The following is a 141,141-nucleotide window of genomic DNA, read 5'->3' on the forward strand; positions in this document are numbered from 1 at the left end:
ATCAACACTCTCCCACTGCTTGCTGCCTTGCCTACGTTGGGTGTGATTGAGAAAGATCTGGAGTTGTTCACACTAGTGTGTGGCTGGAAAAAACAGGCAGGTTGATCCTTCTTTTTTTCCATCGCTTTGCTTTGTAGAAATCGAAAATGGACTGAGACTAGACTTGTTTCTACTTGTACTGTGCTGACAGAGCAACTTAATTAATTGAGCATGCGCACCACCTTAGCAATCAAGCAACCTGAAAAACTCTGTATATGAGTGTAGGAAGAGTAGTAGTAGCAGCTTAGGGTTAGGGGTTAGGCCATACTGTCCTAAAATGTCCCAAAATGTCCCACTAATTGTAAGTATCCCAATTAACATGAAGCTGAAGCTTAGTCATATGATAGCAGATTCATAGGATGACAGTATGTTGACCACCCCCACTAGTAATTGGAGACCCACGCACACGTGATAAACATTCCAATGCGATGACACCATACCAAAACCTGAGTCACGCTTCTACATTTACATTTTCAACCTCCTACCCTGCCATCTCTAGTATTTCAAAAGTCACTACTCGCTGCCACATACGCCCGCCCGTATTCCATCAAACGAAATAACTATTCCTCTGTTCACTGTACATACGCTGATTACCAGTCACACCGTGTACGATGTACACAAAGAAGGCTTACACAGAAGGCTAATCAATGCTACAGATACAACTACTATCTACCGACCATAGATTCTAGCGATTCTACTAACGCATGCAACAAGCTACAACCGGTTGTATTTTTAATATTAATTTTATGGGCCTATAAATTGAAGTCTTATAATAGTTGATGCAGGCAGTATAATAAAAACGGAATAAAACATTACTTTTTTAGATTCGCTAGAAGGCACGTAGCTGTAGAGTGCTGAGAAGTGTGCAGCTACACAAGGTAGAACCTGAGGCAGCTAAGTGTAAAGAGAAAGAGAAACAGTGGCAGTGGTAAAAAGGTGAGTACAAGTTCGCATCATCTTGTAGATCTTTGATTGTAGATCTTTGACTGTTCCTAGTCTAACTTGCACCATCAAAAGTTGAAGCGCTAAGTTGAAGCGCTTTGCGCTTTCAACACAGCAGACTACCTCATAGAATACGGAGGCAGTCCAATAATGAAACGGATACCGTTTGCAAACATACACGTTGTTTACACGGATTCTACCTTATGTAAGGAAACGGTCCCGGTGTGGGACCACTTCATACGGACTGAACGTTTACTGACCGTTGTTCTGGTCCGCACGGACCATCCTTTAGTCAGAATTACCATGCACTCGGACATTCAACGGACTACGTACAATTTAGCTGTAGCTACACTGCACATGCGCAGTCAGTTATAATTAATTATCATGACCACACCTTCATCAACAATACCTTCATCAACAATAACAATTAAATTGCAAGCAAAAGACAATACATCAATTGCTGATAATGAATCAAGTTCGAGTCTCCTTGCAACTCCACTTCTACTGGTACCACTAGTAGTATTGGTACCACTGGTACGTATGCGATGTTTCTGCATCAACAACACTCTTGGTAATTGCTTGATACAGTCCACAACGGAGCATCGTTAGGCGATTTTTGAAGTCTTTTTCCTCCTGTTTGTGACCTTCGTGTTCTGTTCAATTCTCTTTTTCAACAAGCCTGTTCAGTGCTACAAAATGGACAAACATGACACACACACACACAACTTTAGTTTCCAACCTTCAGATCGCCCTTCAGATAGATCTTTGGACTATTTTTTCGTCATCCTCACTGCAACTGCTATATATTGGTAATCGATATCAACTTTATCTCTCGTTCATGTTTTAGGTATAGCTGTGTAATTAAAAAGATAGGACTAATCAGCTATGCAACCTTTTAAGAATGTACACCTTCTAAGTCATGTTGCCGACACAGTTCGTAATTGGGGACTTTTGTGGGGACTTTTGTGGTCATACTCTTGATTTATGAAACAATGAACGAAAGAGTATCATTACTTATGTATAATTATAGTTTGCAATCATATCATAACAAAGTAGGTACCTGCATGCATGTACCATGCATGTACCAGAAGGTTTGTGGTGTTACAAAACTGACATCTGAACTCTAGCACAGTATTTTATAGCTATGTGGCATGGGGTCACTAGTGAACAAGCTGTATCAATTGAATTGTGAACCTACCAGAGAACAAGCGTCACCAGCTTGTGAGCAGAAAACTACAAGTGAGAATCGAGGAATTCGTTCAACAAGAAAGCTACAGCTAGTTCATAGCAACGTATATGGGCCTGTACAAACTGAATCGATCAGTGGCCAAAGGTACTTTGTGACGTTTATCGATGACGCTTCTCAGTGTTGTGCGGTGTACTTTCTGAAACGAAAGTCAGAGGTTTTTGAGAAATTCAAGGAATTTGAAGCACTTGTCACAAACGAATGTGGGCAAAACATTGTAACTCTACACACCGATGTATTTCAACAGTATTTATCAGCAAAAGGAATACGGCATGAGCTAACCACCCCTTACCCAAATGGGGTGGCGCAGAGAACAAACAAGACTCTAATGGAATCAGCTAGAGCCTCATGCAAGTCTGTCAAACAGCTACTGGGCAGAGGCAGTAGCGACTGCAGCGTATCTGAAGAACAGATCATCACCATCAGGAAATACAACACCGTACCAGAAGTGGTTTGAGAGGAAACCTGATGTTAGTCACCTGCGAGTCTTTGGTTGTATTGCATATGCTCACATACTGAATTGTGACAGACAAAAGAAAGTGAAGAAGTTGCGGTTTGTTGGATACTGCAAGAATTCGAAAGGATACCGGTTGTTTGATGAAGAGACCCGAAAGGGAAGAGATGTAATATTCGACGAAACGGTTTTTGTCTTCAACAAACCTGTAACTGAACAGAAAAATACGACATTTGATGTTGGAGAGGAGACACATCAACCACAGGATGACACTGAACAGCCACAAGATGAGCCACAGGATGATACTCAACAATCAGAAGAACGACGTCGTTCTCAGAGAGCACGTGGACCCCCTGTTAGGTTTGGAGTAGACGAGTTTGCCAACACAACAGAAGCTGATCATATGGCATATGTGAGTCAGATCAAGGAACCAGACGCAAGAAAGAGATTACCTGATCCGAGCAGACGACCACCCGTTCCCAAGAGGGGTTGCAACAGATGTGAGTCACCACAGAGTCCCTTTCCATATGTGCGATGCAAGTATGCTCAGAAGTCAAAGGGACGTCGTCCGCCAATTTGCACGTTTGAGGACCACTATCGAAACCAGTGTTTAAGATTTGAGTACAATCTACCGATAGTGTTGAAACTAATAGTAGATTGTGAGACTAACGTCATTGTAATTACCTAATTAGATAGATCTAGAACATTCCATGTAAGTAATCTATAGTAATCTTAGTCAGTAATTTTTGTAAACACATGTGCTGTTCTATCCTAAAAAAGATACTTGATTAAACGAAGTTGATATAAGGACCAGATTTCAACAGTAGGGACAAGCTTGTTAGCAGAAAGGCTATAGAAGCTCTCATAAAGCAGCTCCATACGACGTACATTTACCGCTATGCTAAAGCTTTCTGTTCGGTAAGGATTAAAAATGTGTTGTTTGTATAACATACCCGTATATTGTATAGTGTCGTGATACCTACTGGGTTGAGTCGTTCAACCATCAACTCCTCACCTACCTGCCCAAGCGCATTCACTTTTCGACTGAGACGTTCATAATGCGAATGAAACATGGAGTATTACTATGTGTACACTATGAGCTTCTCGTACACTAATTTGTAGTAGTATTTAGAGCTTACATTTACTTTACATTTCAGTCTATACTATCGATAATTGCTTTATTCTAGAATGAGAACGTCAATCGCTCTTACACCAGTGACCTTCGACGACCAGATCGCCGCACAGCAATGAAAGCCTTAGTGAAGAAAGGTTGTTGCTTTGCTATGGGCAATGTATGTTGAACAAAACAAAGCTGATATGAGGTATGATTACAATGTGTACGTACATGTAAGGGCATTTGATATGTAACTTTCGTAGAGAATTGATCGAAATCGAAAAAGATGACGTAGTGGAGGAGCAGAATGATGACGTGACCTTAGAAGACGGAGTGATGCCACCAGAATATTTGAGGATGACATGGACGACTAACAACATGGACGACTAACAATTAATGATGACATGGCCGACTAACAATTAATGAGTTTTATTTACTACGTAATTGGTGTGTACAGGATAATTCTAAGGCAGTCACTGTGGACTCGGTTTCCATACCAGCCTCTTCTGGCAAATACTCGGCCTCAAATGTTGATCTGTAATAGTAATAAGGAATTAGTATTTGCTTTGCTCTAAATTCCTAGTCTCTTAGCACACTATTCCATTTGATATCAAGGTAGTGATATCAAGCTGGGGTACCTCCTCCTAATCTCCTACACAAGATCATGTACATACCTGTAAAATTTTATCACTTACTAAAACTACACCACTAGACGCGACGACTCAGAACCACAAGAAGGTACATAAAAGTAGAAATAAACACACAAGTCAAATTTTTTTATTAGAATACCCGCACCATGTTCGTGGTTACCAGCACAACCCAGCAACTCCAGTTCCATTGATCACTGCATACACTGCCTGTGTGTGATTCAGCTTCCTCCAGACTTTCTAAGAGGATCTTGTGGCCCCCATCCTGCCAACGATGAGAAAAGACATCAACTGTATATACAGGTTGCTGAATACACTGAGAGTGTGGGTAGATTGAGTATTTGGCTAGGAAGGAGACGAGGACAGTGATACATGACAAGAGGGAAATAATCGTACTGTGGTTGTTCCGAAGTTCAACCTGTCCACCCAATCACTTGGAACTGCCTCCCCACACTCATTCTAAAGTATGGATTTGTATTACTGTTATATCTCTATTTCCATCGCTGTTGGAGGCACAAAAAGTAGAAGTGTTGCTGCCATGTGTTCAGGGCTAGTAAAAATAAGTGTGTTTGTGTACTGTACTGTACGTGTGTGTGCATAGAGTTTGAATTAGCCGCCATTTGCAGCAGCATTCACTTCCGGCCGGGCCCTGCCCCTTTTATACCGTGGGCATAGCGCTCTAGCAACGAGTGCGTAAACGCGCAGTTCATAGATTGCGTATCAATTTTATGCGCAAGCTTCTCGTTTAACTGACAACTTAAAATGCTTACCATATCCTCTGTATCAACTTCTACTTCAGGAGTTGTTGAAGTTGTTGAATCGTCTAAAAAGTAATTGTCAAAAAACTTATTGAAGTAGCTCTATTGCATCCATACAATACAGATCTGAAGGTTCTACGCAACTAATGGCTGGGCCTGGGATGAAGATGAAGATTGGAAGATTGGCTTGAGTCAGAGAAATGGAAGTCCAAAATCAAATTCTTTCACCTTTGTATTGCAAACTTTCACACTGCCAAACACGTTTTTTTCTGTCAAAGTAGTGTTTATAAAACTGTGTTTTAGAAAGTTGTTGATCGCAGTGTCCACATAAAATCTTCTCGCTGATTCTGACTCTGGATCTCTCACTGAAAGATCGATGCTCATATGAAGAGGACATAGACGCCATACTAAAATTGTCACTGTATTACTCTGTACATCTGGCTCCTGTTAGAATAGTTTTCAGCGGCAGCGGCACATGAATGAGAGACCAGGAGAACTTTGGAGGCCAGGGGAACTCTTCAGATGATGAAAGCAACGGTGATGATGGGCGGTTTGAAAGATCTCGAAGGTATCAAACATTGCAGAACCAATCAAATATTTTTGCAATGCAGCAACATATATTGCAAAAGCAAAGTTCATTTGAACAGCAGCATAAAGATTTGGAAAAAAAATAGAAAATAAGATGGTAGTGAATAAGATGGTAGTGCAGAGTCTGGAAAGCGTAAAAGGGTTGTCACTCACTCGGGACCTTTCTGTAAGTGTATAATTTTCTTGATCACCTATTCCAAATTCAGAAAAAAGTTGTGATGATTCATTTTGCATTGGAAAATAAATTTAAGGCTGACGAAAATGTATGCTCTGGCTTTATTCTATAGTCTTATTCTTGCTTTTTTTCTAAAGGTGTCCGTTACAGCTCCGTTCAGGCTACTGTTTTAGGGAGTGGTGAGTGGTGAGTGTAAAAATTATATTATAATACTCATATATATATTTTTTGAGCTCTGATTTTTGTCCTTCGTATGGTGAGCGACGGAAGTGATGAGGAAGAGGAAGATGAAGATGATTGTGTGATTGTGAGGAAGAGGGAAGAGGGTGTGCTGTAGTCAGTGTCTCTCCTAATAAGCCCAACATCGTCAGAGGTGATGACTTGGGCTTTATCACCGATAGTGCGCACGACTCACCACTGATATACCTCAGGACTTCCTTTTTAAGTAGCACTAGTTTTGAACACATTTGTAAGCGTTACACTGTGCCCCTTGTCCAAAAGGAAGTACAAGCCAATACAGCGTGTGCTGTGATCCGTCAATTTTTATCAAACTGGAAAGCACATGCTCTATACTTCCAGCCACAATGGGATGCTCTAAAACCAGCCCCCCCTTCCACTGGCTTGTGGTTTTGAAGGAATGTTTATCTTGCGTTTTTTACTGGAAGTTATAACTGACACTTTGTGGCATGCATGTACTATAATAATACATGGCTACGAACATGGCTACGATAAAAATAATGAGGTGGACGTCTGCATGCAATGGTTGATGGTGCAACATGTGCAACATGTACAAAGTGCTGTCTCATCATGCCAATGATGAAATATGCAACTCAGCTCTCACCTCTCACCCTCCACTCGTCCAGCCTGTGACCCATAGAGATTAGTATTAATAAATAATTATACATTACCTAGACAACCAATTTCCTCCTCATCGCAGTTGTGGAAAAGAGCGAACACCACAGAATGCATGATAGCAGGACCTGCTGCCAAGTGATGTCCAGCGTAAGCATGTTATAATTAATATATAATATTGTACCTGGAGGACGTGGTTTCCCACAAACGTTCCTCGGCTTCGAAGGCAATGTCTAGGGCTTTACGAATGGACCGTCCTCTCGCTTAAACAACAAAGTTGTTAGTGCTGATCCGTCCTAAAGATATCAGTGTCCTAAAGATATAATTATGTATTGCGTTCCAATTAACTTTCTTTGCTTTCACTTCTAGCTCTGAGCGGAGCTCTGGATCATCCTCCTCCTCAGAGCAGTTATGTGAATTTTGTATGTGAAAGGTATGTATAACTAAGTTGTTAGAAGCACCTGACAGCCCATATATATAGCCCATATATATTGCACAGGAACTCCTCTGTACACGTATATATATTGTATTTAACGTCGTACCTCGTGTGAAGGTTGTCCACCTGATCCTGAAATAGGTTAGTGATGTTATCAGGAGCATTGGGGTGAAAACTCATTTTGAAGCTCCCTCCTCCCTTAATCTTTACCATCCCTCCCTTCGTGCCAGATTAGTCGGTGCACTCTAAATAGATCGTGATTGTCGGGTAGTAGGATTTACTATCACTCTTATAATGTTCTTGCATGGGTGGCAAAAGCAGGGTGAATGCCTATTTTAACCGCGCAAGAACTTTTCTTCTGTTTAAAGAAAGATCCACAAACCGCTCATCACCGCTGTTTCACAACAATGAAAATTCACCACTTAGTTTATCAGGATGTAGTACATGATTATGACAAGATAATACATTCCTCCAAACCACAAACCAGTGGAAGTGGGGGCTGGTTTTGGAGCATCCCATTGTGGAAGGGGATTCCTAAGTATGTGAAAAATGTGACTGTGCTGGAAGTATAGTCCAGCACAGAGCATGTGCTTTCCATAGATACCAGTTTGATAAAAATTGACAGATCACTGCACAAGCTGTGTTGGCTTGTACAAGTACATCATTTTGGACAAGGGGTACAGTGCCTCCAGCAAAGAAGCGCTTCTGTCACCATCTGTGTTTCCTAAAACTAGTGAGCAGCAGTTACTTGAAAAGAAAGTCCTGAGGTATGTTTTGATACACAGGCTGGAATAGGCAACGTTCTTTACAGGAAGTTATAACTATTTCAAATGACACTTTATAGCATGTATAATTATAATACATGACTAGTCTGATATGTATGTACTAAGTACGTACATACATATGTACGTACATATATATGTATAAAAAATAATCATAATTTGGTCTTTCTCCTCTTTTGAGGGGGACGTCTGCATGCAATGGTTGATGGTGCAACGTGTACGAAGTGCTGTCTCATCATGCATCTTAATCTGTCTACACCATTCGGGATGATGCCTTTATATTGTTGAAATAGGCATGAATGGACTCAGCTCCTTGCTCTCCCATCAATCCCAATCCCACTCGCCACTCGTTAAGCCAGTCAACCACATGCGTTTCAAGCATGTGCACTTTGGGAATCACACTTGCATCGGGAAATTGCTCCCGATAAAAGCTCATGAAGGTAGAGATGTGTGTGCCTGTGGACAAAGTTAGTCAATATACATTTACAAAAGTAATTATAGATTACCTAGAAGAGCAATTTCTTTGTCAGTTATGCTGTATGGCTTGTTATACAATTCATCGCAGTTGTGGAATAGAGCAAACACCACAGAATATTTCCTGTGTATCCTCTCAGCTCGCTGCATGATAGCAGGACGATAATGTCCTGCTGTAAACACCGCATTGCAGAGAGTCACCGTGTTCTCAGGCTGTAGAGAGAGCGCCGCATAAGCTGTAAGTATAATTATTGTACAGTTGTGATTATTATTATACCTTATTATTATTGTGATTATTATTATACCTTATTATTATACCTTGAGGTGGACGTGGTTTCCCACAAACGTTCCTCCATAATAGGCCTGTCGTCGCACATTGAAGCCATCTAGTGCGATATCTAGGGCTTTTACAAAGGGACCGTCCTCTCGCTTGAACAGCTTTGTTGTTAATGCATTTGCTTTGGTCCATTCAGTGTCCTAAAGACAATTATGTATTGCTGACATAGTGTTCCAATTAACACTCACCAGTTTATTTACTTTCGTAGCGATTTCTTCTAACTCTGAGCGGAGGGCTTGCAGCTCCTCATCCTCACCAAACAGTACGAATATGGCTATTAGATCATTGAGTTGATCGATCTGTTCATTTGCCCTATAATTATGTTGTTCACAAATTATCTCTATAGCATGTAAGGATAGTAACCTGTCTATCTCATCTTTGAGGATCCTCGCTCTAGTAACGTCGCCCACATAGTTGGAGTAACTGGGGCCCCCCTTGTCGCAACTATCCTCCTCATCTCGAACAGCCACGTCCAGCACATGGCACTCATCTTCTAGCAACTGGAAGAGGCGATAGAATATGCCTAGAGTTATGTGGAGTCCTGGTGGGCAAATCAACATCATTTTAGGAATAAAGTCATGGGTGAGTTAATACAGTGTAGCAGTCTTACTTGATTCAAAGGAATACCCTTAAAGAATGGTTCTCTGATGCAGTTGTTGAAATTTTTCACATTTTTCGGTTTCCCTCCAGCTGCAAGAAATCTCTGGTGATCTTGTACGATACTATCAGTACTTCTGCTCGGAATATTGGCGGGAGGGTTCTTCAGTTGGTCCGATGTCACCAAGCACCACAAGCAGTTATGTCGACCTATTCAATTTTTTGTGTGAAAGGTATGTATAACTAAGTTGTTAGTTTTACCTGAAGCACCTGACAGCCCAAACATATAGCACAAGAACTCATAGTCGCCACTTAGGAAGACCCGGATTGTGTTTCCTCTGTACAGGTATACATTATATTGTGTTTAACCCATTGTACATGTTGTTGTACCTCCATGTTGTACCTCCATGTTCTCTTGTGAAGGTTGTCCACCTGATCCTGAAATCGCTCCAGTGCAATTTTGAGGTTTGTTATGTTATCAGGCGCCTCAAACACGCAAAAAGCACAGGTGTTGACAGGGGAGTTGGGGTGATCAACATTGCATATTTGAAAACTCATCTTGAAGCTCCCTCCTCCCTTGTCTCCACACAGCTTTACCCAGATTTCATTCTCGGGTATCCTCCCTTCGTGCCAGGTTAGTCGGTGCACTCTAAATTGAATTACATCATGAGAAGTATAAAATTATACACAGTATCTCTATGCACCTTCTCTCTGCATCATCATTAAAGTTGAGCATACTTTCAATCTTATCCCAGAGGTTTGGGGTGCTGCACATGGGAACGTTTTTAATCTCAACTGTGTGTCTTCCATGACAGGGAATGTGAATGGAACAAGCTCAGACTTAAGGTTATCAACCCCTGCCAGTGACTCTGCCTCTGCTCTCATTTTCTTCTCTCATTTTCTTCTCAGAAGCAATTTTGATGTTAGGTCCCAGCATTCTTCAAAGAAAAAAGAAATAAGGTAAAAGTTGTCATGCATTAATTACATTGTACCTTCTCATGATCCTTAGTCTGTTATAAGGTATCATCAGGACTGACTGCATCCCCAGGCTTGCTGTAACAGAAAACTCCACTTGAAAGCACCCTGTTGTGTTTCTGAGCTCCTCGACCAGTCTCTCTCGGTCTTCCTTGGTCTTCCTTCCCAATCACCTTGACTTCGTTACACATCTGTGCTACCTCCTCTCCACCACTCACTCGCTTTCTTGTAATGAGGAGCTCACTGCTGCGGCTCTCAGGGTGGTCTGGCTCGCACTCCCACTAGAAACTCTTGGTGAGCTCACTTGCACCATTGTGCGAGGCTGTAAATAATGTTATGTGCGGCATAATAATAATAATAATAATAATTTTGTTCCTACCTGTCCCCCTGTCTTTACTACTAGAGTTTGAGAATGGTGCATACTGCGCTTAATGAAACTTGACTGCAGTTTCTCCTCGAGAGGCGTCAAAGACATTTCTTGTGGTCTGATCAAGAGGTCGGAAGGGCGGAGTGGGACAGGCTTAAAGTGTGTGCACTCACACTTGCTGTCAAAGTGAGCCTTGTGATACTTTAGCAATCCCTGCTTTGTGCACGCACAACATGTTACCTCAATGCTCCCTATTGCCTTCAGTGTGACTTCAGGTGGAGAGGTAATCAAATTGAGATCGTATAGATGGTCTAAATGGCAACAGGGACATGATGGGGTCCGGGAAATTTCGAGACACTTGCACAAACAATCGGCACATACAAGATTATTGCACTCTTTCAGCTCGATTGGCTTGTTGACAATCTCCAAACAGATAGGGCAGTCAAATATATCGTGTTGAGTAATCACATTGTTTTGCTGGCAGAAGGCCGGAGGTGCAATGGACTTAACGTGCGTTATTGCTGACTGAAAAGAATTTTTCCCTGGTCTACCAGGATTATTCTGTTTCTTTGGCCTTCCACCAACACTGTGAGTGCTAGCTCCGGTGCACACTACACAATTCTGCTCACTGTGAACATACCATGTTGAAATTGTTATTGTAGGGTAGTATGGGGTACCACTACTTGCTTTCCTTTTAGTATGGTATATAATGTTGTTGCACGAATGGCAAAAACTTGGAGGGTGAATGTCTTCTAAATCTGTGTCAATCTCTATTTTGAACACATTCAGGAGATCAGCCTTATGGCCCGAGCAAGAAATCTTACGATTCTGGGAGCCTTTTTTCTTTTTGAAGAAAGACCCACAAACCCGGCAGTGCTTTGAGAGCTCAACTCAATGCTCTTCACTCATTGTACGATCGTATAGTCCTGAAGGTTTAATGTAATAGCTGAATGTATTATGACTTACACTACACTTATGATATGTACGTATGTATGTACTGTAGTCAAGTTATTATCATTGCAACCTTATTATCATTGCCCTTATTATCATTGCAACCAATTTTTTGTCAAGTTTCAGACCTTATTATATTGTTACAAAGAACGTTGCCTATTACCTGTTATTTTGAAAACACAAGTATGGCCCTTCCTCTTGAATTTGCTAGATGGTAGGTATGTAGCTTTGAAATCATCCACTTATCACCTTGTAGTTGTACATCAATTAGTGCTTTGAAGTATCCAGGTGCGCACACGCAGCCTAATACAAGTTGCTATGCGCATTTGGTATCATTCAGTAGATCAGTAGGTGCACATGGCATATATTCATTAACAATTCATGTGACTTCAATGAATAACAAATAAGTTGCCATGGGTATAAATATTGCATAAAAACATGAATAATAAATTTGAAACCACACCCAATTTTCAATATTTCGTTGAGTTCCAGGTTGTTCTAATTATGAACTAAGTGGCAGTCTTGAAACAGCGGTGTCATCTAGATGATTATACTTACGACTAAACTTTATGATATGTACAGCTGTTTGCATAGACCTTGCAAAATACTAAATCAGCACTGCATTACCACAAAACCACAACACAATGTTGCTATGCAAACAACATGTAGTCTTAAGCAGAGATTGGGGAGAAGTGGATATGAAACTAGATCACGTGAGCTTATGCGCTTAATGTAAAACAGAGTAAAAAGTTTAGGCACTCCGCGTTGCTATAAAAATGGCGGTTTAATTTGCAAAACAGGCCCATGGGAAGCTGGATGACTCACTTGAAGAATTATGATCATAATTATAATTGACTAGCCACAGATTGTTTTAAGGTGGCAATAAAATCCAGAACGCCAGATTTCCTGGTTTATTGGCTATACTAGCCTTTGTGGGACTGTAGCAGAAAGCAAGTTGGTTTTCATAAGATGTTTAGTGATGAGTTTTAATGTTAGCTATGTATTCTATGTACTTGTTGGTGGTATGAAACTCACATACAAATTATGGTGAGGATCGGAAATGGAGAATGGAGAATGGGCTGGGACTAGCTTGCATATACCAGCAGATAATTATGATATACATGTAGCTACTAACCGTCCACTGAATGTATGGAAAGCAGTGTGAAGGCTGAAGAAACTGTTAGTACGAAGTACTGCAAAGGACCTCAAACACTGACATAATATGTCAGTGTTTATCAACACCTTGTGCTGAGACTTGCATGCTGAACGAAAAATTGTTACGCTAAGGAACCTGCAGATAGTTGACTCGCTCACTGTGGTCACATTTCTCGTATAAGCAGCAGGCTTAAACTATCTTTTGTGATAATATCACAAAAGATAGTTTAAGTTTAAGCAGTAAAGGTACTGCAAAGAAACAGGATATACCACAGTGAGCGAGTCAACTGTGGTCACATTTCTCGTATAAGCAGCAGGCTTAAACTATCTTTTGTGATAATATCACAAAAGATAGTTTAAGTTTAAGCAGTAAAGGTACTGCAAAGAAACAGGATATACCACAGTGAGCGAGTCAACTATCTGCAGGTTCCTTAGCGTAACAATTTTTTCGTTCAGCATGCAAGTCTCAGCACAAGGTGTTGATAGAGACCATTCTCCACTTCAATCCTCCCCGGTTCCATAGTCTAGTTCTAGAAGCCATCATTGCTCATAACTATACTACATGCATGTACAATTTATACTATTTGTTTGCATAGCAACATTGCATGACATGTATGGTGGTTTTGTGGTAATGCAGTGAAGATTTGTATTTTGCAAGGTCTATGCAAACAGCTGTACGTACATATTGTTGTAATCAATTTTTTTTTAGACCTTGTTACAAAAAACGTTGCTGTCACTTCCTCTTGAAGTCCTAGATTACATCAGTGTGTAATATACGCGCAGCCTAATACAAGATCATTCAGAGGTGCACATGACATTCATTAACATTTCATGTGACTTCAATGATAAGTTGCCATGGGTAATAAAGACATGAAATAATAATTTGAAACCACACCCAATTGCAAAATTTTGTTGAGTTCAATGTTGTTCTAATTATGAACTAAGTGACACAGCTAGTATTAGTATTGGTGATGAGCGGATGTCATCGTGGATCTGGTGCAGAGCCTATAACAAAGACGTGAGCCTCGCTGATCCGAAGGGGGTGGTCCGAGTGGTGACGATGGCTCTCGGCATGGGTGTTGGTGTTAGGTTGACGACACTATGGCGCACCTCGATCTTTGGAGAGGAGAGCCAACCATCTTTTGGAAACCCCCGTAGATCTGACTAACACTACAAGAATTCGTCTGACTGTAGGAGGTACATGTTGCTAAAGCTGCGACAATTGCAAGAAATCTCCTTCTGCTCGTTAAATTTTCTATTATGGTGAGTGACAACATTTATAACAATACAATGTAACTAAAAGTTGCTACTGGCGAATCACCTCAAAAACAAAAGATGAAGGCCGTAAACCAGCCGAACCGCACACACGTGTCAGATTATAATTATGTTATAGATACATACGTCTGCTAATAATACTATCGTACACATGTCTATTTCTTCACAATCCGGAGTTTGTGGTGATCATTCAGTTTCTCTCTTAGTGGATTTGATGATTGATGCGAAACGTGAAACGTGGAAAGGTGGGTCATCTTTGGCGGCAATAGAAAGGATATCCTGATTTTGTCGTGGAATACCTGTAGCCTTGTCAAACAATTCTCCTACGGACACCTTGCTGCTCGCGTTATATTTCCCCAATTATTTGTGTAGGTCACAGCGGTGATGTACATGGGCTGCAGCCTCAAGTGTTGGCATTAAAAGTGGACCCGAAGGATGCGAGGTCCGTCCCACGTTGCCTAGAATTGCAATGGTGTACCGATACCCGTTCCAAAACGCTCGATTTCGGAAGAGGCATCTGTGTAAGAGGTTAGAGCTTGGTTAGAGCTTGGTTAGATAGATACTATGTGTGTGAGAGGTGTGAGAGAGACCTGATTAAATGCAATCGGGAACAAACGAGCGTAGGGATTTGTAAGGGACCCCTCCTGGTGAATGCATGAGGTTTGAGCGGGACTGCCGACCCTTGACATGACATGGCGTTTCCGAAAGGGTGATGCTGAAGGTGCAGCCGTGTTCACCGCAGGAGCCGAGGCAGTGTTTGGCAAAATGGACACGTGGCAGTAGGGTTGGACATTCAGACGCCAAGTGTACCGCGGGTATAAAAAGCGAGCTGGGTATCTGCAGCTAAACATGAGGCAACTAAATCTGGTGGGCGAAGCTATCTTTCGAGCATGTCATACTGAAGCCACGCAGTGGTTTGAAAACGCTCGAGCGCCAGAGGTGAGGAGCACGTGCAGTCTGCAAACATTTGCAACCACAAGTGCCACGCGACGCTTGGTAAAATGCCTGTGAACTCGCATCTTTCGTCCCGTGAGATGGGGGGAGCACCGCATCGGGGGGAGTGGTGGCAATGGCTCCGTGTGATCGGTGTTTCCGTCGGGGTGACCGGGAGCGAGTCTGCTGCCCGGGTAGCCAAGTGAGAGAGATGACGGTGGAGATCCAGGCTCTAAGCGCCTGAGGACTTGCCCGTTCCCCTGTAAGGCTTGTAGGTAGTCCGGAGCTCGACTTGAGCAGGCACAAAGGTAGTACAGGTTCTCTACCAAGGTAACTGATATACTGCATGTGGATGGCAACCCTACTGCGTCAATGAAAGCACCGCAGGTGCTGATGCCTCGGTGGAGCTACATAACGTAAAGCTACTAAAATGTTTTAATAGCACATGATAAACAATTTAATTTTGCTGCATGCAAAAACTCACAGAGTGGGTAACATGATTGTTCAAGTCTAAATTTAATGGCTGCATTACTTGCAGCTCTCTTGCAGCTACCAATAGCTAGTGCAGAGCTAACTACTAAGTAGAGTAGCAACTCGGTAAACAAGTTTGGCTACGTGGAAAAGGCATTCCAAGTAAGAACTCGAGAACGAAGCACGAATAAAAATCCAAGTAAACACGACTAGAAGCCTCTCCTTGAGCAGTCTACACACACAAACACACTACCGTATACGTCGCTTGCGCACATGCGTTATTTATAACTGAAGTGATCTTGTACCAGGAATGGAACAGGGTAGAAAGCTAGAATTATAGCCGCCAGTTAGCTGACTCCGGTCCTAGAGCCTCGAGACCACGAGACCAGCCGTTCGTTATCTGAAAGAACGCCTGGTCAAGTTCTAATGTGCAACTTGAGTCAGCATCATAATGATATTCATGGGTAATACACCTTGTACGGACCTTGTGCGGGCAATTACCGGTCCAAGATTTTCCTGGACCATAGAACGAGTGCTACATTAGAACTGCGTTCTTTCAGATAACGATTGAGGCTAGAGCTACCTGTTCTCAGCATGGTTTACTCCTGAGCTGCTGTTAGTCATACATGATAACAACATCACTACATGCACTCTCTCTTCATAATCCAGCCGAGGGTTTGCACTTTAGTGCTCTAGTTTATACCTCTTGTCAAGTGTAGGAATAGCTTCTACCCACTTGGTAAAGTAAGGAACCATCGTTAGCAGTTGGAGAGAGAATACCAACAAAATCAATTCCTAGCAAACTGCACACGGATGGGGTGAAGTTCGGGCCTGCCGCTTTCGATTAACTTGCTGGCAAATATCACAAGTAGACACCTATAAAATAAACACATAAATATTGAGGGAAGGTGTTCCTGCTGTATACATGTAGGTGTAACAATAATACAGAACCAAGTTGACATCCCGATTAACATAATAATCGCATGTTGTCCTATTATTCACTGGGATTCGTACACACACGTCGTCAATAACGACGTGAAATTATTGCCTTGACGACCGCACGTTCGAATAACGGCCGCGGCTAATTTTTTCACTGAAACTGCAGGCCTTAATAACAATCAATAGTATGCACTCATAACAAGCACTGGCAAGGTTAACCCTTTAACCGTCGGATTCTTAATTAACAGTGAAGTGAAATGTCTGTAAATTCTCTATCGGGCAATAAAATTCCTAGCAACCATATACCAATAGAATGCCCATAGAATGCCCATACAACAAGGAATAAAATGGTGCAACATGTGTTGCCATAACAACCACGGTTATTATACGCTCACCCGTTTTTATCATTTTAAATGCTCGGCGAGCGGTGAGATAAAATCCAAAAAAATTTTTTTATGGATCAGCCTATCATATGGGATGAATGTAACAGTGCTAAGATATATCGTACAATACGTACACTGTTCATTACTATTTTAGCTATACTATACTTACACTACTGACACTACTGATATTCTAGCTATACTATACTACTTGCCAGAGTCACACAGTGAGCCCACAGTGAGCCCTCTCCTGATCTTTCACCGTCCTGGTCCATAGCGCTAGCGTCTAGGTGCATGACGTCCTCAGTCCCAGACAGTTCAAGCTGGTAGCCTTTGGGAGGTATCCTACTATCCCCTCTCCTTCATAGGCACTGTCATCACCAGAGGAGACATCGCCATTGCTGTCCTCAAGCTCATCGGCACAAGTAAACAACCTAGCCATAGCTTCGTGCGGTAAGATGCTAATGGCCCGTGACGGTTAAAGCACTCAGCTACGCCTCGTGCAATTAGTATCCTTGCCATTGCTTGTTACTCGTGCACATAATTATAGAGATTGATATTTTGATTATTATGTGCACTAAAATACAAGGACAGATGAGCAAATCTACTAACCATTTCCTTCTTAATTCAGGCAAGTTCACCCCAGATATCATCAACATGGCAAGCGAACAGCGTTTTCTTTCTCTCTCTTCGTATCGGATCAACAGAGCGTAGCCAGGATTTTTTGGAAGAGGGGGCAAAATACATCAGCTGCGCAGCGCCGGAATTTTGACCGGAAGCCACGCCTCTTAATTATGACATCATAATTGACTTTTCGGCCTGATGCTTTATTTGCAGCTTTATTTGCAAGATAACTGTCTATAGATTTAGACCAGAATAGCTTAACTGCAGCAAGATTCCGAAGTGCTCAGCAAGATAATCAGTAGTCGAGATCCAGAAAAAGGGGGGGCATTTCCCCTTTGCCACACCCACTGCATCATCCTAAAATATTGAGAGATATTGAGAGAATCAAACATAGATTACGTATATGTAGTGAACACTTTACTTTATTGTATTAATGATCTTTACCATTATTGAGTCACCTTTACCAGTTTTCCGTTATTATACCATGTTACGTAATACGCAATGAATTTAATCACGCAATGCGCTACTTATTCATGTCCTACCACATTGCCTCTTTTTGTGATTCTTACTATATATACTTAGACGCACACACACTGTGATCCGAACGGTAACTTCTCAGCCCAAGCTTCTCCCCAGACATGACACTGGAAGGCGGAGAACCGGACCTGCCAGAAGCTGCAGCAACCCTCTCTGCAGTCTCCATCACCTGAGGCACAGTTTACCACCAGGCGCATCACCAGACCATGTTTGACCATGTGATCAGCTCACTCAGCCCCGAATTTGCTGCTGAAGTCCGTGATCTACTCCTCCGACCTCCCACAGACAACCCCCTACAACACACTCAAGGCAGCTGCTTCTACCCAGAGGAAACTACAACAGCTCATCAGCGGCGAGGAACTCGGCAGCTCCTCCGCAGAATGCAACAGCTACTGGGTGATCAACTGGGTGCTGACGCAGACACCCTCACGAATGTCGTATGGTAATAGCCAAGCTAGCTGACATACACACCCGAACACTGTCTCTGGAACTCGCCAAACACGGATGAGGTGGAAAAACTCAAGGAGGAAGTGACACGCCTTGCTGACCTTGTGGCCTCACTTACCTCGACTCACAGCTCCCGAAGCCATCGTCGCCCTCGTAGTCCCGCTCCCCTTGATGCCCCAGACAAACCCCCCAGGAACCATGCAGCTCTCAGGCCGGGCGACAAGTGTCACCGGCCCACCTTATAGTCGCCTATTTTTTGTAAGTGATGCACACACTAATACACGATTTTTAGTTGATACAGGTTCGGAAGTCAGTGTACTGACCGACGACGTTCTTCTGGCCATAAACGACACACCCTATGGGAAACGCTCCCTCACACTCAACCTTGGAGCTCACTACCCTGGATTTTCATCATCGCTGATGTTCAGAAATCAATCCTCGGTGCTGAACATTTTGGTTTGATGGTTGACATGTCCCACAGAAACTCCTCCACATTCAGGGTATCCACTCTGCGCACTCCTCCACATTCAGGGTATCCACTCTGCGCACTCCTCTCTGAGCGCAACACTGTACCCGAAGGATACCCCTACCTCACCCTCCTCCCCTCACTCACACAGGTTGCTGTCTCCGATGCACCGGTCAAACACAACATTGCCCACCACATTGAGACTACAGGACCACCAACCTCAGCCCGTCCCAGACCGTCTCCGTGTCGCAAAGAGGGAATTCGTTCGAGCACATGCTCCAGCTGGGCATCATCAGACCTTCCCCACGGTTCCTAAAGACCTGTCGTGCGCCTGATCCGTATCCTGTCCTGATTTTTCTTCCTCTCTACAGGGTTCCACTATATTTTCTAAACTGGATCTCGTACGTGCCTACCATCAGATTCCTGTGGCCCCCTCGGATGTACCCAAGACGGCGATTACCACACCCTTCGGACTGTTTGAATTTGGTACAAGTTTGAAGAGATTCGAAAGAGACTTTGAACCACACCGAACTCTCGCAAAGTACTCCTGTACAGTAGATCGAAGAGGTTCAGAAGAGTCAAACCACATACAGTACAGTTTGATAAATAGTCGAAGAGGTTAGGAGGAGTGAAACCACACTGTGCAAGCTTTTTAGTTGAAGGAGTTTTGCAGCAAAGGCTTCTTAAATAGAATGTGTGGGATACTGAAATCAGTTATGTTGCTCTGTCAGCTTTTGTCAGACATTGGAAATTTGAGCTGAATCAGTAGTGTCAGTACTCAGATTTCACAGAAATTGTACCTATTATTCTTCATTATTCTATTATTCTCAAGCCTACCTATTATTCTAAAAACTATTCTGGCATAGGAGTCGAACCACAACGAACACCTCTCTCTCCACTCTCCAAGTGTTTGATTGTCCATTAGTGTAGTTCGAAGAGGTTCGGAGGGATGGAACCACAACATGGCCTACTCTACTACTCAACAGTGCAGAAATGTCTACTACCAACGACCCTGAAAGCCAGTTACTGGGCCTGTCAACAAACATTAAAATACCGATCGATGGCGTAGAGGTAGAAACCTGCTTGGCTGTGAGTCATGAATTATATTGTGTATAGTACAAACGACCAAATATACAGGGTGTAACAGATGCAGCCATCTTAGACAAAGAAGGGAATCAAATCTTCATTGCAGAGGTATTTTTTCCCTTCTACATAATTTATATGTACATGCATAATTATTATTTTTATTATTAACAGGCCAAAACCATTGGAAAAACGTTCAGCAATCATACCATGGGGGAGGGGCAGCTACTTGTCTCAATGCTAGCCAGTTTTATAAACATTAAAATGAAGCATCCCGTATGGGGATTTCTCCTGTCAAGTCATAGTGTAAGTGAGGTGGTAACACTGATTATGAATACTTTTGCACATGATGTTTACTGCCTTTGTTGCCAAGCCACACGTTGAGCTTTTATTTGCTTGGCTTTTAACCCTCCAGTTAGACATTGTCCGTGTACGTCTACTGAGTGGAGAGGTTTTAGTGACGAAATGCCCTATTGGATCATTTACAGGCTTGAGGTGTGCTTCTGTGAGTTATCGACTACATCTATACAAATCTGTATTTGACTCTCACTTCCTGCTATGTATTGTATTTTACGCATGATGTAAACTCACTCCACCCATTCCCTCCACAGATGCAATGCAAGGAAGTCTGGATTTAAACGACTGTGATACTCATCTGAGATATAGACCCAGCAGCTGTGATGAGACTGATGAGACTGGTCTGGTACCTGAACCCAGCAGCCGTGAGACTGACAATAACCAATAGACAGATGTAGTGTACACTGTGTTCTATTCAATCTTTTTATTCCAGAAGTATTAAATTATTAAATGATATACAAACTAGAGCACTAAAGTGCAAACCCTCTGGCTGGTGACGTGATAATAAAGAAACCAGAAGAGTGATAATACAGTACTGGCATGTGACTAGCAGAGCTCCACCTGGGAGGAGAAGCTGAGCAACTTTGCTTGTCGATTAGTGTAGTCCGAAGAGGTTCGGAGGGATGGAACCACAACGAACACCTGAAGAACATACTTTGCAATTGTTTACTTGTGCAGGTTCGGAGGGGTCGAAACACAACGAACACCTGAAGAACACTCTCTCAAGAGTTTACTTTTCCATTAGTGTAGTTCGAAGAGGTTCGGAGGAATCGAACCACAACGAACTCCTCTCTCTCCAAGTGTTTGATTGTCCATTAGTGTAGTTCGAAGAGGTTCGGAGGGATGGAACCACAACAAACACCAGAAGAACACACTTTTCAAATGTTTACTTGTGCATTAGTGTAGTTCGAAGAGGTTCGGAAGGGTCGAACCACAACGAATGCCTGAAGAACACTCGTGTTTGCTTGTCCATTAGTGTAGTTCGAAGAGGTTCGGAGGAGTCGAACCACAACGTCCTCTCAGTTTCTTCTATTTTCCTCTTAGTTTCTTCTATATCCCTCTTAGTTTCTTCTATATCCCTCTTAGTTTCTTCTATATCCCTCTCTCCTTGCTGAATTTGTTTCGGGATCTCCATATCCTCTGTTGATGCCATGGCGCCTTGACCAATAGCCTCCATATCCATATCTTCGTGCTCGTCGGTTGACATGATGGCACCAACACAATACAGGTTCTGTGTAGAGCAGGTGAGAATCACGTGGTCATCACTGTGTGAAATTCTGCATCCACGTGAAAAGTTTGCAGAAGAAAAGTATGGTGTAAATTGTGTATGCACTTAAACATTTACCCAGATCCTACCTCAATCACTTGGAGAGGATGTTCATCAGTTGTTCGTTTTGGTTCGACCCCTCCGAACCTCTTCGAACTACACTAATGCTGATATAATAATTGTTAATTATACATTATTATAACTACACTAATTTCTGATATAATAATTGCTAATTTGAAATTGCAAAAGGTGGGTGGGGCGGCATTGCTAGTTCTGGTTCTTCAAACAACAGAGAAGTACATTACTTCTATATAGATATCACTGTATTCCAAAACTCTCACACACAACTCCACAAGGAAGGGTTAGGGAGTTGAGCTAAAACTGGGGCGGGGCCTAATATGCGTGAACTGTCGAGTCAGAATTAGAAACAAATGATGAATGACACATCTGATGTAAGCTAGTCTCTTATACTGTTTGCTATATTATTTGTTTTGTTATCCAGTTCACCCCTCTGTCCCAAAAGAGGTGGTAAGTTTATAGGCATGCTTATATTACTATAAGCAGTAACTTACCTAAGCTTTCAATCTCTTGCAGGATCGCATTTATGGCCAAGGCAGTAAGTAACTCTGTGCTCTCAATGTGAATTTAGTCTTTGCTATTACTCACCAGCAAGTATTAATTAAATCTCTCCTTCATTTCGTGCATAATTGGATTCCATAATTGGGCAATTCCATACAGATATCCGCCCCTAACCTCTCAAGATCAGAAGAACCACCTACCCCCCATCTCTCGTGTGTAAGTAATAGTACTTGGGCATTAATCTCTTTACCAAGTAGACTCTGCATGCCACCTTCTTCACTTTGTGCATAATTGGATTTCATAATTTGGCATTTTCAGATGTCCACCCCTAACGTCCCAGGATTGGAACCACCTACCCGCCATTCCTTGTGTGTAAGTAGTAGTACTTGGGTATTAATCTCCTTATCTGCATGCCACCTTCTTCACTTCCATACAGACGTCCACCCCTAACCTTCAACCTACTCCCTCGTGTGTAAGTTTAGTTGCATGATATATATTTGTGTAATTCTCATACAGACTGTCCCCCACCCTCTGCTTCCTCATGTGTATATGTTTAGTTACATAATTACAAGCATGACCGTATACCGTATTACCTCGTCATTAAGCCCACCTCGCTTACAAGCCTACCCTCTGTTTTTCTCAAAGTGTGTATACGTATATATATTTTTTTGCAGACCCCAATAGCACACAGGACACGTTGTAAGTTAAACGTGATTTCTCTCTTAAGTCACTATTAAATGTTTATGGTTGCTCTTTTTATCCATCATCATTATCGAGCAGGTTCGAAGTAGTTGAACCAACCTGATCTCATGTGAGACCATCCAGCAGTTTGCGTTTCCTCAGTCTAGCAGTGGTTCGGGCAGGTTGGAAGTAGTGGGATCGAACCACACCGAACACCTGTACAACACCCTAACCAAGTGTTTGCCAGTCCAGTAGTGTAGTTTGAAGAGGTTCAGAAAAATCGAACCACACCGAACTCCTGTAGAACACCTTCACAAAGTGTTTGCATCTCCAGTAGTATAGTTCGAAGAAGTTCGGAAGAATCGAACCACACCGAACACCTGTAGAACACCCTCACCAAGTGTTTGCTTGTGCTGAGATTTAGGGATCGAACCACACCGAACACCTGTACAACACCCTAACCAAGTGTTTGCCAGTCCAGTAGCATAGTTCGAAGAGGTTCGGAGGGATCGAACCACACCCAACACCCCCTATAGAACACCCTCAACTACGCCAACACTTGATTAGGGTGTTCTACAAGTGTTCATTGTGGTTCAATCCTTCTGAACCTCTTCGAACTACACTACTTCGAACCTGCTCGAACCTACTGCTAGATCTAGGAAACGAAGACTGTGGGATGAGATAGAGGTGGTTCCACTACTTCGAACCTGTTTGAACCACTGTTAGACCGTGGAAATGAAGACTGGGATGAGATAGAGGTGGTTCAACTACTATCGAACCACACCGAACTCCTGTAGAACACCTTCACAAAGTGTGTTTGCATCTCCAGTAGTATAGTTCACACCAAGTGTTTGCTTGTGCTGAGATTTAGGGATCGAACCACACCGAACACCTGTACAACACCCTAACCAAGTGTTTGCCAGTCCAGTAGCATAGTTCGAAGAGGTTCGGAGGGATCGAACCACACCCAACACACCCAACACACATAGAACACCCTCACCAAGTGCCGAACCCACACCGAACTCCTGTAGAACAATTTTCCTGCTTGATCTCACATAATTTCCAACCTGCCCGAACCACTGCTAGACAGCATCGAAAGGCACATAAATCAACATTTCTAGGATTCAAGAACAATTTACACCATACTTTTCTTCTGCAAACTTTTCACGTGGATGCAGAATTTCACACAGTGATGACCACGTGATTCTCACCTGCTCTACACAGAACCTGTATTGTGTTGGTGCCATCATGTCAACCGACGAGCACGAAGATATGGATATGGAGGCTATTGGTCAAGGCGCCATGGCATCAACAGAGGATATGGAGATCCCGAAACAAATTCAGCAAGGAGAGAGGGATATAGAAGAAACTAAGAGGAAAATAGAAGAAACTGAGAGGAAAATAGAAGAAACTGAGAGGAAAATAGAGAGGGAAGACCCGAAATCTAAACTAGGCGAAATGCTGTTAGAACACCTAACCAGCCAAACACAACTCCTAACCAACCAGACAGAGCTCCTAACCAACCAGACAGAGGGCCTAAACAAACTGAGAGAAAGCCTGAGAAAAGAACAGCAACAGCTAAGAGAAGAACAGCTAAGAGAAAGTAAGTTGTGTTGTGTTTGTGCGTCACCTGTATTAAATTTTACTGTGTTTGTTAGTTGTAATATGAATACATTCACGTGACAATTCTTTTTTCAGCCCTAAGGATCACATGACAATTCTTCTTTTTTCAGGCTCATCAAAGCGCCCACGTTTGGAGAACCTTCCCCTACAAAAGAACTGTAAGCCTAGAGATAAATATGTGTTTTCCTTTTCCACCATTCTTAATGCTACTTGCCATTAAGTAACCTTTTGTTTTTCTACAGTGGAAAAATTTTGGATGAGCAACCCGTTGACCGATGACGATCACGACAATCACGACAATCACATAGATTTCTGTTTTGATGCTTTTAAAACTATTTTGCCTACCACAGAAAAGTTAACAAAGATGTTTGTTAGGAAGGCCTATCGTGACCTTAATGTTCTCATCCATTCTCTCTACGAAGGAAAAGAAATAAGAAAAGTGATCGTAACTGGTACTCCGGGTGTAGGGAAAACTGTGTTCATGCTGTACCAACTGTACATGGCAAAAGTGAGGAATAAGAATGTCGTTTTGAAATGTTTAGATATTGTGGCCGCTTTTATGTCTGATCCACGTCGTGTGTTGGTTCATCTCGATCATATAGATCATATAGATATGCATACGTTGCTTGGTGCCACTTCAACATTGTATTTTTTTGACCCTGCTGCATCTGGTGAAGAGCTACGCAGTGACGTTCGGGCCTTCACAGTTGTGTTTGCCTCCACAAACCCACGGAACTCTAAGATATTTAAAAGATCAACACATACCAAATTTTTCATGCCGATATGGACATTGGAAGAGCTCATAGATTGCCGTTTATTATGTTACCCATCCATGACTGAGAACGAGGTTGTGACAGCACATACGATGTGGGGGGGCTCGGCAAGGTGTGTATTTTCGTTAAAAAGAGACCATAATTTACAACGACTCTCCGAATTTGTTACGTCAGCAAGTTTGTCGGATGTCCTTGCTGATATGGAAGGGTTAAAGATGAGCCGAGACTCCTTTAATAGCAGCCAATGGTTGGTCCATATATTCATTCAACACAACGACTACACAAAACGCTATCTGAAATGGGCGTCTGAGTATGTGATGGATTGTGTGAGCAAGGCCCTATGTAATCAAGCTATAGCGTGGAAAGACGAGAAGAACAAAATAACAGCTGGACCTATTTATGAAGGAGATGTTCAGAGGGAGCTTCTGCGTGTGGATCGAACGGAGAAATTCATAGCAAAACGCTTAGGCAAACGGAATAAATACGAGACAATAACGCCCCCTCCTAATGGTCGTATAAGATTTGCAAACACGTCTACTACATTAGGGCCAGTTAATTCAACGCAATTGTATGTTCCAGTTGAACCAAACAAAGAAAGTGCAGACTTTGTTTACAACGAATGGATCTTTCAAGCGACTTTGGCAAAACGTCATGATATAAAAGCCAGAGGTATCAATAGACTATCAAAACAATTTGATCGTTTATCCTGGAAAGTTTGCTTTTGTGTACCAGCCTGCAATTTTGATAATTTCAAAAATGAGCAGAAAATTACCTTGAACGAAGAACTCCTTGAAGGAACTGACATAAAACAGTACTGTCTTCCAATTGATTACAATTGGCGATGATTATTTATGATGCACGCTATTAGAGTCTTTGTGAAAAAGTTGTTGTTTAAATGTCCAGTAAGAAATATATTGTCCTAGTGGAGCCGAGCTGCTGTAGTAGGATGGGTAGGATGTGAAGTAGGATGGTAGTAGGATGGTAGGATGGGTGGGATACTCGATTGTGCTTCAAAGAGTTCATACTTTGTGTGAAGGCCGCGCTTGATGAGCTGCATGGCATGAATATTGCGCACAACGATGTGCGAATGGAGAACATTTTGTTTTCTTCAAATTTCACACCAGTTTTTATCGACGTAGATAGGGCCTCGGTATCAGATCCAACCAATTCGCACACCACTTATTTATAGGCATCATATCAAACAGCTGCATGTACGACCTCGACCACTCTGTGACATGGAGAGACGACGGTGCCAGGACTGACCTGTTCCAGCTGGGCTGGATGGCGGCCTGGATATTGAATACCAGCACCAGCTCTAGCTCGTACCACTCACGAAAATGGAGAACGGAACCAGATGAAATTCGAACCAACAAGTTCGTTGAGTCCCTGATCACGTCCGGGAAGTTTAAAAGTGAATTGTTGGAGGATTGCGTATCGGAAGTGAAGACAATTAAACAAGTGTTGTTAGCTCGTTCATTTATTTAATTGTGTGATTATGCTCACTTTAATAGAGTCTCAAGGTCGTGAATGTTCCAAGTTGTAAATGATCCTTCTTGTATATATGGATGAACAATTCAGTGTAGGACGTGGTAGGATGTATGATAGGGTACTTTAGGATGGATGGCTTAACAATCCAGTGTAGGACGAAGAATTAAGGTTGTAGTAGGATGCACAATCCGTGTATGACGTGGTAGGATGTGTGATAATAGATTATTATTTTATTGATTCAGCTGCATACCAGCATCATATCAGCAGCGTCCCCTTTTTATGCACATTGTTTTGTGCCGTACAACACCTCCTCAAGAAAAGTATTAATGGGTGTAACACAATGGATGTATATCAACCGGTTCAGGATCCCGAGTTACATGTATGATAGACAACATTTTGATCGCGAATTACACTTTGTACAGGATTAGATTGAACCACACCGAACACCTGTACAACACCCTAACCAAGTGTTTGCCTGTACGACTCTTCCGAACCTCTTCAAACTATTGTACAGCATAAATAAAGAGTATCTTGCAAGTGTTTGGTGTGGTTCGATCAAGTTTGAAGAGAATCGAAAGAGACTTTGAACCACACCGAACTCTCGCAAAGTACTCCTGTACAGTAGATCGAAGAGGTTCAGAAGAGTCAAACCACATACAGTACAGTTTGATAAATAGTCGAAGAGGTTAGGAGGAGTGAAACTACACTGTGCAAGAGTTTGAAGAGGTTCGAAAGAGTGTCCAGTAGTGTAGTTCGAAGAGGTTCGGAAGGTTTGAACCACAATGAACACTTGTAGAACACCCTAATCAAGTGTTGGCGTGTCCAGTAGTGTAATTCGAAGAGGTTCGGAAGGATCGAACCACACCGAACACCTGTAGAACACCCTAACCAAGTGTTTGCGTGTCCAGTAGTGTAGTTCGAAGAGGTTCGGAAGGATTGAACCACAATGAACACTTGTAGAACACCCTAATCAAGTGTTGGCATAGTTAGAAGAGGTTCGGCACTTGGTGAGGGTGTTCTATAGGTGTTGGGTGTGGTTCGATCCCTCCGAACCTCTTCGAACTATGCTACTGGACTGGCAAACACTTGGTTAGGGTGTTGTACAGGTGTTCGGTGTGGTTCGATCCCTAAATCTCAGCACAAGCAAACACTTGGTGAGGGTGTTCTACAGGTGTTCGGTGTGGTTCGATTCTTCCGAACTTCTTCGAACTATACTACTGGAGATGCAAACACTTTGTGAAGGTGTTCTACAGGAGTTCGGTGTGGTTCGATTTTTCCGAACCTCTTCAAACTACACTACTGGACTGGCAAACACTTGGTTAGGGTGTTGTACAGGTGTTCGGTGTGGTTCGATCCCACTACTTCCAACCTGCCCGAACCACTGCTAGACTGAGGAAACGCAAACTGCTGGCAAGCAAACACTTGGTGAGTGTGTTCTACAGGGTGTTCGGTGTGTTTCGATCCCTCCAACTTTTTCGAACTATACTACTGGAGATGCAAACACTTTGTGAAGGTGTTCTACTGGAGTTCGGTGTGGTTCGATCGTTCCGAACCTCTTCAAACTACATTACTGGACACGTAAACACTTGGTGAGGGTGTTCTACAGGTGTTCGGTGATTTGATCCCTTCGAACCTCTTCGAACTATATTACTGGACACGCAAACACTTGGTGAGGGTGTACTACAGGTGTTTGGTGTGGTTGGATCCCACCAAACCTCGTCGAACTACGCTACTGGACTGGCAAACACTTGGTTAGGGTGTTGTACAGGTCGGTGTGGTTCGATCCTTCGATCCTCTTCGAACTACACTACTGGACATGCCAAAACTTGATTAGGGTGTTCTACAAGTGTTCGGTGTGGTTCGATCCCTCACCAAGTGTTTGCGGTCCAGTAGTGTAGTTCGAAGAGGATCGGAAGGATCGAACCACGTCGAACACCTGTAGAACACCCTAACCAAGTGTTTGCGTCTCCAGTAGTGTAGTTCGAAGAGGATCGGAAGGATCGAACCACACCGAACACCTGTAGAACACCCTAACCAAGTGTTTGCGCATCCAGTAGTGTAGTTCGAAGAGGTTCGGAAGGATTGAACCACAATGAACACTTGTCCAGTAGTGTAGTTCGAAGAGGTTCGGAAGAATCGAACCACACCGAACACCTGTAGAACACCCTCACCAAGTGTTTGCTTGTGCTGAGATTTAGGACACGTAAACACTTGGTAAGGGTGTTCTACAGGTGTTCGGTGATTTGATCCCTTCGAACCTCTTTGAACTATATTAGTATAGATCTATTGTCCAGCCATCCTACCATATCGTACCCTGCTCTCCCATCCTACCACGGTAAGGTATAGTAGGACATCTACATATCTGTACTAAGCAGAATGTTAACAACCCGATAAGCGTTTATGATAAGGTAGATGTTTGTAGTAGGATGGGGTGGGACGAGGTACATAGTGGAGGAATGCAGGAGGACTTGTAGGACGTGTACGATAAGGTAGGATGGCTGAACAACCCAGTGTAGGACAAAGGTTGTAGTGGATGAACAATCCAGTGTGAGGACGTGGTAGCATAGTACCCTATCATTAGTAGTAGGATGTATGACAGGGTAGGATGGTTGAACCATCCGGACAAAGGTGGTAGTGGATGAACAATCCAGTGTAGGACGTGGTAGGATGTATGATATTACATGTCCTACACTGGATTGTTCAGCCATCCTACCTTATCATACCCTATCATACATATCATACATCCTACAACGTCCTACACTGAATTGTTCATCCATCCCACCCCATCCTACTACAACCTTCTTCGTCCTACACTGGATTGTTCAGCCATCCTACCATATCGTACCCTATCATACATCCTACCACGTCCTACACTGGATTGTTCATCCATCCTACCCCATCCTACTACAACCTTCTCTTCGTCCTACACTGGATTGTCCAGCCATCCTACCTTATGCTCTCCCATCCTACCATGATAGGGTTATAGTAGGACATACTACAAACATCTACCCTATCATAGGTACGATAAGGTATCCCCGTCCTACTATACATCCTACATGTGTATGATTAACATGCTTATTATACACTGTTTATTCACATTATTTCAACATTGTTTATTCACATTATTATTATACAAATCCTATTCAATTGCAACTATGTACTGATCTATTTTGATGTTTTTTTGTGCGAGTAGTTCAGGATTTAAGATTCTCTGCTTATATTTGTACTTGGTAAGACTTGTCTTTGGTACACAAAAGCAAAAGTTCCACGTTTTACAATCATTAAATTGCTCTGAAAGTTTAACGATACCGTGAGCTTTTATGTCATGGCTTGCTTTCAAAGTAGCTTGAAAAATCCAATTATTGCAAACGAAGTCTCCACTTTCTTTGTTACGTTCAACTGGAACATAAAGTACATCTTGAACAAACTCGTCTCCTCTGAAGCTACCCATGTTGGAAAAGTACAAAAAGTTGATTCTAGTACAAGGGAGGGCTTTTGTTTCTGAGGTTTTTGAGGATAAGCGTGATGCAATGATTGTGTTTGTATTCCCCGTCAGCTTCAAGCGAACTGCTTCTTCATAAACCTTTCCTCCCAGAATGCAGTTAACAATATTTTTCCAACTTTTAGCGTGTTTTATTAGTGCTTCATTCACCATCCCCAGCACAAATTGAGACAGCCAATTAATGAGCCTTTTTGTGTGTCGTTGCCCTCAATGAATACATGCACCAACCATTGATGTTGATCATAAGGTTTTTCGCTCGTATGTATCCCTTCCATATCAGCAATTGTAACCTCCAAATTTTGTGAACAAAGAAAAGATTCCATTCTGGTCATATTCGCAGCTGGGGTTTTCGTAAACAAGCACCTTGCCGAGCCCCCCCAACGAGCATATTCCTTCTTAAAGCTGATTGAATCCTTGTCTGGGTAACACAATGTACGGCATTCTTCGAGCTCTTTGAATGTCCACACTGGCATGTAATACGTGGCAAAATCACATTGTTTGAATATTTTTTGTTGCACTGGGTTTGTGGAGGCGAACACAATTGTGAAGGACACAGATCTCTTCTTTAGCTTTGATTCAGTATAATGAGGGTCAAAAAAGCACAATGTCGCCTCATTACAAAGCAACTGCGAAATATATTCCTGATCGTCAGATACGAACACACTTGGTGTAGATACAAAAGCCCACGTCTCTTCTCCAAGTTGCAAAACGACGTTCCTGCGCTTTAATTTTGCAACGTGCAATTGGTACAGCATGAACATAGTTTTTCCTACACCTGGAGTACCGGTAATGATCAGATTGTCTATTGTCTTATCAGTGTACTGCTGGCTGTTCGATCAACTTATTTATGTCGGTATAGGCCTTCCTAATAAAAAGCTTGGTCAATTTTTTTGTGTCAGGGAACATACTACTCAAGGCACGAAAATCAAAATTTAGGTGTCCTTCTACTACATCTTCCTCCTTCCATGAATTCCAACATCTTTGAACTGTACAAAAACAAAACAAAAAAGTTTACTTGCTGAACACATATCTATCTCTAGGCTGTACTTACTTTGTATGATAGGGTCTTGCTTGCTTCTTTTAGGTGGTGGGGCTTCTACTCTTTGGCTTTTTAAACCTTTTAAACTACTTTCTAAACTTTCTAATCTACTTTCTAATCTACGGAACTCCTTGAGTAGTAACAGTTCAGATTTCGGGTCAGTTTGTTCTTCTTTCATATCCCTCTCAATATCCCATCCCCCTCAACAGTTTCTTCTTGCTTTTTCATAGCCATTACAGCTACTACAGTTATCTGGTCATGGTGGTTCCACGTGATCCAACTACCTCTGAGGTAGCTGTAATGGCTATGAAAATTAATATATTAGTATAGATGTTCAGTGTGGCTCGATCCCTCCGAACCTCTTCGAACTATGCTACTGGACTGGCAAACACTTGGTTAGGGTGTTGTACAGGTGTTCGGTGTGGTTCGATCCCTAAATCTCAGCACAAGCAAACACTTGGTGAGGGTGTTGTACAGGTGTTCGATTCTTCCGAACCTCTTCGAAGTACACTACTGGACACGCAAACACTTGGTTAAGGTGTTCTACAGGTGTTCGGTGTGGTTCGAACCACACCGAACTCCTGTAGAACACCTTCACAAAGTGTTTGAATCTCCAGTAGTATAGTTTGAAGAAGTTCAGAGGGATTGAACCACACTGAACACCAGTAGAACACCCTCACCAAGTGTTTGTGTGTCCAATAGTGTAGTTCGAAGAGGTTCGGAAGAATCGAACCACACCGAACACCTTGTAGAACACACTCACCAAGTGTTTGCTTGTGCTGAGATTTAGTGATCGAACCACACCAAACACCTGTACAACACCCTAACCAAGTGTTTGCCTGTCCAGTAGTGTAGTTCAAAGAAGTTAGGAACCACACTAAACACATGTAGAACACCCTCACCAAGTGTTTGCTTGTGCTGAGATTTAGAGATTGAACCACACCGAACACCTGTACAACACCCTAACCAAGTGTTTGCCTGTACGACTCTTCCGAACCTCTTCAAACTATTGTACAGCATAAATAAAGAGTATCCTAATTGAGAATACCTTTTTAGATTGTATAATTATATAGGTACATATATGTAACTACTGATAAACTACTAAATCTAGATCGTTATAATTATATGAGCATTGTAACATTGCAATCCAGTGTAGGACGTGGTAGGATGTAGATGTTTGTAGTAGGATGGGGTAGGACGGGGTACATAGTGATGTGTTAGGAATGCAGGAGGACTTGTAGGACGTGGTACAATAAGGTAGGATAGGGTTAGGATGAACAATCTAGTGTAGGACGTGGTAGGATGTATGTTAGGCAGGATGGCTGAACAATCCTACCACGTTCTATACTAATTAATTAGCAGAACAAGTACCCGAATGGCTACAATTCAAGTTTTGAAGAAAGACACCCCAATGCCAGAGAGGACAACTTAATGGAGTCAATAACAAGGGTAGGCAGACAATACTGAGGGTACTCGAACCATTGTAAGCTAGCCATGGGATTTGAGAGCAACCACTTCATAGTGTGTATTTGAGATACAATTATTCTCCTCTCCATGTCCAATAGAATAGAAAAAAACCATCTTGTTCGATTATACTATAAACTACTAAGTCCAAATGCACTTTCTCCAATAGCATACCACCCCCAACTGTATATGCACTGCCACCTACAAGTCTGAGTGTGTGCGTTGCTGTGGAGGGGTGGGGTTCATTATACTATTTCGACTATTTATCAAACTGTACTGTATGTGGTTTGACTCTTCTGAACCTCTTCGATCTACTGTACAGGAGTACTTTGCGGCACTGATATACATAAATATACCATCTGTGTAAGTATATATATACAACTAGCTAAGAAGTTCTTTAAGCATCAGCAGTAAACGTTCCATGTATGTTCGAGTAACATTCACTTTTTGTGAATAATTACTTCAGCCACCAACATAATTATGTTGGTGGCTGAAGAAGGTTGTAGTAGGATGGGGTACGATGGGGTACTGCTGCCTTATGTCTTGTGTGATGCTGCTGTAAGCTGTACAGCCATCTGATCCATATCTTTCCCTCCACATATGTTCATCCAGGTAACTGGGTAGCTGATGGGCATGACAGCCTTTCATGGCCTTCAATTTCCTTTTGGCCGATGACCAGTAGGATTCAATGTTCCCGTAGCTGGATCAACAAAGTTGAGTGAGTGGTTCACACTTGAGTGGCTACCAACATTGGGGAGAGAGCCAACCTGGCTATAGGCACTCCACTGGTCCGAATAAATTGTTGTCCCTGCTGCAACATGGGCATTGATTATTGGGAGGAGTGTGGCTGCCCGTCGGTCTTGAACTATTTCAGGATTGCTTCTTACTCTTCCAGGTTACTGCTGTGCCTCCAATCTGAAACATGTAGCCAGTAGTCGACTTGTAGTCATTACAATCACCTGCCCAGTCAGCATCAGAGTAATCACTGGATTCTCCTATATCAGGTCGTGTTCTAGAGGACAGATAGAGCAGGCTGCCCACTGCAGATTAGTATATTTTTTTTGTTTTGTTTACCAACTTCAAATTAACATTGACTGGAGTGGTTTGGCCTCTTCCATACCATACTTCTTGAGTCTTAATTGGTTTGGCCTCTTCCATACCATACTTCCTGAGAACTGAGGTAAATTGACCTATCCAAACTTTACCATCTGTGTGGTCTTGAACCACTTGTACACCGAGAAAGTAATTAAGTTCCCCGAGATCTTTCACATTGAATTTCTCTGATAGAGCTTTCTTTACTTCTGTGATTCTCTCAGAGCTTTCTCCAGCGATCACAATGTCGTCGACATCCTATTAGGAATGTTTCTCCTTCAGATGCAGAGTAAATACACGGAAAGCCCATACTCTTGAGATGAGAGTCGAGAACATAGTTCCAACATCTGGGGCTTTGTTTCAAACGGTACGGCTGTGCTTCAGTTTACAAACTAAATGTTCCTTGCCTTCCACAACAAAACCTTCTGGTTGCTTCATGTATACTTCCTCTTCAAGGTAACCATTGAGGAACGCTGCAGTGACATCTAATTGATGTAACTTGAGACCTTTCTGAACAGAAATAGCAACCAGGCTACGAACAGATTCAAATCGAATGACGGGTTTCGTCGTAATCCAAACCATGTCTTTGTGAAAAGCCTTGTGCAACTAAGCGCTTTCAATGCATCAGCTTTCCGTTTAAATACCCATTTGTTACCAACGGGTTTGCGGTCTTTGGGTAACTCCATCTCCTTCTGCATTGCCAGGCTCCTTCAGTAGTTCAGGGACAGTGTAGAGTCTTACTCCATAATAGTCTACTCGACGTCAGTATTGTTTCTGTTTCGACTTCTTGAGGCTTCTTCATATAGGTTATAGGCTGAGTCCAAGGTCTCTATGGGGTTTTGAGAACCGAAGGCCTGAGGCTGTAGCATCTCGAGCGTAGCGAGGGTGCTACTAAGGGCCTGAGGTTCTTAAAACTCCATAGTGACCGTTGGACGAGGCCTATAACTGATTTAGAATAGCGTAGCAACCACAAAATAAACTGCTAGCTAGCTAAACGAGTACCGTCTGGGCTTTTGTGAGCTGCCATTTTGTATTGGAAACACTTGGCATGGCTGGGGATGCTGTTCCAGTGCTACGCTTTCTACTAGCTCTCGTGCTGATAGTGAAATTGACCCAAGGCGGAGTTTAGAAAACGCAGTTGAAGCCCTACTGAGTACGAGTGGCCACAAACAAGACCAGAAACCTGAAACTGTGCCTGTGCAGCCAAGTTCAAGAAGATACACCATTCCAGTGACTGATACGGATGTAGCTAAAGCCAGAGTTGAGTCTGTACCCAAAAAGACACGAGAAGACTCCTCTTACTGTGTGAAAGACTGGGCAAGCAACAGGCAACAAATGTCAAATGTTGAAATTCCACCACTGGCAGAGTTGGACAAGCAAGGTCTTCAGTACTGGCTGAGTCGCTTTTTGATGGAAATCAGAACAAAGAAAGGTGCAGAGTATGCTCCAAACTCACTCCATCATATAGTTTCTGGAATTATGCGTCATTTACGTCAGAACTGCGGAAGACCAGATATCGATTTCTTCAAGGACCATGAGTTTGCAAATGAAGCGACTTCAATCTGCTGGTGTTGGCTCTGTACGTAAGCAGGCTGAACCAATTTGCCTTGAAGAAGAAGAGTTGCTGTGGGAGAAAAAACTCTTAGGAGACCACAGCCCGGACGCTCTTTTGAACACAATGGTGTTCGACTCTATTTTGCATTGCGCAGTGGAGGTGAGCACAGACAACTTCGCCATAATCCTTGCCAAATTGACTTTGTGAGCCTCGAAATGAACGATCATTCCTCAGATACAGAGAAGACATATCGAAGAATCGTCCCGGAGGATTGAAAGGACGCAAAATCAAGCCCAAAGTAGTGGTTCACTATTCAAATCCCGAAAATCCTCAGAGATGCTTTGTTGAGCTGTTTAAGAGATACAATAGCTTGTGTCCTCATGATCGCCCGAGCAATGCGTTCTACCTCTCTCCTCTGACAAAACCTAAACAAGATTGCTGGTTTTCCCGAGCACCTTTGGGACATAACACCTTGAAGAACATAGTGAAGAACATGTGTAAAAAAGCAGGAATACAAGGTTTTAAAACGAACCATTCACTCAGAGCCACAGCTGCAACCAGGTTGTACTCAAGTGGTGTTGACGAACAACTCATAATGGAGCGTACAGGCCATCGCAGTATCGAAGGAATCAGAGGCTACAAGCGAACTTCCTTAAAGCAGCAATTTCAGACATCCTACAGCCTCGTTTGGACATTGTGCCTGTATCCAGAAGCCAATTCACAGAGCCATCTCTGCCTCCTCCAATGGCTGCCACCACATTTCCTTGCTCACAGGTGTCGACTAACAACATCAGCGCACCTCGCACCTCATCCTCAAGTGATGATCATGCAGGAATATTCTATATAAGTTCATGCTCAAACATATCTATAAACATTAATCATTCCAACTAACTCTGAACTCTGAACGTCATTATCATCATTCTGTTATTATACATGCATGCATTATTATTAATTTTGTTTAGTCAATATTCAGTATGATTGTATGTATCTATGATTGTATGTATCATGTAAAAAATGTTAAATGCATGTAGTGAACATAAAATGGACCTCCATAGAAGACCTCCTCCATAGAAGACCTCTGAATGACTGAGAGGTCTCTATGAGAAATAAAGGACCTCCAAGTAACCAATCAGATTGCACCATTTGTGACAAGCATTTTCTAAAGGTGGGTTTGAGTCTTCTTCCAGAAAGCTCTCAACTTGATTCTCCTCCTGCTCAGGGTCGATTCCTCTTGAGGATTCATTAAAGACAACATCACGAGACAACATCACGACTGTGAATAATTTTTGAGGTGCCTAGCCTTTCCTCTGTTTAGCATAATGCATTTCTTTGCTTTGGAATCGAGCTTCTTCCGTTGATCCTTGGGCATATGCAACACACCCAAATGCTTTAAGATGCTTCACATAGGGTTTCTTACCAACCCAGGCTGGACAAGTGTGTGGTTCATCTAAGTCACCATCTTTGGGGTAGGTGTTGAAGAACCTAACAAAATTCCATGTCATTTTAATTTGGACAGTCCTTAATATCCCTGAGCAATTATGAAATCAGTCCACTTTGTCTCATAGTGATGAATTATGACTTGTGGTTTTAGCTGGCACCAGGAATATAATTTTATGAACCCTAGCTGACTGGACTGAAATTCCAACGCATTCCAACACGCTACACACGCTTGTGATATTTATGATTGTAAACACACGTACTTAAGGCTCAGAGCCATTGTAAAGGCACCGCCACTGGTACCCCACACTTCAGACACTTCTCTTTTTCATCACTCTAATAATATACTCTGAAGACGTACAGGCAGCAGCATTCGTGCTGAGTGTTACACCATTTGTTACACCATTACACAAAATACAATGAACTTGTAAATATCATGTTGGTACAATTATATATGCAGTTGGCAACTGGAAGCGGTAACAAAAAAAACCGAAGGAGTCTTGAGGTGAACCCACAGTATTGTCATGTACGTTGCAAGTGGTATTTACCATGTGTATCTGTTGCTTGGCAAGGAAGGTCCTATCACAGACGAATGCTGGTGACGATTCTGCATCACAGATGTCAGGTACCTTGCTTTGCTTACATGATATAAGTATTAGCAGTAGATAATTGTAGGGCAAGATGAGAATAGGAATAGGTGATATTGACAGTGATTTATTGACAGTGATTTTTACGGTGCAAGGTACCTGACATCTCCTTGTCAACCAAGGCTCACATAGAACAGAACATACACACAGACTAGATGCACCCCTGCCTAAAAACGACACATCTTGACAGGTTGTTGCCCAAAGACGACACATCGTGCTGCACACAGAACCCCCCTGCCTAATTAATCAATAATAATTGTCACAAGCAGGAGTCCTGTCACAAGCTATAAGGAGTTGATTACTACTGCTGCTGATTTGCGATCACCCTCAGCACCTACACAGTGTTTGGGCACAGAATTACAATGCATATCGCAGGCAAACACAAGCCAACTAATCACACAAGCCAACTAATGACAAATTGTGACCTAATCCTAGCTGGGGAGCCTATTATGTTGGGAAGAAAATGTCCTTACACAAGTAAACAGTACACTCGTAAACCCAACAAGTTTCCCCTGAAAGCAATCAACCTTAAGCAATAACCTCTGTACATGTACACAGTGAGCCTAATGAGTAGTCAGCCTAATTGAATTGTAACGGCACAAGCCTAGGCGTAGCACTGATTATTGTTAGCACGTCTAAAGTATCATGCCACAGGCACACAAGTGGGCACCAATAGTGAATGCTACACATACACACACACAGATACACACAAGCGCGCGCGTGTGCACCGATACGCACCGATACACACACACACGAGATACACACACGCGCGGGCAGCCACACACACGCACACACACACGCACGTACATCCGCGAGGGCACACATACAGACACACACACACATACACACACATACAACACACACACACACACACACACATACACTACACTACACACACTACACACACACATACACTCGCGCGGGCACACACACACGCACGCGCACATAAAGATGCTCACACAAGTTCACACAAGTGCACACACACACACATGCACACACACACACAAACACCACTTACTTCCACTCCTGGCCTGCCTATGGGCCCAAACTTTCCAGTGCCCAGCATTCTTCACAGCTGATAACAGAATACATTGTGGATGAGACCAACAGATAGATTGCAACACTGCATGCTGAGCGTAGCTTCTGCTCGGGCTTCAACACACTGCTGGAGCCAGTATACTTTACAAGATACGTAGGTAAGTGTATAGTATTATCAGCTAGCTTAAATAATCTTTAACCTAGAAGTAGTATTCCATTAGTGATTGTAATGAGCCACAATGGTGTTGATTGAAAAACATGTGTCAATTGCTGATTTCAAGTATCAACTACGCTAATTAATTTATGTGTTTATTTGTACAGAAGTGAAGAGGTTATAATTTTTAGTTATAGGCCAAGCATAAGAATAGGTTCATCGTAATGTTTTATTTCTATGACCTGAATTGAATGCATTCTTGTGAGAAGTTACACCTTGCTCAATTTAGTAGGTAAACGTCGACCGTTTGTGTATGCAGATATGCCCAAATTTCAACATCCAAATACAAGAAAGAAATAACTTCAGAAAGATTATGGGATCCCTATATGTGACAGGCTCTGGGAAAACCAGACTATTGGAGCAGAATTTAGTATTGAGCTACAGCTAAATTTATACCTACAGTAAAAAATCTCAAATAAAATATTATTGGTGTATAAGTATCTGCAGTCCTTCTACTACATCTCTGTAAAATCTGATGCTCTAAATCCAACTCTTTCCATCGAAACGCTTCGTCCAAACTTTCACTATTACCTTATTTTTCCTAATTAAGCAATCTTTGAGAGCCGTTTTTCTCGATACTACATTTTACGGCTTCAAGTTTCCAACGCGCATAACTCGGGTATGAAACTAGGTATGTGAACACTAAGCATATCATTGTGTAGGCAATGCTCTGCTCTATCACTTGGTACATTAATCAACAAAATTTTAGTCTGCTCCAATAGTCTGGTTTTCCCAGAGCCTGTCACATATAGGTTAAAAAGTCATAAAAGAACAAGAAAGTTTTTTCGTATTTTTGTAACTTACAAGCTTCATTTCAGTTTATATTTCACAAAAATGTCATAAATATCACAATAATAATGGCAGGCCTGATCATATACATGACGTCAACCGTAACACGGATGGTCCTTCCTTAATCTATGAATAGTCTTAGTTAAGTTAAGGCCTTACAACAAAATGCTTTCATGGTTTTACTCGATCAACTAGCTACGGTCAACTTTAATAAATTAAGTAGAGTGTCATGTGACCCAAGCTCCGCCCTCACTAGTAATTGCAGACGTTTGCCACCCACGCACGTGATAAACATTCCAAAGCGATGACTCAACGTTGAGATGTACAGCATTGGCTATGTACGAGACTGTACAACAGATCTAGATTGTCCTTTCGCACTACCAAATTTGCTGGTAGTCTTTGTATCCATATTGCCCGAGTGGTAATCGATAGATTGGCATGACTGCGAGACCCTGCATTTTCAAAAACTTAAAATAGTGCACACCGTCAGTTTAAAATACTTGTTAGTTGCGGCAAGAGTTCATAAGAAGAGAAGAGTATCGAACTGCCTATACTGCTACGTAAAAACTGTGCACAAAGTAACGTGACATCCTGTTAGATGCACGTGAGATAATCGCAATTGATGACGTTGCACACGAGCTTGCGCCTCATTACGCAACGCAATCACGAGTGCTAGTACTAGTAGGGCCGCCCATAGAGTGCTAGTACGAGTATCGAGTACGAGTAATGGAGGATCAACTGGACTCTTTTTCTCTCTACTTAGATGATGATTGTGAAGATGTTGAGGTTGAGGTTGAAGCTGAAGAGAGCTGCAGTCAAGTTCCAGGTAAAAAATTAAAAATAAAATTCTTATTTACCATGCATATTAGACTGCTACATGTGTACATACATATTGATAGCTAGCTACATCTCTACTGGTTGCTCTCTCCTTATATAGGGTTACCATTACACGAAAATAGTACACAGATTACAAATGCTAGCTAGTTGCTTTACGCATTTATGCTTCACGTAATTATATATTTTCCTCTGTCAAGTTCCAGGTGGTAAAGCTGGGCGTAAGCGAGGTCGAGGCAAGGGTGGTGCTGCTGCCTCTGGATCTGCTGTGAAAAGGAAACGTCGATTGTTGAACAAGGAAGAAAAGGCTCAAGTCATGCTCTCTATATGTAATGTCGACATTCGTGACCTTCTTTCCTACGTGAAAGACACAGTTTCCGGTGAAAAACACTTAGTTGAGAGCGTTGCTAGGCAGGAGTTTTGGAAATGTCTGCAAATCTCTGAGACTTTGGTCAGTGAATTGTTGGTCAGTGAATTGTTGCGCACACTTGCAAGTTTGTTTGGTTTACTCTACAAAAACTGTGACAAGGGTAAAGACAAGTACATGAAATTCCAATTGGAGTGGCATCAATGTTGTAGTGAAAAAACTTGTCTGATGTAGGTATTGATTCCAAAAAGAAAGTGGAGCTTGCCCACTTCCAGCAGCGATGGATTGGATATTGTGATGGAAGCTGTGCCGACAAGCATACTAGGGATGCTGTGATGATATCAGTTTGCAGTGCTGTGTACAATTACCTTCTCAAGCGTGTGTCACAAGTTCAGCAGTCATTATTGATGGAACCCACAAGCAGTGGCATATTAAAAGGGGATATAGACTCTGTTTATTACCGTTTCTGTGGAGCAGCTCTCGCAAGCATGCTACATGCTCGATACAATAAACGTCAATCGTGTAAAAACGATCAGAGAGAAACTATAAACCAGGAAATAGAAGTGCTGAGATGTATTCAGTGTACAGACAAGGATCACATTCCTGGAGAACTAAAGTATCGTGATCGAGGACACATGTACTTCCCTTCCAAGGATTTTTTGACAGTCCTAAGGGGAATTGATAGTTGTGTCATGGAAAATGCAAACGAATCTACTTTAAGAAAGTATGGTCCCGACATGATCGATGTTGCCGTGAAGCAAGTAGAGGCTACTCAAAAGTTTCAATGCCAATTTAAATCTTTGGTTACAAACTGTCTGTTGGAAAAGGATGGTACTGTTGATGTACTAACGTTTGACCTCGCTATTAAAGTGGTGTACAAAGAACTTTGTCGTAAACTATGCCATACTCGTCTTGGCGAATATATAAGTGCGACGCAGCAAAACTTGGCTGCTTTAAAAGGGAAGTCGACTCTTGCTGGCCAAAATTTAAGAGATGAACTATTGACATCACATGTGAACACAAAGTCATTTTTGAATTAAAAAAAAATTTCACGTCACATGCAATAATTACATTACAAAAATTAGTTCTGTTTCTCTCCTGTATATTGTTTCTTAGTTATTTGCATGCTAAGAAGGAATAGGGGCATATCTCGATAGTATTTTCCACTGTGGTGACTTGCTGAAACTGCTTTGCTACAGAGGTACTTGGCTCTAGAAGTCGTATAATTGACCGCGTCTAGCTTGTTTCCGCTTAAATACTTATACTGGGAAAACAAAGTTTCCACAGCACTTCCAGAGACTCTTAGCGGTAGCGGAACCAAATAATATCCAGGGTAGCGAATGAAAAAATCGTTGCAGAGCAGTTTGAAGCCAAACACATCAATGCGTAGGTTGTCCCAGGCTGTTGTGTATATAGATAGTGCATGTGTTTATTTATAATAATTATTATAGTGCGCATTATATAGACTTACTTTGCCATGATAGGAATAACTTCTGTCTGGCATTACAGGGATGAAATTGTTTATCGTCTATATATAATACATTCGGTGAGTCATAATTCCAAGTAGCGTTAACAATAATATTTACATTTTTTCACCAAGTATTCATACCATTTCAAAAAGAATTGATAAAGGCTATCAATACTCTTGAGGACCTCGCTGTCGTTATCCCTGATCTTGGTGTGACAAACAAGTCCTCTCTCAAAAAGCTGATTGCATCCTTCCAAGTATAGCCTGGTAATCCCAACTGATTGGGCATCTTCAGGAGGTGGAACTTGAGATGTGTGATGAAACAATTCCGTTAGAACCTGCTCCTGCTGCAATTCCGTGGTATATAGTGAGTAAATACATGCATGCATGTACGTATATATTACACCTGCATCACTTTAGCAGGAGCTACGTTCAACTTTGTCCATGCGTCACGTAGGACGTAAGATTCTCGGAGACGAGGTACCATTCGTGCAGCACCCAGGTTACGTCTTTCAACTTCACGTCTTTCAACTTCACGTTTGAACATGTCAATTATTGTTCTCCATCCAAAGTTAATGCCATTCATCTCAAATGACTTCGTCCCTCCTCGTTGCGAGGAATAGAGGGCATTGATCATGTTCTTTAGCTGAAATATAAATATTGGAATTAGCTATACAGGAAACAAGAAAATTTCCACTATATATACCTGATGGCTTGGACAGATAATCCAATAAATCATTCTTCCTGGGTTGAAAGGGTTCCTAAATTCTGGCTTTACCTCATTGGTCCCAAATGCGCCCTTTACTCCACTCGTTGCCTTCACCCGTTGCCTTCACCACAGATATATTGGGAGCAGCTGCATCACATACTAAGGCATATGTATTAAATCCATACAAATGAAATGTCTTAATAGACTCGAACACACACGACAAAATGAATTTGCTTTCAAGTGGACCAGAGCTTGTGAAGTATGGACCAACCACATCAAACGGTGATGTCAAATCACGCCATAAAACTTGCAGTATGTATGCGGTTATGTATGCGGTTTGCTTTGTTCGGTAGTCTGGATCTAGCAGCTGGTAAACGTCAGTGAGAGAGGCAAGTTCTTCATGAGTCATTGCGAGTCCGACTAGCTGATGACTACGAGAATTCCACATCAACCGGCATACAACCTTTACTTCATCAAAAATCAATACACCATCACCGTGCGGTACCTTCAGTTTTTCTGCTACTCTCTGTAACTTGAACACGCTTGGCTTCTTGTGCAAGTCTTGTGTGTGAGGCTCCTATATAATAGTATAGTATAATATATAATTATATGATAGTTGGTACTGTAACACTGACCTGCTTCATCTGCTTCATCACGAAATGCTCCTGTATATGACTGCAGTGTTGCCCGAGAGGGTAGCTGAAGAAGACCGAAGCTTTTCAACGCATCATAAGCTGCAGGAGATCTAGTGAAAACAGCTAATGCGAGCCTTATTGTTACAATGCTCCATCGATTTCTTCGACTGCCGGTCACTGCATTATACAAGGTGCATGTATTATATAATTATAATGAGCATTGATAATTATATAAGTGCTTAAAATACAATTTTTTTGTTGGTCTCCTTCAAACTCCTTCTTGACGTTTTGAAGGTCACTTTTCCACAATTCTCGAAGAGCTAGTCCAACTCCATGGTTGTCGCCATCAGTGAACATGGATTCAAGCTCCTTAGCGTTGGAGACTTTATCCACAATATCGCACATTTGGTCATGCTGATCTTCACTAAGGCTTATTTCCGTGTGTGTATAGTTCTTTAGCAGTGCTGTGCGCTCCTGTTGCATGTTCTGCCGCTTCTTCTTCAGGCTTTTCGGGGACAGGTACTTTTCAGGAAAACGTGAAGACGCATTCACATGGTGTTGTTTCTGTTCGGAGGTAGTATTTTGCACTTTTTTCAATCTCTGATTAAGTTCATTAATTAAGCACTTGCAACCTGAACACATTACGTCAGTCATATTATTTTTCTCCAAGATGCTAGCATTCTTTGCTAGTTTATTGCCATAGCTTACATTTGCCAGAATCGATTTGCTGGACAGGATGCACCGTACGTCTCAGTTTCTTAGGATCGTATCGAATAACATCATGATACTTGGTTTTATACATGTCGGGATTAATCCCTGGACAGAACTTGTAACCGCCTTTCACGGAAACCTGGTCACACAATAACATGTACTCATTAACAGTGCCAATCTTTCCCTTCTCCTTGCTAAAAAGAAGAACTTGGTAGTCATATTTGCCATCTTCTTCTAGGGTAACCCTAACCCTACTAACCAGGCCAAGAGGAGGATGATTGTGCAAGTCTTTTCTACAGCAAGTTAATGCACCAGCTCCATCTACCTTTGTGCAAATAGAAAACATAAGATCAGGATACTTCTCTTTGCCAGCTTTCTCAAACTCAGCAAGTGTAAAAGCAACAATCCTGGGCCTCTTTTCACACTCTTGGACTTGAAGGTCAGTTGTCCTTCGCTTTCCTAGCATATGATTTGTAGCATATGATTTGTAATATCCTCCATCGTGCAGCTCGATCAGCTTTGAACGCGAGCAATTCATGATTTCATCCTACGTTTCTACTAATCCCCCACGCCCCCCACGCCCCCAAAAACGTCACGGTTAACATTTACTGGAAGATTACTAGTAATTTTACAATGTTGAATCGCGTGCTAGTCATGTTACTTTGTGCACAGTTTTTACGTAGCAGTATAGGCAGTTCGATACTCTTCTCTTCTTATGAACTCTTGGTTGCGGAGTAGAGGAGTAGAGGAGTAGAGTTTCTTGTACACCAGATTGGGGAACTTCTCTATACACAACGTGCACTCCAAAGATGCCAGCTTAGAGTGAAAGTTTTGCAAATTGCATTCCACAGTGGATTCACGTTTCTCTGTTGTGTGTGCCTCTGTCTGTCTTGTTCCAAGCGTGCCTCTGTAGTAGTTACTTTACTGGCTCTGATGCTTTGACAATGTACTTACCGGAGGCTCTGCTACTTTGAGTGGAAGCTGTATTTTGTTGTTGCCTGGCCTCAGGAGTCCCTGTAATGAACAGTGAATGTATTTACCGGAGGCTCTGCTTTGGGTGGAAGCAGCGTTTTGGTTGTTTTGGATGTATTTACCGGAGGCTCTGCTGCTAAGCAGCATTTTGTTGTAGGCGTGCCTCAGGAGTCTCTGTAATGAACAATAATTATGAACAATAATATTGGCTAACGTTTGGTTGTATCAGCTTTGGGTGGAAGCAGCATTTTGTTGTAGGCGTGCCTGCCTGTCCTCAACAATAAGGCTAACGTTTCGTTTTGGTTATATCAGTCTCTGCTGCATTTTGTTGTCTGTAATGAACAGTGAACAATAATATCGGCTAACGTTTTGGATGTACTTACTGCTGCTTTGTTTCCTGCCCTCTTGCCTGTCGCTCTCTTGTTGTTAGTTTATCGAAATCGCGTGCCTTGTGCCTCATCTGTGCTAGCTAGCTCTTGTGCCCATGTGCAGCTTTCACGTAAAATTTGGTAAAGGGTCACGAGTACAAAAATGCCGGTCCATGACACACACACACACACACACAGACAAAATTGCATACTTCGCTTCGCTCGCCCCAATAAGTTTGTTTAGGCTTTAGGCTCAGCAGTGCACATCATGAGCCACCATTAAACATGAGCCACCATTAAACTTGTGTGTAGGTGAAGAAAACGTAGGTGAAGAAAACATTTCCCGGGAAAAGAGCGTCTGCCTCATAGACAAGTTTCTGCAGATCCTGATTGAACCGTGTCACATTGAGAACACTTATTTAGGCTGCCTTCATATAATATTAATATTGTTTTGTGTACATAATTCGATGATTGTGGATTGTGTCAAGATACCCTAGCTACGAATGTATGGTTCATAAGATAATACGAATTTTTAAACAAAAACATGTCACTGGAGGCTGCAGGCTGCAGCAATACTCATTGATGAGTATTGCTGATGAGTATTGCTGCAGCCTTCCAGTTTTCTTCAGCTTTCCAACACACACTGCTTTGACAGAGCTAAAATATGCTGTTGACAAGTAACTCGTGTTTTGTACAATATTTACATCATTTTTAATGTCTTTAGAAAAAATAGCTACCTACCAGTTGCAGCCATATCTGTAGAGTAACACCAAATGGAACCCTTTCATGCAAGTCAAGGTGGAGTTCACAAGAAAGCTACACAATGATTGTGGTGATGATAGTGCAACCACAAAATGGATGCGCAAAACCCAGCTGTTCATGAACAAATAGTACCAAATAGTCAAATAGTACCATTACGTAGGTAATTAGATGGTGTAACCATGGTTAGAAGTATGGCATGCACAACAGGAAATGATGTTTGTAAAACACACCCATTTTTTTATATTTCATTGCAGTTTAGTGTGGCATGTTTGAAACAGAGAAACAGAGAAACAGAGAAACAAGTAATTTTTGTGGGGCAAAATATTCGTGGTTTTCGTGGTTGGAGGTCTGACCACAAATATTTTACCCACAAATGAAGCCACCTTGCCTACAGTGCAGTGCAAGCCACGAAATGTCTCAATATTTGTCATGTCTCAATACTTGTCCCCCGAAACTATACGGTAATTTCAATTCCGATACAAATATGAACCATCAACATCAACAACTGGTTTGCCTGCCTTTGTAGCCCTGAGGACAGCATTAGTCTGAGTGTTCAACATGGAAACGTTTTTTTTTACATGAAGTAGGTACAACTATTCCTCGACAAAGAAGCCACCACCATAGTTCGGAGATAGTATGCTTTTCCAATGGCTCATTAATCCAGGGATGTCATCTTCTGTCAATGTCTTCTGTCAATGTGACTGCCTCTTCACCTATAGATCTACTTGTGCCAGTTGTGGCCATCTGCATAATAACAAATACTGTGTATTGCTAGGGACTAGCTAATGTGCAAATTTCGTTTAGAACTCTGCTGTAGTCCTGCTGTAGTCTTACATTTAAACACTGACTGTGGCCTCACTTTTGTCTTGTATCTGCTACACTCTTGGAAAAACTTGCATTGTGTAGCCCAACCTTTGAATATTACTATTGACCTCCTCTAAATAGCGGTTATGCGTTGCTCAAGATCACGCAGTTTTCAATGTCAAATACTCCAGTTATCCTCACGTTTAATTAACGGTAATATTGATATTTCAGCTTCTTAAATGGAAAGGACTATTAACAAAGTCTCGCCCAAAAAACTTGCAGATTCCCAGACCCCGCTTGTACAACATCGTCGTAAATTAAACTGTTGAGAGAGAGAAAAAATTATTTATTACTTAATGTGCCTCTCTTCCACTCTTCCACAGACGAGACGAGAAGATATTGAATGTGCATTCCATCATGCCAGAATCATTAGTAACACTACCTTTGCTTTTAGGCAGCTGTCCAGACAAATTCCTCTCAGACAGCAAGGGAATGAAGACAGCAGTACGATCACATGATCGACTACTTCTTCACACTGTGACATACCGCAAATTTTTCGCGCTATAGCGCAATCTGAGCACCCTCCTACTGATAGCCAATGAGTAATAACAGGTGGTTTCTAAGACTATGTTGATTCTAAGACTATGTTGATACATGATACATAGGCAACAGTGACAGTGGCGTCATTCTCTAACAAGGTCCCGGCCAAGAATAACAAGGTCCCAAGAATTACTTACTTGATTTTTATATTTCTCTAAGAACAAAGAACACTCAATGGCCACATGTGTCACGAGGTCATGTAAAATAGACAGGGGCTGATTATGATTTAATTATGACGACGTGATAATAAGACGTGATAATAATTTGTGATTTAAGATGTGATTTAAGATGTGATGGTGTGATGGTGAATTTATGATGGTATAAGGCACAAAGCTGCAAAAGAAGCCAACAAAAATATTCTGCCTACTGGTGCTGCAGTGGCGGCCACGGATCCCCCCCTTTGCTTTACTACACAGTCTACATTGATTCAATGATTGTACCTGTTGCGTACCTGTTGCGTTCAGGTTGGATCCACCACTGGGTTGGATGGAACCCCACCCGCTGAAGCGTACCAATGTAATGCTCCAGTCAGGAGAAACGTCTCTACAGAGACGGGATTGAGTAGGCGCCTGGAAAGAGAGAGCGCAAGATCATCAGTATGACAAGATCCAAGTAGGTGATCGTGTTATAGTACCAAGATAGGAAGCCCGAACAAGAAGTACAGGTCGTAGAGTTGTGTTTTGTGAGACTATCTTCATAGGAGTGGAGTGGAGGAGTGGAGTGGAGTGGAGTGGAGTGGAGTGGAGTGGAGTGGAGTGGGAATTGTTCATTGATTATTTGATAATTATGATAAATTAATAGAGCATGCTAGTTGCATCGCCTGGCCGACGTCACAATAGTTAATTCTTGTACCATGATGTGCTCTGACTGACCCTGCTATTCATGTACCTGGTTAAAGGTGAAGCTCCACTAAAACTACTATAAATGTTCGTAGTACAACGTGTGTGATTGTTATTGTACTACCTCGTGCAGTGCAGTTTTATATTGAATACATACAACTGCCCTCAACATACAACTGCCATGAACGTGTCTGAAGTGTGGTGAGTGTGGGTGGTGAGTGTGGGTGTGGTGAGTGTGAATGTCCCTGAAATGACTAGAAGCTCTAATTGAAACTGGAAAAGAGGGAGTGCCTGGACAAAGATAAGCAACTTCTGCTTGACCAAGAGTTAAAAAAACATCTGGCTAAAGTCGAGTACCGTATATGCTCGATCAGAGGCCGCTCTTGTATAAAGGCCGCACTCAAATAGTAGCCTCCCTTGCTAGCAAAATGAAACATTTAGTAGCCGCTCTCAAATAGTAGCCTCATTGAACTTCGACTCTAGCATTTCTGCACGTGGCAGCCAACAAAAATTATTACTAGCAGCTATATAGCTACATGTACGTAGCTACAAGTAGCAGCTTGTTAGTGCTTCCCTTCACAAAGACTTTATCATGGCAGAGTTCAAGTTTATGCAGGTGAAAACAACTTTTGATGACAAACTAAATTATCTGGAGCTAATATACGCCGCTCTTGAACAGTGGCCTCTCTTGAATTGTAGCCTCCTCTTCCAGCAAAATGAAACATTTAGTAGCCGCGGGTCCTGATCAAGCATATACGGTAAGTCCATTGCAATAAAATCTGCACTGTGGCACTACTATACTACACACACACACACAAACACAGGCATAATCTGCGCATTGTAATCCACCCAGAGGAGGATTTGCTCATTAGGTCTCTAATTGCTGTTGTGTTAATTGCATGCCAGTCTCATGAATTAGCCGCCCTTCCTAAGTGAGAGACCTAGGAGCTATAGAGAACACTCCAGCTATAAGAAGCCATCATCTATGATTAAAAGTTATATCCAGGACCATGCATGTACCACAGCAGAAGAGCAATGTATATACGTATATAAAAGTGGACCGTACATGCATGCTACATGCAACAAAGGCCAGCTATTGAGAAGCCTGGCTAAAATCTGACTGTGGGAGGGAGCAGCTCAATACTTGACTGAAAGTGGTCGCAAAGCAGTTAGCCCTTTAACCGCCACGGGCCACGATCGTGGCCCGCAATAAGTGACTTTTTTTGCGAAATTCTAAGTAGCTCGAACTACGCACATCCCTGTATAGAGGAAGAGCTGTAGAATCACGTGCAATTTAGTCTAGAATTTTCCAAGCCACGTTGCTATGTTAAAATTTCATTAGCATCTTACCGCGTACCGCTATGGCTAGATTGTTTACTTGTGCCGATGTGCTTGAACAGCAGCAATGGCGATGTCTCCTCTGGTGATGACAGTGCCTATGAAGGAGAGGGGAGAGTAGGATACCTCCCAAAGGCTACCAGCTTTATGCCAGACGCTGATGCCAGATGCTGATGAACACTGATGAACACTGATGACATGCAGCTAGCTATGGACCAGAACGGTGAAAGACCAGGAGAGGGCTCACTGTGTGACTCTAGTATAGAATATCAGTAGTGTAAGTATAGTATAGCTAAAATAGAATTAGCAGTAATGAACAGTCTTTATGTGAGCTTGTAAATTTCATAGATCGTTCACCGAGCCCCACCTTCTCTCTGATGTCAAGATATAATTATCTTAGCACTGTTACTGTTACATTCATATGATGTGAAAATCAATAGGCTGATCCATGAAAAAAAATTTTTGGATTTTATCTCACCGCTGGCCGGGCATTTAAAATGATAAAATGGGTGGGCGCAATAACTGTGGTTGCTATGGCAACATATGTTGCGTTGCGTGGGCATTCTATTGGTATATGGTATATGGTTGCTAGGCATTTTATTGCCCTGGAAACCCGATAGAGAATTTCACTTCACTGTTAATTAAGAATCCGACGGTTAAAGGGTTGTTCACACAGTTAATGTGCACTCCAAAATGATCTTGTTGTTGCCAAACCAGTTCAAGATACGACCATTCTTCCTCATTAGTATTCACACCTGAGTTTGTCAATGTCGATGGATTGAATTACAGACGGCAAATTTGGAAGTGGCAGGTGCTACATCCATAAGACGCTACATCCACAAGAAATAATATTGTTTTTTGTTTTCGGCCGTTAACGGAGCCCCGGACTATTCAGACGCAGAGTCTGAAACAGTCACACACCATACCTTTCAAGGTGATCGGTTATATCCAGAAGTACTCTGAAAAGCAAGGTGTCCCTGTACCTATATAGAAGTACACGTTGAACCTGACAATCCTGTGACGCAATTGCGTTGTAGACAGTTCCTTTGGATACGTAGTGAAAGAAGCACGGGATGCTGTGTACGATGCCTCATAATTACTGTAGTAACATTCAAGTGGGTCAAATATGTCAGTGACTGGTATATACCATATGGGCCCAGGTTTTTTTTTCTAACATAACAACGAAAGGTGTATGGCCATCAAATTAATGTCCACAGCAACAAGAAGAATCTATCACTGAAACTTGGGTGACGTAGAAGTACCTTATCACTTGTAGTTTAACACCTTGCAGTATCAGGAGCCAGATCTGTAAAATCGTTGCAGTGCAATCGCATGAATGCATCAACCGAAAAGTGCTGAAATCGTTCATGGAGCAGCAATGCACGGACATGCAGCCTCACAAACCAACACGATGTAGGGAGCAGAATGAAACCTTTGGGTCTACTCTACCTGTAACTAACTTAAAACGGTAGCTTTGCTGCTGTTTGTTAGCAGTGCAAGGGCATAAACGAAGGTCACCGTTTACTTCAATTTACGGATGAGGGGCGTGTCTGACAGCTATACCCCGCCCACTTAGTATTACCATGAAATTAATGTTTCATCAACTGTCCAAAACACAGGGAGGGATATAAAAAAATACTTAAAGTGTTGATGAAGCTGCTGAACCTGTAAATAATAACATGATCATGACAGATATGCTTCTATGTGTAATTGCAACTGACTTCTTGTATTGTGAATCGGCATACAACCAGTTCTCATCACACATTGAGGCACAAGGCACATCATTATTAGGTGAATCTGATGGTGAATCTGATATTGTAATAATAAAATAATTAAATTCTGGCTCACAAAGTACATCAATATATGCAACTACGACAACATACGGAGGAAATGTTACTCTATAAATTGTGTAATATAAAAATAATTAACTTAAAATCAGAAAATGTCACCTACGGTAAGAAACATACTTGTGGCAGCCACACGACCTAGCCCTCTTGTACCCTTGGGCTCAATGACATCAACATGTACGTCTGTACATAACAATACAAACCGAACTTTGACCCTATTTCACAAACAAAGAACATACGTACTCTTAGTTTTGGTGGCTGACGCACGACCAAGTCCTCTTGTACTTCACTTCTTCTGCTCAGTGACATCATCATGTAGGTCTGAGTTGGATCCCTCTGTACGTACATAACAATACTGCATGAACTTTGACCCTACTTTAACAAAGAACATACGTACTCTTCGTCTTGGTGGCTGACGCACGACCAAGTCCTCTTGTACTTTGCTTCTTCTGCTCAGTGACATCATCATGTAGATCTGAGTTGGATCCCTCTGTATGAACTTTGACCCTACTTCACAAACAAAGAACATACGTACCCTTCGTCTTGGTGGCTGACGCGTGATCAAGTCCTCTTGTACTTTGCTTCTTCTGCTCAGTGACATCATCATGTAGGTCTGAGTTGGATCCCTCTGTACGTACATAATACTGCATGAACTTTGACCCTACTTCACAAACAAAGAACATACGTACTCTTCGTCTTGGCACGACCAAGTCCTCTTGTACTTTGCTTCTTCTGCTCAGTGACATCATCATGTAGACCCTCTGTACAGAACAATTGTACAGAACAATACGGCATGAACTTTGACCCTACTTCACAAACAAAGAACATGTGTGACCAAGTCCTCTTGTACTTTGCTTCTTCTGCTCAGTGACATCTTCTGCTCAGTGACATCATCATGTAGGTCTGAGTTGGATCCCTCTGTACATAACAATACTGCATGAACTTTGACCCTACTTCACAAACAAAGAACATACGTACCCTTCGTCTTGGTGGCTGACGCGTGACCAAGTCCTCTTGTACTTTACTTCTTCACTTCTTCTGCTCAGTGACATCATCATGTAGGTCTGAGTTGGATCCCTCTGTACGTAACAATACTGCATGAACTTTGACCCTACTTACAAAGAACATACGTACCCTTCGTCTTGGTGGCTGACGCGCGACCAAGCCCTTGCTTCTTCTGCTCAGTGACATCATCATGACATCATCATGTAGGTCTGAGTTGGATCCCTCTGTACATAACAATACTGCATGAACTTTGACCCTATACTTCACAAACAAAGAACGCTGACGCACGACCAAGTCCTCTTGTAGTTTGCTTCTTCTGCTCAGTGACATCGTCATCGTCATGTAGGTCTGAGTTGGATCCCTCTGTACGTAACAATACTGCATGAACTCTGACCCTACTTCACAAACAAACCTACTTCACAAACAAAGAACATACGTACCCTTCGTCTTGGTGGCTGACGTGCGACCAAGCCCTCTGCTCAGTGACATCAGCAGGGGGAGATCGGCCGAGTAGAACTGGATACACTGGCTGTATGCAGATACAGAGTGGCTCTCCTTCCCTCACTCTGCGGGTGCGGCCCGGGCGGTGTTGTAGAAGCAGAAGTGGCCAGCACATGCGGCACCCGAAAGGCTAGTGCTAATCCCTCACCGGGTACTGAAATTTCCACAGCAGGGTCTGGTACCGGGTCGATTCTCGTGAACCATGTAGTCCATTTGCAGAATGCCGGCACCACGTCGGCCATGGGGAGCACAGCAACGAGACAGGTCGGCTCGGAGGTCGTCTAGCAGAGCCAACGCTGTAGTTGGGACTGATTGGGTGGTAGGGGCTGTTTAGAGCTCGTAAGGACAAAGACAGCTCAAGGAGTTAGATGAGTCTTTTCCAACACTCTGGCTACTGAGTCAGATACTGCGCATGCGCGGTAAGGCCAGAGGGCCAAGCCTTTGTTATCATAGCGTGTACCCGAAGTAACGCCACGGTTAGGGTACTTCCCCGTACGTTTAACTACATTAAACTACATTTAAATTCGTTACTTACAAATCAGTACTGCTGAAAACTTGAATGGAAGAACTACTCACCTGATATCATTGATATATTCCATGACAACAGAAAAGTGTGGACCAGCTACAGTTTGAAGGAACTAGATGTAATGAACAAAGCAAGTATGATAATTATATCACGTTATATTTAATTAAAGGGATGATATATCATTCCTGACTACCAAGATTATCATCATTAACACACAGGAACAGAGGGCAACGTAACAAGCATGTCTAATCGGACTGTTGATCAGAATTTCACTGTGAGTTAATCAATTTTTATATGATCGTTCTCACTTCCAGCCTGGATTCTTTGTGGAATGATGAGGTTCATATTAAGGTATGATACATGTACTAAAAAGATAGCATATTACACAGAATGTATTATACTATTACATAACGTATGTGATGGAGAGAAATGCTTGGTGTTAATTTGTATGTATGCATGCATGCATAATTATACGCATGTGATAATCATGTCATACTCATAATAGGCTGATTTGGTTCTGAAAAACGTCGCTGATAAATCTGAAGGAAGGGGAAATTATTTTATTATTCCTACACATTTATTATTCCTACACAATACTCTCTTGCCAAAGGACAGTTGACTAGTCAAGCAAGGAGGGAATTGTCCAGTCTATTTCGAGCAAAGTATCCAACGATAACGCAAGTATATTGATGTTGTTTATTGATGTTGCAAAATTATCATATCAATCAAAGGAACAAGATACCGTCTTGGAACAAGATATGTAAGTACAGCACACATTGATTATCAAATTGTGTACTCTTGGTTCATGGAGTAGAGCAATTCAACAAGGCTCAAGAATATGCATAGAAAACCGAGAGCATGTTACCCAAGCGAAAACGAGCCTCTAACCATGCTTGTGGATCTGATCAAGCAAGCACAAAATCTTTAGATTCAACTTCTGTACAAAGACATACCACTCTCCTTTAACTTTAAAAGGAATGGTCCAAAACAAACTTATGTCTGAGCTGGGACCTCACCGTCGATCTTTCATACAAGTAGCTGTTCTCACACCGTTGACTGAGTATGTCTATGTAAGTTCACTATTATTCATGTAACAAGACCTGCTATGGTATATAGCTGTAAACGTTTTGTTTCTCTTTATTTTCAAGCAGTTGATCAATGAATTTTCTCAAATTACGGGAAAGGGGGACCTAAATTCTACTGTTGGAAAGAATTTGAATCAAAGAGTGTTAAGAAGCAACAACAACTCACAATCCACTAGTAACACAACCTAGTAACACAACCATGCATATCTTCCAATAACAATCGTCTTACATTTTTATTCAGTTCTGAAGATGCTAATTCTCAGAAAAAGAAGAATGCAGTACAGACGATCATTGTCAAGCTCAATGTATGTAATTGTTATGTACGAGTTTACTGATAAACTTGATACTTCGAGAATGGATTCTCATCCTGTGCATGTGTACACGCGTATATGTGGGGGGGGGGGGGGGAGTAGCAAGGTGAACCTACATAATTATGTTAATAGCATGCACATTGGATTTGTTATAAGAGATTTGTTATAAGAGATAAAAGGTCGTGCACAAATATATACATTTATGCACTGCCTTTTGTTTTTCCGGATGTCCGCGAGCTGGACCACATGGCGGAAATCCAGAGCTCGAGACCAGTACCAGATAGACCTAACACATCATGGATAAGAAAGATGGAGGAAACTGCCCTTGAATCTGGATCAATGTACTTTGTCGTCGTTGAAAAGGAGATGTATGAAGTGGACTTGTATGAAGTGGACTCCTTCTTTGAAGCTACGTCTTTGATATCGAGTCACTGTAGAAAAGTTTGCATAGTTAGTGATATATATGTTTATGTACGTATATCTTTATAATTTTACAGCTATATCTTTATCTAGGTTTATGTACTTATAATCATAATCATAATCATCATGCTTTGTTATGTTAAGTGAGCTGGTCATTAGCATGCATGCAATAATTTTATACGCTTTTGCATGAAGCGTAGCTATGACAACTATACACCTATACCTACCCACTACCAGTGCTTTAAACGAGCATGCTGACTATAAAAGGGCGTGCCCAGGACAGCTCCGACCAGATGCAATGGGAAAATGGGGAAATTAAAAAATGGCAAAAGATGAATTTGTTTAAGTCTTGCAAAAAGACGCCCTTGACGTATAATACACATTCTTTCTTGATGCGCCTTCTTCCGAGTATGTGAGCTCTCGCACAAGGTAGTTCGTTCAAACCAGAACAAAAAAATGGCTGAAATTTCATTTCGTGCTAGGCACGGTTTTAGGTACCAACTGGAGCTGAAGTTCGAGGCCAAGAAGACGTTCGGGGACAGAGTCTGCCCTGGCTCTCATGTCGTGCCGAGAATTCAGACAAGTTTGTCATTTCTGTTTCACTGGCAATGACAACACCATTTGTGAGCAAAAAACATTTTCCCGTCTGTGTGCTAGTCCATGTCAGTGCCAGTCGTACGCCCACCACTACTCTTCAGGTAACGCCTTATTAAAATTTTTAGTAGAAGGGGCACGTCCTCCGTTGAATTTCAATGTGACAATTGCGGAAGGCGTCAGTGGTGGGCTAGCTCACGAACACTAGGTGGACGATACATTGTCAACCAGAGTCATTATTTTTATTTACTTGACTTTTTGGTCCAGGACTGTGCTGGAGTTCTACCGAGTCAGTACATCCACTTCAGTAGCGATACCGGCTTAGGAGTGCATGGTACATTTCTTCAGGTTTTGGAGTTTCTCAAATGGCATAATAATAATGTATGGTTACAGCTGCTCAAATGTGTCAGAACCGAACATCATTGTGCACAGACTCGAGAAGTTGCATGTACCAAGATAGTTCTTCCGCAGGTTCTGGAAAAGGTATCAACATGCCCATGCCTTAATTATTGTGTACATATACTGTCGTAGGTCTCAACATAGTTGAAGTAGCTCATGACAATCAACCTCTAGCGAAGAAATGCATCACTGATGAGCTGAACCTTGTGAATTCATACGACACCTGGCACGGTAAGTGATAACAACGAAGTCGGTGTAATTGTGAAGAAAATGGCGAAAATAGCCAAGAAGGCTCAAGGAAAGACCTGGTTTCCAGAGTTATCTGACAAATGAAATTGCTGAGTCACATAAATATAATCCCCATTAGGTAAAAGTACAAAAATCAACTTGTACTACTGTATGAAGAACTGTGCTCAGTCAGCAGAAAAGCTGCGGAAGGTTATGTTTACATGTATTATGTTAATTGATATTATTGTTCTTATTGTTCTGCCAAGCACGAGGGCTGTGACAAACCTCATTCTGCCACCGTCCAGGTTACAAACCCTCTAAGATCAAAATTGAAGCTTATAAGGCGGCATGCGGAGTCATACTGTCGAGTGACGACTTTCAATTATTATTATAGATGATTTTATTTCATGCGTTGTGTTTATTTGCAGTGTCGTGACACGTTCTGGGTCGAGTCTTTCAATCACCAGCTACTCACAAACGTACCAAAACGTATTCACTTTGGATCAAGTACTTTTGAAATGAGAACCTGACTATTATGGACTGGGTATGTTGTACTACCTACTGTATACAATGGAATATGTATTTACATTACAGAACGAGAACGTATGTAGAGAAAGTAGTAGAGAAAGTAGACTAGTGAGCAACATGAGGAGGCCTGAACGTAGGACTGCCATGAAAGTGCTGGTGAAGAAGACATTTTTAAATTTGTGGACAATATATGGGAGTGCTACATTCAGCAAAGATCCATGGTGTCGTTTCATCTATTTACACAATTTGTGTACAGTGAGATTGATGATGCTGAGCAACCGTCAGAAGAGCCAACACATTGGGTTGATGATCTGACAAACGATGGTGCTCTTTTATACTCAGATGTGGACGATGAACTTTAATGAACTTTAAAGTAAGTATGTAATAACTATTACACAGTCAAATGGCCAAGGTACCGGAAGTCCATGTAAATGCCTAACGGTTAATTTAATATGCATTTCCAATTACGTCATATTGGAGAGTAAACAAAAACGAGGGCTTGAGTTTGAGGCCAGTTTAGAAGCACATGTTAGCACTACAAACTGGAAGGGCATCATCTCAGCTACAGGTGGATATCAAGTTTGTGGATTTTAATCACGCTTGAGCTTGGCAACAAGCCAGTATGTGGATCAAGTGTCTTTACTTCTGCTTCTGCATTATCAGTTCCCCACCAGATCACAACTTTGAAGTTGGTTATCTTGTACAGGTAGGTCTATTCTATGTTGTGAATGATTATCTAGTTGTTCTCACCGTTTCTGTGGGTTTTACGCAGCTTGAAAATTTCATGGTTTCTCAAGCTGTACACTGTACAGCAAGATGGAATAAAAAATAGTTCGTGTCCCAATTTTAAATTAGGTCTGTCAGGTCTATAGCTAAGTTGTTAATGTGCTTTATAATGAGAAAATCAGGCTTATAGGCATGCAATACCACAGTCATGGGTGAGTGGGCGTACAGTAATCAATGCTTGTGTTTTAGTGGCGCTCTAAACACACTCAGTCAGGACGTTTTTGCTGTAGTTTACAGAGCAACTCACAGTCATTATATTCATGCAGGAAAAAATTATAGCTTTAACAGTAAAATCTGGCTGTGTATTGCTCAACGGCCAGTACCAGGATTTGAGGTGGGAGTACTCGGAGGCATATGAAGAATGGGGGGAGACTAAAGACTGGAGAACACTATACTCAGAGGACAATTCTGATCTATTCTAGCCCTTTTACAAAGGGTCTTTTCTGCACAGAACATTTGATTCGTCAGGATTGTGGACAGTGGATGTCACATGCTCTTTTTTGAGTGAAAACGTTTCTTAACAGATCTCATTTTGATTCCCCTGTGTATTTTAACTTCCCAACTTCCCCGTCACATGCTCTTTTTTGAGTGAAAACGTCTCTTAACAGATCTCATTTTGATTCCCCTGTGTATTTTAACTTCCCCATTGTAGATCTACGTGGTTGCTACAAAACTGGACAACATTTCAATTTATGTGGTTAGTGTGTAAAATCATGCCCAACTTTTGTATTCTCTACCGGAATAATTATTCAGTAGAACAGCTTAAATTTTGAAATACAATGGTATTAACCTGTAAACAACCGATATACCAAGTTTGGAGTTGGTATGGGGTGGGGAACTGATTTTGCATCAGCTAATGAACAGGTAAGTCAAAACCATAAGATTTTGGTGGTTTCACAAAAGGCTCTGTGTAGAACTTGTGATATAGATATTGTTATGAAGAGGATGCAATAAGAATAAATAATATAAAATTATATATTTAGTACCTTCAAGGAATAAAATGTTACACTAAGCTAAAGTTTGTACAAAAATTGAGCTTGAAACCGCATATCCAAATGGACAACAGGAAGTACTTCCGGTCTGAGAAATAAATTTCTGCCTTGGCCATTCGACTGTACATGGCTATGATTAGCAGTTTATTTGCACTGTTATACCTTTGATCTCAAAAGGCAACACAAAAATGGATTGCATATGATTTAAACTTACTTTTAGCACACAATGAGGCATTATGTCCCTCCTGTCATTTACAGTAGTTTTGGTCAGTTTATACTTCCACACCCCTGACTTTCCCGATAGACTCCAGAACTTCGTGTACAGCCTGTACCTCTTTGTCATATTCCGCAAATCTGGTGCAGATGCTCCTATCAACCAGCCAGGGGATGTGGCTACAACACAAGGTGTGAGAGGTGGCAAAATGGACAAGCTTTGTCTCCCCCCAGTGCTGGAAGTTCACTACTACTACTACCACCTATAATTTAATTTACTCGTACATTATTATGTGTTAGTGTGTTAGTGACTTATGCGTTTCCGTCCACCTATAAAAAGATAACTTACGTTTACTTTTGTAATCAGGTGATCCCGCCTCTTCGCTGGAGGGAGAGCTTCTTCCCTTGATACCGTGCACCCACTTGACAACCCTGATGGTAGTACAGATTTTGTTGGATATAATAATGACAAAATTATTTTCAGATTCACCTTCTTCAATGACGTAGTTGCAATACTGAAGTGATCCTCCAGAAACTAAGTTGCTCACTGTAGCTGACCTGAACCTGAACACACATTTTATTTCCATTCTACCTACCTTGAGCCTGTCAGCTCTTAGTTACTCTTTTTTGTTGCTAATTTGTTGCTAAGAAAAAAACAACCTGGAATGTATATTCCCCTCCCCCTTGTCCTCCCCCTTGTGTTTGCGCGAATATTTAACATGTGTTTGAGTGGCTTCTGAGCGGTTTTTGTGCAAGAGATAAAAGAACTCGTTACTAAGGCTTGAATGGAAATTTCGGGGTCAAAGGTCGCGTCCTGGGCAGCTCTTTTTATACTCAGAATTCCAGAAGTGACTAATCCGGTAATTAAAGCCAACATGCTTGTTTAATAACACTATTGTGGGTGTATACGTAGTTGTAAAAGTTACACACAGTTTGGAGTTGCAGCAACTCCAAGGAAATGCAAGTACAGCACATATTAATGCTGTTAAAGCTCAAAAACCAGGTTACGGTCAACCGTTTGCTCATTAATTATTTATGAGCTAGATGTAGTGGTCTTTTCCAGCTAGAATGAGTAGAATGAGCTGGAAGTCCAGCTGAACGCAGTAGTCATTTCATGGCTCGAATAGACATTTTTACTATAAAACTTAGGTACAGCTAGTCTTCACTATATGCAGGGCGGGTCGAAGAGATATTTCGAAAAAAGGCTACTGTTTTCCTTGGCTCTGGCCGCCATTTTAAGTGGAGTTAGTCTACATATTATTATTTTGTGAGAAAAAAAACGCTTAGACCCGCCCTCCAGAATGGTAAGAAGCATCCAAGAACACAGAGCTAGAAGTGTTTTTGGAAGTTTAAAATGACTACTAGTTTTGTGGTGCTGTAAAACTCCATATATGGGTGCCATATTTGGTACAATGGGGTGTTACAATAGCACCACATTTTTAACAGTGTAGAAACTTGATTATAAGCGTATCTTTATTTTAAGCGCATGCTCGACTGCAAGCTTTTTATACTCCGCGCTTTTAAATGAAATTTTAGAATTGATTCAGCTAATTTTGAGCTAGTTAGCTGGTGATATTCGAGACTCTCTGGGCATGCTGTTACCTGTCTGATCGTCCTTTTATTCCAAGTTCCTGTTATTAATAATTATGTATTTATATGATGTTAAATGAACTGTAACATAATAGTATGAGGGTTGCCTGCTTGCTCACTTTCTAGCCAGCTTGCGAGTCAGCTCTCATCACAGAGACATCGGTGGGGCTTGAAATGACTGCATTATAGGCGCATTCTCGAATATAAACGTATAGAGCTCTGCTATTGACCCTAAAAGCGCATGCACTAATAATCCAGTTTCTACGGTAGTACATGCAGGCAACTTTGGAGGGTGTGCACAGATCGATCACTGCCTAGTGAGGGATCCTAGCGAAGGTGTGGCTGTGCCTTTGAGATGGGACATTAATGTATTCTGACAAAAAGCAATTATACAGCATACAATTTTCATCGTTACCTGACATTGTACGCCATGTTACTACGGTTCACACGACAGGTAAGTAATATGCCCATCACTCTAATGTTCGTAGTAATGCAGTTGACACAGCAATTTTTCAGTGGAAATCCATACACGTAAGTATGTTCTGGCTATAGGCCAGTCTGAAAACAATAAAAGAGGTGCCAAAGCTACACACATTATATATAATAATTATCATGATGAACATTAATTTTTGCTGCACACAAATCCACGAAATAAAATCCATTCTACAGGCAAAATCCAGAATCACAGGCAAACTCAAAGAGTGGGTGATGATCAAACGATTGATGCAAGTCTAGCTGCATCTGCAGAGCCTTGCAGCTACCAATAGCTAGCGTTCTAGTGCAGAGCTAACTACTAAGTAGAGTAGCAACACTCGGTGAACAAGTTTTGCTACGCACTCTTTTGAAATGAACTAAGCATTATTTACAAATTAAAGTCCAAGAAAACATTACTAGAAACCTACAGAAACTCTTACTTGCACTTGATTGATCATTGAGCAGCTGTAGCAGTCTACATACATACACAGACTACATACATACACAGACAGACAGACACACAAACACAATACTCGCTTGCACATGCGCACCGAGGCACAACAACAACCTGACGTATTGGCCAACCAGACAATCAAAATTGCTGGATTATGCAGACCACAGAAATACATTGGTCAACATTATATAATACATGCAGTGACAAGTCAGATGCAGTGAAAAGACAGAGAAACCAGACAGAGAAACCAGGCTGAAAACAACAACAACCTGACGTATTGGCAATCGAAATCGCTGGGAGGATATCAAATTTGCCGGCCTATAACCGAAACGACCTATAATTGGTCAACCAACCCTTGGGGTCAAAGAGAGTGAAACAATTAGGAAATTTGACAAGTTCTTGAAAGAAGTTTAGATAAGCATATCAGAAGGAGGAAGCCTGATATGAAAAGTGCTACAGAGGAGGTGGCTACGCATCTTCTTTGCTAAGGGCTGATACGTAATAGCGCAATGTGCAAAATAAAAAGCAGAGCACATCTGTTTCCATTAATCTACTATTAATTTCTACGTATGAAATTATAACCACAGCTAATCACTTTGCAGTGGAAACTCGTATAACGGACTCTCTAAATAGTCGAAAACGATTTTACGGCAAGTTTAAGTCAAGAGTATATTTCGAGGGATATAAACTAAGCTTTTCATTAAATCAGCAAAATAAAATAATACATCCGCTATAATTATTATACGCTATAGTACGGTGGGATTAATCAGCATTGAGCTGTTCAACTGTTGCTGCTATACACTCTCATATAGGTTAGTTGATCTAGGAGGTTGGACGTAGCACTGGTAAGTGTACTTATTCACTATCAGCCTCTAATCCAGTAGTCGTAAGTAAAGAGGTGGTGAAGTATTTGGTTGGACGTAGTAAAGAGGTGGTTAAGTAGTTGATCCAGCACTGGTAAGTGTAGTCATTATATTCACTAATCCAGTAGTCATAAGTAAAGAGGTACTTTATCAAGGAGGTTGCACGTAGCACTGTAAGTAAAGAGGTGGTTAAGTAGTTAATCCAGCACTGGTAAGTGTAGCCAGTAGTCTCGTAAGTAAAGAGGTGGTTGTTGGACGTAGCGGTTAAGTAGTTGATCCAGGAGGTTGGACGTAGCACTGGTATAAGTGTATAGTCATTATAATTATTCACTATCAGCAGTAGTCATAAGTAAAGAGGTGATTAAGTACTTGATCGAGGAGGTTGGACGTAACACTGGTAAGTAAAGAGGTGGTGATCCAGCACTGGTAAACGTAGTCATTATAAATTATTTACTATTAGCCTCTAATCCAGTAATCGTAAGTGAAGAAGAGGTGGTTAAGTACTTGATCGAGGAGGTTGGACGTAGCACTGAGGTGGTTAATTAGTTGATCTAAGTATAGTTATTATATTCACTATAATCCAGTGGTCGTAAGTAAATAGGTGGACGCAGCACTGGTAATTATAATAATTATGCCTCTAATCCAGTGGTCGTAAGTAAAGAGGTGGTTAAGTACTTGATCCAGGGGGTTGGACATAGCACTGGTAAGTGTAATTAATTATTCACTATCAGTCTCTAATCCAGTAGTCGTAAGTAAAGAGGTGGCTTGATCGAGGAGGTTGGACGTAGGTAAAGAGGTGGTTAAGTAGCTGATCCAGCACTGGTAAATGTAGTCATTATAAATTATTTACTATTAACCTCTAATCCAGTAGTCGTAAGTAAATAGGTGGACACAGCACTGGTAAGTGTACTCTAATCCAGTGGTTGTAAGTAAAGAGGTGGTTAAGTACTTGATCCAGGGGGTTGGACATAGCACTGGTAAGTGTAGTCATTATAATTATTCACTCTAATCTGGTAGTCATCTGGTAGTCCAATATTAGTCGTGTTATTTTAGGATTACAATGCACTGTCATAATTATATAATCAATGGATACAGGCTTAGGTTGATTATGGTGCCACACAAGACAAGATTTCGTAACTACAATAGTGAAAAAAGAACGATAATATTCCCACTGTCCCCATGGTGTTTTTGAGTGTGGTAGGCCCCTAATATATGCAGACAACTTGGGAGAACGAGAGTGTGTGCACAGATCCACTGCGTTCTCCAGTGTCGCTGCTTTTTGTTCCTTTAGTGACGATGTGCCCGAGTATTTTGTGCCCTTGTTGATTTGATGGGACATTAATTGACTCTGCAGATCATGCATGTTCATATGCTTCTTTACATCATGTTTCCATGCAGCTATCTTGGTAGTATATCCGGTGGATCGAAGAGCAGTAAGGTGCAAACGGAGGCTGCAGACGCAAAGGTGGCAGATTGGAAGAATGTCATCAACATCACCAAAATCAAACTCTGGCAGATTTGGGGATTGGGCCAAGTGGCCAAGTCTCAAAGCTGAATGTGATATCTATCACAAGCACAGACTTCGTTATTCACCGGTGAGTGTAGCTACACATGTTATGTACAAACAATAATATCCCAACAAAATAATTTGCAAGATGCCAACTGACCTCTCACAGGATGAAGAGAAGTTGGTTGGAAGAGCGCATGCAAGACCAAAACTGATGGACTTAAGAAGGGAACCAGCAACTCCTTCTCTCCGCTCAGAAAGAAAGAATATATTTCAAAACACCCTGATGAGCTCATCAGCTTTCTTCAGGTGGGGAGATTTGAGACGGTAAGCCTTCTACATGTTAATAATTATGCCAACTATAACCCAGGTTCCTAATGTGCTATAGTGTGTACACGAAATACCAGCGCCAGGGAGCAGTGGTTAACATGACAATGGAGACGAAGGAAGAATTCAAGGTGGTGTCAGTCTGGGAGCACAAGGCACATGGGGCGACCAGAATAGAGAAAATATACCAGCTAATACTTGACCAATCACCAGGGGAGGTGAACAACACTGATCTAGTGTTTAGGACTGCGGCTAGGGGGAAGGTTACTCTCACCTCCTCGGGGTTGAACTAACGAAGCTGGGAGACAACTTTGGGAAAAAGTTTGCTAATTTAAGAGTTGAACTAACACTGGTTTTAACGAGTGTTGCAAGCGTGCTCTTGCTAATGCCTCGTTATGCTTTCGCTCAAAAAGTATTAGTGTTATAGTAGTTTCTATAATGAGTTTCCAGTCACTTCTCCTCAAGTCCCAGCAACCGGTGCTGGACCCTCCTCGTCGACTTTTCTAACGCTTTCAATAGCATTGACCGGGAAAGCATGTTTGTCGAGCATATCCCCTCTCTCCCCCTGGATTGAAGCTTGCCAGCCTAACCTCCTGCTAGGAACCCACTCCCTACTCAGCTGCAGTGGAGTTCCGCAGGGCGATCCCCTGGTCACCCTCCAACCTATCATTGACTGCATTCAATCGAAAGTGACCCTCAACGCATGGTATATGGATGATGGCACTCTTGTAGGATCCCCCAACGACCTCCTGTCCGTCATGAAGGTCCAGGAATTGGAATTGGCCTACACTTATATAAAGCCAAGTCTCTCCTATACATCCCGGCTGACGCTGATGATTCAGTTCGCCAGGGTTTCTCTCTCCTCGGCTGCCCCGTCGGGCCTACATTTCAAACCCATGTAGATAAGATCAAACTCTCTTTGAACCTCACAAACCACTCGCTCTTCCAAAAGTTGTTTCAGTCCTTCGGGCTTGCCCCCCAAGCCACGTCAACAGTACCACTCATGATTTCGTATCTTGGGCGGGCCTCTATCGGACTGGTCTTGGCAGAAGGCTTGTTTTAAGGACTCCGCAGTGCCCCACTTCATGCCCCTGCTGCTTTTTTGGATTCATCTCTTCGCTCTGCTCCTCTGATTGAAGGTCTGCTTGGCCGCCCCCCTCCCTCCTCGGCCCCCTTGACCGAAACAGTGGCTTCCATCGCCTCTTCCTCCGACAGGCAGACCCCGGGTGCCCTCTCCGCTGCCATCGACAGCTCTGCTGCCTGTTATCCTTCAGCCCCTCTCAACTCACGCCCACGACTGGTTGAATGTCTCGGAGAGTTTCGTTCTTGTCTTTGCTACTGGCTTGGGGTCCCTCCCATTGAACAACGACCAGTTTACCTGCCCCGAGTGTCGCTGTGTTGCTGACCCCTTCGGTGACCACCAGATGGGCTGCGGGGGCAATAGTGACCGTTTCAGTCGTCACAACGCCATTTAGAGATGTGGTCTTCAAGGCCGCTCTGGGCCCTTCCATTGAAACTCGCCCTGCAGACGTCCTTCTCCCTAATTGGTCCAGCCGCTCTCGACGTCCACGTCTCATAAACTCAAACCATTGCCTTACTACCATAAAAGTATACAAAACAAAAACCCCAAAATAAAGATACACCAAAATTAATGAAGATAGTGAAATTCCACAAGTACATTACCACAATACACAAGCCTGCCCCATTACATAAAGAAACATCACATGATAATCCTAAAAATAGTCTATCAATCTCTTCTCCACCTGGCCTACCTGAAAGATGACAAGTGAACTAATGTAAGCTAAATGCATGCACACACTTTAAATACTGATATATAATATATAAGGTATACAGTAAGTAAGAAGATGGGATGAAAATTCAGAATTGAGCATTCCGTGTAGGATGTGTGGTTGAAAGCCATCATCCACCCTATACCCTTTGTATACCTTCTATAAACACACCCGTACATTGTACGGAACTGACTGGGTCCAGTGATTCAAAACACTTAAGAAACCAGCCAGTCGGATGTTGGTTCCTCAGCTGTCTTCCCAGTGGCAGCAACCCCTATACTTGTATAGGGGTGAGGTTGCCATACACGAAAGATCTATTCAACCTAACATTAGACCATAGAACAATTTGCCCCAGCAGTACAAAATTAATAATTAATAGTAGGAAAAAATTTAAAATTTAAATCCTTTCTAACCACTCAATACAGCTTCGAAGTCCAAACTCACCTACGTGAAAACGCCTCACTCCATAGAACGTACGTAGACCAGAAAACAAGCCTCGAGAAAATTCTTTCCTACCAAAATCTGATAGCAACCTACAGGAACATCCCAAAACAATATAAACCGAATCTGTTAACCATATCAGCCAACGAAGACGACATCAACAGCCAGTTCCTCAGCTCATACAAACAGCTTTTCTTCGACTACCTAACGAAAGTGATCACACAAAACACCATCAAGCTAGGAACAATCCAAAGTAAGCTAGCCAACATCATACCCCAAGCTGAAAAACATCTCGCATCACTTAACTTATCGCCAGAACAAACAGCAGCTCTGCACAACAATTTTCTCAAACAATGCCAAGCAGACACTGACACAGAACCCAGACCAAAAATACAGCGAATCAAAAGCAAGAAAACACCTAAGCCAACCAAAGAGGGAAAACGAAAAACAACGGTGAGTCAACCAGCCCAAAAGAAACGCAAGTTATCCCACAACCAGACAAATCCGACCAAGTGCCCAATTACATCACCCACAAATGCACAAACCCACAAATGCACAAAATTCTTTTTTATCTCTAGGCCCCCAAGCCAATTCAACACCGACTTAAGCGTACACAACTTAAGTTCAATGGATTTACAGGATACCGACCTCGCTCTTCTTAATAAAGGACTCTCTTTTTCCCCCACTCCGAACGCCCCCACCATCACCCAACACCTCGAACTTTTAAAACAATTCGACAAATTAATATGCACAAACTTTACGTCCAATCTATGTACATGCAACCCGAAAACCACAGACAAAGGAAACAGTCAAAACCCAAGTATCACAGGACACACAAAACCCTTTAATTTACCGACGAATGAAATTTCTACCTAAACCATCACACACATCTATTACTCAAATCTACTAGGGGGAACCCATTCTAGAAGCTTACATAGACACAACAAAGAACTCCTTGAATGACCAATTACCGGCACTTTTCAAGCAACAAAAACAAATCTCCCTAAAAAACAAAAAATCGCAAAAAACCGTTTCGTAAAAAATAGAGCAGCACTCACAATCAAACCAGCAGATAAAAACTTGGGCATAGTGACCAGCGACTATATACAAATATGTGCATCAATACATATGTACAAGTAGACACCTTCCCAGCCACAACAATCCACCGAAATCTCCAAAACACTGAGCATTCAAGAGTACTGAAACCTCATAAAAACCTTCACAATTTTCTTCTACCGCAACCAAATAAAACACGGACACTCAAATTCTATGGTATACCAAAAATCCATAAAAAGTTCACCAGCCTACCACCAGTCCGCCCAATAGTATCCCACTCAAACTCGCTACTAGCACCAACGGCCAAGTTTATTGATCACGTCCTTCAACCTCTCGCCCGATCACATCAAGACTTCCTTCTCAACTCCAGCTCTCTCCTTCGTATACTCTAATATATACATATCCCAGACGATGCCTTTTTGGTCACAATCGATGTAGAAAGCCTCTACCCATCAAATCGTCTACAAGAAATGCACGCCAAAAAACATCTACTCCTGTTCGATCCTATTAAACTGTTGCACACCAATGTCACTTCGAACTTTTTCGCTTTAAACAAATCAAAGGGACAGCACAGCGATGGGAGCTGCTTTCTCACCCACCATTGCCATTTTGGAAAAGTTCATTGCATCCCAGCCCAAAAAACCACACCTCCTAAAAAGGTACATAGTATCATTTGGGAACACTCCCTAGAAGACCTACTAACCTTCCTCTCAGCAACACTGAGATACACGTGGACATTCTCCAAAACATCAGTCGATTATTTAACGGGTCTCACTTTCCCAGCAACAAACCTGTTGGACACAAAAACGTTCCAAAAAACTCAAAACTTATACCAATACCTACACTTTAATTCATGTCATCCAATGTCAACATTCAAGGGCCTCATAATAGGAGAATGCAGATACGTAAGAATTAATTCGTCAAAGGACAACTATCTAGCGACCCTAGAACAGTTCAAACAAAGGCTATACAAAAGACAATAAATATCCCACAGCGCGCTCGTCAACAAAAAAACTTGAAAAATCAATTACGAACAAAGACAGAACTACCTGAAAGAACCCACCATCGCAAATATCTCGAAGCCAAAACCAACTTTTAAGTGTCTGCCTCCACCACAAAGGCAATCATCCTACAACATTATCGTATGGTTCAGAGATTTGCACCAAGACCTAGATTTATTCCTCTAAGGCACGGAGAAGACCTAATTCGTGCAAAAATATACCCCACAGATGAACAATTCGTTGACATGGTACTCACCACCAGCCAAGAGTTCCACAGCCTCAACACAACAGCACATCGCACAATGCTACAAGGCTGTTATATCCTTGATAGCCTAGCGATACTCTAGATCAGCCTTATAGATATATTGTTACTCTGCACTATATCTAGGGACAGGGGTTCACCTAGCATCTGAATCTGATAATGACAACTGAACACTGTGCACAAACACTGACTTAAATACACACAGAAACAAAACCAGTTTAACTAGAACTAAACAGGTCAGACAGGAAACCATACCTAATAATATGCATACAGAGACTACCACTAAAACCCACAAATATGTACTACTAATAATAAGGTTAAGTCTAAAGAGTTAGTCAGAGTTACCACATCTCCTCCCCTCTAAGATTGTTGGCCATATCGGTCGGGAGGTCGTGTTGTTCTATTTGAACGTCTCACGGGCATATCTTCCGGAGTTGGGTCTGCTTGCTCAGGGGAGTCGCTATTCGTTTCCGGTACTATGTAATCGTCATCCTCCTCTGATGTAGTTATGATCGCTTGTCTATTTCTCAACTGGTCGATGTGTCTTTTCACCACTTGTCCAGTCTCCAATTCCACCATATATGTTCTGGTTCCTAGAACCTGTGAAATCTTTCCCGGCAACCATTTGTCACCTGGCCGAAAATTCTTGGCATAGACTGGATCGCCTTCTAGGTATAAGCGTTCCCTCTGCGTTTTGTCGTGGTTCACTTTCTGAGAGTTCTGTTTTTCTTCTACTCGTTTGGCTAGATCAGGATGTAACAAATCCAAATGTGTTCTCAGTTTCCTTCCTAGAAGTAGTTCTGCTGGCGTTCTTCCAGTAGTGGCATGAGGTATCGTTCGATACTTGAACAGTATTCTTGCTAATCGCAAATCAAAATCTCCTTTAGAGTTCTTTCTCAGCCCGTTCTTTATCACTTGTACTGCTCTTTCCGCCAAGCCATTCGTTGCAGGGTGATACGGGGCAGTGGTACGGTGTCTTATTCCATTGCTTTTTGCAAATGTTTGGAATTCCTCGCTTGTGAACGATGTACCGTTATCCGAAAATATCAATTCTGGGAGACCATGAGTCGCCATCAGGTTTCTTAAAACTCGAATGGTTGCTGCTGATGATGTAGAGGCTACTGTCACTGCTTCTATCCATTTAGAATGTGCATCTACCACAACAAGGACCATCTTTCCTTCCACTGGTCCCAAATGATCGATGTGTATCCTTGACCACGGTCTTTTAGGCCATTCCCAGGGGTGCAGTGGAGCTTCAGCAGGTGACTTTTGATTCATTTGACACTTCTCACAGGTTTGCACTTTTCCTGTAATATCTGAATCAATTCCTGGCCACCACACGACTTGTCTCGCTAGGAGCTTCATTTTCGATATTCCGGGGTGTCCTTCATGTAATAGGGCCAGTACATCTGGTCTTCCAACCACTGGGACGATGACTCAATTTCCCCAAAGCACACAGTCGTCAATCGTGCTGAGCTCGTCTTTTCTTTGTTGATATGGAGCTAACGCATCCTCGCTTTCTTCCCTCCATCCTTTCATTACGAATGTTCGTACTCTACTGAGTAGGGGATCACGATCTGTCCATTTTCGAATCTGTTTCGCCGATATGGGGGATGCTTGCAAGGTTTCCAGTAACAGGACCACTTCTGCAGGAACTTTCGCTTCTCTAGGTGTGTCTGGTAGAGGTAATCTACTCAGGCCATCTGCATTTGCAATTTTCTCTCCAGGTCGGTATGAGATCGAGTACTGGTATGCACTGAGGGTTAGGGCCCATCGTCGCAGTCTAGCAGATGCCATGGCTGGAATTGCCTTGTTTTCATTTAACAAATACTGTAGGGGTTTGTGATCGGACACGATGGAAAATTTCCTCCCATAAATGTATTGATGAAATCGTTTGACGCCAAATGTAATCGCTAGGGCCTCTTTGTCTAGCTGTGAGTACCTCTGCTCCACCTCGTTCAGGGTTCGAGAAGCAAAGGCAATTGGTTTCTCTGTACCATCCTCTTGTATGTGAGATAGCACTGCTCCCACTCCGTACGGTGAAGCATCAGCCGCCATTGTGAGGGGTTTAGACGGGTCATAGTGTTCTAGCACCGGTGACTTTGTTAGTTGTTCTTTAACCGTCTCAAAGGCTTTTCTCTCTTGGATCCCCCATTTCCATTGGGTCTTCTTTTGAAGTAACCGATACAGTGGTGCTAGATTGCTCGATACGTCCTTGATGAACTTGCCATAGTAATTCACCATTCCTAGAAATGAGCGCAACTGTGGTACATTCTGAGGCGCTGGGGCTTCTCTGATGGCTCTGACCTTGGTCTCTGTTGGTTCTAAACCATTTGCTGAGATCGAATGCCCAAGGTATTCCACCTTGTCCAGTAGAAACTGACACTTTCCTTTCTTCAGTGTGAGATTTTCTTCTCCCAGTCTGGTTAAGACTTTGTCGATATTTTGGAGATGTTCCTCCTCTGTTTCTCCTGTAACCAAAATGTCATCAATGTACACTACCGTCGAAGGAATGTCTCTAAGCAACCCTTCCATAGCCCTTTGGAATATGGCTGGAGCGGAGTGTACCCCGAAAGGTAGTCGGTTATACCGAAACAAACCCTTGTGGGTGTTGATCGTGACACTGTCCTTGGACTAAGAGTCCAAAGGAATCTGCTGATACGCATGAGCGATATCTAGCTTGGTAAATTTCTTCCCCCCTGCTAGTCGAGCAAAGAGGTCTTCGATTTTGGGTAGAGGGTAAGGGTCAAGCTTAGCCGCTTTGTTGACTGTTAGCTTGTAATCTCCACAGATTCTTATCGATCCATCAGGTTTTAACACTGGGACCACAGGTGCAGCCCAGTTAGAGAACTTCACTGGTTCAATGATTCCGTTTGCTTCTAATCGATTGAGTTCATTTTCCACCTTCTCACGTAAGGCGTACGGAACCGTTCTTGCCTTGCAGAATGTAGGAGTTGCATCTTGCTCCACTTGTAACTTTGCTTCAATGTGGGCAGCTTTTCCTAGCTCTGGACTGAATACACCTTTGTGTTTACTGAGGGTTTCCTCAACAGATGGCGGGTACTGGTGTGTGTAATGGATAGCAGCCAATTCCTTCCAATTCAATTGGAGACGCTTAAGCCAATCTCTACCCAATAGGCTAGGTCCAGAACCTTCTACTACTAGCACTGACAGAGCAGCTCGTTGTGCCTCGTACCTCACATGTACTTTTAGTGTTCCTAGCACAACCAGCTGTTGTTCGGAGTACGTACGTAGTCGTATCGTCGTAGGTTTCAATGCGACTTTTCGGAGTTGTTGAGACGTTTTGTTCTTCTGAAGTTGTCGAAATGTTTCGTTGCTGATCAGCGACATCGCTGCACCAGTATCCACTTCCATTTCCATAGGAACCTTATTCAGTGACACATGTACCACATATGGTGGTTGGTGGTGGTTCCTTTCTTCCACATGATTGATCAGGTTTACACTGTCATCAGACTCGTAGCTGTGCTCCATGTGATGAGTAGGTTTCTTTCCTTTTTCTTGTTTTGCCTTAGCTCGGCATACCCTTGCAATGTGGCCAGGTTTCTTACAGTAGTGACATACCGCTTCCTTAAACTTGCACACTGCTGGCTGATGTTTACCACCACAGCGATAACAGTCTCTTGGCTGATCCTGCGGGGGTGTTTTGCTTGATTTCTGGTGTTTCTGTTTCCTTGACGTATACAAGACTTCACTTGTGTCGTGTCTTCGAAGGCTCTTCGTGGTCTTCTCTGCAGACTCAGATGCTTGCACTATTTCAAGTGTTCGCTTGTACGTCAGGTCAGCTTCTGTCAATAGCCTCTTCCTGTCCGTCTCTTTCCGCAATCCCACCACGATCTGATCTCGAAGTTCTTCTGTCAGTCTGTCTCCCGCAAATCCACAGTGGATTGCTAGTTTCCTCAACGCTGCATCGAACTCAGCCATACTTTCTCCTTCCTTCTGGACTCTGGTACGAAACTGAAAGCGTTCGGCGATCACTATCCGTGGAGGTTCATAGTGTCTTTGCAGTAGGGCCGTGAGCTCAGCCAATGTCTTGGTACTAGGCTTTGTGGGTAACAACAAGTCGCTCAGTCTAGCATATGTCGACGCTCCAATGGACGATAGTAGAGTTGCTACTTTCAAGTCGTCCTGTATTCTTTGAGCTGTGAAGTACAGATCCACCCTCTCCAAGTATTGTGTGATGGAATCAGTAGCTGCATTGAACTCAGTAGCTGCATTGAACTCTTGCAAGCTACCTCGAGTTGCCATTGGTACAGTTTTATCCTCGTCGCCAATTTGTTATATCCTTGATAGCCTAGCGATACTCTAGATCAGCCTTATAGATATATTGTTACTCTGCACTATGTCTAGGGACAGGGGTTCACCTAGCATCTGAATCTGATAATGACAACTGAACACTGTGCACAAACACTGACTTAAATACACACAGAAACAAAACCAGTTTAACTAGAACTAAACAGGTCAGACAGGAAACCATACCTAATAATATGCATACAGAGACTACCACTAAAACCCACAAATATGTACTACTAATAATAAGGTTAAGTCTAAAGAGTTAGTCAGAGTTACCACAAGGGCCAACACTACGCCCGTGTGAAACGTCAACCAAAACTTGTAAAAACATCAGATGTGCCACCTGTCAACACCTAAACTGTGATACTCACTTCCGTAGTACCACCAACGGAAGGACACACCCTATCAGACGATCTTTCACGTGTAAATCATCCAACGTTAATCTACCTGATTACTTGCAAAAAATGTAAAAACAATACGTCGATCTAACAACAAAACAACTGAATTATAGAATCTGTAGACACCGATCCAACATCACCCATAATCAACCCATCTACATTAGCAGACATTTCAATTTCAAGGATCATAATATACACCACCTCGCCGTACAAGCAATAGACCAAGCAGATAATCTCGAAGAACTAAAAAAGCTTGAACGCTTTTGGATTCTCACATTAGATACTGTTGTTCCAAAAGGTCTAAACGTAACTATCGGCCACGGTGCATTGTAAGATCTATGATTGATTGTATGTATGTATGTATATATGTGCTATAATAACAAATAAACATGTAAACAACGTCTAAATAAGTATACAATATGTACATACTAGATGGAGAAGGGTCCCCCACCACGCGGGGGGACCCTTCTCCATCGGGGTCCCCCTGCCTGGTGAGGGAAAAACACACACACACACACTACTACATATTTATTTTGACTAATGCCTTGTGCTAACTCTAAGAAATGTAGAGACTACACACACATGTCACCTAAATGTACATGTATAAGCATTAATTAAGCGTATACCACAAAAACTAGATAAGACCCTAGCTTTTTCCCTCCAAAGTACCACAACCCAGTAGTCACATGAGATAAGTCCTAAGAGAGCCTCCATAACAAAGCCAAGTAAACTGCAGCAACCCACTCCGAAGAACATAAGATAAATGCTCTTAATAGCTAAGCATACCCAAGGTACATAAGTATACTAAATTGGGTACTATTTAAGATTGTGGATACATGAACAAGATATCCTCACACCATTGAATAGCTAGGTAAACATACACAATATGTAATAATTATACATAATTACACTAAGCTGTGTACAAGTATCTATACTTAAGACTGTGGACGCAATGAACGAGCGGAGAGAGTTGGTACAATCAAAGACCCTTTCCCGAATCTCAAGGTCGGGCATTCAAGTGCTTCTTTGTTTATCATTTGTCTGTGTGTTCTGTTTTAATTTTATTTTCTGTCCCCTGTGCCCCCCTCCCCCCCCCATTGCAAGTAGGGAGGCAAGTCTTTTGTAAAATACATGTACCCTGCACTTTTAAAACACCACAACCACGGTGTACGCCACATACAGCTTCCAGAACGCCCTCAAAACATAAACCCAAACCATTGCCTTACTACCATAAAAGCATACAAAACAAAAACCCCAAAATAATGGTACACCAAAATTAATGAAGTTTACACATCACAATTAAGATCCACAAGTACATTACCACAATACCGTACCCTCGCGAAAATAAGCCCATCTTGAATAAACACCCATCCCCTCTTTTGCTTCGAAGTTCTTGCACAAGGGTATTTTCACTCGATTATAAGCCCATCCAGAATAAAGAGTTTGAGCATGCGCAGTAGCTAAATGCCACATGTTGACTATTAATTTTGGTGAAGAAAGGTAGTAGCTAGTACGACTATACTCCTTGCTGGACCAAGATCAGACATATAACTTTCTCTGTATGGATCTGTTTGCCCTTGAAGATGTATATGCAGGGAACAAGCAGTCCTATATGCAGAGAAAAGAAAACACAAAGTCCAAGAAAGTTATCATACAGGCCAATTTTGCAGGTGACCTTGCCTTGGTTTTCTGAAACAAAGTACCTGATAGCTGCTCTGTAGGAGTATGACCTACCATCCTTTGGGAAGTTTCTGCTACATCTGACATCGACACAAGTGACAAGCAACGAATAGAGTCAAGAGTCCACTTCTTCATGTTCATTCTCTTGTCATGCTTTAATCAGCATTAGTTTATAACATGTTGTTGTCAATGAAATGTTCATACTATGTATTAAAATGATCATAATTATAATTATAGAGCAAAGTGTAAACCTCAATTTGAGGCCGCGGGTGGGCATATATTCGAATGAAAACTCGCCGTTCACGATTAAACGCCTAGACTTCTTGCAGAAAAGGGTGGGCGTATTTTCGCGAGGGTACGGTACACAAGCCTGCCCCATTACATAAAGAAACATCACATGATAATCCTAAAAATAGTCTATCAATCTCCTCTCCACCTGGCCTACCTGAAAGATGACAAGTGAGCTAATTGCATGCACACACTTTAAATACTGATATATATATATATATATAAGGTATACAGTAAGTAAGGTAACAACAGAGATGGGATTCCAAATGAAAATTCAGAATTGAGCATTCCGTGTTGAATAAGATAGGACGTGTGGTTGAAAGCCATCATCCACCCTATACCCTTTGTATACCTTCTATAAACACACACACAGTATCCCTCCTGCGGCTACGCCTCAAGGCATAATGAATACAATGCACATCACTTGCATAGCCATAACTTTGCTCTCACTAGCAACAAACTATCTATTGCTGCAGATAACACCCACCCTTAATCGCATGGCAATTGCATGTACAGACGGCCAAGTTCATTACACACGCCAGCTACCAACACCTGGCAACAACCCAGCAGCCTGTGTCTGTGTAGCACAAGCACAAGATGATGACACAGAACAACAAGGAAAAGGTTTAATCATCCATGACCACTTTAGGAGGCAACAAACCACCAAGCACAGACAGAGCCCGTGCTTTCCTCCACGATCAACAAAAAGAAGGAAAGTTCCCTGGAAGAGGTTACCAAAATATACAAGACAAAGTAAAAACAATGCTTGCTCGTGATTGGACTATAGTGTTAGTGTACATTGTTTTGTTTATTATCATGTTTAGGGTAATGATTAATTATTGGTCAACAATAAGCACACTTGGCCCTCCTGGGACTTCGTTACAATAAGCACAGCCCATGGCTACTATACTGCGGCCCTCCTGGTTAGGCTAGGACTTTGTTCTTTTTCAACAGGAGACATTTCCATGGCTAGTATGCTTGGCCCTCCTGGCTAGGGTAGGAATTTGTTCTTTTTCAACAATAAGGCAGGAGAAATTAATTTGGTCACAGCCCATGGCTAGTATTGCTTGGCCCTGCTGATTAATACTGATTACTTTCTTCCCTGTAGCCATCTCTTTTTGCAGAAAAGTGGCCTGCATATCAAGAACCTCAAAGTGTGCATGAATGTTTATCTCAAGGGGGGGGGGGGCTTGGTTGTGTTGACAGTTCCTGTCATCTCAGTTATAGATCAGCTTAGCTGGTACTGGTAGCACATTAATTTAAAATAATTATGACAAGTCAGGCTGAAAACAACAACAACGTGACGTATTGGCCAACCAGACAATCAAAATCGCTGACTACGAAAATTGCCGGCCTATATTAAGGATGGCTACTATCACAATGCAGTGACAAATCAGATGCACCAGGCTGAAGACAACAACAACCAGCATGATGTATTGACAACCAAAATCGATGGATCACGGCAGGAGCATATTACAGAAGGAGCGTCTAACTGTGAATGGGTTCGGAAATCACATCTTGTGTGCTTTCGTAAACGCCGCATTGCCTTATAAGAGTGTGTGTAAGTACTGTGTACATAAATTACAGACCGCGGTCAGCCTGTGAATATCATTATAAACGGATTTTGTATGTAGTGCAGCAGCAGGAGAGCTAGGTTGAGCCAGAAAGAGCTAAAATGAATAGCTAGATCTTTGATGGATGTTAATATACATCATGGAAGAGACTGTCATTGGTGAGGTACAGAAAGTTCTGTAAATAGGACCATATCCAGTCACTTTGTACAGAGAAAGTTTGCTAGACTTAGACTAACACATACTAGGCGTTTTTTTTGCAGTAGAGAGTCGGTTTTTAGAAGAGAGTTTACTTCCAGGTCTATAGCTAGCTAGCTAGCTGTAACTTTTCACTTTTATTGACCTATGCTTGGTAAAAGTGCACCGTCAGCTGAATTAGCACTCGCCCGCAGACCCACTTAGTGGTTTTGCATATAAGGTCATGCTTTGCAAACTTCCACGAGATGCGATTCCCGAGGTAAGACGCTCCTTCTGTAATATGCTCCTGATCACGGGGATATCAAAATTGCCGGCCTACAATGAAACGAGGTCTTACATACGCCCGAGGAAACCGGCATACATGGATTAGCAAATGCTAATCGTGTGTATTGGCACCACTTCCTGTTCGCTATGCTTGGAATCAGTGCATGCTAACACTCGACTCGCATGCAATGGTATGCTATTGTGTGCAAGAGAGTCTTACAAGCACTGGCGATAAAATAGCAAATGTTTGTGTGCTGAAAAGTTGTGAGGAGCTTGAAATAAAGTGTTGTGATTGGCCTATGAGCATCATCGAGCAAAGTGTGTGGTTTGGAGTGCCTCATTTGCACAGGATTGGTACAGGATTGGTACGAAATGAAATGTTTCACTCATAGACTTAGTAGATTTACACTGTTCCCTCGAATGTTTCTTTCAGTAATTTCCTCTCTTCAATTTTTTTTTACATTTTGAACTTCAGCCATGCCTTTGCTTCATGCTTGCCAAATACAGAATTGTTTAATACAACGTTTCTCATCCCTCGTGTTTTATCGACATGATGTGTTTTGATTTTATCCGCTTCCATCAAATTCAACTTGGTTTTTGTTTTATGTTCTGATAAAAACTTTTTTCAGAAGAATGCAACAATTAAAGTGAAGGAATATTAATCCCGTACACGGGTGACACATGTATTTAAAAACAAATAAATGAAAGGATGAAGAACAGAGTTGGGTTGAGTCCTGACTCAGCTCTCGCAAGGACTAGAGTGGCCGCATCTTAACCTCGTGCCTCTGATACATCTAATAAACACCATTTTGCAAGGAGGGAGGCTTCGGCTTCTTTGGCCATGCCACCAGTTTATTCTTTCATGTGGAATTCTTTACTGGTGCCCTTGTTGGATATGGGGTGTGAGGATTAAACACTCCGATGTACATGTAAGGATCGACTTACATTTTGTTAGCCTATTAGCCTAAAAAGTATACAAAAATAATTGTCTTGTGTTGTATTCAGTAACTGAATATTGAACATAATGAAACAAAGGACCGTTACGTTTGCACCAAACTATTGGTTTGTGAAGTTGCAATAATACATATACAGTATAGCTACAAGCTTCTCTCAAAGCTTTGCACAAAAATATCAATGGTAACATTGAGACCCCTAGCAAGCCTAGGTGAGATTAACGTTGGCATGATCGATAGAGGACAGCATATGGCACTGGATGCTAGTGGCAGTAAATCTCAAGATGTGAATTGAGTTATTGATTGTAAGCGTAAGTTGTTGGTGTGAGGGTTAAACACTCTGATGTACATGCAAGGATCAACTTGATATTTGTGTTAGCCTAAACGTCTTGTGGTGTATTCAGTACTGAATATTGAACATAATGAAACGAGGAATTCAGCCAATGTGCAGTAACACTTCCTTGGTGATGAGCCGCTTCCTGCGCACAATTTAAATGTAAAACGCTGATGTCATCACTTATCAAAAGCACTATAATTGTACCTATTACCACATTCTTGAGCGAAAGTAAAGCATGGCGAGAGGCAGTAGAGCACAGTAGCACAGCACAGCTTGCAGCAATCGTTATATTCTTCGTTTCCAAATGATACTCACTATCAGTAGCCTCGTCACAAAGGCGCTTACTACCCTGCATGCTGGTGCTAAGCAGATACTAAAGAGGAAGTTTGAAATAGCTTGATCTGTTGTCTTTTGTGAAGATGGCACCCATTTGTGAGCCGGTACAGTGTCAACCCCGGGTCTGGCTACAAGAACAATCAGGCCTTCAGCGAATCATGCAGACTCCTTTATTGACAATTAATGACCTAGACTTTGATTTTTGTAATGTGTTTTTATTCCGTATAAGCAATTGCTAATTTTATTTTCAACAGCAGTAACAAAAATACGAGCTAATAATTATTGTGAATGGAGATGTGCTTTATTCCGTGTACTGTGGGATATTAAAGGTCAGTTTTGTTTACATTTTGCATATTAATTTCTCTATAATTATTACACTTCTCCTCTCCCTCTTGTTTGCTTTAGGGAAACTCCAGTTGTTCACTATACGCTGTAAAGTCTGGTCTGTTATGCTTTCATATTCATAAGAAACAATGGTCTTAATGTAGAACTGCTTTTATTAGGAATGCCACACAAAAAGAGACCACCAGCATCACAAAAGAGCAGCAAGAGATAAACTTGTGCCGGAGGCAGAAACTTTCTGAGAAAGAGTCCGCATATGATGACGTGCCCCCTGATACTGATTATGGAACCAACTATCATTGTCATCATCTCAAAAATATTCAAGATGCTAACTTCTATCAGATAAATAGTTTCCTCTTTAATTAATAATTGTCATAACATTATACAAATTACCTCTTCTGGAGGAACATAAAATATGGCATTATAGCGCAGCTTGCACCACTCGTTTTACTCTAATAATTAGAACTATATACACATGCTAGAGCAAATTAAATCGTCCATCTCCACTTTGTGCAGTTGGCACTGGTGTATGTTCGGTTGTGACAGAAAATAAAATAATGTTCAGATTCAACAAGATGATGAATACATTGTTATAATGGTCGGCAGTCGGCCCTTTACCGATCATTTAGTGCACGTGACCGGTCAATTTGCCATGTGCCCGGTCAATATTTAGTGCTAGTACTAGTTCCGTATATCTGAAGGCTAGAAGGAGCAGGAATCTAGTTAGTATTGCTACTTTTGAAACGTGAAAACAGAAATGATGGACTCCAGAGGAGGTGGGAAGTGTGTCACCAGTCACATGGCAATGGAATGTGTGGCATACAATGTTTTCGTTATGCTCTTGACCTTTAACCTTTCCTTACATTTCAGTGTAGCTATGGTGCCTGTGGTAGATCTACTCTCTAGCAAGCTCACATCACCTTCTAGTAAACTTGAATATTGTAAACTGTGATGGAAGATGGCAACCAACCTGAGTTAAACCTCCCTAGACTGCTCTCCGTAGTAGCTTATGTAACCACTAGGTTTGATAGTTAGTAGTATCCTTTCACTACATGATAGCTAAGATTTTAGAGAAAATTACCATGGGATTGCTGCTGTTTTGGCTACTTGAAGATCCTCACTTTTCATGACAAATCCTGGTCTAAATCTTTGTGGTTAAACCTGGATTGTTAGCGCACGTACGTACATGATGCGTGTCCTACCTCCTCCTCTGGTGCCAAGCAGCATAGAAGAACCATCTTGTTGAGTCACTCAAGGAAAAAATTGTAAGCATTTTGATGGATGGCTACACACCTATATGTCAGGCCATCGATCAGAGTATATGGTAGGACATTATGTCCTTTCGATTCTAAATCCTTATAATTAGCACTGCATTGTATCACGCACTTGTTCTCGAGTGATAGCTATCTCAACCATGCAGCATTGATTGCTTCGAGCTGCTGTGCTGGCTGTTATTGGGCTATCATATTTATAGTTTTGATAAGACATTACTGACAATAAGTTTAACACTAACTGCTTTCCCTTAAAACAAAAAAACATCTTTAAAATATCATGAACCATGCATTTAAAATCACTTGTAACTAGACCCTGAGGGTACCATGACACCATCATCATTAGCCTCGATTCCAGGCCGCTCTCAATTGAGAAAGACGGCCTGGTATACATTGTCTGCGCATGCGTCAGTTGCCCCAAGAATCTTGGGGATCGAGATATCTTAGTAAATTAGTCAGTATAATTATTTTATTCCGTGTTTGGTTTTGTATAACATGATTGTATATTTATAATGATGTCATTACACAAGAATTCTAGTTTTATTGTGATGGCTACTTTCTAGTCTGCTCTTGCTCACGCTCTCTCCTGTGTTGGAAAGCCGGATCTGGTCCTAAAGGACAAGCAGCTCGAGGCGCTGAAGTACTTGTATGATGGGAGCGACGTATTTCTGTGGGTACCTACAGGCTATGGCAAGTCTATCTGTTTCCAGGCGTTACCCTTCTTGTTTGATGTGAAGCTTGGTAGAGTCTCTGCTCCCCCATCTGAGCGTAGTGTTGTGCTGGTGATTAGTCCTCTTGTATCTCTGATGGTGAACCAAGTCAGCCTTCTTCAGAGTGTTGGCGTGCCTGCTGCCATTCTCTCTGGTAACAAGGGTGTGGACAAGAAGTATCAGGCTGTTGGCAGTGACATTAGTGAAGGAAAGTATATACCGTCTTTTCTACAGTTCTTTGGATTCCATCACTACCTTGACAACCGTGTTTAGGTCATTGTCATTGGATTTGCGAGCATGTGCCGTTCCCTGTGGATGGATATTTGTCTGGCTGTCGTAACGGTTTGCACACGGCCCGTGCTGCCCTCTTGAGTAAAATTCGAACCCATATTACCAACGATATCTTTGAAGAGACTATTAATAAAATTATGTTCATTATGTAGGTCACATGGAATGTTGTGACCGTTGCCCCCGTGTGTGTTTACGAAACGATCCCACGTAATTTGACTTACAACATGTGGAGGGAGTGCAAACGAAGTGCCTCAAAAGCATATTTGGTACGTCTGTCAGCGTAAAAATGCATTAAGAACACTTTCCAGCATCTCAGCACTCTCTCTCCATCACTCCAGCCATCAAGGAATTCGGCCATGTAGTGACAAAGAACACGGCTGTAGTTGTATACACCATCACCTGATTCCTCAACCGTCTCGCCTAGAATGGCTTCAGATACAATTATCGACTATCGTTGTGGCCAATTGTTTTGTTTCAAATCGACGGTGGTCGATTGTGGCAGAGAGTCGTCGGGACTTTCAAGGCCAAGCACTTCCAATGCTTTAGCCACGATATGCCCATCGTAGATGATGAGACTGGAATCCTGACATGCGTGCATGTTATCCTTGGGTACTCTTGCCTCTGGGAGCCGTCGGAGTTGCGTCAGAAGATGAGTCAGTGTGCCATGGTCTCTTGAGCTTGTCGAAAACAGATGTTTCCAGACATTCTACACAAAAGGGTACCACATTTTAATCATGTGTGTTTGTGTGATGCTAGCACTTAATTACATTTCGTAGCCAACTTGTACTTCGATTTCAGTGCACTGGGTAGATTAAAAAATAGTGTACGTGTGACATGTCTGTGAGCCAGTTAATTACATGCTTTTTTGTAGCCTTTTGATTTCTAGTGTACTGTAAATACATTTGTAGAAATATCTTTTCGTATTGTTTCTTACCATTAGGATATTCATCAAACAATGCCAGTCTTCTGCACACGGCACCCAGTCTGCCTCTCTGTGTGTCGGAGTCCATCAAATGTTGCTGGCTGCACCGCTGTCTTTCAACAGTCAAGTAGTCTCCACCAGATGGTCTTATCTTGGAGCTGTCACCAAGGTAATCATGCATTTCCCTCATAATATCGATCATATCAGCCCCCTTCGTCTCGTTCGTGTGAAGTACATCCAGTACGATCGCTTCAGACTTTGTAGCCATTTCCTTGCTGTGTGCGTGTGCTATATGGGAGCACACACTAGGCGCGTACTTCTGCAGACACTTGATGTACTTGCAAACCGTTCTGCTTACAAGAACTATTAAATTTTGTTTGATGCTTTGTACGTCATCCTCTGTAGGTACACACTGGTCAGTGCTCACAGATGTAACCTTAGGAGGTGAAAAGTCAGTTGGAGACGGTGGGTGAATAACTCTGCTTTTGACAGCTAGTATGCTATACATCTGAACGAGGTGACTATGATGGTCTGAGCGGATGTCACGTACTACTTTCCTCTTTGCTACGTTGTCACCAACGAACTTGAAGTCTTCTCCACTCTCGATCCAGCGCTCTAAGGGCTCCCTGTGACGTTTGCTGATCTCGACCACCAAGCTAAGCTTTGCTGGATAGCTGATGCAAACATTCAGATGGTTCAGTCTCAGGTACACCTTTGTAATTGTGATTGTGCATGTGTGGTGTATCATTTGTAAGTGTATCAATATTACTTTTAATTCAGTACAGCGTATAGGTACTGTACATTAATAATTGACCTGTTTAATTAGGTCTGGAAGCTCACATTCTTGGCGACTCGGGAGTTAAAACTAGCGAAAGGAGTGACTGAACACCGACCATTTGTGTTTCATTCCTTGAATAGAATTGCTGCTGCCAAACACATGCCTGGATGATGTGCCGCTCCCTTCCTCCGAGAGTTACGGTGGTCTGAATACGTCACAACTGTCTCCAATATCTGAAAAAGAATTGGACAAACTGTCTTCAACTCTTTAATAAACCAATCCCAAGAAAATGTCTCCAGCCGGACTGATGTGACCTTTCGAAAAACGGAGACTGGTTGAATACTATCCACATGACTAGTGAAGGACAGGGAGGACGCTCTAACTGGTGAGTTTACTGTCATCTGCATTGTATATTATAGGTATTTAATTAAATTTAATTATCGCTTAATTACCATCACTTGGACGCCATAAACACAGGTTGTTTTCTCTAGCTCTACCTCTATGATACAATTTATGTTCAGTCATGTGTGTAAACTTTCATCTATTTGCACTTACCCGCTGCAGGAACATTGGCTCCATGTGATGGAACGTTTGTCAAATGAGCTGAACTAGAACACGGTGTATCTATTAGTAATATTCACATAATTATTCAAGTAGTTTGTGCATTGAATGTATTTTAAGTATTATTTAGAACACACCTAGCCAAGATTAAGTGTTTTAATCTGGATGGCCTCGAGGTTAACGTGGTGCTCGAGGCGCAGCCGAGTGCATTACGTAACCGAGAGGCCATCCGAGTGCACCAGATTAAAACACGTGACTTGGCTAGGTGTGTTCTAAAGGATTTAGTGCTGTCACGTGAGCTCTAGCCTCGTGGTGCTTGTTAAACCAGTTTTGTACCTGTTTATCCAGCTATACTTTTAAATCAGTTGCTAGCTGTACGTTATTATGGCGAGTTCGAGTAGGTTTGCAGATCCAGTAAGTGACCAGAAACAGAAGGAAAGACGATCAAAAGCTGTCCCTGGCAAGACGAAAGCAACTACTGATTGGGGGATTAAAGCTTGGACTGACTGGGCATGCTCTCGAGTGATTACCCCTGGTGATGTTGGAGTTGTGTCTCGAGTTTTACCAACAACGCCCCTACTGGATATGCCTCCAGGTAATCTAGCGTACTGGATGGGAAAATTTGTGCTTGAGGTTCGCAAACATAATGGCGATGAGTATCCACCGAAATCCGCTATGGTTTGCTGCTTCAAAAGATTTTATAACCAAAATGAACGCTATGATATCAATCCACTATGTTCAACTGATGAAATATTTGGAAATTTTCGAAGCACCCTCGATGCTGAAATGAAAAGATTACATGGATCTGGCTTGGGGACATCTTCGAAACAAGCCGAACCTATTTCCCCGGATGAAGAAGCAATGCTATGGTCTAGTGGGCAATTTGGTGCACATAATGGCAAGGCCTCGCTTAACACTGTTTACTACTATAATTGCAAGATTTTTGGTCTGCGTAGCTACGACGAACATCGCAATCTGAAGCGTACACAGTTTTTCAAGAAAGTTGATGAAAAGGTCGTGTTTATCTCGAATATGTTGATTTCGGAAACAAGTCGAATAGGGGTGGACTCAAACATATCAAAGTTGACAATAAAATAATACGCCAATATGAAGATACAACTGATCCCGATCATTGTGTTGTGAATATCTTTGTTAAATACCTTCTGTATCTGCCGAAAGAGTGTGATTTTTTCTATTGCAGACCACTTCCTGATGACGGTTCTGGAGTTCCTAGATTTGGCAAACAACCAGTTGGAAAGAACAAATTATCGCAGATCATTCCAGAAATGTGTAAAGCAGCTGGTGTTAAGGGTGGCCATTCAGGAAAGGTCACGTGTGCAACCACACTCTACCACCATCATTTCAGTGATCAACTGATTAAAGAGCGAACTGGCCATTGCTCTCTTGAGGCTCTACACAAATACAAAAGAACTGGTTCAGATCAACAATATGAGGTGTCAATGGCCCTGCTTCCCAAACTAGAAGGCAAAGAGAATATCCATAAATTAGAGAAAACTCCATCTGTAAAGAATGAGGACGATGAGGATGATGATTTCATTCTCATTCCATTAAAGAAGAAACCCAAGAAACCCAGGACAGATGATTTCAAATCTTTGTTTAAAACCTCTTCTTTAACCCTTTAACCGTCGGATTCTTAATTAACAGTGAAGTGAAATGTCTGTAAATTCTCTATCGGGTTTCCAGAGCAATAAAATGCCTAGCAACCATATACCAATAGAATGCCCATACAACAAGGAATAAAATGGTGCAACATGTGTTGCCATAACAACCACGGTTATTACGCTCACCCGTTTTTATCATTTTAAATGCTCGGCCAGCGGTGAGATAAAATCCAAAAAATTTTTTTTATGGATCAGCCTATCATATGGTATAAAGGCTTGACTAAGCTTGATTTTCACATCATATGAATGTAACAGTGCTAAGATATATCCATTTGAAGTACAATACATACATGTATTTTACTATATCGGTGAACGATCTATGAAATTTACAAGCTCACATAGACTGTTCATTACTGCTAATTCTATTTTAGCTATACTATACTCACTACTGATATTCTAGCTATACTATACTACTTGCCAGAGTCACACAGTGAGCCCTCTCCTGGTCTTTCACCGTCCTGGTCCATAGCGCTAGCGTCTAGGTCCATGTCATGCATGTCCTCAGTCCCATGACAGTTCATCAGCGTCTGGCATAAAGCTGGTAGCCTTTGGGAGGTATCCTACTATCCCCTCTCCTTCATAGGCACTGTCATCACCAGAGGAGACATCGCCATTGCTGTCCTCAAGCTGTTCAAGCACATCGGCACAAGTAAACAACCTAGCCATAGCTATAAACTTCGTGCGGTAAGATGCTAATGAAATTTTAACATAGCAACGTGGCTTGGAAATTTCTAGACTAAATTGCACGTGATTCTACAGCTCTTCCTGTATACAGGGATGTGCGTAGTTTGAGCTACTTCCTAAGAATCGCAGAATTAGAATTTCGCAAAGAAGTCACTATTGCAGGCCACGATCGTGGCCCGTGGCGGTTAAAGGGTTAACCAATTGCACCTTTAACATTCAACTTTCTAAGTAATAATAGCTTTATTGTGTACATAATTATTATTCAATATGCTTGCATCATGATTGTTTGAAAAAGTGTGCATTAACAAACCAACTTAAAGCACACTTAAGTGTGGATTAAGTTATTAAGTGTGGATTAAGTTATTTAATCCATGGTCACCTGACCACTTTCAGATAAGCTGATTGGCTGGAGATCATGTGATCAGCACTAACTTTACCTAGCGAGGAGAACGTCAGTCTTCTACCAAGGTTACCAAGGTTACCTAAGGCACGCTTAGCTACTGGACGAGCTTGTGTTGTGTGTGGCGAAGCTCCATGGCCGCTGGTGTCCTTGATTCTCTTTCTTGAGTTTTCTCTTGCTGTTGGGCTACCAGTGAGAGAACTAGATCTAGTTGCAATGCCATAGCTGATATACAAGAGACCTCATCTCCTCAGTCATCTTTTCAACCCTATGCAGTGTCCCTAGACACTTTCTACAGCAGTATAGGGAAAGGCCATCAGTCTCTGAGACTGGGAGCTGAACAAAGCTGCTAAACCTATCAGGAAGTTTCTACACTACAGCATCCTTGTTGAACAGAGAACATCTTTTCTTAGCATCCAGTGAAGTACTACAAAAGCGGCATGAAGCCATCAGTAAAGCCATCCTTGACCACTGTATACTAGCAGATGAAGCTAGCTGTGTGGCCATGTGGTGACCGTACATGGGCACCGTGGTTTCGTGGTTTATCCCGTGCATGCTAAGAATTATTGATAAATTACAAACAGTTTTACTAAGAAATTTACTGAATACACCCACTCGCAAACAGTGAATACCAGGCCCTCTGGTGAGAGGGGCTGGGATCGAGGCTACATCATCATTACCTAGCAACTATCTATTATATAGGCATAATTATGCATTCATGATCAGAAAAATATGATTGTGTCAAACAAATCCAAAGGAGAAAGCGATGCTGCATGGAGACACACTGATGTCATTTTTATTCTTACACAACAAACATGCACCTGCACAGTGTTTTTTGACTAGCATTACAGTGCAACTGGACCTAGCGGTGAGTAGGCAGGGCTCAGGAACCTTGCCATGCTTCATGAATGCAAGTCGATCTGCACTGTCTTTTACATTTGACTCTGCTCACACAAACTATCTGACATAATCCAAACACAAAGGTGCAACGTGCATTGTAAAGTTGACAGCGACAGTTTAATAATTATCCCAGGCAGGGTGTCACACAGGATTTTAAAGTAGAGGGGGGAAATATAAGAAAAGTAACTAGACATTTTTGCAAAAAAAGAATGTTATTTCAATACCTTGTAAAATTGACAGCCAACTAGTACCTGAATACAAATTTGAGGGAGGGCCCCCCGTATGAGAGGTTTAGCCATCAAGAGATGGCGATAATGCATGCTGCTGTCCAGATCTCAATGGAATAGAAGTACTGCATATAATTGTGTTAGCAGCTCTATTCAATCTCATGATTATGTTTTGTTTTAGGGTGCTAAATTGTCTTCGTCAGTATGTTCAGTGGTAACTACAACCGCATTCTAGTCACTCAGCAATATTATTTAAAAAATAATGATCTTCCTGTTCTTCTAACGTCCAGAATGGTGGACCGTATTCTGGTGGACCGTTTTCTCCACCCATGCACGTCTGTCCTTCATTCTCGCTGTTGTTAATTAATATATAGATCATGGACCGTGTTATACTACAGATTGAAGGGTATCTACCGTCCTTTAAAATAACCACTCAGCAGCATCTGGACTCAAAGAATGTTGATGACGCAGACAGAAAAAACGTGTTATCCATCATGCATGTTGTTGGCGTAGGCCATGTATGAGGGATTGTGAGGTTGTTGCTAAGGCTCTGGTTCGGAAGTATGCATTAGGAATAATTATGCCAATTATTATTATTGTGTCTATTTCATAATGCGTGAAAGGAATCTTAGCAATCGGTTGTTTATACTCGATGTTAGAACCTAAATCGACAACCTCCTGGAACACCAACAAGTACGAAACACCCAGCTGCAAAGCGGAGGAAGCTTACCGTCGATAAACATTCGTATACGTCTGTATGTGAGACAAGGCAACCCATGCAGAAGGGTTGAAGAAGCCCATACCGAAGACTGATATAATCAAAACTGTAATGGCCAAAACGTATTTGTGCCGTCATAACACGTTGTCATAAATATTAGTTGTTATACTACAACACTGAAATTCAAAATGTCATATAACACCGGATTCCTTGTCTTCTATCTATTATTATATTCACTTGGAACACCCCATCCCGTCCCCAGCTCTATATTAAACACGTGGACAGATACTTCTTATAGCTCTATAAGCTCTGTCGTGTGAGCGACTAATTCAGATGGCTCTGCATGAGATATAGAGAGGAGTATCGAGCTAGTGTTAGTGTAAATCATATTTTCAACACACAAGTGTAAGTAACACGATTTGTACAACCACCTATATAGTACCATTTATTATAATTTTTAATTACGTATAGTAGAAGCATCACCATGTATTGTGCGACAAATGCAGCAAGGGCTTTGTTCCACACAGGTAAGAAGGTGAAAGTATAGTGCAAAGATCTACGGAAACAACGCAAGGAGTTTTTGGAACAAGTAAAGAATTCGCTCCTTGGTCGCTTAACCACTGTCCAGGTCATAGCTTTAAAGGAAAACAAATTGAGTAGAGTGCAGAAACACTCAGATGCCGAAAGAGACTAATAAAATATAGATGACAGTTCATTCTCACTCTTACAAGCACTTGATGACTCCTCAACAACTCTGGATGAGATTGATGATGTAGATTTAAGCTCAGATAACCAGCCAAATAAGGATGAGATGGATAGTCAACAACGTCTTTTGTTTCCTTGTTCTGCTCTCACAAGCAATGCTCTACTGCAAACTTTTATGTGTCGTCAACACTTCACAAATCAAACCAAAGCTGACCTGCTACGGATCATTTTTATGCCAGGTGCTCAAATTCCATCCTCTCTATACTCATTGGAGAAATTTACCACCGGAAATGCTGACAGTAGCTATCCAGAAGTAACAGAATTTCATTACTGTCCTGGGTGAAAAACCATCCTCAGCGGCCCCCTTCATTCACAATGCTCCCAACAGCAGTGCAGAAAGTCTTTATTGTACAACAAAACGCCTTTTTGTATAACAGTCTCCATCACTGGACAGCATATAATTACACAGGTGTGCTGCTTAAAGTAGTGCCCGAAATGGATCCGTTCCGAATAACGGCACATGCCATCTGCTGTTGTGTTGATTTGCCAGCAAAAGCTTTGGTTCATAACTGCATGCAGTTCAACGGGGCGGGGGGCCTATGGGTGTCGATACTGCGAGCATCCTGGACAGAGTACACGAACTGATAGTGGTGGGACTGTCAGTACTTTCCCGTATGAAGCTCCCACAATAAAGTCCACACTGAGAATATCATACAAGTATGCCAAAGAAGCAATTGAATCACAGTCAGTGGTGAGTATACGTATTACGGTGTTCACATGCATGCATGCATATCCTATACAATGTACATAATTATAAAAGCAATTCACATATTATAATAGGTGAAAGATTGAGTTCGTAGACTATCTGCTCTCCTCCACAGCCAGTGAGAACCTACTTATTCCAGTGGCAAAGAAAGCAAGAAAATTCGCTCTCCCAAAGTCAAGTAAAGAAGTAGAACAAGCAAGAAAGGAAACAATACCAAAGAAAACACTCATTGACATCAAGTGTTGCATGGGAATTCGGAACGATTGTAGGCTAATTTATTATGGCATCCCTATACCAGAAATTGAAACGCTAAGCTCAACAGAGATAGCAGACTACCTCTGCAAGTTTGTCCTCAAAGTTTGAAAGAAGAATGGGAACGAATTTCCTCCTAACTCGCTTCACCACATACTGTGCGGAATTCAGCGCTACTTGAGAATCAATGGGAAACCTTCAATTGACTTCTTCAAGGACCCTGCATTGCTAACTTCTAGATGCCGAGACGAAACGACTGCAAAAACAAGGACTAGGATCGAAGAAGAGACAAGCTGAACCACTGACAATTGAAGAGCTTCTATGGAGCACTGGTTTGCTTGGTTGTTCTAGTCCCCAGACGCTTGTTGACACGATGATTTTCATGACGGGACTCTATTTTGCTTTGAGAAGTGGAGACGAGCATAGACAGTTACGATTTGAGCCTTGTCAAATTGAGCTTGTTGAGCGATCAGGAGAACGACCACATTTAGTCTACACCGAGGACATTTCAAAGAATCGGCCAGGTGGTATCAAGGGGAGAAAAGTGAAGCCTAAAGTTGTTCTACACCACGCGAATTTGGAGAATCCTGATACATTAGGTGCTTCGTTTGTATCTTCAAGTTGTACAACAGTCACTGTCCCGAAAATAGGCCAAATAATGCATTCTTCTGAAGCCACTCAAAAAGCCCGGAGCTCATTGGTTTTCTGCAAAGCTTCTAGGGAGAAACACTCTGGAGGGAACTGTTGCAAGACTCTGTTTTTATTATATGGTTTATCTTGATCAGATTTTTAATGTTGCAAAGAAATCTCTAAGTGAAGTACATGATTTTCTAAATTGGATAGAACATTTCCTCGATCTAACCAATCAGATTGCAGTATTTATGACAAACATGATCTAAAGTAGTATAGTATACGTATGTCTCATTACCCGAGGTGCGTGTGGGCAGCCACAAGTATAGTAGTCTGTTGGTTTGTTTGTTTGTGTATTATGAGTCTACTCACCTGAATGTCACAGCGCTGTGCATGAATAGTCTTCACACAAAAGTTGTTAGTTTTAATAGTGGCAGATTTGATGTTAAAGCTTCTTTGTTGAATAAAAGCGAGCAAAAGCTAAAATTGAACTTGCACGTTGGCAGCTAGCTAACTACACGCGACTACGTATTTGCAGCTGAAGTGATCCCGTACCAGGAACAATGGAACAGGGTCACTAAAGTAGAAAGCTAGAATTGTGACTGGTTGTTGGCTGACTCTGGATGACCGATCCTATCCTCCAGCCTGGCAGGAGCCATACTTCTCTAAGACTCCAGGTTTCTTTGCTGTGATCCTGTGATCCCAGTCCACGTTTCATGTACCACTAAAACTCATGTTCTTAAATGTTTCAGCATGCCTCCAGTCCGGTTTAGCTCTTGAGTTGCTGTGTTAGTCATACATGCTACATGCACTTTATTATATCACTCCTCTGGTTTCTTTATAATCATGTCACCAACCGAGGGTTTGCACTTTAGTGCTCTAGTTATATGTACCACTAAAACTCCATGTAAAACTCATGTAAAACTCTTGGTAAAATCATGGAATTGTCTTCGCTCAAGTTGACATTCTACAGAAAGGAGCCCTAACTTTTGCAATTGGCTAAATGTGCTGTTTATGCTCGACTCCTCGTGTCTGAGGTGTTGTACAGCTGTACAAACGTTCAGGATTCAATTCTCACAATTCTTTTCAAGGGAAGGCGAGCTGTTGGTGTAATACGGAAATTTGTCAGCTGTTGCGAAGAATCTTGTGATGTGTGCACAGATGCTACTTTCTGTTATCATTATATGATTGTTAACACCTACACACTATCACCATTTGGAATAGAGGACAACATCACAAACGCTGAGGCAGCGCATGTGATGAGGACTGAGGAATCAGGGTAGGTTCAGGTATAACCAATTAAAATAATAATGATGCAGGTCTCTGGGGGCACTACAGGCCAATGCATTAAAGTACAAACTGAGAATGGAATCTATGTTGCCGAGCTCCCAAGAAACCATCCTTAAATATATAAATTATTATACTTCAATTAATTATTGCCGTTAAGTTTCCACCGCATATAGTTATAGTGGTGATAATAATTATATACAATCGTTTTTGTTATTATTTTGCTTTAGCAATTAATAGTATGGCTAAGAGTGCAATATGGAATTAATAGCACGAGTAACAAGCAATGGCGAGGATACTAATTGCACGAGGCGTAGCCGAGTGCTATTAACCTTGCCAGTGCTTTTTATTAATTCCTTATTGCACGAGTAGCCATACTATTGATTGTTAATCGTTTGTAATGCAGTTTTAAGGACATTTTTAGCTGCAATTTCAGTACAAAAATTTGCCGCGGCCGTTATTCGAACGTTCGGTCGTCAAGGCCTGCCTTGACGACATGCAATTACTGGTGCAATTACTGATGCGTGATTAATTACTGTACGAATCACAGTGAATAATAGGACAACATGCGATTATACTTATAATGGTCTATTGTAATTATTATAGCTATATAGAATTAGCTATATAGAATACATACTAATTCATGTACGTTGCACTGCATTGCATGTAACAATAAAATTTCATGCATGTAACAGGCATGTTGTACATGTACTTCTGTGAAAACAATTTTGCTGGTTACATGCATATAACAGGCATGTTGCGAAAAGTATCCCGATAACATGCATGTTAACATGCAAGTTACATGCAGGCCAACATGCAGGTTACATGTCTGTAACATCAGGGTTCTGCCTACAGTGGTCGTTTAGGTAAGCTGCGACCACCACTATATATTTTCCGACCACCGCTTAGCCTTTCCGACCACTGCTTTACATTCTACAAGTACTGGCTAGTCCAGTTTAGCTGCTAGTCTTCCCTTGTCTTGATGTGCCTTATATAGAGCTAACTATTAGAGTTTAAGTTTGTTAAACGGAGTTAATGGGGTGGAGCGTAGGCACACATCACATGCATGGCAAGCGCATGCGTGTTACTTGGCCTCGTGCTCTAGCTCTGCCATATGCTTAATAACCGTACAGGCTTACTGGCAAAATATCAGATATCTGAACTGCTGACTTCTCTCCCATCACCATGACCTCAACCACCATGCCCATCACCGGCCCTGGCACGGGCACGGGCGCTGGCCCCAGCACTGGCACTATTCCCGGCACTGGCACGGGCACTGGCACTGGCTCGGAGGGCATGGACCAAGAGAGGGCGATACAGCTAATTATCGATGCCTCAGTGAACAGAGCCCTAAGTACTGTGATCCCGGCATCATGTCGTCCGTTCGATCCGCCATGGCCCCAACCGCAGGTTAGTAAATGTAATTAAGCACCCCTTCATTACCTTCCCGTGGGGGCGAGTGGCTGTGATACATGTGGGGGCGACGTGCTTGGCGGGACAATGGCGTCCCGTCAATCACCGACCCCCCTCTCCAGTCACCCCCCCCCCCCGAAATAGCTTGGTACGGTCAGGCGACCTTCAACATACCATACGGTCTGGGGCACTGATCGTGAACACAGTACACAGCATTGACCCAAGAATAGACCGGGCGGTCTGAGACATTGACCGTGAACACAGAATACAGCAATAGGGCATTGACCGTGAACACAGAACAGATGGGGCTGCCTGGGGCATTGACCGTGAACACAGAATACGGCATTGACCCAATAGGGCATTGACCGTGAACACAGAACAGACTGGGCTGTCTGGGGCATAACACAGAATACGGCATTGACCCACTAGGGCATTGACCGTGAACACAGATCAGACTGGGCTGTCTGGGGCATAACACAGAATACGGCATTGACCGTGAACACAGAACAGACTGGGCTGTCTGGGGCATTGACCATGAGCACAGAATACGGCATTGACCCAATAGGGCATTGACCGTGAACACAGAACAGACTGAGCTGTCTGGGGGAATAACAGACTGGGCGGTCTGGGTCTGGGGTGCACACAGAATACCAAATACAAAATACATCCGACTAGAAAAACATTTGCAATGTGAAAAATTGCTAGGATTGGCCAGGGGAACCACAAAAAAGCGTGGGAACAAGAAATCAGACGAGAGCATAACTCCAATCCGTTACAACGTCAATCACATGTATACTGGTAGTTTTCCCATGTTTTCCCAGCCAATATGCCACGCAATTTTTACTGGTGGAGTGATGACCAATCCCTATATATATTTATTATACATCCATTTTAGAATGTGGGGCACATAATCATGATGATTTGTGATGAATTGATGTTCCTAATACATGCAGTGTTGAGCACAGGTACACAGTCCATCCATGCGTAGTAACATGCACGGACCGTACTGGTGACTGCATGGAATGATGTGGTGGATGGAAGCTGATAGGTGGATCTGGAACACAGTCTATTATTTAATATACTATGTATTGTACATGTTCATGACGTTGTAACGGATTGGAGTTATGCTCTCGTCTGATTTCTTGTTCCCACGCTTTTTTGTGGTTCCCCTGGCCAATCCTAGCAATTTTTCACATTGCAAATGTTTTTCTAGTCGGATTCCCTTTCTTTTTCAGTACAGTTTACGTATCATGACATGCATAAGTGGAACGTCAAGAGGCAGTACAAGAAGAGAAGACAGGACTAATCAGATATCTTCTCGAATATCTCTGGATTAATAATTATAGTATAATGAGTAATAATTTATTGCTTGATAATTATGTTGAATTTGGGAATCAGTATTAAATGACAGCCATTTTAAGAGCATGATATCTAGCCAGTGCATATAGCATGCCTGTCAGAGAAAGGGAGCTAGAGCTGAACAGTGTGAAGAAAAGGAACACCTCAGGCTCTGGAAAAGCACTGCTGCACTGATTTTAGGCGCAAGGTTTATTAGCCACGCCTATCTATTATTATTGGCCACAACGCAATTGCTGAGTCATTAAAGATGGAGGAATTGTCTAGGTAAGAGAAATAGAGACTGAGAGGTCCTCGTGGAAGCAATCGCAAATCTGAAGAAGCGCTTTGTAATCCAGGTTGTAGTCGTTTGGAAACCCTGTGCAGAATGTCCTGGAGATGGCTGTACTTGGAGTAAATGCTGGGCAAGAAACTTACTTACTTACTTACTTACTTACTTACTTACTTACTTACTTAGTCAGTCAGACAAAGAGCGGTGAAACGTTGAAATAGTGCAATTTTTAAAATGAAAATATTCATTCATTAAAATGTTTATGGATTATGAAATGAGAGATACAAAGAGAGAAAAGGCTAAATAAACTATCTGTTCAGCCAGTTTCTTGATGTGGCCTTTCCCTGCAGAGATAGAACAGTTTGAACATGAGTCAAAATAATTGAAATATTGCTAAACACGGGCAAACCCACTGCCAATCCTATGTAAAACCTACTGGTTTTACTAATAAGTACGACCACGTACAGACGTGCCACCTCTAACCCCCCTCAGGTCCCTCGGGCACACCCTTTGGTGAGGTCCCATCAGCCGCCTCCCTGACCTCCATTGGAGTAAGCCCGGCCACCCCCCCTGGCCATCCGCAAAACGGTGGTAGTGGCCCCAGGACTACCGTCGCTGGACAAATTATTGGTTGAGACGATCCTGTCCGACCAGTTCGTCGACTTAGCGGAAATGCCTCCAGCCAAGGGCAGTGCTCCAGCCGCCAACAAGATCCTAGACGGCCACAACCTGTATATAGTCAGACCAACTAAACGACTCATACCGGATTTTCCAACATGGCTGCAATGTTTCTCAGTGTACTCGGCAGTACTTATCTTAAAATACCCGGAGAGGGCCACTTCCCTTCTCCTGTATCAGAAAAACATCGCCTACCTCAGCCAGCGGTTCCGCTGGCCATCCTGGGTAGTTTACGACAACAGCTTCCGGTCGGAGGCAGCCGACAATGCAAAAACTGATTGGTCACTGATCGACTACGGGGTTCATTCTAGGTCGTTCCACAACCAAACCCTCATACGGGACAGCTGGTGCGCAAATTGTCACTCAGTGGACCACCTGCAAGCAGACTGTCCGTACGCAAAAACCGGGGCCCCACCGAAGAAACGACCAGCTGCTGCTCCTTACCCAATGCACTCAAAACGCCCCAATGCACCCATCTGTATGAACTTCAACAGAACGAACTGTAGGTATGGACCAAGATGCAATTACAGACATGTGTGTCTTCGCTGCCAAGGCCCTCGTGCAGGGGGATAACGTGAAAGGGCCACCCCCAACTATCGTGACTCAAATAGCCATTTGTCGTATTTAAACCCAATTGATCGTGTTCCCACCACTCATTTATCTCGTATTTCGTATTATTTCAAATGAAAAAAAAATTTTTTTTTTCTTTTTGCATGGTTAAATGAAAGCACCGAAGTTGCTGATGCCTCAGTGGAGATGCCAAAGCTACATAACATAACACTACTAATAGCTTTATACACATGATCGCATGCTGAGAGTGGGTAATGATCGACCATAATTGTTGTTAAAAACGATAGATGCCAGGAGTTCAAGTCTAAAATTAATGGCTGCATAATAGCAGAGCCTTGCAGCTCTCTTCTCACTCTTGCAGCTACCAATAGCTAGTATTTTGCAAATCCACGAATTAAAATCAGAGTAAACATGACTGGAGGCCTATAGAAACTCTTACGTGCACTTGATTCATCCTTGAGCAGCTGTAGCAGTCTACACAGACACACAGACACACAGACACTGTCACACAAACACACTACCGTATACCTCGCTTGCGCATGCGCACCGAGGCATAATAACACACATATACAGGTACCCATGACAAATAAATAATTATTATCATCATAATTATAATAACATATAAAAAATTAAAAAAATGTTGGTAATAATAATAAATATTATGCCATACCCACCCCTCCCCCATCACAGATATGTACCCCTACACTGAGCAACTACTAGCCCTATCTCGCCAGCAGGCCACCCACCCATGCAAGCTACCACCCCACCTCTGTGACATCGTGACCCCACTATCTCTTACAGCATGGGCACAGAGCCTACACTCTCACCCAGATAAAGGGTTTACAAACTTTGTCATTGCTGGCCAACGGCTTCAGAATAGGTTTCAATCCTTCTTTGGTTAGCCTAGGGAGCTCACTCCAACATGCGATCAGCTCTTGACCATCCTCAAATAGTCTCGGAATATCTGTCAGGGGAAAAGGCAACCGGTCGAATCGGCAAACTGCCCACACCCATCTCACCGTTACAGATTCCCAAAAAATCAAAACCGGGAAAATGGAAGCTAATCATAGACCTCTCCTCACCAGAGGGTCACAGCGTCAACGATGGAATCGAAAAATCACTTTGCTCGATCTCATATGTAAAAATCGACCAAGTAGTAAAAGCGGTCCTAGCACTCCCTCCCGGGGCCCTCATGGCAAAAATTGATGTCAAACATGCCTATAGAAAGGTACCAGTCCACCCAGACGACCGACACTTACTGGCAATGCAATGGGACGGGGAAATCCTGGTGGACAAAGTCTTGCCGTTTGGCCTAAGATCAGCCCCTTTCATTTTTACAGTCATAGCGGACGCGCTACAATGGATCATTGAACAACATGGCGCGCAACCTATTTTTCATTACCTCGACGATTATATCACAGTAGGCCCCCCGGACTCCCCCCAATGCAGTAACAATTTAACAATCATCAAAACAACATGCAAAAACCTAGGCGTGCCACTGGAAGAATCCAAAAGCGAAGGCTCAACACCATGCATTACATTCCTAGGCCTGGCTAATTAGTGGAACACTATTTTCACCAATCAATAGCACCTGCTACCCATCGCTCGTACAATTCAGCCCAAACCCGCTACATTAAACTCTATACACAAATTAGCATTCAACCATTACCTTTAGAAGAAACCCACCTATGCCGTTTTGCCTCCTTCCTAGCAAAAGACAACATTACGTACACAACAATCAAATGTTACTTCTCGGCACTCCGCCGACTACAACTATCCCACAACTACCCAGAACCAATGATTTCCTCCTTTCCCAAACTGGAATGTGTCGTTAAAGGCATCAAGAGAGAACAGGCCCATAAGAAAGGAGAGACACCAAAGCGTCTCCCCATCACAATCGAGATTCTCCAAAAGCTTCGGGTCTTCTTCGAAGCTAGGAGTCATGAAACAGACGCCTTCATGCTATGGGCGGCAGTCACTACATGCTTTTTCGGCTTCATGCGCTCAGGCGAAATAACGCTGCCTTCGGAATCAGCATTCGACCCCTCGTCGCATCTTGGTTTTGCCGATGTCACGGTGGATGACATCTCAGCACCTCAGTTAGTCAAGCTTCGTCTCAAGGCCTCCAAAACGGACCCGTTTCGAAAGGGCGTGGAAATCGTCATTGGGCGTACGCACAACTCTCTCTGCCCAGTAGCGGCACTACTATCATACTTAGCCATTAGAGGCAACAGACCGGGCTTCTTATTCCTGTTCGCAGATGGCCGCCCCTTGACAAAGTCCCGTTTCATTCTGAAGATCCGCGAGGCATTGTCTCTAGTAGGAATAGACTCATCACAATACGCAGGACACTCCTTCCGTATCGGAGCAGCCACCACCGCAGCTGCACAAGGAATTCAGGACTCAGTAATTCAAATGTTAGGCAGGTGGAAGAGCTCAGCTTACCAACTGTATATCCGAACACCAAAGGACAAACTAGCCCGTTACTCATCCATTATTGCTGCTTGATTTGTCAATCCTGGTTTGCATACTGAATTATATATGTTTGCATGGTTTAGCAGAGGCGGTGATCAGAACGGGGTACAGGTACACCTTTATTAAGGGACTCCTACCTACACTTCCTTGGGCTGAGGGACATAAATAAACTACTATTAAACTTCCTTGGAGGGGACTCGCAATATGCTCCTCCTATTTATGCTCCCTAGCCCAAGGGTAAATGTTATTCATAGCCCGTAATAATAATTAGTGTTGTCGCCAGGGACAACCACTAATCATATTCATAGGGGGCGGGGGACTTGCAACCTCCTACGTCGCTCCACCCCACCAAACTCCCCGACTCGACTGGGTAGTTAGGTGATTCCACCATAGATATTATCTATGACTTTAACAGCAGCGCAACAGACATTAAATGGAGTTTAAGTTTGTTAAACGGAGTTATTGGGGTGGAGCGTAGGCACACATCACATGCATGGCAAGCGCATGCGTGTTACTTGGCCTCGTGCTCTAGCTCTGCCATATACTTAATAAGAGTACAGGCTTACTGGCAAAATATCAGATATCTGAACCACTGACTTCTTTCCCACCCACCCACCCTGTCCCTTGCCAGGTAATCGTTATTCTTATAAGTAAGTATAATAAAATGTAGGTTACTTGTCCGGTGCATGCACCGTGATGGAGCGACGTGGGAGGGGACTCGCAATATGCTCCTCCTATTTATTCTCCCTAGCCTAAGGGTTAATGTTATTGTTATTCATAGCCCGTAATAATAATTAGTGTTGTCGCCAGGGACAACCACTAATCATATTCATAGGGGGCGGGGGACTTGCAACCTCCTACGTCGCTCCACCCCACCAAACTCCTCGACTCGACTGGGTAGTTAGGTGATTCCACCATAGATATTATCTATGACTTTAACAGCAGCGCAATAGACATTAAACTCTACTGCGCATGACCAGAACAATTAATTGAAGCTGCAGCATGGCTTTGTTGAGTTGGGGAGTACGGCAGCTAGCTAGCTAGCTATACTCTGCCTTAAAACAGGGAGTTGGACCACCCGCTGCTAAGGGAAAGACAAGCTAGAGAGTGAGCAACTGGGTGCAGTTAATACTTCCAAGTACTGATTATTACCCTGTGATGAAGAAATCTTAGTATAGCACGTACTGTACTGATGCAAGTACAACAATGTACATACATAATTATTTCAGCTGTATACTTACATGACTTACAACACATGCCTGTTCAAATTTGTGTCCCCCTTCCTGTACACACCCCCTGCATGGGCGAATTTTCCCCCATCATTTTTAACCACCTCTCAAAATTCCTGGGCAGAACCCTGTAACATGCATGTTATATGCACATTTTGCATAGGGATAACTATTACAAATGTCCCCACCTTGAGTAGGTCTCTGTATGTCCCTCTTCCTGTACATTGTAAAAGAGCATATAAGTTGTGTCGTTCATGAACTCAAACCAGCACCGTGCTTGGGCCAGAGGGAACCTGAGGGAGGAGGGGGACAAGCCGTTAAGTATGTACGTAATTATGTAATTAATAAAAAAACACGAATGTTAATACCCCGAAATCTATACCCGCTACAAGGTAGTTACTGAACAAATCTACAGTACATAATGAAAGCACCGCATGCAGGTGCTGATGCCTCGGTGGAGATGCCAAAGCCATGATTGTTGTTAAAAACAATTGATGCCAAAGTTCAAGTCTAAAATTAATGGCTGCCATCAGCAGAGCTAACTACTAAGTACAGTAGCAACACTCGGTAAACAAGTTTGGCAACGTGCTCTTCCGAAAAGGCTGCAATGGCATTCCAAGTATGCAAAACTATAGGCATAACTCGAGAACGACGCATTATTTTGCAAATCCACGAATTATAATCCAAGAAAACATGACTAAAAGCCTATAGAAACTCTTACTTGCACTTCATTGATCCTCGAGCAGCTGCAGGCAGGCAGGCAGGCAGGCATGCGCACGCACGCACGCACACACTACCGTATACCTCGCTTGCGCATGCACACCGAGGCATAATAATAATAATGAAAGCACCGCATGCAGGTGCTGATGCCTCGGTGGAGATGCCAAAGCTACATAACATAAAGATACTAATATAGCTTAATTTTATACACACCATGTAATTTGCAAGCTGCATACAAACATGTTTAAACGAAGAAGGCGTTTAATCCAGGAGGGCGTTTATTTTTATGTCTACTCCAAAACTCTTGCACAGCAGCAGTTATTGTGCTCTTCTTCGCTATCTCTCTCTGCCATCGATGCATCATAAAAAGTATTATTATTCTATGCTGCCAACTGCCATGCTTGCAACGGGGTTCCATGTGCTATTTTAGCTCCACCCACAGTGCCACGCCCCATATATGGGTGATTATTTAAGATGGCCGTTTATTGACAAAGACAGAGCTTTTACCTTGGGCATTTAAACGAGATGGGCGTTTATTCAAGGAGGGCGTTTAATCAAATAAATACGGTACCCACTTAAAATTGTTTTAGGGTGGAGCATGATCAAAGCATACAGAGACCAACCCTCTTAATTGCAGCAATTATAATTATTTGTTCCAGCTAGGCTTATAACGTGCAATGCAAGTCAAACATAAAACTGCATTGGGTCTGCCAACTACCGTATAGAGGGTATATTTCGAGGGTATAATGTTCGTGGTTTTCGCGGATTAGGCATGAACCGCGAACATTTATAACCGCAAATTTAATATTTCATGCATGCATGCTGCAAAAAAGGTGCTATTCCACGAAAATTAAATCCGCGAAAACCTTTCTAAAGGCACATCCGCGAAAATTTATACCCTCGAAATATACCCGCTATACGGTATATAACTGAATGTTATTACAGGGTAGCCCTTACACGAACAGGACAGGTTGTATGTATGTAATAATGTAATCAGCAAAAAACGCGAATGTTACTCAGGAAACTATGACACTATGTACTTAAAAATAATAAATGCTGTAATCAGTTAATGGTGAATGTTATTACAGGGTAGCCCTTACAAAAATAAGACGAACAGGACAGGTTGTATGTATGTAATAATGTAATCAGCAAAAAACGCGAATGTTACTCAGGACACTATGATGGTCACTATGACCATCATAGAGCATTACTTATACTTACATATCATAATTATCATCACTCGGCTGTCGCGATGTTGATGGATCCATAGTCCTCCGCCACTTGTTAGCTCCGTCCACCACTCCATCAGTATCTGCTCCTCACTGTCAGTCACTATGTCTGCATTGTCTACATCTCTCGAATCATAATTTGCTTCTCCCAAAACAGAACTCGGTAAATTTACCATAGATTTGGAAAACTTGTTCTTCTATAGTCTCGCGAGCATGCCGACTTGCCCTGCTTGCGAGACTAGTTGGGAGACAGTTTTAGATGAATACTTTTTCCTACTGCTCAAGCTGACACCACTATTAAAGAGCTGCTCTCATTAAACAGGCGGTCTAGAGGGCGAGGCAAAGGGGGTAGCATGAGCTAGCTAAAGGCCAAAGGGTCATCAACATAGTGTAGATCTATCACTTTTGAAGAGAACAGTGCCTCGCCTTCTCATAAACTTAAACGTAAACAACCTGGAAATGTGAAAATGGAAAATAATTATAATAGCAGTATAAATTATACTATACATAATAATAAATCATGTAAATCATCTGTGAATCTATCATGCATGCCAGCACAATAATTTATAATTATGTAGACTCTCACCCGTAGGTTGTTCACGATCGATGCACCTTCTTCTTTGTAGCCTCCAGTTGCATGGAGACGATCTCCATGTGGTAAATATTATTTGGAAAGAATCGTCAACTTTCTATAGCTCAAGGAGTGTTTATAATACGTACATGATGTAGTATCTCAGATCTCTACGCACTCACATCCATACGTACCTATATCGAGCTAGCTACTGAAGCCATGGTTCAACTCTTCATCGAGTTTTCTCCTGATGGTGTGAACGAGTGGGGCATGATTGAGCTCCAGGGAGAGCTGGAAACTAGGGACCAGATGTCATTTGACAACATGCACATTGGAGACCTGTACTTCGACAATAAGGGGACACCGCAGATGATAGTTGGACACCACCTTTTAACTGGGAAGGTCGAGAAACTGGACAAACCATTTGCAGTATTGAAAAAGCATTCCGCAGAATTGGAATCAGACTCGATGGACTGGGAACAAACTGATTCTAAACGGTTAGAGTTACGAAGTACTGAGTACATAGTTGTAGCTATGGTTACCCGAAAGATCATATTTAAGAATAGACCTAAACCTATTATCACAAAAACACTGCCCAAGAAACAATGAAGTTTTTTTGTCCTTAAATTGTTTAATTTTTATGTGAAACGACTCGACTGGTGAGTTTACGGAGATAACAGACTTAATTTTTTTTTATAAACACTACACAAAATTCTTAAGTACATTTCAATAATTACATGTATACTGTTGAACATGAAATTGTCTATAAAAAATGTTGTTCTACAATGACTGACATACAAAATTACAATGCATGTGTAGACTGTAGTGTATAAAATAGTTCAAGAGCAAAAAAGCAATGCATTTACTGTTCTAGATCTAGCCTCGTCCCCAGGCCGATTTTTCCATTAGAGGACGAGGCTATAATTTATAGTACTGTACAAAAAAATGATTATGTTCAGTCCAACTTATGACAGTCTAATGGGTTGCGTCCAACAAATATACTATACTCAGCAAGTGTGGCGCGCAATTCACTGTAAGTAGGATGTCGACTCTGCCAATACTTAAGTACACGATAAAATTTGTCCACATTAGAGGGTCGAGCACCTTCGAGAGCTATTGCCAGTGCATAATCTGATATGTCTAAAACCTTGACAAAAACATTCATTTTGCGGTGGGACTTTTCAGCGAGTTTTAAAAGGAATTCGTTGGTTATAGCCACAGCGGCATCTTGGTTAAATAACTCACAGAGAACACTCTCTCCTAGGTCAAAGAAAGGCTCGAAGTGAAGAAGGGCTTGAATTTCAACAAGCATATCAGCTACATCAAATGCAAAAGGTTTACACGTAGAGATTGAACGTGCAATTTCTAACAAATTGACAAAAATATCATCATTACCCAAGGGGAAAGTAATGCAATCAGGTTTCACGAAAAACTCATTGACTTCCACCTCCTTGCAATATTCAGATTTTGTGGTCAGAATTCTCGAAATTAACTGAGATCGCAATTTAACTGCATCTAGCTCACAATCTTTTCTTGCTCGAATATACAAAGCTATGCTTTTGCTGTCAACTTCAACAATGATGTCAATACCACACAAAGATCGCCAAAAGATACCGTTTTTCCATACTTTACATCTTCTCTGAATTGATAATTTTGCAAACGAGGAAGAACTTGGGGCCATCGCAAATGAGAATGCAAGACAATGGATTGTCACGTGCATAAAATTCGATATGAAAAATTGCTCATCATTTCGACATTTCATAATCCACACAGATTGATGTGAAAATTGGCTTTGAGGATCCCAAATTCCTTGAGGTATTGTGACAGTGACTAAGCTTGGAAAGAAAAGGTATTTGGTACTAGCAGAGGATACAACCGAGAGCTGATCAAGGATCTCAGGGTCAGTAACTTCATGGCAAAACTGAAAATGAGACATGATAGAGATAATCAACTTGGTGTCAACATCAGGAAACTCCTCAGCAAGTTTGAAAGCAGGAACAATGCCAGTGTCAGAAGCCAAAGGTTTATGGTCCTCAAATGAATCAGGAGCAAAAATTGATCCACAAATTCGTTTTAATAAAACATCTTTTTTGAGCACTATCCAACTATCGATTGAACTGCACTGGTTTCGAAGAAAAAGAATGTTTCCTCGCATGTTGAGCTTGATACACATTTTCACAATGGTGTTATGCTCTAATTCACAGATAAATTTGCAGAAATATGAAGTGATAGATGATTGTTCAGCATGGGTGAATAATTCAGCAATGGTGAAGGCATCTCTATGACCAAATTCACTTATAATTCCAACAAGAAAGCAATGCTGCTGAATATTAATTTCTTGCTGTTGTTTTATGCTCTGGCAACAGTCTGCTATATGAGAGCGCAGCTGGGTCATATCTGCTGACAGAGGGTATCGACAATCGAGAGCAATAAAAGAATGCAGCTGAAATGTTGAGAATAATCTTCTGGATGTGAGACTCTCAATTATAACTTTACAGGACTCAATATCTTTCACAGACACTTTATCAGCGTAACTACCGATGATAAATAGAAACGGTTTGTCATTTGATTGACAGTCAAAAAGATTAGAAGCAAAATTGCACCAATGTAAGATAGCTTTACGAAGAGAATCCTGCTTAGTGCTTATATCAGCGACTAGAAGTATGATGGAGGAAGGAGACCCTGCTAAAATGCTTCTCAAGGCGAAATCGTGACTGGCATAGAACTCACTATGACCTGCGAGATCATAGATTGTCATCAAACCAAACCTCTTGCTCTCAATGTCGCTTGGAACAATGCCACTTGTATTTTTACTAACATCACAAACTTTCTTGAATTGATGAGCGAGGCTTTTCACATCATCTTCAACGTCAGTTTTGATCGATTTAGCAAGTGTACTCTTCCCTGTTCCTGGAAAGCCCATTAGAAACAATTTGGTGTATGCTTCAGGAGGTTGTTGATTCACTGACGTTTCCCAGGATTCATCTGGTAGTGTGGCATTGTGATTAAGTAGCAACTGTATAGCCAGGTTTTTGTTTGCACCAATGTCAGTGCACGTTGATAGGAATTGAAGAGCAGTCATTCCAAGGTTATCTCTTTGTGTTGGGTCACATTCAGGTAACTTTAAAAGGTATTTCATTACTTCAAGTTTTCGATCTGTATCCATATCCATTGACCTGCAAAAATGGCGTAATGAGTACCGCATGCAGACACACAATAATTATTGTGTCAATTCATGACGTAGATCAAAGATATTGCAAGTACTATGTACATAATTATAGCTGTGACCACAAGGGCTTTAACCAATGCGCAAAAGACACGCGCCGTGCTTCAATAGCAGCTTATCGGACAAGATGGCGCAGTGGGTATTTTTGCCAGTCATAGAAGGTCTGGTAAAAAACACAGCTTTGGCTGTGGTTTTGTGGAGAGGGCAAACATTTTTGACACGTTTTTGAGTAGCCTATCTGATTCGTAAGGTCAAGAATGCGGTAACTTTTTAGCTACCTACGCAAGTGGGTATCTTCTACGCCCACGCATGCACATGCTTTAACTAGTAGTAACTTAATTACACACACAATAAAAGCACTACCACAGGCAGGGTTTCATCTAGTGGGGGGGGGGGCTGGGGTGAACCTCCCCCCCCCCAAAATGTTTGTAGAATAATGACATCATCACATTGGTACTGTCTATGACGTGCAATATATATCTAGATCTACTGTGATGCACTAGCATGTAATAGGGGTGTGGTCAGCAAATATGGGAGTGGCCAAACATTTTGCGGCGTGCGTAAACCTTCCCCCCCAAACTTTTAATCCTAGATGAAACCCTGACAGGTGCTGATGCCTCGTGGTTGTTTTGCTGCATGCAGGCATAATTATTATATTCACGGGAAACTCAAAGGGTGGGAAATGATCGATCATCATGATTGTTGCTAAAAAGGATGCCAAAAGTCCAGAGTCTAACATTAATGGCTGCATGTTCAGTTGCATCAGTATAATTATATAGAGCCTAGCAGCTCTCTTCTCACTCTTGCAGCTACCAGCAATATAGCTAGCGTTCTAGTGCAGAAGCTAACTACTATGAGTAGAGTAGCAACACTCCATGGACAAGTTTTATTCTAAATGGCATTCCAAGTAAGCAAAACTAGAAAACGAGCATTATTTTGAAAATCCAACGTGACTAGAAGCCTAATAGAAAGTCTTTATTGATCCTTGAGACACACACGAACACATGTATATACTACATATATACCTCGCTTCCTGCGAGTCTTGTTGTGTGGAGGCAGTGCTATGGCAGCCAGGTGAGCAGACTCAGAACACATAGAGTACAGCTAGTACTGCATGCAGTGCTAAACCCTCGGCTGTTGTCATAATAATTATAGTCTATGCAGTAATGTTGCAAAATGTTCCAGGCAGCAGCTTCCCACACTTTCAAGATACCACAGTGATGCCATCTGGCAAGGAGTACTGGTATCTTGGCAGTGGTGAGGGCCCGGCCTATATTATTCAAAGTAGCATGACGACCGTGACGACCTTCACTGCATGCTACGGCAGCTGAGCACATGCATGTGTGCCACTTTAGCTCCACATTGATGAAAGAATGGGGTCTGCATATAGAGGGGCACCAAGATGCAGATCAACAGTGACCCTGATGCATGGTGTTGTCATTCATGCGTAGGCCGAGTGAGGAAATGAACAGCACATCCAGCCAGGAGGCACCAGACTCATCCTTCGCTCTAGAACTAGAAGCTAGCAACTGAGCAGGCACGAGCTCTGAAATCTGGTGCATCTGCCAGCTGTATAGCTGTATTTGGTACCTTGATGGTGTCCCATACCACCGTGGTGTGCACTTATCCTTCTGATGGAGGATCAGAAGCTGGTTAAGGTTACGATGCAGTGTTTGCTCATGAATTATTCATGAGTTTTTATTTTGTTTTTGTGAGAAATAAAGACACTCTTTCTATTATTTTATGTGTCTATACTGTTGCACTGCTCATAAGTAACTATTACAGCGCTTGCTAGCTATCAGTACGCTAACTAGACGGCACAACTTTACCGCAAAGATCTTGATTTTAGTCGTCAAATATTAGAGAAAGAAAGACTCTAACAAGAACTAAACAGTGACCTACCAGCAGTTTATGATATTCCTGAGGGCGGCTCGAAGAGTTCTTGCTCCTATCTATCTACAAACTGAAGAAAAATACCATAGTTTACTAGCTAGTCGACTATTTTTCACTACCGTAAGACCTCGATTTAAAGCGACACTTTTTAATAATTACGAAGCCAGAGGTCGCACTTTTGGAGGTTGAAAATTATATTGAAGTCCTGGTGTCGCATTTTTAGAGGGTCGCATCTAATTGGAGGTAACTTTACAGAGTCTACTTGCCTCGATTTCAGGCCGCTTAAAAACACTGATTCTCCAGTGGGCTACAATCGAGGCTAGGGAGTGGCTACATTTACCTCTATTTAGAACGCGACATTAAAAAATAATTGTCAGTGCAGCTGTCCCACTTTTAGAGGTCAGAAAATTGCTGAAACTCCTGGGTGTCGCATATTTGGAGGGTCGCCTTAAATCGAGGTCTTACGGTAACTTTCTACTTCTACACGAGCTAACTCGATGACTGTTTATTGTTTTCAAGAAATTATTCGAGCCGCCCTGCCCCTTTCCTTGTTAATTGCCTTACTGGCAAAGAGCATGCAATATCTAGCATATAAAATGACGACTAGTGTACACAGTCAAAACAGCTTGATTTACTACTGATAATCACTGCGTGGGCGAACACTGCATCGTAACCTTAAGCAGCAACTAGCAGGAGCGTCAATAGAGGCATGCGAAAACAGAGTTTTAATGGTGCATGAGACATGCACTGTGGACTTGAGCAAAGTCAGCAAAGAAGAGTCAGCTAAGAAGCCTTCTAAGACAACAAGCCACAATCATAATTCCGATCCGCCGAGATTTTGTTTGGGTTCTTATTCGAGACTTTCTGTGGCAGAGGTGTTGGTGATGGTTGACGTCGGGGAAAAGGAGCTCTACTCTGGTGGATGTGTATAGGCTTTGATACTCGGCATGAAGTCTTGGCAGATGCTGAGGGACGTCGGGCACACAGTCGTAGACCGGGCTAAATCAGAGCCGGGACGGTCGCACTTAAATCTAACTTCTTTGTGTGTCGACCATTTGCAATAGATGTCTTTACCAGCTTAATACACATTGACCCAGCTTTCTTATGTGACGATTATTATGACATCTTAATTATTTTACTTACTAGTTTACTGGAAATGGGCAAAACACCTTCGTTTTCGCGATAGTTTTTTGTATGAATCAACAAATATAAAATATAATTTATGGTTATCATGCACACTCGAGGTGTGCGCTACACACCCTCGGATATCGTGATACATCCCTCATGCCTGTGATTATTTGTCAAATCAGCATGGCTGCCAGATGGACTGCTATATCGAAGACAGTCCCAATTAATAGTACAATCTTCTCGTTGCTTCATTAATACGCTTTTACTAGCCTCTTAAAATCAACCCTCAGCTTAAACCGTATGCATGTTTATCAAGCTTTCTCGTTCATAATTATAGGCCCCACTATTTTTCTCGATAATTATGCCTCAAGGCGAGGAATACGGTAAAGCTGACTGCATGTGTGTGTGTGTGTGTGTCTGTGTGTGTCTGTATGTGTCTGCAGCTGTAACTGCTCAATGGCGACGAAAACTAACAGGCTTCTAGCAAAGTTTTTGATTCGTGGATTTGCAAACTAAACCTACATTGTAGGCTCAGAATCAGAGGAGGTCCGACACGATCACATGATCCAGTTTTTAATTACCTTCTTGCTACATTCTTGCATTCATTTTCATGCATTTCCATGAAAGTTTGGCTCTAGACCTTTCATATAATCGATAGGTATTTCAGCCGTTTAGAATACAGAGAAGCTATAAAAACTTTACACCTGGCTACTTGTGTACAATATTATATATGTAGTGCAAAAAAACTATTTTTTTTCCTTCTGTATTGCACAGATATCATAAACTAACTACAGTACTAGATCTACACTGAACTAAAGAGCGACTTAGATTCGAAGCTAAGTGCGTAATTCACATCACTTCCTGTCGTACCTCCTCTGGCTCAGAATCATTCGTAGCATTATCTGTTTGTACAAAGTTTATATTTTTGGACAAAGTTTCTATTGCACTATTATTTTTCAGCTTTTTGTTAGCTACAAGAGTCAGAAAAGAGCTGCAAAGATGTATACTGCTAGATAGGGAAGTGCACATTATGCGGTGGAAGACACACAGTTATCCTTTTATCAATACTGTATTTGTATGCTAATTAACTGTGCATGCTCTTGAACGGGGACATAGGAATAGAATTTTGGGGAGGTAGAAGAGCATAATGTGTTCCTCCCTACTTCCAGAATGGTGAACTTGAGCTCTTTGCAGATTCACTTAATTGACAGAAAATTCACACAACTTCCTATCATTATTGCCGAACAGGAAGCGAGGCGAATAATCGTACTACGTGATTCTGGCCCATGTGAATGTATTTATATGTCTGTAACGGATATGGGTGGGGCACCCCTGGGAGCGTTCACGTGACCCTACTTTGGAGGCAATAAAAGAAGCAAACTATGTACATGGGCGTGACCACCTTGTACTGCAACTCTGCAAGCCACCGTGCACTCTCTGTATAGGTCACACTTGTGATATGACATTGCAGTACTTCCTTACCATCATATGTACATGGAATTCAATTTGCCATTGTCACACTAGCCTCCTTCACCGGCCTTCATAGAAAAGAAGGCCTGCTATCGACTGCTTGCGCATGCGCAAAATTATTGGATATTTTTTCCCGTAAAATTTCTTATAATACTGGATTCACAGAGAAAATATCCTAAAAGTCATACACAGAGCTATATAGCTAGCTAGCTAGAGACAGAGCTGTGTAGGTTTGTTGTACATGCAGCTATTTTCTTCTGATAGAATCAGTAGCAGTAGTATAGTAGACTTTCACCAAAGTTAGTGTTAAATGGGTGTGGCCTGTCCATACACTCCGTTCAGACAATCGTCATCCACACTGTTGCAGGCTGTGAGTCTTTTGTTAACATAGCAGGCTCAGGGTAGCTATCAGAGAATGCTATCCGATGGGCTAGATACCTTCAAGCGAACTTTCTATCTACTTCCTTCAATCCACTTCCGTTCGTTGTGATGTCATAGTTTTCTGAGCATATACGATGTTATCCAAAGCCCCCAGATACTGGGGGGATATTAGCGCATGCATGCGCAAGCAGTCGATACCAGGCCCACTTCCATAAGTGAAGTGGGAAGTGCGGCCTGAGATCGAGGCTATTGTCACACATGAACATTTATTCAACATGCAAAGTAAAGTTAATGATCTCTTAAAATTTTAGCGCAGCAATACAATTATAGCAGAGGGCAGCTTGCAACATTCATTATGTGTTGTACGTACATGTACGCCAAACGCAGGCATTGATGATTAATCTTCTTTGCTATGTTACTACATGTACTCTGATTAACAGTCACAACTTCAAACAGGCTACTAGTGTATACACATGTAGTTATAAGACTTACCAACACACCCAATGTAGTGGGGTATATCCGTTATTGTCAGTACAACCAACAATACAATTTTTCTCTTCAATGAGGTACTTCACGGCCTTCACACTTCCACCCCTGTGTATAGATAGTATAAAGTGAATGCAGGTAGTTTTTATAAGAAAAAAATGGTTGATCACGTCACAGTACACACTATGCATCATAATTGTCATGGGATTCCATACATGTAGTACATGCATGCATGTATGTATAAGTATTATTTTTGGATAAGGTAAGACACATTCAAATTAATATAATCATAATACATTAGCTATAAAAAATTTCCTGCTATACGGTAGTTGTTACAAAAATTGAATGATAATAATAACACACAGTAACATTATACCAGGAGCTGGTGTGTAGTAGGGTCCACCCGCAATCATTGGTCATGTTCACATTACAGCTTCGTTCCTCAATAAAATACCTCACAATATGTAATTGATCATACCTGCATTTAGAAGGAAATTTTAAATTGATTGATCATACCTGCATTTAGCAGACACAGCCTATAATTACAAAGCAAAGAGAAATGGCACTCCTGCAACCCAGTATCATGTCTATCGATCTTTCTAAATTGGCTAAGGTAGTACGTAGTTAGTACCTTACTATACTCACTGGGATAAATAATAGTCCATCCATTTTTATTGCAGTGTTGTAATACAACTTTAAAGTTAACAATTTCACTTTGGTTTATGCTGAATCTGTCATCCATTCACTATTACTATAGTATGACTAAAATAAACTAGACTTCCTTTGAAATAAAACGAGAACGGGCCTGCTTGCCGCTGTGTCAACATTCACTAATTATATCTTCTTGAAATTTTAATGTATAACATGATTATAAGGATAATTAACTTACGCACAAGCTGAATGAACAACTGTCCATCCTCCCCTTGAGCTTCCTCCAAACTGGTTGTAAACATTACATTGCTTCCTTTCAACCAGGTACTTCACAATATTCAAATGCCCACTCCTATAAAACAAGCAGAACAATGGTGAAGTGACCAAATAAAGCTAGTATTCACCGAGAACTCCACAGCAATAGTATAATAGTATAGTTAAGAGTGCTGTTCATCTCTTATTGCACGAGTAACCATACTATTGTGATACGGGATTAATTTCTGAGCACTCTCCAGTCACTATAAAGCTAGTATTCACCGAGAACTCCACAGCAATAATAGTATGGTTAAGAGTGCATGCTATTCATCTTTGATTGCACGAGTAACCATACTATTGTGATACAGGATTAATTTCTGTGCACTCTCCAGTCACTAATAGCACATCACAAAGATTATGCATGGTATTCCTAAACTACGAGCCCCACCCCCAGCCCAAGCTTATCAGTTCTGTACTGCCGGCTAGAGCTAGCAAAGAACAACTTGCTACACCAAAAAGACGCAAGAGTCTACTGAATGGGCAGTAAACAATTTCGAGATTTGAAACATGGCTGCAGGATAGAAACAGAAGCCAGGAGGACGAAGTTGACAATTAATGCCTAGAAGACCTGCTTTTGACAATGGACCTAAAATCATTGGCTCTCAGTGTTCCCCGTAGAGACAAGAAAACTTACTGGTGAACCCTACCATCAACCCAATAAGCGCTATAGAAACTGGTAGTGAAAAACTTAACAGCCATAGCTATAGATATTAAACTAGGGTGACGCAAGCGCCATGGGGCAAGCGACGCATCCAACTCTGCTGGAAGAGATTGTGCAAATGACACCACATCTTGTGGCAGGTTGCCTGTGTATCCATATTGCCCAAGTGGTAATCGATAGATGCATTATTGGCATGACTGCAGATATAAACATCTCCTCCCATGGTAAAAGCTCTGTCTTTGTCAATAAATGCCCATGTATGGGCGTGGCACTGTGGGTGGAGCTGAATTAGCACGTGGAACCAGTTGCAAGCATGGCAGCATAGAATATAGTAGCCTCGATCCCAGGCCGCTCTTCCTCGAAGAGAGGGCCTGGTATCGACTGTTTGCGCATGCGCCACATAATCCCCAGAAACTGGGGACTCCGGATATCATCGTATAATGCTCAGTAAAACCATGACGTCACAACGAAAGGAAGTGGATTGAAGAAAGTGGAGAAGAAGGTTTCTAGCCCGTGTGATAGCATTCTAATAGCTACCCTTAGCCTGCTATGTTAACAAAGAACTCACAGTCTGCAACAGTGTGGATGGCAATCGTCTGAACGCAGGGAAGGCTGACAATAGCTTATATGGACAGGCCACGCCCATCTAACACTAACCTTGGTGAAAGTCTACATATAGACTCTATCAGAAGAAATAGCATGCTGTAACCAAACGTACAGCTCTGTCTCTAGCTAGCTAGCTATATAGCTCTGTGTATGTAGTGTTCTTTGTGTGTATATGTTATTCAGGATATTTTTCGCGGTAAAATGTCAGTTTAATGGAAACATTACGGGGAAATTATGCATAGTTTTGCGCATGCGCAAACAGTCAGTAGCAGGCCTCCTTTTTGAGGCCGAGGCTAAGAATATAGATGCTTTTTATGATGGCAGAGAGAGAGATATACCAGCACAGAGGGAGAAACACCACTCCTATGACTTAAGATATAAGCTGAGAGCTGTGGCAGCAGCCAAAAAGAGCATAAACTGCTGCTGTGCAAGAGTTTGGAGTAGACTCAACAATGAACGCCCGTTTCGAATAAGCGCCCATCTCGTTTAAACGCCCCCTCTACAGACTTCGATATGAAATAAACGCCCAGGCGTAAATACAGTATATGTTAGGCAAACGCCAGAACCCTTTGAGTTAGTAATACCTTCACTCAGGCTGTGTGCCCTGTAAAAAGCAAGACTCTTTTCAGCTGTTTCTGAGAATCTTTCCTGTTGCTCCTTATTGCTAATCTTTCTTTGTTGTCGCTATTCATTTCTTTATTCTTTATTCCCGTAACTATTAAACATACATCCTCTATTCCTTTATTGACTCACATAGAAATTGGTAAAGGATCACGAGTCCCAAAAGCAAATATCGTATGCCGGCCCATGACATACAGGGGGGGGCAATTGAAAGAAATATTTTTACAAAAAAAAAGTTAACTGTTTTTTTCAAGCCCAATCAGACAGTGTAGCTTTTCTGGTCATGGGTTGATTGATGACTATATCAATATAAAAGCACCGCAGGTGCTGATGCCTCAGTGGAGGGGCGCCAAAGCTACATAACACTAGAGCACTAAAGTGTAAACCCTCGGCTGGCTGGTGACATGATTAAGAGAAACCAGAAGAGTGATATAATGCAGTGCATGTAGTGATGTATGACTGAGCTGTCTAGCATGCACCAGGGGCGTAGCCAGACTTTTGAGACAGGGGTTTCTTCAGAACAATCAGCGGCGCGATAGCGCCGCGAAATTTTTTGTGGCCACGCCCACTTCCGGTACCACACCCTCTTGATTGGGGCACACCTACTGCTTATTGACTATTGTTCATGACTTTTTTACATGTTTGTGAGAAGCTAGCTAGCTATAGACGTAACATACTAGGCATGCAGGTGCCAATTGTGTATTGCTAGTCTAGCTGAGCAACAATTAAATGTCATTTACCTGAGAGGTTTCATGTGGCTGAGATTGTTCTAAACTTGTACACTTCCTGAATAAAGTTGTGCTTAGAGCTGAGTCTGAGAATACTGGAGCATTGAGGATTGATACTAGATCTAGGACTTAAGTCTTGGTCTTCTTTGTTTGAGGTAGCTAGCTAGCTGAGACTAACTAGCTGAGACAAAGCCAAAGTGAAACGCTTCACGGTGCTGCTCTGATTATTGATTTGCAGCCACGTGTGAAAAGATGGGCAGGGCTGCATGATTTCAATTATAGGGGAGCCCTGCCCAATTTTCTCAGCAGCTCCTGGGGGGGTTTCTGGGCAACCAGGAAACAATGGTAGCTACGCCCCTGTGCACTGCAACTCAGGAGCAATAAAACAGATGCTGAGTTTTAGTGGTACATAGATATATGTACTGTGGATCACAGCAAAGAAGCTTGGAGTCTCAGAGAAGTACTGTATGGCTCCTGGAGTAGGACCTAGCAGTGTGCTACAGAGACAGCAAGCCAGACACAATTCTATTTTAGCGACCCTTTTCCATTGTTCCTGGTAAGGGATCATTTCAGCTGTAAATACGTAGGGTACCTCGAATAAAGGCCGTGTGTAGTAATAGCTAAGCTGCCAACGTGTAAGTTTAGCATTTGCTCGCTTTTATTCGACAACGAAGCATTAACATCAAAATCTTTCAAATTTAAAACTACTACCTTGTTGTGTTGAGGCTATCCATGGCATAAACACAGTGCCATCGCATCCAGGTGAGTAGACTCAGAATACAAACAGACAGACAGACTGACTGACTACTATAACCCAGTGGCGTGTACAATGGGGGGCTTTGGGGGCTTGAGCATCCCCCTGTCCTCCCAGACAACCATGAAACTAATCCTATCACTCAGTAGCTAGCTAGCTAACGGTGCAGCTCCAGAGCTAGAGGTACGTGCAGCGATTACATGTACAAGTCATGACCACGCCCAATTGAGCATGCGCAACCAGCATTGCAATGTTGTTATTAGCCTCGATTCAAGGCTGATTTTAATCCGCCTGGAATCGAGGCTATGTTGTTATGTAATGCATAATAGCTGATCAAGATCCTCTGCACTCTCCCAGTCACCTCTTGCTCCACTGAGAGATACTGAGAAGCAGTGACTAACACTAGATTGACTGGACATCTCCATTGCAGTGATTGACCAGTTTGCTAGGATGTACCCCAGGAGAATAGTGCATGGAGATCCTACAAGATGACTGACTCATAATTATGTCTTATTATCACGCTATGCATGTATTAGATCCCGTTTGAGTGTATTTAGCAGGGAACTATGAGCTACAGTACCGGTACTATAGATTGCTCTAGGCTACAAACTACAACATTACATTGTATTGTCATTTACAAGAAGATACACATAGTAGCTAGATGCTTTGTCTAGTAACATGACTAGAATGGAGCTCTAGAGTATTTTTGGCTTTGTTTGAGAGTAGTAAAAGTCGCTCGTTTCCAGTGTGCTGTACTTTTTTGATGCAAGGGTGCATGGGGAGGAGCTAAAAGACACGCCGAAATAAATGCGGGGGCGTAAAATCGCGCGCGTAACGGCCCCATTTTTTTCTGTGCTCTTGTGCACCCTCCTGCTTCAATCTCTAGAAACGCCCCTGTAACCCGTGGCGCCGCGGCGCGCCTTGGGTTAATAAACTACTAATAGCTTTTTATACGCACATTATAATTATTATCATCAGAATGTAATTCTGTTATCATGATGAACATTTTTGCATTATGTAGAATTCAGGAATCGCAGGGAAACTCAAATAGTGGGTAGTGATCGACCATGATTGTTGTTAAAAACGATTGATGCCAAAAGTTCAAGTCTAAAATTAATGGCTGCATCATGATCAGCAGAGCCTTGCAACTCTCTTCTCACTCTTGCAGCTCTCTTCTCACTCTTGCAGCTACCAATAAGTTAGCGTTCTAGGGCAGAGCTAACTACTAAGTAGAGTAGCAACACTTCATGGGCAAGTTTTTCTACGCACTCTTCGATCGTGCTATTCTGCGTGCTATGCAATAATAATAATTATTAGCTAACTACTAAGTAGAGTAGCAACACTCCATAGACAAGTTTTTCTACACACTCTTCAATCGTGCTATTCTGCATGCTATGCAATAATTACCCATGCACTTCGTTGAAAGTTGCAAAGAATTACACAGAATTCGAGCTAATCTACAGTGATCACTGCATGGTCTTCTAGCAAGAAAGAGGGGCACATGACCCTTCATGTGCTATGCACTGGATCTGCCACTGGTATAGTAGTTGCTTACTCCCCTTCATACGTACATGAACATAGTGTCTATAAGTCTTTGATGTGGCTCTAAAATAGCAATTTGAATGAACCTCCCAGGCCCACCAGAGGACAAAAGCTCTGCTCCCAAACTGTCCTTTATACGGAGGTTCCACAGCACTAATTTTAATTTGCTTTCTTGTGGAATTCTTTACATACATGCATGTACAGTGGAACCTCCATAAAACGGACACCATTGGGGAACAGCCTTTTGGCCGTTATAGAGAGGTGGTCTTCCTTGGGAGGTTTCGATTGCCAGCTATGTGTTTTCTATGAGTCATTTCTTGCTGCAAATGAATCTTGGAGCTTTGCTAACTGCTTATTTAGCTCATACAAGCTTTGAAAAGGCTGTAGAGACGAGCTACAGCCAGGTTTTCACGATTGTGCAAATAATGCTATCTCAGCAATAATTTTCTGCTAATTCTGGGTGTGGCTGTCCGTTCTGGGAGGTTATTTTCCATTGCTAAAGCTAGTTGGGGACTAGAAAGCTGCTCGTTACACGGAGTAGAGAGGTGGTCGCTCCTGAGAAGTTGCTTTACATTGAATTCATTGTAGTTTCAATCCTTCAATCCGGACCTGAGCTCTTGGCCGTTATATAGCGTGTGGTTGCTCTTTGGAGGTGGTCGTTAATGGAGGTTCCACTGTATATAGCATAACGGAATTTTCATTTTAAATTTGTTCTCTTGTCTCTAGCTTTTACTTCGTATTCCTGCTTTTTTGTACGTTATTTGTCTCGTCCAAAAAATTCAAAAATATTTCCTCAACAGTTGTTGTAGTGGGAAATCATTTTAGGGGGTGATCGTAAAAATTAATGTGTGTAACATCAAATATCTCTGGAACTTATGGCGCTATAATTTTATATTGCTAATTCAAGGGGGTATACTTTTTGATTAGGGGGTATACTTTTTTTATGGGGTATACTTTTTCTCAAATGGTATATATATATTTCTTGAGAGGGGTATACTTTATATCATAAGGGAGTATCTTAACCTATATACGCCACGGGCGCCAATTGGCAAACATTATAATTATTCAACAATTGGCATTAACCCTTTCCCCGCTTTAGTATAGGCGGCTACTGCTAATTTTTAAGAAATGATTGTGCGGGCTGTGTTGGAGCTATGCACACCCTGTAGGTACCAGCACATGCGCATTGAGCTGCTCTTTCACATGGTATTTTCATTGTGCTGCCTTAGGTACGCTTCATACAGTATTGTCGAAAGAAAAGTGACCAATTGATAATTGCTACAAGATCTTTGTAGGATAATCTGAGCGAAGCTCTAGGGCAGCTAGACAGTGAGGATATCGATGCCTATGGCCTTGTTGAGTCAGAGGAGAGTGACTGGGATCATAGCCAGATAGGAAGCTACTCCTCAGAGTTCAAGCTAGAAAATAAAGAGCCTGAAGAGCCAGAGGAAGAAGCTCATGAAGCTCTTGAGACGGACCAAGTTCCTGGACCTGGGTAAGTAACTATAGAGTAGCATCTGTAGTCTTCCTAGCTTCAATATAAGTTTGTTTAGGCTAGTTACATCAGCATTGGACATCATGAGCCACCATTCAACTTGTAAACCTGTGTGTAGGTGAAGAAAACATTTTCCGGGAAAAGAGCGTCTGCCGATACGACCTCATAGACAAGTTTCTGCAGATCCTGATTGAACCATGTCACCGTGAGAACATTGAGAACACTTATTTAGTGCCTTTAGTCACGTTGTGCCTTCATACAATATTGTTTGTGTACATAATTGTGATGTTTGTAAACAATCGCTAATTAGTTTGGGGTGGTCTGCTGCTAGGTAAGGATGATGGTGTCAAGATACCCCCGGGGTCTGGGCTACCTGTAGGAAATAGTTACGAGTGATTTCAATGTATGGTTCACGAGATACGAATTTTTAAAGAAAAATATGTATTTATTTTGTATTTTTTTGTTTTAATTAAAGCTGGGAAAGGGTTAATTCAATGGGGTATACTTTTTATCTCAAGGGTATAAATTATACTAGAGGGTGTAATACTTGTTACTTTTTTAAGGATAAAATCGATGACCATTTCCAGAAGACCTTTGACTATTGATTGACCTTTGACCTGAAATCCAGGAGGCTGGAACCACTTGACCTTGACCTTAGTTAATTAAGGTCACAAATACTTCTTTTTTAGACTACCGTATAGAGGGAAATTTTCGTGTGGTGCAAATTTTCGCGTTTTTCGAGGGCAGAAAAGTAACACAAATTATAACCGGGATAAACTACCACACACTGGTAATTTTACATGCAAAATTATTGGTGGGTGTGGTTTCCTGGCATTGAACCGCGAATATCAGAAACCACAAAAATTTCTGCTGACCCGCGAAAATTTACCGCTATATATACGGTACTTCAAGCCTACTTTTATAGTGTCTGTAAGTTTTAAACGTTATTTTGCAGGTGGGGGGGGGGGGAGTCAAATTTTATTTTTGCCAATTTACTCAAAAGCAGAGATACAATCAAAAGTCAGTGCTCTTGTACTAGCCACGCTATCGTGAGCGGCTTGTAATCCTAGAGGTCAATACACAGCTAGCCTCGAATCCAGGCTGATTAAATTAATCGGCCTGGATTCGAGGCTAACGCACACATGGCACAGCTGGCTTTGAGACTTGTATCTCTGCTTAGAGATACAAGTCTCAGAAGATACCCCTCATGAAAAATATAATGAAAAGTATACCCACTAATGAAAAAGTAATACCCCCTTAAATTATGCACTAATACAGCGCCATAGGAACTAAAGTATTTCTGGACAAATTTGTTGTATAGAGAATTTATTTAACAATTCATGTGTGAATAATTATACCTTAGCCGACAAGTGTGCTTGAGTTCCATGGCTAAGCAAAACGGTACCCAAAAAACCTGATATAATTGAGTAGTAATCGCTGTATGTACTTATAATTATGTATAAACTATACGAAATCATGTACCGTATAGCGGGTATATTTCGAGGGTATAAATTTTCGCGGATGGACCTCTACAAAGGATTTCGCGGATTTTATTTTCGTGGTCTGAGTTCCAGCCTTTTGGCGCATGCGCACATCAACATGCAGCTGTACCTCCACACTGTTAGCCTCGAATCCATAATACTGAACACACCTACTATTCATAAATTTTCGTGGGTATAAATTTTCGCGGTACAGGCTCAATCCGCGAAAACCGCGAACATTTATACCCTCGAAATATACCCGCTATACGGTATATGTTAGCTAAACTATTCAGCAATGTTTGTGCCAGAATTCCAGACCTTAGCCGACAACGATTGGTCTTTTCCATCGCTAAGCGATTGTCCACTATTGAAAAATCTTAAACAACCACATACCACTTTGGCTGCTATGGAGATAATTTTAGATAGATCATTCTTTTACCTACACAATGGTTATCAGCAGAATTTCTTAGAAATGTTACAATCACGTTATAGTTATAACACGGGCACGAGGGATGTATGGCATACATTGAGGGCGTAAGCCCTGAGGGCTGATTGCAATATGCATCCCGAGTGCACGTGTTATAACTAGTTTATATCCCGAGGGTATAACAACATAGTAAACTGCACAAAAATAATAAAAGAGACAACCCTAGACACAGCTCAATCTCTTCTCTCCGATATGTGCCAGTATCTGCAGCGTATAAGATTGGCATGGACCAAGAAACGGCTTGACACAAAATTGTTGGAGTTCAACGCTGGAATCACTCCTGCAAAACAGCCCCACCCCACGACTAGACTGCTGCAAAAAAATAGTCCCACCCCACTGCTGCTCGGCCTCACAACCAAGCCAAAGAAGGCTTGACTCTATACACTGCTGCAACACAGCTTAAGCCCCCAGCAAAAAGATCCGCTTCTAGATGCATGCTATGTCGTGAAGCAGAATTGACATGCATCACGAGGACTTAGGTCCAGGAACACAGAATCTTCCACAAAATGAACATTGAACAACAGACAATTTTAAAACCTGCATGGTTGCAAACAAGAAACTCCAGCAGTGCTGAACATTCTTGCATGGCTGGAGTTATTTCTCATGATGTTATTTCTAATTTTATGTCTGTCTAATGCCAGAGGGGTGTTTTGTGGTTAGTGTATTATGACTTTGCGTTAGTGCATTATGACTTAATTCATGGTTACAGTGGTTTTCCATACCTTTGCAGGCTATACTCCAAGAGCACTGCAACCACAATGTAGTGATTACCTGTCTGTGTTATTTTAGTCCACCCACACATCACAAAAATCAATGATGGACTGGCTATTGCAGACTTTTCACACAACTCAAGGGGTTACTACTCTACTTTCACAGCACTCCTTGTATAATTATAATGCTTGAGGTCAACAAGCTGCTTTCGGAAATATCCAATTTTGAGCCTAGTAAATATAGGCCCTCCGCTCCCTATAGCTATACATACAAGTTTTAGCTCATATCATTTTGCCACAATGAACCAAGCAACAAGTTAGCTGAGCTACCATCAGAGCTACCATCACTTCAGTCAGACAAAATATGAGACACCTGGAACATTTAGCGGCTATTATAATTATTTGGCGAGTGAGCTATTAGAATTTGGCGATTTTTAATTTGACGTCTTAGGCTACTACAGCAATTAGGTCCACTAATTTGGCCGTTTTGAAATTGCCAAATTAAAACCAGTTACAGTTTGCATTTGCAGGCCATAGCAAGTAATTTTGTTGGCTTGTTACTAACAATCATAACAGAAGCCAACCAAAATACTATATTTACTACATTGTGGTTGCAGTGCTCTTGCAGTACAGTGCAACAACCAAAGAGAGTAGATTTTTTTTTATATTATTTTTTTCACATTTTGTGGCATATCTTCTGAAGTAAAAGTGATATGATCTATTTGAGTACAGGTACTGAAAGTTCAACTATTGGCGCTTCCATTGGACCACCACCTGTTACATCATATGACATCATCACTATGAAATGGCTGTCTAAAGATGTGTACCTCCGAAAATATGTTAGGAATAAAAGTAGCTTATTTGTTTGAGTTAAGATCTGAAATTTGTTGTGTATGTACCTGAGTATAATTATTGCTCATCTTTTGAGCTTCAACGGAAGTCTGGGCTACTAGTAAGTTCTGAGAAATACTGCAATTTGCTGTTTTTTGGTGGCAAATATGTTAGGAATACAACTTTTGATTTTATGCTAGTTAAGGTCTGATTTTTGAGAAGGATGTACTACAATAGTGTAAAATTCATTTAAACTAACTTACAGGAGCTAAACAAGTCTCTTCTTTGCTAGAGCGGCCCTTCTTGTCAAAAATGGTGATTTTGCTCCGTTTTGCTACTTTTGCTGACGTATGCAATGATATGCATTGATTTGTGACATCACAAATCATCTTGTTGTTATTTGCTACATCCAAAGGTCATGCGATGTCTATACCTGCAACTACACAGTTGGTGTTGGTCATTCTGTGTCACACGGGCGTGGCAATTGAGCTTACTACGTAGCCAAATCGCCCCAAAAGTCATAAAAAGCACTGTTTTTGACAAGATGGGCCGCTCTAGCAAAGAAGAGGCTAGCCTAACTCCTGTAAGTTAGTACAGATGAAAAGTACACTATTGTAGTACATGCTGCTCAAAAATCAGACCTTAACTAATATAAAATCGAAAGTTGTATTCCTAACATATTTGCCACCAAAAAACAACAAAATGCAGTATTTCTCAGAACTTACTAGTAGCCCAGACTTCTGTTGAAGCTCAAAAGATGAGCAATATACTCAGGTACATGCACAACAAATTTCAGATCTTAACTCAAACAAATAAGCTACTTCTATTCCTAACATATTTTCGGAAGTACACATCTTCAGACAGCCATTTTATACTGATGATGTCATGTGATGTAACAGGTGGTGGTCCAATGGAAGCGCCAATAGTTGAACTTTCAGTACCTGCACTCAAATAGATCATATCACTTTTACTTTAGAAGATATGCCACAAAATGTAAAAAATGTGTACCAAAAAAAAAAATCTACTCTCTTTGGTTGTTGCACTGTATAGCCTGCAAAGGTAAGGAAAACCACTGTAGTGCATTATGCTGCATATTGCGCTTGGCAACAACATAGCAATGGGATATACAGTGGAACCTCCATTAACGACCACCTCCAAAGAGCAACCACATGTTATATAACGGCTGAGCTCAGGTCCAGATTGAAACTACAATGAGTTCACTGTAAAGTAACCTCTCAGGAGCGACCACCTCTCTACTCTGTATAACGAGCAGCTTTCTAGTCCCCATTCAGCTTTAGCAATGGAAAATAACCTCCCAGAATGGACAGCCACACCGACCCGGACCCAGAATTAGCAGAAAATTATTGCTGAGATAGCATTATTTTGCACAATCGTGAAAACCTAGCTGCGCTTGTCTCTACAGACTTTTCAAAGCTTGTATGAGCTAAAGAAGCAGTTAGCAAAGCTCCAAGATTCATTTGCAGCAAGAAATGACTCATAGAGCATACATAGCTGGCAATCGAAACCTCCCAAGGAAGACCACCTCTCTGTTCCCCAATGGTGTCCGTTTTATAGAGGTTCCACTGTAATCACATTTTTATGTTTTTACTGTAAAGCAGTGCAGTAGCCTACATGTAATTGATAAATGCGATAAAAACATACCAACAAGCTTCATGCAGAGGAACATTTGGCTCTGATCCTTCAAATGGGTAGTCCTTTTCACACAGTTGTTTCACCATGTCCAGATCACCTTCCCTGCATGCTCTCACCAGCTTCCAACGAGGACTACCTTGAGCAGTCCTGTCAGTCACACCAAACATGATACTCATGTTGACAATGTTGTTAATTAATTGCAGTGGCCAGTCTTGTCAATTTTCATCTTTTTACGATTTGGCTACGTAGTAAGCTCAATTGCCACGCCCCTGGACACTATTTGACCAACCAATTGGGTAGATGCACATCACATGACCTTTGGATGTAGCAAATAACAACAAGATGATTTGTGATGTCACAAATCAATGAATATCATACTACTAGGCGCATGCAGAGCATGTTTGGGGCTAGCCTCGATTCCAGCCCGAGTTGTTTCTAGCTAGGCCTGGTGTTGATTGTATCTGGGCGTGGTTAGGAACCAAAAAACAAGAAGCAGAGAGATTTGCAAGAACAACACACCTATCTACATGATATATATGGGCCGGCAGTGTTGGTCCTACTTACTAGTTTGTAGTCCATCACAAAGGGCAGTGAGTGAAAGCAAGAGACTTGCCATACCATGTTGAAAACCATGGCAAAGACGTTTCTTCCTTCTGACAAGAGCTGGGCCTGTTCTGCAATGAGAGTGGGGCCTTCTTGTGAAGCAGACAATGTATACGTTAATCTGAACAACTTAAACTTGCAGTAGCTAGCTAGCTAGATAATCTATGGCTAGATTTCAGTTACTTCAGAGCATACACGGAGCTAAATTACGGTATTAAACTTATACGGTGAAATATGACAGGAAACAAAGTGTAAAGACTCTGCTTTGGTTTCCGGTTCCTGCCACGCCCAGATACAATCAATACCAGGCCGTATTTTTCAATTTCGTTCTATTAAAAAAAAATCGGCCTGGGACCGAGGCTAGTTTGGGGCTAGCCTCGATTCCAGGCCGCTTGAACAAGGTGGCCTGGTATACCTTTTTTTTTTTTTTTTTTTTTTTAGCCTTTATGGCGAAATGAGTAGTTAAGGTAAGTACAAACGGGTAGACAGATATAAATCGAAATCTAAGTAAGGTAAAGATATGAAGAACAAACATATAGTAAGTTTAGGTATGGCCATCAAGCACAGGTGATAGTGTTGGTGACCTGTGAATGAGCATGGAAGCATTCCTTCGCCAAAAAGGGCTATGCTGACTCTCCCAAAGAGGTGTTTAATGGTGACTGAGTCTCGGTCCGCGCCTGAGCGGAGACAAATTGACCGGCCGTATACCTTGTATGCGCATGCGCGAAATAATTGACAACAATTTCATCATACAAATTGTAAAAAAACGGACAAAGTTACAAAAGGGAATAATACGTATGACAATGTGACCACAATGGCAGCTTTCAGAGACACTAATCAAAGTAGAATAATTATGCTGCAGCAGTGTTGCTTCTTCTAGCTCTGTTTATCAAAGAGACAGTTCAAGAAAGCCTCCCAGACAGCTAGAGCTGCCAGCTAGGAAGAGTGGTGGACTCTTTAATACATCAGTAGATCTTGAGTGAATAACTTCCTGAGTGTCGAGTTAAAGCTTATTAAAAGCTTTCAGGAGTAATCATTAGCTTCTTTATCTTCAGCAATGACTTCTTGTCGAACATAAAGGCAAGATTTAGTAGCAGAACACTTGCCTGGTCTATATTACCACAGCCTCATCAGGGGACCCACAGGAACACATCATGCCTTTCCTATAACATCTGTAGCCTTACAGTGTAGGGTGTCGTTAAGTAGAGACTTGGCTTGATACAATAAAGGGCGTAAGAACTCAGTCATCTTTACACAATACTTCTATGTAACCGACTGTAAAATCAGAATACAAATAGTATACGGTTTATTTTACTGACAGTATCCACAAATACACGGATTACCCCCTTTTGGGGTAATGTACACGCATGCGCATACAAGGTATACCAGGCCGCCTTGTTCAAGCGGCCGGGAATCGAGGCTAGTTTGGGGCGAGCGAGCAATTTGTGTTTGTTGTACAGTGCATGATGTGGTAATTTAAGTTTATTTATCGAATGAAATGAAATTAGTAACAGTGATTGTGTAACAGTGAATAAAAACCGAGTAGTCTGATGTAATGGATTAGATACGACTTCCCTGTGCCAGCTGTATACCCGTGACAATTATTCTGAGTGGTGTAGGGTTGTTGTGGTCTTTGACTGTGGTGTAACATCAAGATTCACGGTGAAACATATGTATGAGTGAAAGTTCAGCATGAAAGAGCTGGCTATACAAACTAACATGAGGAGCAAGGTTAAGAGCAAGGAGATATTATCACTTCTTGCTGGACCCAAATTACAAGATAGTATACTGTGAACAATCCTTGCCGGGTAAGTAAGTTACTCTGACCTGTTGTAAGCGTGCCAGTGTGGCCTCAGAAGTTTCCATCTGAGCTGGTCTTACCTGCCATAGTGCTGTATTGTCTAAAGGTGCATGTGCAACTTCAGAAGTCTTCACCTGAGCTGCTCTGACCTGTCGTAGTGACTGGTCTCAATCTCTGTTTTGTCCTGTTGAGCTAGCAGGTTTATTATCACAAAAACACAAGACTTGGAAGTGAAACATGGCAAGTAAGCTGCTGTGACCTCCTGCAGGCGTGCCTGTGTGATCTTAGGCTCAGAAGGTCCCCATCTGAGCTGCTCTGACCTGCTGTAGGCGTGCTTGTAGCCTCAAGAGTCTCTGTGTCTTGTCTGAGCCTTCGTTCCTGAGTGCAGCTAGCTCTTGTGCCCATGCGCAGCTTTCACGTAAAATTTGGTAAAGGGTCACGAGTACAAAAAACAAATATCGTGCCGGTGTCATAAAATTTTAGGCCCCCCCATGAGATTGGGCCCCCCCGGGCCTAGAATTTTAACATTTTAGGCCCCCCCATTAACAGCACAACAGCGGTAACATTATGTGACAGTGCATTCTCAAAATACACCAATACAGTCTTCTATGGTCTTCACAGTCTATGCATGCAGTGCCAGTTACTGAATGCAGCTCTCCTCACACACACACATTTCATGCATGTACAGTAGTACCACTGGTCTCACAGCCATCACACTGCACCACGTCATTCTATGACCTCATGCAGCACGAAGCACATAGGTGCCAACTGTCCAAGATTACCCTTGTCCCGAAAGGAAACTGCTATTCACCTCAGATATCCCGGATTTTAAGGTTGCTGCTTCTGAGCTGGGTTACTAAGCTCCAAAAGGCTTATCAAGCCTGAAACTACTGCATGCTAGAATCTTCAAACAATGAACAAAAACAGCTTTACACAAGAAACTTAGTTTATATAGCAAGGGCATATGAGAGAAGTGCCCTTGTACTATGATACAGCTAATAAGTGGGCGGGGCTCACTTGCTTGCACTCTTATTACATGTACATGTACTGTGATTCCACCATAGATACAACAGTTTCTCTCTTGACTTCTATATCTATGATTCCACATTACTTGAGAGCTGAGCCAGTGATGCTATTGGAGCATCCCCACAACAATTTACATCTTCTATGTAGGAAAACATGGAGGAAGATATGAATTGTTGTCTTTGCACTAAAAATTGTGTGCTTTATTCTTTATAATTATTGTGAATTGACAAAATTTTGCCTCCTTTGGCGGCCAGCCGCTTGGGGATAACGCCGCCATGTTTTGTCCTGAAATTTGGCTGAGAAAGTAAGCACAATGTTGCAAATATGGCGATAGTTATGCACAACATCGATTGTCTTACAGGCAGATCCAACATTGCAGAGCTGCATCAAAGCATTTAACTCTTATAGGTATAAGCATGAGTAACTTGAAAGGTAAATCTTCCTTCACTTTGAATTCCATAGAATAATAATGCAAACAATTTTGCTACTTTGATACAGAGTCTTTGCATGCATGCATGCAGTCTTTGATGCTTTGTAACTAATAGAGCTAACCTTACCATAATTCTTTGACTTTGTTCTATCATAGATAAAGATTTCTGTTCGTTTATCTATGGTTCTATCGTGCAGAAAAGAGGGGGGCCTAATCTCACAGTGGGAAGCCTAGAATTTTAACAGATTGGACTCCCTGGGGGGCCTAAACTGTTAATATTCTAGGCCCGGGGGGCCCAAAATTTTAAACTTCTAGGCCCGGGGGGGCCTAAACATGGGGGGGCCTAAAATTTTATGACACCGGTCCATGACACACACACAGACACACAGACACAGACAAAATTGCAGCGTTCATCACTAGGAAGGGACTCGCTTCGCTCGCCCCAATTATTGCATACGTTAGCAAAAAGTACCATAAATCACCATGCAGGCTACAGTATCAAAATCGAATCACCAGGCTACAAATAAGCTACTTTTCTATTCCTAACATATTTTCGGAAGATGTTATATGATGTAACAGGTGGTGGTCCAATGGAAGCGCCAATAGTTGAACTTTCAGTATCTGCACTTAAATAGATCATATCACTTTTACTTTAAAAGATATGCCACAAAATGTGTACCAAAAAAAAAAATCTACTTTCTTAGGTTGTTGCACTGTAGATCATGTGGCCATTCTGACCTCTGACCTGGACCACTAATTGGTTTTTATTTTTGGCATTCTGCAAAAATATAACCCAGAAAATCCGTGAAACTAATTTGGTGTGGCCTGAGTCAGAGCATAGATTGAAAAGGAAGGGGATTGGAAACGAAAATTTTTGCGTGAAACACTCTGCGTTATAGGGCATGGCTAAAACTACAAAGGAATTATTTTATAGTCAGCATGCTCATTACCTGTCTTGGCTGCCATACAATGTGCTGTACATAGAAATGGTGAAATTGATCATTTTTAATGTTGAATATTCTAAAAAGTAAAGAGAATATAGCTCTAAAAGGTCGACGAAGCAACGCAACCACTATCACTAAACAAATAAATGCTATAAAAGAAGGAATAGCCCTTACTATGAAGTCGTGAGAGGTCAAGGCCTGTGGTGTGTCTAAAAGTATACTAAAGCAGTTTGAAGGACTATACTGCAAACGTTTATGAACAGTAAAGCTTATCCATGGCATGAAACCATTCTATATAGCACTTAGATACATAATAACCAAGTCAAGCCATGTCTTTTGCTGTTTAGGCTTCGCAGCAGGAAAGAGAAAAGTTGACATGGAGTAATTCAAGCTATACTCAACAAAACTAAAAACAGAGTAAAGACAGCGGACTTAGACAAGTTAGAGCTTGTCAGTGGTGTAAACTTACTTCTCTAGAGTAACCTCTCAGCCTCTGAGTGATCGCTAGTGGATAGGAGAGCTAGAAACAGTTGAAATACAACCAGAGTACGGTCAAAACAAAAATAATCGCGAGCGCGAAATCATAACGCGGAGTGTTTCAACCATTTACACAGGGAGGCCTGGTCGTTTCCAATCCCCTTCCTTTTCAATCTATGGTCAGAGTGTATCGTGAAGAAACTTCAAGATAAGCATGGCAACCAAACTAAAAAACGAAAATTGCAGACTGCAGTGAACACTGAAGGATGCGAGAATTCTCCACCTTCACCTCAAGCTGCCTCTCTAAGTTTTCACTGTCAATTATTACTTCTCCCAGTATAAAACGTAAAAGGGTTGGCCTCCGAAGTCAGTGCATTGAGCAGTTAGTTAAAATGGCACTCACTGCTTGAGAAAGGTGCAATTCTTTGAATAGCTTCGATTCCAGGCCGCAAGTGAAGGAGAAAGCGTCTGGAATTGCAGCTGATCCCTGAAAACGGCAGGCCTCTAACCAAAACGCATCCCTTCTCCCATGCCCAACGATTGATCAAGGCAATACTATACCTCGATCCTCCTACCTCATAGTCTATTACACCATGACCACTATACTTCGTGTGTGTGTTCAAGAATGTAGATTTCACATTATAATTAAATAAAGAATGGTGATAGACACATCAAGTGATTCTAATATACAGTTTTATCTTGTTAGCTGTGCTGGAGCATGGTGTACGTGATGATCCAGTTTACCTGCATGCAGAGTGAAAAGCTCACATGCAGTCAATAGAGTGAAGGGGCTTAAAAAGAGTGTCTATAGACTCTATACCTAAAGCACAAAAGAACTACCAACCATGATGAATGGTTAGAGCACATTCAAGGGTCAATATCGAATTCCTATGAAGCTTAGATTAGGTATGATTAAGAGTCCGTTAATAAAAGAGAGAGAGTATCACACGCATGTATACATACTGTGCATCGGATGTATTCATAAAGTAACGTGAATTCCAGAAAGTCACGCTACTTTCCGAATACATCTGATGCAAGGTAATGCTTTATTCGATACTCTCTCTCTTTTATTATGGACTCTTGGTGTGATCTGTATTAGTGAGATCCAAGCTACCTCAAATTAGGGTGCATACGTATCTCAAACAGCTAGTTTCTCTATGCCTTGCTACAGGTAAGATCTTAATCTTAATTAAATAAATCTTTGTATTATGATGTACCATGAACATGGCGAATGCAGTCATCATTCCCTCCTTGAGCAGTTCCCAAGCTCCACCATATTCCTCCTGATCAATGCCTTGGTACAGCACACAGTACAAGTATACCAAACCACCACTCACTAAAAGGAACCTGAAGGGAGGGCATAGTAAATAATGGATAATAATTATGGATATGCGTGAACATCTCTATTAATTTTTATATACCGTCTCAAAAACTAATTCTCATTGCTCTGATAAAATGGAATCTATGCTACTGATCGATGGCATCATGTTACAATAGAAGTTCCCATACTCTATGTTTAGACTCACGCTAAGATTCCAATAAATCCTTGAAGTGGGACAATACCACACACAAGTCCAACGAAGATGGACAAAATCTGCTTCAGCCAGTACACAACGTTCAAAAAATCCTCCTGTGATACAGGGTACCAATAATAATCAAGCAATGTCATGGTGCTGACTGTGAGCATAGATGCTGTGCGTCAGTGCCACAGTTTAATATAATACGGCAATCTTGACCAGCAAATACCATATATCCAACTGCTTGATACCTTATCGTCCCATGTTTGCTTGCTCTTAAGTGCTTTAACAAAGAGTGGAGGTGGTGAATTAGAGGCTAGTATTTTCTTGGACCGTTCCTTAGTCGACTTCATCTTTTCTCCAGCTAATTCCCAGGACGATTTATCCTAAAATAACGCAAGCATTGTTTTAGAGACAACTCGGCCTAGGAATAGGGAATCTAGTTGGGGGATTTCCCTACTCGTCATTCACAAACATGTACGAACACTTTCTCAGTTCATCTTTTTGATCAAAGAACTAGAACAGTCCAAGATCAAAGGCTGGCAATGGCTGAAGGAGCTGGAGAGCCGTCTGCTAGCGGTCAAATTCCTGCTGGGCTAGGGATATCAGCGGAGAAGCTAATGGGACAGTCAAAGTCTTCTGCTGAAGAGTTTGTAGATTTCAAAGATCTCTCCGAGCCTCAAGAGGGCACCAATAAGCTATTTCTGGTTTGCTTCAACTGCAAGTGTAAAGTAATGTGTCCTGGATATGGTACTCTTGTGGAGAAAGAGGTAGGTCACAGTAGAGAGTTCTACTGTTTAAACTTAGCAGTAGATCCTAGATCCTAGCATGACCTTCTAGTTTCACATCTTGAGTTTTCTGCAGTAGCGTTTACCGTTTCATAGTGAGAATATGTACGTTAGCTACTGTGTAGTGCTTTGTACACTCACTTCCTTCGCACTAGTCAGTCTGTTCCTGCCCAACCCCACACGTACTTAATTAATACACAAGTGACACAGCCCACCCCCCCTCCACAAACACACACACGTACAGCGATTTCTGCCTTCAATGACGGAAAAGTACAAGATTGGTGAGGAGCCGAAAGGTGATGACCTAAAGAAGTTCTGGCTAGTCAAGGACATGTTTCACTTTGAGAATGTCGGTTTCTCTAAGACGGTGAATGGCACTGAGCAGTTCCTGATTTGTGCTGACTGTGAGATTGGCCCAATCGGTTGGTATGACATTCAGAACAAAACAGAAATTTATGTTGCTGCGGAACGAGTTAGATATGCAACTAAATAGGTATTCATTATTTAATTTTTGTGTTTTATTATGTACGGTACATGTACATGTAATTTATTTTTGGAGTGCATAATAAATTTATACCTGCATAATTAGCGATGTACAATGTAGAATTAATTTATTCTTTTGACCAAAATTAATTTAATTGTTATAATCAGGAGTGCATGAAGTACTACTGATATAATAGAGAAAATACATGACTGGGTTATAGGCATCAAAAAATAAATGTGGGCTAACTAAAAATAGAACTCAACAATGTCATACTTACTATGCTACTCTGTTGCTTGTATAGAGAGAGGACAACATCGTTCATCTAACAGAAACTGCAATAGTCAGAGTTGTAGCATAAGTATCCCAGCCCAGCAACACCAGTAACAAATCCAGCCAGGACAAACTCCCTCCATGTGACTGGGAAGTACTGTTCCTCTTCCGTTATCTTTTGAGGGCGCTCTTTCACAGCACGTTTACTGATTGTCACCTTTTTTGGCAATTTCTTAACCAGCTGAATTTCTTCACTTTCAGAGTCTTCTGCTTGGGAAATAGTTGGTGGTTCTTCGGAAACTGTGATATCTTCTTCCACGTTTCGCTGTCGACGTCTGGTCATCATGGGAGGTATGCCCGCAGCATTGGCTCTCATACTCTGTTTGGTATCAAACAACAGCTTCTTAGTGGCTCGGACCTTCGATGGCGAATCGGTGGCTTCAGGAGACTTGGATGGTGATGCCTGTGGTGTGCTAGTTTTGCGTGGGGAAGATGTGTAGATATCTTTCCTGATGTTAGCAAGTTGTTTCTTGAATCTAGACTCAGAGAGACTCATTCGAGTTTTATGGATGTTTCTGCTAGTTTGGAGACCCAATTCAGACTCATCTTCACTGGAGAATTCGTTCGTTCCCGAGCGCCGCAAGTAGTAACTTTTTCTGATCGAATCATCTTTGGTGGTTTTCTTGCTGGGTGTGACTGAGGCCCTGATGGTTCTTTTGACTGGCGTCTTCTTGATCACGCTCTTTTTCTTAGTTTTGGTGGTGTCCACTTCATCATCACTTGAGAAGGTGTAGTGGTCCCTCAGGGACTTGCGTCTCTCCTGCAGGTACAGTACAGAGCAATATGGCCAGTACCGTAATTGATGTAATCGCATGTTGTCCTATTATTCACTGTGATTCGTACAGTGATTAATTGCGTATCAGTAATTGCACGTCGTCATTAACGACGTGCAATTACTGCCTTGACGACAGCACGTTCGAATAACGGCCACGGATAACTTTTTTACTGAAAAAACTGCAGCTAAAAATGTCCTTAAACTGCATCACAAACGATTAACAATCAATAGTATGGCTACTCGTGCAATAAGGGATTATCATAACAAGCGCACAGGCAAGGTTAATTAGTATCCTTGCCATTGCTTGTTACTCGTGCTATTAATCCCATATTGCACTCTTAGCCATACTATTAATTACAGCGCCAGATTCCACTTATGAGTGGCGCATTTTAGACCACAAAAAATTGCGTTCAGCCCAGCTGGCGCTTATGTTCTACAGCTAGTATAGGGCGTGGTCTAGCTCAGTTTCACTTGCTAGCGGCACCGTTGAGAGCTGAGTGGACTTGCGAACAACATTCATTGACTTTAGCTATGGGTTAGACAACTGTTTAGAAGTGTGAAAGGTCAAAGATGCAGGATGATTGTCTTATGTCTCAAACAAGCCTTTTTACAACGGTTGGCGCTTCTTTTAGGACCTAAAAACTTATGCTGATGCTGATGTGGCGCTTAAATTATAGTGGCGCTGCAATTACGGTAAGCATGGTTACGAGTACAATGCTATTTCCTGTATACAAAAGTAATTAGCAACCAATGACACTCAGAAGTGTATTCATAGCTCAGTAGTTTTCACATAAACATGTAAATATTCCAGCTATTCTAGCATCATTTCAACCTACTTCAGGCACTTTAGGCACTTTCTTGTTCATGAATTGCTTGATCAGGTCAAGACAGCTACTCAAGTTTTCACTTGGCTCCCAAGTATCTTCCTTCTCAGAGTATCCCAACCAGTGGACTTTGTAATAGTCTTGGCCTTCTGTGTTTTGATGACCAACAATGGTGTCAACCTGCAAATATTTAATGTTTCAAGCAGGTGCAAAACGCTTTTAGTAGAAGAAGAGGCTCTAATTGATTTAAGCTTTTAAGCTTTTAAGCTTATTCAAGTTATTGCAGCCCTCAGAAATGTAGACAACCAGTTCTTTAAGCTTTAACAGGTCGATACTCACTTGATATATACTAGAATTCTTCTTGGACATAGCTTTTAGGCGTTTGAAATTCAAAACTTGGAAGACCGCAGGCTATAACATAGTAAAAGGGGTGTGTCACCACAACCACAGACTGACAGAGGTGCTATTTATTTAGGAAAACAATCCCACCCATGTGGTCTATCAAGGCGGCGCGTATAGTATAGTCGAGTATAGTAGCTACGTTGTTCATTTAATAGAAGTTTGTACGTGGTATAGTTGATACTAACTCTCTTTCTAGCAGTTTTGTACAACTGCAAGGTCATGTCTTCATATCCGAGCTCCACACACCACCTTGCTGGTTCAGGGAGTGAGGTGGGAGGATTAATAATCAAAAACAAGAGGGCAACAGAGAAAAAGTCATCTGATTCAATTTTTAAGAAGCCTAGTAGCTCCCTACTTGGTTTAGACGTACTAGCAAAACGTAAAAGAGAGGAGAGACAAGTCAATCAAGATTCCTCCGGGACTTTTACAGAGAAAAAGGCACGTATCAACACTAGTGAAGATGATGATAGTGATGTTCGCATCAGTTTTGGCCGCTCAGACTCTTCCAAGGACAGGCAGTATAGAGGCACCCACGTTGACACCCCCTCTCATCCTGGTGGGGTCAGTGACGAAGCCTTGGAGAGGTTCCATCAACATATCCGTAAAGGTGAGTGTGATGAATCAATGAAGTATTAACTTAGTCGAGCGTCGCCGCCCTCCTTGAAGGAGGTCGGGAATCAAGCCTATCCACAGTTTTGTTCCGGCCTGTTACGCAATAGTATCATGATTATCATTCATTCTATGTGGGTGCTAACCAATAGCGATAAATATCATTTATTAATTAAGGTTACGGTAACCAGTTTGCTCATGAATATTCATGATTTTCTTATAATGATTTTTGTGAAACTATAAATGCCATGATAAAAATTTGAAGCACACACATGATAAAATATATTGGTGTATCATCCTGTATGACAAGTATCAGTCTTCAAAACATTTTCCAGTGGAAGCTCTGAGCGATCATCAAGTTACTAGAAACAACACAAAACTAGTAGTCATTTTAAACTTCCAAAAACACTTCTAGCTCTGTGTTCTTGTTCTTATATGATGCTTCTTACCATTCTGGAGGGCGGGTCGAAGCGTTTTTTTTTCCAGGCCAACAAACTCTCACAAAATAATAATATGTATATAGACTAACTCCACTTAAAATGGCGGCCAGAGCCAAGGAAAACAGCCTCTTGTGAGCTTTCAGTAGCCTTTTTTCGAAATATCTCTTCGACCCGCCCTGCATATAGTGAAGCTACAGTAGACTGTACCTAAGCTTTATAGTAAAAATGTCTATTCGAGCCATGAAATGACTACTGCGTTTCAGCTGGACTTCCAGCTCATTCTAGCTGGAAAAGATCACTAGATCTAGCTCATGAATAATTAATGAGCAAACGGTTGACCGTAACCTTAAAGTGGGTGTTGGCCTCGCCTCTCAGTCAATCCAACATGTGCAAAATTCACACGTGGTACAGTTTGAGTGGGTGTGATCAATCCCCTTGAGATACTGCAATCTGATTGGAGCTGGTGGAATTGTTGGAATTCCAACAGCAGAACAAAACTGTGGATAGGCTTGATTCCCGACCTCCTTCCGGGCAACAGTAGAGGGCGGCGGTGCCCGACTAGTATTAACTGAGCAATTACAATATTATTGGTTCTACTATAATAAGCCTTACGTTTATTGCCCAATGTGTTACACATTAATTGGATAGTGCTGAGCTGTTTTCTGTTGTCTAGTTCGCAAGGTTTCGTCTAGTGGGGGGGGGGGGGGCTGGGGTGAACCTTCCCCCCTAAATCATTACTACTGTCTATATGATATGCAATATGTAACTAGATCTGCTGTGATGAGAAGAGTAGGAACATGTTTTTGTTAGGGAGTGCGAGGTGGCCAAAGGCCACTGACAAATCTGGGGGTCCGAGGGCTTGCCCCCGGAAAATTTTGGCATTCTACATTCCCGGACATTAATTCTGAGCAAATTTGGTATAAAATTATCAGTATCAAAATTTGCCAAAATAATTAATTCTACGTGATCGATTTTACCTGGATAAATTGTTCTGCTATAATTTATACTTTAAATCTGTTAAGTGGGTATGACTATAAAGTGGGTATGACTATACAATAAAAAAAGACTGCATTGTGTCATTGTCCTTTGGACGAATGTTTTCAATCTTCGCAGTGAAGAAAACGAACGTTCGGCAGTTAGGCAGCATGTCTATTTTAGTATCCAATTACACTTAATCTATAGTCCAGCTACCCTCTTTAGTAGATATTCATGGAAACTTACCATTGATGTCAAAAATGAGAGGAGACTTGCTTGTTTACTTGCCATTGCAAATTCGATTGTGTATTAAAAGATGTGCTTGCTCTTTATAAGAGATGTCTACGATGTGGTTCATCTAGCTGACCTTTGTACTGTGTACGTAACAATGCTAGTATAGCTAGCTTAGCTTGACTAGCTACTAGCTAGCTAGCTGTTCTGAACTTCATGGAGCAGTAGGTAAGGTAGCTTGAGATAAGGGGGTGCTCCAGCACCCTGAGCAGCACCCGTGCTTCCTACGCCACTGGTGATGCACTAGCATGTAATAGGTGGTGTGGTCAACAAATGTGGGAGTGGCCAAACATTTTGCGGCGTGCGTAAACCTTCCCCCCCAAACTTTTAATCTTAGATGAAACCCTGGTTCGGCAATACTGTGTTCCAGTGATAAGTACATGCACCTGCTCAGCTAAAGTAGTATGGTTCCATTACACAGGAACTAAAGAAGAATCGGGTGTTTATGCCAGCTCACAGAACAAGGAGGAGAAAGACAGAAGAAGGGGGCATGAGAGGAGAGGGGACGAACGGCCCTCTCGCCACAGGAGAGAGGAAAGGTATAGTTAGCTCATAGATACCATAAAAATTATTATTACTAGAATATTTTGCTGGTGAAAACCATTGCAAATGAGCCAAATCAGCAGAAAAACTGACCCTTTGCTATCTAACTATTGTGTTCTGGCAAGGAGTGTGTATTTACCACTGCTTGATTTCTCCAGAGTTTCTCTTGCTCGTGCTACGTGTCTCTGTGTACTATAATTATGTTAACTACATACCGTACATAGCAGGAAATTTTTCGCAATTTTGCTCCATGGCAGAGCGAGCCTTCAACAGAAATTGTTGTGGGTTCAATGGCAGGAAACCACACCCACCAATAGCTTTGCATGTTAAATACTGGTGCGTGATCGGTTTAAATTTTCGCGTTACTGCTCTTCCCTAAAAAAATGCGAAATTTTTACTCCACGAAAATGTCCTGCTATACGGTAGTTATCTGTACATGTATGGCTCCTCTCCAGGTCTGAGCGGAGGAGGAGGGACGATAGAAGGAGGAATGACGGGAGAACATCAGAAAGGTCAGAAAGGTCACGAGGTAATGACTGGGAGACTGAGACGCCTGGCTATGAGGTCAGAGGTGGGGACACCCCACACTCACGAATCAGAGGTTAGTTAGTTACAGTTGTATATTCAGCGCTCAGTAATCTTTACCAATCATGTCTTATTACTCTGATGACATTTACCAGCATTCCTCATTCACTCCCTGAAGGCACCCCGTCCTCATGGGATGTAGAAAGTACCCCCGGACGTCCCGGCTCAGACAGCAAGTGGGACATGCCCTCACCAGCACCCACCAGGGACAGCGGCATAGGCTCAAAGTGAGTCCCTAGCATAGCTCTTGGTAGGCACAGGTACATCTGTAGTGTTTTTACTAAAGAAGTGTTTTTACTGGAGGAATATTTTCTTTGTAAAGAATTCTATAGTAGCTAATTATTAAATTATTGTTACACTTTGGGCAAAGAGTTGATGTGGATCTAGCTTTCATGTTGTTCTCCAGGTGGTCCAAGGATACGCCCCTCCCCACACCCACGCATCGCTACAATGAATGGGCAGATGATCGTAAGAGTCTGGGGGTGACCCCTCGCCAAAAGGGGGGTATGGTCAGTGAGGAAGGTGAGAGCTTTAAGAGTGAGCAGGAGAAGGAGCAATGGCAAGAGGAACAAAAGGTGAATTTCTGAGTCCTGTGTGTGTCTGTAACTATCTGTCGGCTTTCTTCGTTGGTATTCTCGCACATTTGCTGATGAAGATGTAAAGTGGTCAATAATAATGTGTCTGAGTTAGTATTTATTCTACCCAAGTCACTATGTATGTTACAGTAGTGGTAATTGGGAAACGGCTAATTATGTACATAATTATAATTATTTGTACCTTGTTTGATATGCAACTGGACCATAGAGTGTGCAGTATTTGAATATAACAATACACTGTGTATATGCATGATTTCAATTGCACTGGTGCACTTGTCATATCCCATTAACCCATGCAGAGGTTGGACAGGGCATGGTATGACTTTGACGGGGGATACGATGAGACCAACAATCCTTTCGCCAATATCCCTGAAGAGTACACAAAGAAGAAAGAGGAGCAGATGACTAAACACGTCGTGAAGAAGATTTCAGCTCATCAGAGACAAATTAACAAGGTCTGTTTTCATTGTACATGTGGCTTGGGCAGGTGGAAACGGATGAAACGGAAAGCTGAAAGCTGAAAGGGGAAATGGTCGTCAGTACGTTTTTGTGTAAATCGCAAATTAATGACACAATGAGTAAATAAAAGAAAGTCCACACTCTGGGAGCACAAATGCAATATGAACTGGATACTGGTCCCTCTGTCGGGCTGTCATAGCGAAAACTCGTAATAGTTTTAGAACCTGGCTTTGGAACCGAGCTCCTGCATCCCTAGGCCCTACAGTGTGTGTGGGGGTAAGATCTTGTTTAACTGAATGCAATAGAGAAAACATAAGTCAATCACAACAGAGTACACAGTGGGACCAATCTTATTACAGAGTCCATAGTGTGGACATCGCTAGTCTACTCTAAGTTTAACACACTTCTTTCAACTGTAATACTGTTTCTGAGGATCCTCCTTATCGCTAGTTTTGTCGCTATTCATATCTTTATCGAGCTAAAGTTATTGGCTCACGTAGAAATTGGTAAAGGATCACGAGTCACAAAAGCAAATATCGTATGCCGGTCCACGGTAGACATACATACATACATACACCACCCGGACCACGTGCATGACTAACTAAGGGACTCGCTTCGCTCGCCCCAATAAGTTAGAGCTCTAATTGGCCTGAAAGAGGACTGTGACCCATATACATTGAACTCAAATAAGGCTATAATATCTTCTCAATGCATACTTTAACAGACCGAAGATATAACTATTAATGTAGTAATTTTATTCACTCATTTCTGTACAACACTGCATATGATACAAGAAAGATGCGGTAAAAGGATACCATGTATGCTGTGTAACTAGATTCGGTGTAAATTTGTTTGTTTTGAAAATGAAGACTACATTAACTGACGATCCCCTTTACAGGATAATGAGAAGTGGGAAGAGAATCGATTGCTAACAAGTGGAGTGGTGAGGAAGATTAATGTGGATGAGGATTTTGAAGAGGAGGCAGGGGACAAAGTTCACCTGCTGGTGCACAACATTGTACCCCCCTTCCTGGACGGGAGGATCGTCTTCACAAAGCAGCCTGAACCAGTTGTGCCTGTCAAGGTGTGAGTTGTGAGAGGGATGGTGTGTGCGTGTGTGCTCTGTTACTTTCAGTGCATGTTTGTCCATTATGAACAATTGTGTGGTCTAGGTCTTCGTGTAGCACTAGATCGTGCTATTAATATTGTTACAAGATTGGTGTTTCACTCTGTGTGTTTGTCCCTGCTTTCCCTGGCCAGGACCCGACCTCTGACATGGCTGTTCTCTCTCGGAAGGGAAGTTTACTGGTGAGGAGGTTTCGAGAGGAGAAAGAAAGGAAAAAAGCGCAGCAGAAGCACTGGGAACTGTCTGGCACTAAAATGGGAAATGTCCTCGGCATGAAAGTCAAACAGGAAGATGTGAGTTCAGTCAACTAACACAATGCACTTCACTTGCAAGTCAATTACTTCCGCTGAGCTCCCTGTTTCACATGTACCATACTCACTATACTGTACACCCTTCCCTTTTATGCAGAACTATTGCTTTAAAATCATACTGGTCTAAAATTTAAACTGTATTCCCACAAAAACATTGCAAAACACAAGTAAATTATCTCATAATTAAGTGTGCTTAAAAACTGTAAACACATTTTCAAAGGATGAACAATTTCTTCTGAAACATACTGGAACATTATAAGCTGTAATAATTGTAATAGCTAGCTACCGTATAGCGCTAAATTTTCGAGGGGCTTAATTTTTTCGTGGGTTAGCAATCCTACAAGAAATTTAAGTCCACGAAAATGGTTCTTTAATTAGAATTATCTGCTATAACGTGCAAAGTTTTATAAAGGCGTGGCTTCCGGTGAGCAGTCATTCTGCGAACATTGTGCAACGAAATGCTTTTAGAGGCCATTCCACGAAATATATGTGCCTCGAAAATTTGGCGCTGCTATA

General features: G+C 41.9%; 15 protein-coding genes, 5 long non-coding RNA genes and 1 pseudogene across 44 annotated transcripts in view; 12 read left to right on the plus strand and 9 right to left on the minus strand.

The window, feature by feature from the left end:
- Positions 1-1,391: 1,391 nt before the first annotated feature.
- On the minus strand, positions 1,392-2,133 carry LOC135345728 (uncharacterized). The gene is made up of 2 exons (XR_010397852.1): positions 1,721-2,133; positions 1,392-1,670 (listed from the first exon to the last, which is right to left on the minus strand). It is a non-coding gene; the product is annotated as an uncharacterized LOC135345728 (long non-coding RNA).
- A 705-nt stretch (positions 2,134-2,838) lies between these two features.
- On the plus strand, positions 2,839-4,254 carry LOC135345726 (uncharacterized). Its single transcript, XR_010397850.1, has 3 exons — positions 2,839-3,599; positions 3,650-4,003; positions 4,059-4,254. It is a non-coding gene; the product is annotated as an uncharacterized LOC135345726 (long non-coding RNA).
- A 1,073-nt stretch (positions 4,255-5,327) lies between these two features.
- Positions 5,328-11,715, plus strand: LOC135345720 (uncharacterized). Of its 4 annotated transcripts, XR_010397838.1 has the most exons (13): positions 5,328-5,954; positions 6,101-6,336; positions 8,327-8,473; positions 8,599-8,745; positions 9,053-9,106; positions 9,191-9,426; positions 9,535-9,674; positions 9,719-9,787; positions 9,865-10,075; positions 10,257-10,401; positions 10,462-10,969; positions 11,048-11,371; positions 11,573-11,715. It is a non-coding gene; the product is annotated as an uncharacterized LOC135345720 (long non-coding RNA). The 4 variants fall into 4 exon arrangements; XR_010397839.1 differs by lacking the exons at positions 5,328-5,954; positions 6,101-6,336 and adding an exon at positions 6,408-8,018 and having other exon boundaries at positions 8,215-8,473; positions 8,648-8,745; XR_010397836.1 differs by lacking the exons at positions 5,328-5,954; positions 6,101-6,336 and adding an exon at positions 6,410-8,018 and having other exon boundaries at positions 8,215-8,473.
- Positions 8,139-10,736, minus strand: LOC135345702 (uncharacterized). Of its 2 annotated transcripts, none has more exons than XM_064543140.1 (8): positions 10,434-10,736; positions 10,146-10,379; positions 9,845-10,090; positions 9,208-9,779; positions 9,033-9,156; positions 8,826-8,984; positions 8,540-8,720; positions 8,139-8,489 (listed from the first exon to the last, which is right to left on the minus strand). In XM_064543140.1, the coding sequence occupies exons 4-8, from the start codon at positions 9,405-9,407 to the stop codon at positions 8,287-8,289; spliced, it is 867 nt and encodes a 288-aa protein (XP_064399210.1). In that variant the 5' UTR covers positions 9,408-9,779; positions 9,845-10,090; positions 10,146-10,379; positions 10,434-10,736; the 3' UTR covers positions 8,139-8,286. The 2 variants fall into 2 exon arrangements, with proteins under 2 accessions (XP_064399210.1, XP_064399209.1); XM_064543139.1 differs by having other exon boundaries at positions 9,832-10,090.
- A 4,446-nt stretch (positions 11,716-16,161) lies between the features above and the next one.
- Positions 16,162-20,898, plus strand: LOC135345716 (uncharacterized). Its single transcript, XM_064543163.1, has 5 exons — positions 16,162-20,050; positions 20,099-20,155; positions 20,219-20,350; positions 20,460-20,549; positions 20,656-20,898. Exons 1-5 carry the CDS (start codon positions 19,955-19,957, stop codon positions 20,680-20,682), a joined length of 402 nt encoding a protein of 133 aa, XP_064399233.1. The 5' UTR covers positions 16,162-19,954; the 3' UTR covers positions 20,683-20,898.
- An 866-nt stretch (positions 20,899-21,764) lies between these two features.
- On the plus strand, positions 21,765-86,050 carry LOC135345477 (uncharacterized). Its single transcript, XM_064542897.1, has 8 exons — positions 21,765-22,120; positions 22,171-22,196; positions 22,263-22,284; positions 22,407-22,463; positions 22,566-22,619; positions 22,684-22,719; positions 22,922-22,946; positions 85,989-86,050. Exons 1-8 carry the CDS (start codon positions 22,100-22,102, stop codon positions 86,048-86,050), a joined length of 303 nt encoding a protein of 100 aa, XP_064398967.1. The 5' UTR covers positions 21,765-22,099.
- On the plus strand, positions 24,042-26,222 carry LOC135345687 (uncharacterized). The gene is made up of 3 exons (XM_064543117.1): positions 24,042-24,531; positions 24,662-24,709; positions 24,794-26,222. Exons 1-3 carry the CDS (start codon positions 24,177-24,179, stop codon positions 26,167-26,169), a joined length of 1,779 nt encoding a protein of 592 aa, XP_064399187.1. The 5' UTR covers positions 24,042-24,176; the 3' UTR covers positions 26,170-26,222.
- On the plus strand, positions 34,729-36,717 carry LOC135345701 (uncharacterized protein KIAA1958-like). Its single transcript, XM_064543138.1, is given in 3 exon segments — positions 34,729-35,594; positions 35,597-35,659; positions 35,662-36,717. Coding segments are annotated over 3 exon segments (864 nt in total). The 5' UTR covers positions 34,729-35,443; the 3' UTR covers positions 36,312-36,717.
- On the plus strand, positions 38,786-41,874 carry LOC135345706 (uncharacterized). The gene is made up of 2 exons (XM_064543149.1): positions 38,786-40,415; positions 40,624-41,874. The coding sequence occupies exon 2, from the start codon at positions 41,126-41,128 to the stop codon at positions 41,828-41,830; it is 705 nt and encodes a 234-aa protein (XP_064399219.1). The 5' UTR covers positions 38,786-40,415; positions 40,624-41,125; the 3' UTR covers positions 41,831-41,874.
- Positions 42,360-44,779, minus strand: LOC135345430 (uncharacterized; annotated as a pseudogene).
- LOC135345712 (uncharacterized) lies at positions 51,578-53,352 on the minus strand. Of its 7 annotated transcripts, XR_010397834.1 has the most exons (10): positions 52,978-53,180; positions 52,822-52,922; positions 52,654-52,761; positions 52,533-52,604; positions 52,379-52,471; positions 52,241-52,333; positions 52,087-52,179; positions 51,950-52,026; positions 51,718-51,805; positions 51,585-51,661 (listed from the first exon to the last, which is right to left on the minus strand). XR_010397834.1 is itself a non-coding variant. In XM_064543158.1 (8 exons), exons 3-8 carry the CDS (start codon positions 52,669-52,671, stop codon positions 51,586-51,588), a joined length of 552 nt encoding a protein of 183 aa, XP_064399228.1. In that variant the 5' UTR covers positions 52,672-52,761; positions 52,822-52,922; positions 52,978-53,180; the 3' UTR covers positions 51,578-51,585. The 7 variants fall into 7 exon arrangements, 3 of the variants coding, with proteins under 3 accessions (XP_064399228.1, XP_064399230.1, XP_064399229.1); XM_064543158.1 differs by lacking the exon at positions 52,087-52,179 and having other exon boundaries at positions 51,578-51,661; positions 51,964-52,026; positions 52,533-52,761; XM_064543160.1 differs by lacking the exon at positions 52,087-52,179 and having other exon boundaries at positions 51,578-51,661; positions 52,533-52,761.
- Positions 53,354-55,165, plus strand: LOC135345724 (uncharacterized). Of its 2 annotated transcripts, none has more exons than XR_010397847.1 (3): positions 53,354-54,009; positions 54,094-54,945; positions 55,027-55,165. It is a non-coding gene; the product is annotated as an uncharacterized LOC135345724 (long non-coding RNA). The 2 variants fall into 2 exon arrangements; XR_010397846.1 differs by having other exon boundaries at positions 53,355-54,009; positions 54,094-54,226; positions 54,381-55,165.
- Positions 69,557-70,561, minus strand: LOC135345699 (uncharacterized protein K02A2.6-like). The gene has a single exon (XM_064543136.1). It carries the CDS (start codon positions 70,559-70,561, stop codon positions 69,557-69,559), a length of 1,005 nt encoding a protein of 334 aa, XP_064399206.1.
- LOC135345688 (uncharacterized protein K02A2.6-like) lies at positions 71,831-73,462 on the minus strand. The gene has a single exon (XM_064543118.1). It carries the CDS (start codon positions 73,460-73,462, stop codon positions 71,831-71,833), a length of 1,632 nt encoding a protein of 543 aa, XP_064399188.1.
- On the plus strand, positions 80,208-84,707 carry LOC135345725 (uncharacterized). 2 transcript variants are annotated; one of them, XR_010397849.1, is made up of 5 exons: positions 80,208-82,864; positions 83,087-83,237; positions 83,474-83,774; positions 83,895-84,231; positions 84,411-84,707. It is a non-coding gene; the product is annotated as an uncharacterized LOC135345725 (long non-coding RNA). The 2 variants fall into 2 exon arrangements; XR_010397848.1 differs by having other exon boundaries at positions 80,208-83,237.
- Positions 86,051-96,370: 10,320 nt separating the features above from the next.
- LOC135345479 (uncharacterized) lies at positions 96,371-99,454 on the plus strand. The gene is made up of 2 exons (XM_064542898.1): positions 96,371-96,878; positions 98,508-99,454. The coding sequence occupies exons 1-2, from the start codon at positions 96,371-96,373 to the stop codon at positions 99,452-99,454; spliced, it is 1,455 nt and encodes a 484-aa protein (XP_064398968.1).
- Positions 99,455-103,393: 3,939 nt separating this feature from the next.
- Positions 103,394-125,271, minus strand: LOC135345729 (uncharacterized). 5 transcript variants are annotated; one of them, XM_064543170.1, is made up of 5 exons: positions 124,299-125,271; positions 112,644-112,757; positions 112,131-112,232; positions 111,761-111,862; positions 103,394-106,346 (listed from the first exon to the last, which is right to left on the minus strand). In XM_064543170.1, the coding sequence occupies exons 1-5, from the start codon at positions 124,463-124,465 to the stop codon at positions 104,126-104,128; spliced, it is 2,706 nt and encodes a 901-aa protein (XP_064399240.1). In that variant the 5' UTR covers positions 124,466-125,271; the 3' UTR covers positions 103,394-104,125. The 5 variants fall into 5 exon arrangements, with proteins under 5 accessions (XP_064399240.1, XP_064399242.1, XP_064399244.1 ...); XM_064543172.1 differs by having other exon boundaries at positions 112,648-112,757; positions 124,299-124,437; XM_064543174.1 differs by lacking the exon at positions 124,299-125,271 and adding an exon at positions 116,048-117,006 and having other exon boundaries at positions 112,648-112,757.
- A 4,927-nt stretch (positions 125,272-130,198) lies between these two features.
- LOC135345738 (GEL complex subunit OPTI-like) lies at positions 130,199-131,499 on the minus strand. The gene is made up of 4 exons (XM_064543188.1): positions 131,339-131,499; positions 131,097-131,200; positions 130,788-130,917; positions 130,199-130,314 (listed from the first exon to the last, which is right to left on the minus strand). Exons 1-4 carry the CDS (start codon positions 131,438-131,440, stop codon positions 130,273-130,275), a joined length of 378 nt encoding a protein of 125 aa, XP_064399258.1. The 5' UTR covers positions 131,441-131,499; the 3' UTR covers positions 130,199-130,272.
- Positions 131,500-131,533: 34 nt separating this feature from the next.
- LOC135345736 (guanine nucleotide exchange factor MSS4-like) lies at positions 131,534-132,508 on the plus strand. Its single transcript, XM_064543185.1, has 2 exons — positions 131,534-131,857; positions 132,120-132,508. Exons 1-2 carry the CDS (start codon positions 131,633-131,635, stop codon positions 132,366-132,368), a joined length of 474 nt encoding a protein of 157 aa, XP_064399255.1. The 5' UTR covers positions 131,534-131,632; the 3' UTR covers positions 132,369-132,508.
- LOC135345733 (chromo domain-containing protein cec-3-like) lies at positions 132,505-134,763 on the minus strand. Of its 2 annotated transcripts, none has more exons than XM_064543182.1 (3): positions 134,628-134,763; positions 134,310-134,468; positions 132,505-133,449 (listed from the first exon to the last, which is right to left on the minus strand). In XM_064543182.1, the coding sequence occupies exons 1-3, from the start codon at positions 134,655-134,657 to the stop codon at positions 132,682-132,684; spliced, it is 957 nt and encodes a 318-aa protein (XP_064399252.1). In that variant the 5' UTR covers positions 134,658-134,763; the 3' UTR covers positions 132,505-132,681. The 2 variants fall into 2 exon arrangements, with proteins under 2 accessions (XP_064399252.1, XP_064399251.1); XM_064543181.1 differs by having other exon boundaries at positions 134,301-134,468.
- Positions 134,764-134,772: 9 nt separating this feature from the next.
- LOC135345730 (pre-mRNA-splicing factor ATP-dependent RNA helicase PRP16-like) overlaps positions 134,773-141,141 on the plus strand; it is a 27,322-nt gene continuing 20,953 nt past the window's right edge. For 7 of the 8 annotated variants that reach the window (XR_010397853.1, XR_010397854.1, XR_010397857.1 and 4 more), the window contains exons 1-8: positions 134,773-135,297; positions 137,427-137,544; positions 138,004-138,149; positions 138,252-138,360; positions 138,540-138,708; positions 139,029-139,184; positions 140,087-140,272; positions 140,449-140,607. Coding sequence is in view for 1 of the 8 variants with exons in the window: in XM_064543176.1 (XP_064399246.1) it covers positions 134,910-135,297; positions 137,427-137,544; positions 138,004-138,149; positions 138,252-138,360; positions 138,540-138,708; positions 139,029-139,184; positions 140,087-140,272; positions 140,449-140,607 (1,431 nt within the window). In the remaining 7 variants the exon portion in view is untranslated. The remainder of the gene's footprint in view (positions 135,298-137,426; positions 137,545-138,003; positions 138,150-138,251; positions 138,361-138,539; positions 138,709-139,028; positions 139,185-140,086; positions 140,273-140,448; positions 140,608-141,141) is intronic. The other variant, XM_064543176.1, reaches the window with a different exon arrangement.

This window comes from Halichondria panicea, chromosome 12, assembly GCF_963675165.1.
Source record: "Halichondria panicea chromosome 12, odHalPani1.1, whole genome shotgun sequence".
NCBI classification, from domain to species: Eukaryota; Metazoa; Porifera; class Demospongiae; order Suberitida; family Halichondriidae; genus Halichondria; species Halichondria panicea.

Coding starts and splice junctions, on each gene's coding strand:
- LOC135345712 (XM_064543158.1), bottom strand. CDS start 52,671: ATGTTCTTTGTTTGTGAAGTAGGGTCAAAGTTCATGCCGTATTGTTCT. Junction 52,334..52,378: donor GTCAGCCACCAAGACGAAGG/GTACGTATGTTC, acceptor AAGTTCATACAG/AGGGATCCAACTCAGATCTA. Junction 52,027..52,240: donor GTCAGCCACCAAGACGAAGA/GTACGTATGTTC, acceptor TGTTATGTACAG/ACGTACATGTTGATGTCATT.
- LOC135345706 (XM_064543149.1), top strand. CDS start 41,126: ATGATATCAGTTTGCAGTGCTGTGTACAATTACCTTCTCAAGCGTGTG.
- LOC135345733 (XM_064543181.1), bottom strand. CDS start 134,657: ATGTCCAAGAAGAATTCTAGTATATATCAA. Junction 134,469..134,627: donor AGAATTCTAGTATATATCAA/GTGAGTATCGAC, acceptor AAATATTTGCAG/GTTGACACCATTGTTGGTCA. Junction 133,450..134,300: donor AAGTGCCTAAAGTGCCTGAA/GTAGGTTGAAAT, acceptor CTGTACCTGCAG/GAGAGACGCAAGTCCCTGAG.
- LOC135345738 (XM_064543188.1), bottom strand. CDS start 131,440: ATGAAGTCGACTAAGGAACGGTCCAAGAAAATACTAGCCTCTAATTCA. Junction 131,201..131,338: donor AGCAAACATGGGACGATAAG/GTATCAAGCAGT, acceptor CCTGTATCACAG/GAGGATTTTTTGAACGTTGT. Junction 130,315..130,787: donor CTGCATTCGCCATGTTCATG/GTACATCATAAT, acceptor CTCTGCATGCAG/GTAAACTGGATCATCACGTA.
- LOC135345479 (XM_064542898.1), top strand. CDS start 96,371: ATGCCTCCAGCCAAGGGCAGTGCTCCAGCCGCCAACAAGATCCTAGAC. Junction 96,879..98,507: donor GAACTTCAACAGAACGAACT/GTAGGTATGGAC, acceptor CTGGCTAATTAG/TGGAACACTATTTTCACCAA.
- LOC135345729 (XM_064543170.1), bottom strand. CDS start 124,465: ATGAGTATCATGTTTGGTGTGACTGACAGGACTGCTCAAGGTAGTCCT. Junction 111,863..112,130: donor CTACTACACACCAGCTCCTG/GTATAATGTTAC, acceptor ATCTATACACAG/GGGTGGAAGTGTGAAGGCCG. Junction 106,347..111,760: donor CCACTACATTGGGTGTGTTG/GTAAGTCTTATA, acceptor CCATTTTTGCAG/GTCAATGGATATGGATACAG.
- LOC135345699 (XM_064543136.1), bottom strand. CDS start 70,561: ATGAAGCTCCTAGCGAGACAAGTCGTGTGGTGGCCAGGAATTGATTCA.
- LOC135345688 (XM_064543118.1), bottom strand. CDS start 73,462: ATGGCAACTCGAGGTAGCTTGCAAGAGTTCAATGCAGCTACTGAGTTC.
- LOC135345687 (XM_064543117.1), top strand. CDS start 24,177: ATGTCAACCGACGAGCACGAAGATATGGATATGGAGGCTATTGGTCAA. Junction 24,532..24,661: donor AGAAGAACAGCTAAGAGAAA/GTAAGTTGTGTT, acceptor TTCTTTTTTCAG/GCTCATCAAAGCGCCCACGT. Junction 24,710..24,793: donor CCTTCCCCTACAAAAGAACT/GTAAGCCTAGAG, acceptor GTTTTTCTACAG/TGGAAAAATTTTGGATGAGC.
- LOC135345702 (XM_064543140.1), bottom strand. CDS start 9,407: ATGATGTTGATTTGCCCACCAGGACTCCACATAACTCTAGGCATATTC. Junction 8,721..8,825: donor GAAACCACGTCCACCTCAAG/GTATAATAATAA, acceptor CTCTCTCTACAG/CCTGAGAACACGGTGACTCT. Junction 8,490..8,539: donor CAAAGAAATTGCTCTTCTAG/GTAATCTATAAT, acceptor CTTTGTCCACAG/GCACACACATCTCTACCTTC.
- LOC135345736 (XM_064543185.1), top strand. CDS start 131,633: ATGGCTGAAGGAGCTGGAGAGCCGTCTGCTAGCGGTCAAATTCCTGCT. Junction 131,858..132,119: donor GTACTCTTGTGGAGAAAGAG/GTAGGTCACAGT, acceptor ACACACGTACAG/CGATTTCTGCCTTCAATGAC.
- LOC135345477 (XM_064542897.1), top strand. CDS start 22,100: ATGATGAATGACACATCTGAT. Junction 22,464..22,565: donor CTACCCCCCATCTCTCGTGT/GTAAGTAATAGT, acceptor TGGCATTTTCAG/ATGTCCACCCCTAACGTCCC. Junction 22,720..22,921: donor TTCAACCTACTCCCTCGTGT/GTAAGTTTAGTT, acceptor ATTTTTTTGCAG/ACCCCAATAGCACACAGGAC.
- LOC135345716 (XM_064543163.1), top strand. CDS start 19,955: ATGTCTACTACCAACGACCCTGAAAGCCAGTTACTGGGCCTGTCAACA. Junction 20,351..20,459: donor TTCTCCTGTCAAGTCATAGT/GTAAGTGAGGTG, acceptor TTAACCCTCCAG/TTAGACATTGTCCGTGTACG. Junction 20,550..20,655: donor CAGGCTTGAGGTGTGCTTCT/GTGAGTTATCGA, acceptor TTCCCTCCACAG/ATGCAATGCAAGGAAGTCTG.